This window comes from Oxyura jamaicensis, chromosome 15 (assembly GCF_011077185.1).
Source record: "Oxyura jamaicensis isolate SHBP4307 breed ruddy duck chromosome 15, BPBGC_Ojam_1.0, whole genome shotgun sequence".
Classification (NCBI taxonomy): domain Eukaryota; kingdom Metazoa; phylum Chordata; class Aves; order Anseriformes; family Anatidae; genus Oxyura; species Oxyura jamaicensis.
This window is the reverse complement of record NC_048907.1, coordinates 12427566-12549746: the sequence shown is the minus strand read 5'-3', so window position 1 is coordinate 12549746 and position 122181 is coordinate 12427566. Positions and strand designations below refer to the sequence as shown.

The 122181-nt window shown below is 41.8% G+C and overlaps 3 long non-coding RNA genes across 3 annotated transcripts; all 3 read right to left on the bottom strand.

Annotated features, from left to right (window-relative positions):
• Window positions 1-680: 680 nt before the first annotated feature.
• Window positions 681-20309, bottom strand: LOC118174658. The gene is made up of 3 exons (XR_004754726.1): window positions 20044-20309; window positions 9446-9451; window positions 681-1090 (listed from the first exon to the last, which is right to left on the bottom strand). It is a non-coding gene; the product is annotated as an uncharacterized LOC118174658 (long non-coding RNA).
• Window positions 20310-23981: 3672 nt separating this feature from the next.
• On the bottom strand, window positions 23982-51590 carry LOC118175146. The gene is made up of 6 exons (XR_004754896.1): window positions 51391-51590; window positions 36192-36332; window positions 32940-33133; window positions 30649-30909; window positions 29291-29428; window positions 23982-28812 (listed from the first exon to the last, which is right to left on the bottom strand). It is a non-coding gene; the product is annotated as an uncharacterized LOC118175146 (long non-coding RNA).
• Window positions 51591-66348: 14758 nt separating this feature from the next.
• Window positions 66349-67543, bottom strand: LOC118175147. Its single transcript, XR_004754897.1, has 2 exons — window positions 67142-67543; window positions 66349-66573 (listed from the first exon to the last, which is right to left on the bottom strand). It is a non-coding gene; the product is annotated as an uncharacterized LOC118175147 (long non-coding RNA).
• Between the last annotated feature and the right edge of the window lie 54638 nt (window positions 67544-122181).

The window sequence follows — 122181 nt, the reverse complement described above, 5'->3', positions numbered from 1 at the left end:
AAAGAAAGAAAGAAAGAAAGAAAGAAAGAAAGAAAGAAAGAAAGAAAGAAAGAAAGAAAAATGGCTTTGGTTTTCCCTGAAAACAGAGTCAGTTCCCTGGGACCATTAAGAAAATGGGAAGGACAGATTGCTTCTCCTCTGCCAGGAGCTCTTTGCTTTTCTTGAGGAAAAGCCACATTCAGCGTGGTGTTTCCGCTGAACCTGGATAAGGTTGCAGCTACACAGTTGAGGGTTCTGGAGGGTCACTGGTGCCCCTGAACTTGGTACACGACTGTGGCTGCTGGTCCTGACCCCTGAGCCTGCTGGCCTCCCCTCTGCCACACGCAGCTTTGTGGTGCATGTTTTGCAGCTGGGCAGCTGGCACTTGTCCCTGTGTGGCAACTGATGGTCCTATTAACTGCCTGGCCACTGGTTCCCATCTTCTGGCAATGAGGATGTGACCCTTGGCTTTTTGTTGAGGCATTGTTGTGGCTCTGGCGGCACCAGGGAGCTGTGGATTGTCTCAGCCCTGTTTGCTAATTGTCAGAGAAACCTGCTGCATATCTGATGGCAAATGCTGCTGTGGGAGGGAGGAAGCTGGGGAGCTGCCTTTGAAGTGATGCACCATGAAATGGTTGGCTGCAGGCACCTCATTTTGCGGCATGCATCTTGTGCTTTTCATGTCACTTCCTATGTTTCTGGTTCACAAAAAAGAGTAGAGTCAGGCCAGGGAAGGGGACACAGCCATGGCAGTGTGCCAGGGAGCTGCCCGGTGCTCAGCCCAGCCCAGCTGTTTCGCCTTAGGCTCAGCAGCTTGCAAGGAGCTGCAGAGGTGACAGCTGTAGCAAAAGCCAGGACTGTGGTTGCTCCTCGGGCACAGCAGCTGGGGCTGGTGCAGGAAGAGAAATGTCTCCTTGTCGTAACACGCTGAGCTCATGGTATGGCAGTCTTGTAATTCTGGGGACGAGAGAGCTCACAGAACAAGGCACCACTATTCTTGCCTTACAAAACTGATGGTACTTTTGTATTCATTTGTTTCACTATTTATGCTTTCAGTTCAGATCAGTGATCCAGTGCTTGGTGCTACTTAGAGTATTGATTTGTCCAGAATCTCATCTGCCACTTTGCTGCAAGATATTGTAAAACTGTTGTGAAGCCTCAAAACTTCCGAAGTGGTATCAGAGCCTCGTGCTGTACTTCCTGAGGATCTCAGGGAGCACCTTTGAAAGGCCAGGGGAAGAGAAGACCACCAGAGCAGGCTTTTAGAGGGAAAATTAGAAATGATTTAGGAATTGAAGCACTGGAAGATGTGAAAAGTTGCTTTTGTGTGCTTGCCTCTGAGTGCTAACACTGAGCAGGTAGGATCAGGCTTAACTATGAGCTCTTAACCTGTGGTAAGATGGTACACGTTTTTTAAGACAAAAAGATGCAATATGAGTCAGCCTTTGAGGCCTTTGATGCTGTCCTATGCCCTGGCCATGTTGTACAGCAGCTGTACAGGCAGGGGATAATGGGAACAGCCCTGACGTGTGTCTCTTGAGATCCAACATGGAAAATGGAGGTTGCCAAAAAGAGAAAGAGACTTTTACAGCCTCTGTGCAGGGATTGACAGGAAGGAAGATCAGAGGGAGACAGCAGCGCTGGCTCTCAGAGGAGTTTTTCTCCACCCACGCAGGAATAGGAATGTGCCATAAGAAAAGGGTTTGCTGGCACTTCAGAGACAGCTTTAAATTTCTTGACCTATGTTTTCATTTGAATTAACCAAGCCAAGTTTCTTTGCTCTGCTCTGAGCTGCTGCGTGGTGTTGACCCTGATTTCCTGGGCTGGACACAATGTGCGTTTGGACTGCCAAAAAGCCCATTCATCTGTGACTGATGGACAGACAGAGCTGTCTGTCCTCCATCTCGTGGGACAAGGCACAGCAGCCAAATGCTTCCCCAAGCTCCAGTCAGAGCTCTCCAAGCATCACTATATGTTCTGGGACCAGCACTGAGCTCCAGCCCTTCCAAATGGTTGTTTCCAGAAGGAGATTTAGAGTTTTGAGCATGCAAGAAATGGCCTCTGTAGCTTGGATTACTTACAAAGTACAAATGATGCCTGAATGTTAATGCCCATTTCAATATGAATGTTATGGAGAGGATGATAAGTTTACTAAGCGCAGCAATGCTGCACCAAAGAAGAATTCAGCCTGGGGTGTTTTCTAGCAAATGCACTATCACCAGTCTCTGTTTATTCCCCTGAAACACTCAAGTTTCTGTTGACGCGTGAGCTGTGGGAGCCCCAGAAGAGAGGCAGGGAACAGGGAATAACAAAGGTATGTCTGTACATTGGAAAGGTAAATTGATCCCTCAGAAAAAAAAAAATCAGCCTGAGGGTTAGCAAGCCATCAGTAAATAAATACAACAGCAGGCTGTAGCTGAAGAGCATCCCAGGAAGACGAGAAGATAAGCATGGAAGGCTGCTGTCAGGGAAACCAGCAGGACTGAAGTCTCCAATGGTCTGGGACTAATTCAGCCTCTGTCTGTAACAGGCGAGAGCTGTAGTGGATACACTGGCTGGGGAAGAGAACGTTGATTTGCCTGGCAGAATGTACATTTTAATTGCTCATTTCCCCCCCCCCCCCTTTTTTTTTTTTCATGTGATTTGTTTGTGAATTATGTTTCCTGCATTTGTAATTAGAATGTATAGCAGATGGTGGAGGCTTTGTCTGAACTGATGTAGCCATTAAAATAACTCATGCTACCCACTGAGAGTTCACTAGGAAAGGGTGTGTTCTGCTGTGAAAATACCCTGGGAGATGCTCTAACAGAGACCCACTTTTTCAATAGTCAGATTTTTATGTTGTGGAAATCAGCATAGCTCCACTGAACTCAGCATCCAGGCTGTTGTATACCACCTGGAAATCTGTTCTTTGTGGCAAAACCATTTTGTCCATGCGTAGGTGACAGCTCCTCACATCCCCTGTGAGATGCCCACCTCTGTTTTCCCCCATATCCTGCTCTGAGAAGGCCCTGTTACAAAGCTCAGCTTTGAGAGCAAAACCTTTCAGAGCTGCAAGAGTTCAGTGAAGGGTGAAATCACTATGCCTCTCTCTGCATCAACCAGACATTTCCATTCATTGGCTTCCACCTTGGTGAGTGATGTGCAGTAAAAATGTTGTACTAGACAATGGTGAATCCTGATAATATTTTTGAAGAAGAGAGGAAAATCCCCAGCAATTTGCTTAAATATGTTTTAGACTTTTAGGCTTGTGTTCTTTTGCAGGGAACACTGCTGTTCCTGCTGGCTGCAACCAGGTGGGCTGGCCATGGGGCCCATGCTCCTCTTTCCTGCAGCACTGGGGTCACTCACTTGAACACCGCAGCTGCAGCTTGTGAACAATCACCTTTTCATTCTTTAATACATGACACTGAGCTCTTCCATTTGTAAACTCTATCTAAAAAGAATTAAAGAAATATATTTGCAAACATACACGTATATCATTTAAGACAACAAATAACTAGGAAAGATGAGACAGCAGTAATTCACTCTCATTTTTCCCTGATGTTTTTGAATGCCTCAACTTTTCCTCTTATGGTTTATGATGTTATCATGCTCCTGTCTAAACCACTAGCTTAAAATACATTCTATGGGGTTATTTTCTCCATAAAACACTGACAATAATAATTTCCCCTGTAAAACCTTCAGTTCCTTCTTGCACTGTAATTTTGGATCTGCCAAGCCATCCGCATATGTTTGATGGCTAGCAAATTGCAGGCTTGCAGGTGTCTGCTGTCCTTGCTTACCATGAGTGGTTGTCTTGCTCTGCCCTGATGCCTGACTCACTAAGCTGGCAGAGGTGGGCTCAAATCAGCAGTGTGGATGAGAGGACAGTGAGAGGCAGATTTAATGGATTGTTTCCTCTTGCTGTTGAGACTCAACTTGTTCTGTGTCTTAAGCACATTTGTGGTGACCTTGAAAACAGCCTTCCCAAAGCAGAGGAGCTTGCACGCATGCAGCCTGATCCCAATCATCTCTTTGCATGTCTGTTCAGCTGGTTCTAGATGCAGGCTTGTTCCCCCGGACTGGTGCTCCCAGCTCCTGCTCCCTGATATTGTGGGGCACACGGTGCCTTTGCATGGCTGTGTAGGCAGGGATGTCAACTGGGTGCTTCCCCACCTGCAGTTGTGCTGCAGCTACCTCTCATACTGCATCACAGACACATTGTTTAATGCAAGAGTATTTTTCTGGGTGCTGTCTCCTTCTGCTCATACAGTGAATGAGCACCTGATAATAGCTTGGTTGGCTGTCAGCAGCAGCTCCTCCATGTGGGTGAGACGGTTGCCTTCAGAGCACAGCTTCAGAGCTTCAGTGGGGAAAGAGAAGACCAGACCTCCCTATGGGACCCCACGTGCCATGCAAGCCACACGTGTGTTCATTGCAGCAGAGAGACCACCTTCAACACCTCATGTGTCTTGTTGAGGTGACAGCTTAATTTCTGGTTGTAGCCCTTCTTCTCTGCTCCAGGTGACTCCTCAGTCACCTCCCATGTCTTGTAATTTGTGCTTACCAAAAAGAGAGACTTCTTGAAGAAATAACTGTTGTCTGTTGTAAAATGTTTTTTCTTTTCCTTCCCTTACTTCTGGAAAAAATTCCCAGATTAACTCTGTCCTGGTCAGTTCTGAATCAAATGCTTTGTTCTCAGATCACATCTCTTGCCAACTCATTTTTAGCAAGGAGAAAAAAATAAAAAGGAGGCTACTGCCAAACTGCAAGCACATCCTTGCTGTACTTGACTCTGTATTTCTGTATAACACTATTTATTTTTCCTGTAGGTTGTTTGAGATCATTTAAGAGAAGGGCAAGGATAAATATATTTTTAGCTTTTTGGTTCTGTAAGTCACAGAATCACAGAATCACAGAATTTCTAGGTTGGAAGAGACCTCAAGATCATCAAGTCCAACCTCTGACCTAACACTAACAGTCCCCACTAAACCATATCCCTAAGCTCTACATCTAAACATCTTTTAAAGACCTCCAGGGATGGTGACTCCACCACTTCCCTGGGCAGCCCGTTCCAGTGTCTAACAATCTGTTCAGTAAAGAAGTTCTTCCTAACATCCAACCTAAAACTCCCCTGGCGCAACTTAAGCCCATTCCCCCTCGTCCTGTCACCAGGCATGTGGGAGAACAGACCAACCCCCACCTCACTACAGCCTCCCTTCAGGTACCTGTAGAGAGCAATAAGGTCACCCCTGAGCCTCCTTTTCTCCAGGCTGAACAAGCCCAGCTCCCTCAGCCGCTCCTCGTAAGACTTGTTCTCCAGGCCCCTCACCAGCTTCGTAGCCCTTCTCTGGACTCGCTCGAGCACCTCGATGTCCTTCTTGTAGCGAGGGGCCCAAAACTGAACGCACTACTCAAGGTGCGGCCTCACCAGAGCCGAGTACAGGGGGACGATCACTTCCCTGGACCTGCTGGCCACACTGTTTCTTATACAGGCCAGGATGCTGTTGGCCTTCTTGGCCACCTGAGCACATTGCTGGCTCATATTCGGCCGACTATCAACCATCACTCCCAGGTCCTTCTCTGCCTGGCAGCTCTCCAACCACACATCTCCCAGCCTGTAGCTCTGCTTGGGGTTATTGCGCCCCAGGTGCAGGACCCGGCACTTGGCCTTGTTGAACTTCATGCAGTTGACCTCAGCCCATCGGTCCAGCCTATCCAGATCCTCCTGCAGAGCCTTCCTACCCTCGAGCAGATCGACACACGCACCTAACTTGGTGTCATCTGCAAACTTACTGAGGGTGCACTCAATGCCCTCATCCAGATCATCAATGAAGATATTGAAGAGGACCGGCCCCAGCACCGAGCCCTGGGGAACGCCACTAGTGACCGGCCTCCAACTGGATTTGACTCCATTTACCACGACTCTTTGGGCCCGGCTATCCAGCCAGTTTCTAACCCAACGAAGCGTGCGCCAGTCCAAGCCAAGAGCAGCCAGTTTCCTGAGGAGAATGCTGTGGGGGATGGTGTCAAAAGCCTTGCTGAAGTCAAGGTAGACCACATCCACAGCCTTTCCCTCATCCACCCAGCGTGTCACTTTGTCATAGAAGGAGATCAGGTTCGTCAAGCAGGACCTGCCTTCCATAAACCCATGCTGACTGGGCCTGATCGCCTGCTTGCCCTGCAAGTGCTGCGTAATGACTCTCAAGATAATCTGCTCCATGAGCTTCCCTGGCACTGAGGTCAAACTGACAGGCCTGTTGTTTCCTGGGTCAGTCCTCCGGCCCTTCTTGTAGATGGGCGTCACATTTGCTAGCCGCCAGTCAACTGGGACCTCCCCCGATAGCCAGGACTGCCAATAAATGATGGTAAGCGGCTTGGCCAGCACCTCTGCCAGTTCTCTCAGTACCCTTGGGTGGATCCCATCCGGCCCCATCGACTTGTGCACATCCAAGTGCCGTACCAGGTCACCAACCATTTCTTCATGGATAGTGAGGGCCACATCTCTCTCCCCATCCCCTTCCACCAGCTCAGGGTACTGGGTTTCCAGAGAACAACCGGTATTGCCGCTAAAGACTGAGGCGAAGAAGGCATTAAGCACCTCCACCTTTTCCTCATCTCTTGTAACTAAGTTTCCCCCCGCATCCAGTAAAGGATGGAGATTCTCCTTAGTCCTCCTTTTTGTGTTGATGTATTTATAAAAACATTTTTTGTTATCTTTAACAGCAGTAGCCAGATTGAGCTCCAGATGAGCTTTGGCTTTTCTAATTTTGTCCCTGCACAGCCTCACTATATCCTTATAGTCCTCCCTAGTGGCCTGCCCACTTTTCCAAAGATTATAAACCCTCTTTTTTCTTCTAAGCTCAAGCCACAATTCTCTGTTCAGCCAGGCTGGTCTTCTTCCCCGCCAGCTCGTCTTTGGGCACGTGGGGACAGACCGTTCCTGCGCCATTAAGATTTCCCTCTTGAAGAGCGCCTAGCCTTCCTGGACTCCTCTGCCCTTCAGAACCGCCTCCCAAGGGACTCTACCAACCAGTGTCCTCAGCAGCACAAAGTCAGCCCTCCGAAAGTCCAATACAGTGGTTTTACTGGTCCCCTTCCTGGCCTTGCCAAGAATAGAGAACTCCACCATTTCATGGTCACTCTGCCCAAGACAGCTCCCGACAATCACATCCTCCACCAGTCCTTCTCTGTTTGTGAAGAGAAGGTCTAGGGGGCACCTCCCCTGGTAGGCTCACTAACCACCTGTGTCAGGAAGCTATCTTCCACGCTCTCCAGAAACCTCCTAGACTGCTTTCTCTGGGCTGTGTTGTGCTTCCAGGATATGTCAGGGAAGTTGAAGTCCCCCACGAGTACAAGCGCTGACAATTTCGCAACTTCTGTCAGCTGCCTGTAGAACTCCTCATCCGTCTCCTTGTCCTGGTTCGACAGTCTGTAACAGACCCCGACCAGGACGCTAGCCTTGTTGGCCCCGCTGATCCTAACCCAAAGGGACTCGACTTTGTCATGCCCAGCCTCGAGTTCTACAACATTGAAAGACTCTAATATAGAGAGCCACTCCACCACCCCTTCTGTGCTGCCTGTCCCTTCTGAAGAGTTTATAGCCAGGCATCGCAGCACTCCAGTCATGAGAGTGGTCCCACCACATCTCCGTGATGGCAACCAAGTCGTAGCCTGCCTGCTGCACGATGGCTTCCAGCTCCTCCTGTTTGTTACCCATGCTGCGTGCATTGGTGTAGATGCACTTCAGCTGGGCCACTGCCTTATCCCCCAGCCTTGCTATTGTTCCCCCTGGCACAGCTCCAACAACCCTTGCTTCAGCCCCATCCCCCTTCTTACCTAGTTTAAAGCCCTCTCAATGAGCCCTGCCAGCTCCTGGCCCAGGATCCGTTTTCCCCTAAAAGATAGGGACCCGTCTGCGGCCATCAGGCCGGGTGTCGAGTAAAGTGCCCCATGGTCGAAAAACCCAAGATTTCTGTGTTGGCACCAGCCCCTGAGCCACGTGTTTAACAGGTGGGCTTTTCGTGTCCTCGCTGTACCCCTCCCTGCCACCATAGGGATGGACGTAAACACCATCTGCACTCCTGCTCCATCCACTAACCGTCCCAGTCCCCTAAAGTCTCGTTTAATAGCCCTCAGGCTTCTCTCTTCAATGTCATCACTACCTGCCTGGACTATCAAAAGAGGATAATAGTCAGAGGGGCGAACCAGGTTGGGAAGCTTCCTGGCAAAGTCCCTGACCCTGGCCCCAGGGAGGCAGCAGACTTCCCTACGGGTAGGGTCAGGCCGACAAATAGGGCCCTCTGTTCCCCTGAGGAGAGAGTCTCCCACAACAATCACCCTTCTGTCTTTCTTGGTGGAGGCAGTCCTGAGGCGTGGAGTCGACCTCCTCGCCCTAGGCATCCTCCTGGGTACACTTGCTACCTCTTCCTCACCCACCGGTCTCTCAATCTCCAGGGCCTCAAACCTGTTGCGTAAAGGGCACCTGGGAAGGTGGGGCCGGAAGGGGAGGGCATCGCCTGCGATGTCGAGCAGGGACCTTTTTCCATTCCTCCTCAACTCCCAGATCCCCTCCCTCTGCCTGACGGCGACAGGACAGGGAGTCCACCCCCATCTGGGGTGTCTCACCCCGGTACCTCTCCTTGAGGCCCTGCAGGGAGTCGCTCCACCAGTCTATCTCCTGCTCACACTCCCTGATATCTCTCAACCTCTCCACCTCCTCCTTGAGCTCCGCCACCATGCGGACCAGGTCATCCACCTGCTCACACCTCACACACACAGTTTCTCTACCTCCCGCCGATGGCAGCAACAGGCTCAGACACTCCCTGCATCCGGTGGCCTGAACCGCTGCACTTTTTAACGGGTAGTCGGTCTGGGTGCGTACCGACTTCCTGGAGAGTGCACCGTGCCTAGTCCTAGCTTAATTTATATTTTGAACTTCCAGCCTACTTTGTGGAACATCTTTGGCTGATCATACTGCCTGTCCTTATCTTCCAAAGAGGTCTGTGAAGTGCACTACCTGTCAGGGAAGGTCAGGCACAATCAGGATTTATGTGGCCCTCTGGGTTTCAGAAGAAAAAGCATGGAAGCCAGTTGCTTGCATTTAGTAGTTGTCCAAAAGCTCGTTTTAGATTAAACCAGAGCAAGCAGCAGTTCATCTGCTGGGAGCAGTTCAGTTGTTTTCTCTGTATCTGAACCTGCAGCCTGCATGGTTTCCTGTGTGTAACGGCACCTTGCTAAAATGTGTTGATCTGCTGAGACAGCCAATGCCTTTTCCATCTGTTCCTAATTATCATTATGCCAACCTTTGTCTGTGTCCTTCTTCCTGGGTCCTGGATCCTGCTTCTCAGGTGCTCATCTCCTGTGGGGCCTGGGCAGCACTGGAGAGCCAGGCACCGCTACCCAGACTCATGGACACTTGTGCTTGTGAGGGACTTTGTGCCGTAGCGTGTCCAAATGACCAGGCACCCCTCACAGGAGCCACTCAGTGCTTGTGCCTACTGTAATGGGCTGTGTGGAGTGTGATTCGGGGATCTGTGTGTTACAGCTGCTGCTTTGTCCTTGTTTCACTTGAGTTCTACCCAAAGCATGGAATTGTTAGGCGTTTTGCCTCATTATGTCCCCAAAATCCAGACTAGAGTAGAGACATTGCCCGCTGCGCTGTCTGGGCCGACCTCTTGGTGACTCCTCACTGCCTGCTCCTTGCAGGGGCCTGCTAGGCCCCTCACTAGTTGTGGCCTTCTCATATTCACCACTTTTTTCTCTCTCCCTTCCTGTTTGTTTTCACAGCAAAAGATGGTAGTAACAGCAAACAGCCATTTAGATCACACACTTAAAAGTTTATTAGGCCATGTTCAACCTCAGTGTCTTTGTGGCCTTCACCAGGCCTCTGCCAGGCATGCGGGGCAGCTGCTGCCTTCATCCACTTGATCAATTCTATCTAAAGTTTAACTACATTTCCTAAACTCTCTGTCTCATTTTATTAGAACGCTTTCACTCTTAATGGTGTTTAGCAGTGGCTGCCATTGCGGTCACGCACCCAACCCAAGCCATGGGCCCAGCACGTTCCTCCTCACACACCAAGGTGTGACGTTAGCTGAGGAGACTCGTGGCAGTAGGGCTGTTTTTTGGAATGCCAATAGCGTTTGCATTTCATTTTTCTGCTGTGAACATTTATACTTGTCACTGTTCAACAAGCCTATAAGCAATGAAAAAATGTGAGCAAAGAGAAATAAAAGATCATATTGCAATTAGCCCATTATACATATAATGATGTAGCTGGAGAAGTTCCCAGCACAGTGCCTTTTTCAAAACCTAGTTATAGTAGCTGCATCCAAACCTGCACCATTCATGCTGCTGCCATAACACACAGCCGCAGGGTGATGTCAGGGCCTGGGACTGATCAGAGAGAAGGTGCTGTGTTATGGAGGAGATGAGGGAGAGCGAGGTGGGGAGCTCAGCAAAAACACGTGCTCCTTGGTCACACAGAGGCAGTGAAGGTTTATTGCACAGCAAATATTTTTTTAAAAATGCATTGTCATGACAACTGAGTAAAAGAATTCCATTTCCTCCCCTTGTTACAGCTGTTGTTAGGTGAAAATTGAATCATGGCATTCAATTTTCTGTTTAATTTTTGTTGGTGGTGTGGATGTGCTCAATTTCATGCCCAACCCTTGGTACAACTGCTGTAAACATGAATTCTCGGCATCTTATCTTTTCAGCTTTATTTGAAAAAACAAAAAAACCCACCACCACCAGCACCACCACCACCAACCAAAAAAAAAAAAAAAAAAAAAAAAAAAAAAAAAAAAAAACTTGTGAGGAAGTCTGTTCTGCTTTGCCTTTTAGTTTTTTTTTGTTTGTTTGTTTTGCTCTTCCCCCACTGGATTTGGTGGCATTGCCGTGACAGCAAAGTGAGCAGCTAGAGAAGTCAGGTACTTTATTTTGAGAACTGTAAATGAGCTTTTAGTGCAATAACTTGCATCACCATCTGAAAAACAGTGGTGCATCTGATTTGCCTGGGTTTTACACAGCAACCTGGGGCAACTTTGTCTATTTGTCTATCTGGGGTTGAACTGCACAGCCGGAGACTGGGAGAACAGTGTGTGTGTGTGCACATGCACTTGTGCCCATGTGCGTGTTACACGGCAGCTGCTAGCAGCCCCAGCACTTGTCCATCTCTCAGGCAGAGCAAAAGGCCTGGGAAGGGTTATTTTTATTTATTTATTTATTTATTTATAGCTTGCTCGGTACAGTGACCACATCAACAGACAAAAGCCCATCTAATGAGCTTTTTCTCAGTACTGACTTAATGCTGCAGGTACAAGCCAGGGAGGCTGGTTCAGAGCAGTGGGTGGCTCCATGGTTAGGTGTGTGATGCCCCAGATGCCTCCCCTCCGTGCCAGCGCACACCAGAGCACAGCAGTGGGGGCCAGCCAGGTACAGTGCTGGAAGCTCCCAGCATACTGCACGGCAAAGCCCTTGGCAGCACCGACACACAGCCATCGGCTGATAACAAATAAAATAGGACTGATGTCAAAACAGTAAGGAATAAGGCAAGAGAGGGTTAATGGCCAGGGAAAATCTGCATTTACTCAGCCCATAAATCCACAGCCAAGGCAGCAGCCTGGGGTAGCTGACTGCAGCATGGCTGGAGTGGGCCCATGGTATTTCTTCCCTGGGCTAGCCTGGGCTTCTTTGCCATTATCTTGGTAGCTACAGCAACCGACTGCCATCCTATTATCGTTGGAACAGCAGGACCTGCATATTAACGTGGCATATTTATTGTTATTGGAGCTGTACATTTAATTAGATGCCTTTGTACAGGGGTCACATCCTTGACCTATTTGCAGTCCCTCAATAAACAAGCCGGGTGCAGCAGCTCCACAGGGACCTGCCTTCCACAGGGTCAGAGCTGCAGGGCTGTTTCAAGCTAGGAAATATTTCTGGCAGCTGGTGAGAGCACCCTGCAGACAGCGGTGGAGCAGTCTGCTAAATGTAGTACTCAGGAGCATAAGAACAGTTGGAAAAATATCAGATTAAAGTTTTTCCAACCAAAAACAGAGCCACTGTTTAATAACCCCAAATTACCCTATCTCTCTATTAATGTAGCTGGCCTCATTTAATGTCTGTTCATGGTTGACCTCCAGATTCCCACAGCAATGTGTTCCCACATGTTGGTCCACCCACTTGGGCTTAGCAGTGGGAGTTGTCTTTGCCCAAGAGGCACCAGCTGATTCTGATGAGCAGGCACCCAAACATTGCCACCACCTCCTGGCTGTATGACACTGCAAGGTCTAATCTGTGTATTCTTATGGTGTCTCCACTGCTTCATGCTATGTAACGTGGATGAATGAATTAAACTGCAGTGTGAACCATAATCCCGATGTCCTGTACATCAGGAACAATACATTTCAATTTGCATGCACAATTGAAAGATATTCCTCAACTTAATTAAAATGAATTGTTTTTCCTTAAGATGAGCTATCTATCTACTGGTGGAAGAGGGAAAGGAGCCTTGTGTGGTACCAGCCTTAGGGTTTCTGATAAAGGATTTTCCCTGTTGTGTGGCAGCTGAGGCTTATTTATGGAAAACAATGAAGTTTTGAATCAAACGTTTAAATCTCAATAGCATGTCTAAAATATCTAATGAAATATCCTTCAGCTCCTTGCAGATGAAGGCAACGCTTGTCTGTGACAAAGCAGCCTTTCCTGCTCCCCTGTATTCAAGAAGTTTGAATCTGAAGGGCAGGCAAGTGATGGAAGCTACATGGGTTTGTGCCTGTGCTCGGTGGGGTGCTGAGACACGCGGCAGAGAAACTGGGCAGCAATTTAATCTTCTTTTCTGGTGGTAGAGGGGGATAGCGGTGACTGGTCAGAAATGAGATAAGCAGCTGGCAGGGCTTGCTGGTTCACTACCCTTTCATTTAGCCCAGCGTCCTCAGTACCTGCACCTGGCATCTCAGTGCAGGGGAAGACCAGAAGGCTGGGAGGGAGAAAGTGTGCAAGTACCTAGGGAAAGCTCCACTGGCATCAGTGGTATTTTTAGGGGTTGCATGGCTGAGAGAGAAAAACAAAACAAAGCAAAACAAAACCAAAAAAAAAAAAAAGAAAAAAAAAGAAAAAAAAAAGAAACAAAACACCAGCCAAACAAAAAAAAACTGTTTCCATACAGTCATTTGATGAACATGATGTGAAGGCCACATGGCAGGTCTGGAAATCCTGGCACAAAGTGCAACTCCTTTCCAAGATCCTGACATCAGATGCTGGGGCTCCCCATCGAAGCAGGGAACTGTCAGCGTCCCATCACACCTTGAGAGCCAGCATATGGCTAACAGCCAGCACTGGCTTGAGTGATGGATGCTTCAGGGCTGGTTTGGTCTACAACTGTCGCAAGCCTTTTTGAGTGATATGCATGGGCGCATCTGAGGATGAGGCTTGCTGGATTTACTCCTTCCACTGCAGAGGTTTGCTATAGAGGCACGGCCAATGTGCCGGCAATCCCTGTGAGGGGAACTGGCTCCGGCTTCACCTGGGCTGTGCAGAGCTCTCCCCACTGCTCCAGGCTCACGTGGACAGATGCACCAAGGTGCGTGCTTCAGGCAGCGGCTAAACTGTTCACCAGATTTATTAAAGCTCTCAAGAATGTGTTTGCACTGAGCACAATTTCTCCAAGCCGCAGAGAAATCAGGAGCTTTGTATGTCTGCTCAGCACCTTATATTGCAAGGCCTTAGAAAGGCAAGGAAAAATGAGGCAGAAAAGGGGTTTCATAGCCTGGGAAGATGATTGGATTACTTAAAGGGTATAGCATAAGCAGTAGATGCACAGAAGAGTTGTGACAGACACAGACATAGCAGCCTGCGAAAGCGGGTCTGTTGTCTGCACTGCCTGAGCTCCTGCCCTTGGAGCACACCCGAACCAGCAGCCTGGAGCTGGCAGCCTGCAGACAGCATGGCGCCTTAACTTTGGAGACACGTAGGATCCAACATCTATAATGGATTATGGGTGACTCCCAAGAAAGAGGTGACAGAAGCATAGCACATTAGAGCTTCGTGGCAGGGACTGCAGGTTGTGCTTCTTTCACTCTGCTGTATCTTGTGTGAATAATCTCCAGTGCTCTTTTCAGGCTGCAGCTCACCTTTGGTAACATCCCTCTGGGAGCACCCCTGTTAATGCTGCTCCTGTGTGTGAGATGCATCAGCGCTCCCAGCCTGTTACGATGGTCTGCTTTTCTTTCTTCTTTTTTTTCTTCTTTCTTCTTTCCTTTTTTTTTTTTTTTTTACTTATCTTTCTTCTTTGTTTTAAAAATAAAAATTAACTCGCTGTTCATCTTTTATTTCCTTTTCATGCTCTGAGCAGTGAGTAATTAGAAATGCATCACACTAGAGAAATTACAATATAATATTTCTACAGTTAAATCTGCATAAGTATAATATCTTTGAAAAATAACAAGCTGCTCTAAAGGCAATTAATTATCCCATTGGGACAGTTCTTATTCTGAAATAAAAGCTCACAGTTTTCTTTGCTCACTTTCATTTTGAGCATTTCTTTCATTTTAAGTACTGGTCACATACTCCAGCCCTCTCTGTGGCTGGAACATAAATAATAATATGTTTAAAACAGTGCAAAGTCTGTCTTGGAGCCTTTTACAGATATCATGAGAATATTAAGCAACTTTAAAATTAAGTCAAAGTGCATTTTGCAAATCTCCTTTGTTGGCTATATATCATTGCTGTTCATCAAGCCAGTTCAGCTTGTCATGTCTCATTTTCCTTGGCTATTTTCTTTTTTTTTTTATTATTATTATTATTTTATTTTTTTTTTGTGAGTTTCTGCTGCTTCTTCTGAGGAACATGACTCCATTTATCAAAATAAGCGTTTATTATCTGGGAAAGCATCATATCCTCTACCCATGCTAAAGTCATCATATTGAAGACAAGATTTCTACTTTAGGAGGAGGGTGGCACTGCTGTACATGGTGTGTGCCTGTAGTTGACGTCTGCACACAGCCCTGGAGAGTGAGGCTCTGGACTTGACAGCAACAAGCTTTGAATGCAGCAATGCATGACATATATTGCTTAAATCACAAGCTGACCTATACAGTTGTATGAAAGGAAAGATAAAGCAGTAAGTGTGTCACCTCACTACTGTCAACAGACTGCATGTGCTTCAGAGTCAGTTCATACCATGTGTAAACAAGCAACTCTCTCTGCTTGCTGCTCTTTCCCTAAGGAAATGCCTATAGGCGACATTCACAACAATTTCAGGGTTGGACACAAGTCAGAGCGCAGCTGGGTGTCCAGCACCACAGCACTCTGCATGTGAGCACAGCAGGCTGCAAGGCTGCAGGGCTGGCCTAGGAGCAGGAACACTGGGATGCCGGGGGCACCATGAGCTGCACATGGTGGCACCATGAGTTGGACGTGGTGGCACCATGAGCTGGACGTGGTGGCTGAGCAAGGAGGGGGCTTCAGGGCCAAGCCAAACCTTGCAGGACGCAGACTGACTCACACCAACCGCTTGACTTTTGTGCTGTTCCCAGTAACCAGTCAGAGGCCAGCCGCAGGCTGAGTAAATGCCACGATAACTCACCTAAATGGTTCCAGATTTAATGGTGTTAAAAAGCTGCAGTGTAATATTTGTGCCAGACCCAGGCTGCACCTAGCCCACGAGGCTGCATCTCTGCTTCAGCAGGAGCAAGTCCTGGGCAGCACCCAGTGCTATTCTGCATCCCCAGCAGAACCGCATTACCGTATGTTAAAGCAGGACAAGGTCCTCCATGCCATCTGCTGTCTATCAGCCCGCTTTTTATTTTTTATTTATTTTTTTCTCCTTATTCAAAATTAGCATGAGGTGGCCTGCTGGGGTTCTGTCAGGGGAGCGCAGACCGAGTGGGTCAGTGCCCTTGTGCTCAGCAGCCAGGGAGACTTCAGCCCTCCAGCAGGCTTTCTCTGGCAGGTAGCAGCTCTCTGGGTGACCCTGTGAGTTGTGGGCATCACTTACACTGCTTTTGCTTTAATGTACTTATGTTTGGCTTCCAGTATTTTGAGAAAGAGACTTTCATTTTACAGATCACAAACTTTGGGTAGGATATTAATATTTTTGTATCTTCTACGATGTAATAGAGAAATAAAAAAGGCTTTGTCACCATGCAGGTGAGTTTCCACCCGTGCACATGTGAGTGCTCAGAGAACCCCCTCTCCCCAGCAACCAAAGCCTATCATCAATTTTCACCTGTGTTTGTAGGAGCTTTTGCAGTCAAGGTGAATTACAAGGATTCTTGCTGAATCCTTGACAGATACAAATACTTGGTTATCCTTGGCTTTTCTGCTGAACCTAATCAAAGATATTGTTTATTAAAATCCTATTGTCTCTGCAGTGAGGAACAAGGACAAGCTTCTCTGTAGTGATTTAATACTTCCGACAGTTCAGTGTAGAGATTTATTATGGCCAGCTGAAAGTGCAAACATGCAATGCCCAAGTCATTACTTTTAATTTGCCACTTCTTTAAAAAATGTATACACAAGACTAAAACCCAGGTCCTTCTTTAAAGTTCAGTGTAATCTCTTGTCAGCCAGGGGAAGAAAACAAAGCATAAACCTGCGCCCTTCCCTTCCAAGCAAGGACATTAAGATTTAGTCCCTCATGCATTTAAAGGCAGACTACCATAGCCCTGCGACAGAGGTTTGCAGACTGGAAACTGATCTAAAGAAATAGAGTTAAATTATCCAGTTACACCCATGATCCTGTCTGAGAGGATCCGCCAGTGAGAAACACAGGGCTGCTTCACGCAGTGGGGCTCAAACCTCCAGGCTGGGTACATCAAGGCAGCTCTGCAGCCCCTGCGCCCCGTCTGGGTTACAGCAAGAGCCCTCTATGCAGGGACATGCACATTGACCTAATTAAACAAGTGATGTACATTTTTTTTTTCAAGTAGCTTTCAATGAGCTTTTCCTTCTGAAACAATTTTATTAAGGTGTCAGGGACTGTATCATAACAAATAAAGCACAAAGATAAATGAGAGAGCACAATTAACAAATGCAGTGAGTCAGCCCCCTGAGCTTTTGAACTGCTTATCAAATCATATGTAATCTTTATTCATAGTGTTAAAACTCTTACATTACAACAGTTGTAAGTCAATTAGGAAAATGGCTTTAACAGTTAAAGAAGATAAAGGCAACGTGTGCTTTTCCAGGCGATATGTTCTCAAGTGAACAGAGCTGTGCAGTAGCTTGTCTGCCAAGAACTGAGGTCCATGTCTCAAACGTGACCCAAAAGCAAAGCGGCTGCCTTTGCACCCCTGTGATTCGGGACCCCGAGTCCCATAGACCAATAGAAGAATACAGCATCTTTACCATGAGGTACCTGGCTTTCTGTGAAAGCCCATTAGCACTGGGGTGACATTGCCTTCCTGCCCTGCTCAGGGGGAGCCTAGGGAAGAGCATTTGGAGGCCAGCAGCACCATTTCTGCCCCTTGCTTCTCCCACGTCTCGCAGTGGTGCCCACCTTGGTCAGTGACACAAAAAACAGAGAGCCTGGTGGCCAGGGTCTGCCCAGGCATGCAGTAACTCTAAATTTATTTCTCTGTGGATTTTCACTGTAATGATAGTAGAGACATATAAAAATGATTCCACATTTGTAAGTGCAACAAGGAGCTATGATGTGATCTGGCAGAAACACTTTTCACGCTACCTGGTCCAGTGAATTTGTCTGCCATTTTCCTATGGTCTTCAATGGAGAAGCCAGTGTGGATCTGACGTCTCACAGAGAAACCCCTTCACCCTGTGAGCAGCCCAGCTATCAAGCTCCCAGCTCAGCACAAGGTGTCCACCATACCCAAAGGTGTTGGGACGCAAATCAACAAGCTAAGACAGTGTCCCTGCTCGCTCCACAGCACCATGCCTGCTCCCGTTCCACTGGAAGATGAATGAAGGAAGGCCCAGACCTGATCTGATCACTTCAATCATTGTGCCATAGGAGTCACTGACAGATTAGCAGAAGTCTGACTTTCAAGCAAGAGAAATTCTTTGGCAATCACCAGAAGCCTGTGATTGCTTTGGAAATCACTGAGGCAGATAACTGGTATTACAGGGCTGTGCAGAGAGCTCGTGCTTCTTAAACCATGGTTTAATTGGCTAATTCTGATGCAGCAATACAAATGGCTCATGTTGTGAGCCACTCTTAGCATCCGCTCTGTTTTTAGGCTTGTTATTGAGCTCTCTTTTTTCTGTACATCAAATGAAGCAAGGAGAGGAATATCATTTATAATCTGTACCATCAGAGCGTGGCAGGATCCTAGGCTGTGCCTCCACTGTACTCAGTGCCATGCACTCATGTGCCCATGGCCGCTTTTTCTCCAGCCTATTAAATCACAACAGTCGGACACTCAAACCGAGAACTTCCTATCCTTGATTTGATCTTAGTAGTCCTACTTATAACAGCTTCTTACTATGCAAAAGGAATTTTCTCTCTCATTGGCATTTTTCTGTCTCTAAAGTGTGCTTCTGACTGCTTTATCTCTCTGCTGGCAAACACACATAAGCCACAATGTTGAAAAAAATAAAAGGCTGACCAAATAATCAAGCATGTCTCGGCAGGTGCAAAGGCAGGGCAGCATTCACTTAAAACCACACCAAAGCCCACCCTGGCAGGAGTGCAGCAGCTCTGCAGGCCCAGGCCGTGCTGTGGGAAGGGGGACATTATAACCATGTCTTCTGATGTGTATTCAGAGTGCCCTCTTTTTGCCATTATTTAATTTGCACATAACTCTTACAGTGAGATACTTCTATTCCAGATTTCATATATAAGGTTATTCGATTTAACACAATCCCAAATTTATTTTCACTAGTGAGCCACATAGGCCTGGCTTCTTTATTCATGCCCAGCTACTAACACACACCACATACTCCAGGCCTTCTGCATAACCAGTAAAACTGACACAGCAGTAACCCCAAAGCCCATGTTTTCTCTGCATTCCTGCTGGTTCTTTTCCACAAAACAAATCATAGGCTTCTCTCAGGATATTTAGTTTGGCCCAGGCTTTCTGCTCCTAGACAGGCCCCATGTTGTTTTACACTGAGGTTCAGAAAAAAAGGCAGGACTAGATTATTTTGGTGGCCTCTGACAGCCATGCTTGTGCACTGTGCTATTAAAGAGAAGAGGTCTGTATCACACTGAACAGGAGGGACTGCAAAAGCCATCTGTTGAATGGTCCACATTGCGCTTCACATCCTGTAGGAGGTGAATCTGAAACCCAGCACTAAGGGCTGGGGGCTGCTACTAGGCCTCAAGGCAAGGAAATATGGGAATACAGTAACTTCAAGCCTCCTCAGCATGTGGAAGAGCTGAGGAACTTCTCTGTGGACAGCAAAATAGCAATGAGACAAGGGGGAAACAGCTTAGACAGACCTTCACAAGGGAATAGTTTGTGGGAGCATGATCCTGCTAGGTGTTGTGTTAAACATGGCTGCCAGATGGGCTCCCTGAGGGATTTCTTTAAATTTGATTAAGAAATACCAGGCCAAGAGTGGAGGATTATTGCTAATCTCAGCCTAGGAGCAACACTGGGCTTCAGGGACCCTCGGTATCTCTGCCAAACTGCATTGCTGCAACCATGTGGCGAGGAGCCCGAGGCATTGAGGGGCACCAGCGGCCGCAGAAAGCTGTTGGGCGAAGGCACGGCCTGCTTTAAGGGCCTGTGTCTCCTGCCATCCTTCTCAAGGCCGAGCAGCTGCCAGCTAGAAGACCTGAAATTGTACATGGCCTTTCAGGCAAAAGAAAAAAAGTCTAAAAAAAGAAAAAGTCTATTTTGCCTGGAAAGGTTGCTTTGAAAGCAGCTTGTGCTTGTGATCGCTTTTCTCCTGTATTTCTGCTGTGACCTTTTCACCATCCTTCCAGGAGCAACCTTGAAGTAAAAAAAAAAAAAAAAAAAAAAAGTAAAACCCAAACCCAAACCAGAAAGTTGTAAACAGTTATTTTCTTTCTTCTACCTTCAGAAAGTTTTTTTTCTTTTTCTATTTTTTTTTTTTTTTCAAATCTCACTGCAAAATGGTCAAAGCCATAGGCAGCAAACAGCTTTGCACAGGGGAAGCACAGTCAAAGAATCATAGAATCATAGGATACCCTGAGTTGGAAGGGACCCATAAGGATCATCAAGTCCAACTCCTGGCACCGCACAGGTCTACCCAGAATTTTAGACCATGTCACTAAGTGCACAGCCCAGTCGCTTCTTAAATTCAGACAGGCTCGGTGCAGTGACTACTTCCCTGGGGAGCCTGTTCCAGTGTGCAACCACCCTCTCTGTGAAGAACCTCCTCCAGATATCCAGCCTAAACCTCCCCTGCCTCAGCTTAACATTGTTCCCATGGGTCCTGTCACTGGTGATTACAGAGAATAGGTCACCTCCCTCACCACTTCCCCTCACGAGGAAGTTGTAGACTGTGATGAGGTCCCCCCTCAGCCTCCTCTTCTCCAGGCTGAACAGGCCCAGTGACCTCAGCCGCTCCTCATATGTCTTCCCCTCTAGGCCCTTCACCATCTTCGTCGCCCTCCTCTGGACCCTCTCCAACAGTTTCATGTCCTTTTTGTGCTGTGGTGCCCAGAACTGCACACAGTGCTTGAGGTGAGGCTGTACCAGTGCAGAGTAGAGAGGGATGATCACTTCCCTTGACCGACTAGCAATGCCATGATTGATGAACCCCAGGATACGGTTGGCCCTCCTGGCTGCCAGGGCACACTGCTGGCTCATATTCAACTTGCTGTCAACCACAGCCCCAGATCCCTGTCTGTGGGGATGCTCTCTAGCATCTCATCGCCCAGTCTGTACGTACAGCCAGGGTTGCCCTGTCCCAGGTGCAGGACCTGGCACTTACTTTTGTTAAACTTCATGAGGCTGGTGATCACCCAGCTCTCCAATCTGTCCAGATCTCTCTGCAAGGCCTTTCCACCCTCAGCCAAGTCTACAACTCCTCCAAGCTTGGTGTTGTTGGCAAATTTGCTCAAAACACCTTCTAGTCCTACAAACTAGTGTTGTCACAAAACCCAGAGACACAAAATACAGTGAAATCACCACCTCATTGCAAGAGACTTTCTGTTTGGTATTTAACGTGCTTTTAGCCTTATAATGAACTTCTTCAGCTAAGCTGTGTGCAATCAAGTTTAAAATACCACCACAGCAGCAGCATGGTGAGTGATACCGAAGTGACTGATCAAGCTGCTAAAACCAGACACATTCTGCTGCTGCTAAACTACAAAATTCAGCCAGGGGGAGGTTGTTTTATTTTTCCTTTCCTCTTCCCAGATTTTAAGCATGTTGATTGCAAAGACAGTGTAGGGAACACACACTTCTAGAAACCTGACCCCTGCTTTACGTTTTCTGAACATCCACAGCCTGTCGCAGCCCCAGTCTGTTATGTGCCCAAAGCTCTGGTGATGACACAGTCACTGGTATAGCTAATTTGGCTCCTAAATGTTTTCTTTGTGCATTGAAACAACATTTTTGAGCAGTTTCTTAAATGTCATTCCTTGCATTATACAGAGCAGGCAATAAACAATAAAATTATTCACCTTGAAGAAACCATCTGCTGTCATTAAGGACATCATCAGGTCTTTTTTGTTGCTTTGAATGGTCCTCTGGGATGCTGTAAGTGTCATTAAAACACTATGTTCTCCATTGTCTGTGTGCCAGACTCATTTTGCTTTAGAAATAAAAATGATGATTGGTAAAATAAGCACAAATTTCATTCTCTATTAGTTTCTATATTTCATTTATTTTGTAAATGTCTTTTAAAATGCTTGGTATTTGGAATTATTATTCGGAAGCTGTGTCAGAACTATTTATCCTGTGGTTGTGTGATGCTCCAAGCATGCTGCTCTGACCCATTTGCAGGCTCTGCAGAGCCTCGATGCTCGCTCTCTGCCAGCTCAGTGCCTCCCCACACATGCAATTTCTCAGCGCCAAGAGAGCTGACCCATGCAACGCACTGCGCAGAACAGCCTGTGATGCTGAACTGCAGCAAGGCATGGTTAAAGTTAACCCCAGGACCATCTGTCTCCATCTTTTCTCCTCTACTCAATCATGGACAGAGTGGACGTTGCCATTTGCAATGAAAATTCAACTCCCTTCTGCCTCCCCGCTCCTCCCATGCCTGCAATATATATTCTCCCTTCTTTTCTTGGGTCTGTTCCTTTATAACAATCACGTGCCTGACAATGGCAGCATGTCCCCGTGCACTGGGAGATCCATCATGTCCTAAAGAGGACTTGTCTCTTGTTCCCTGGGAGAGCAGCGCAGACAGAGGGCAAAGGTAGGCAGAGCTGGTCCCACTCCCCTCTGCTACAGCTCGGAGATTGCTGGCCTCTTCTGCCTGCCCACCCCTCACTCTTCTCCCAGCCTTTATGGTTTCTGTCACTGAGTTTAAAAGAAAAAGCTCAGCAATTCCCCCTAAAACTCCATCTTCACTTCACAGAAATAACTTGAGGCTCCAAACAGAAATGATAGAAAATTGCTCAAGAATACCCATCTCAAAACTGGCTCTTGCTATACAGGTCAACAGTTTAGGGGGTGATGAAAGTAACGCTCATCAACACTAAGGACTTGGCTGCAGCAGAAAGCTCACCTGGCACAGCGCTTGGCACGTGCAGGCTCAGAAGGTGCAGGTACTGCTGGCCTGGGGGAAGGATCTGAATAAAGATCAGTCTGAAAAAAGGTCAGGTAAAATGCTGTTTTATCAAGAGAACAAAGGTTGAGAGCTGCATTCGGAACAGGCTGGGAAAAGCAAAAATATTTTAAAAATAAAGCTCTCATGTTTTAAATGGTACATTGTCTGGGACATGTTAGTTCCTTCCTAATGAAAACCTGGAAGAGCAGATCATTGGGCAATAGTCTGTGCCTTGAAGGATTCAACCTTAGTTTCAAGGTTGTGAGGTTTATTTCTGGAAGCTAAATTTACTATAAAAAACTTCCCTAAACCCAGCTAATACAATGAAAATGCAATCAAATATTAAGAAAGAGCAATCACATTAGAGCCAACCCACCATTATTAATCTAGTTAAAACCAAAGGTAAGGTCTGTCAGCCTTAAAAAAAATATAATAAAAAAATTAGCTCTACTGTCTTTAATTGTTCTTTTCACCAAGTGATATGCTACAGAAATATAAAGAAAAATTTCAAGCCAAACCAAAGCTCCTCTTAACATGAAATGCAATAAAAACACAATCAGAGCAGCTCAGGGTTCTAGTGACATCATTTGTGCTGTTGCGGTTTCTGATGTCACAGCATCCTTTGGTGGGATTATTTCTCACGACTCATTCATTATTGTACCCATATTGCAGACTTCACGTTACAGTCAACAATAAAAAATACCCTTGGCAACTCCCATTACATTCTGAGGTTAAATTGCGTTCTTGCAAAGTGCTTATATTTACTATGAGTGATAATCATACATATGCATGAGACCTTAAGTGAGGGAGAATGTACTTAGGAGTTAGCACAGCGGGAGTTTTGCCTAGAAGAGATGTCAAAATCAGTTCACTTTTGTTATATATGAGTAATTTAATTTCCTTTACAGTGTTATTAGGGCAATAATGAAGTAACATTCTTTCGCGTAATTGAAGCAAATCCCAGCAAGACAAGAGGTTCCCATCTTGTCATGTCACATTCTTACCTACTATACAGCACACACAGACACATTCTTTGTGTTGAGTTAAATTATCCAGTTGAGTTTATTAACTTGTTGTGTCCCATGACCTTCAGTATATTTACTGTTGGATCTTTAAACTTCTTTCTTTAATTTACTTCCTCACAATCGACCTCATTTTTGTGTCAGACCAGAAATACTGGTGGCATTCAATCCTTTTTTGGGTCTCATTTTTCATCAGAAGCTTCTCTCGTTAAATCCCGAAATCCATTCTCCACTTCTGACACTCTTTAACAGATTATAAAACAGACAGCCAAGGAATCCCTCCACAGAAAGAGCCATGGGAGGCTGGCTCTCTCCTTTTCCCCACAGTGCCAGTGGTAGCAGAAGGTGATGCTCAAAGGCACCAGAGGCTGCAGCCATGCCAGCCCCGTGGGACACAAACCAAGCAGCCAGGGAGCCCGGAGTGACTGCGCCCAGCCCCTTGTGAGCTGTGGGAGAAACCTGCTGCTGCTGCTTCTCAGGGTGCGCTATGAAAGTCAAATGTAATCGACTTAAATCTGTACTGTCCTCTGAAGGAGAAACTGGAACTTTTTTGATGTAACACCCAAATCAGAGGAAAATTTGGAGTTTAGCCAGGCTATAATGGCTAAGTCATGCAAAATTTTCTTGTTGTTTCTGACACTGCAGTAGTTGTAATGAAATTCAGAGCAAGACTTTTGTTGAGTCAGTAGCTTGTGTCTTGTAATAGAGGCTGTTTTGCAGCTTTGTAATAAAAGCACCGCCAGATGGCCGTCAGGCAGAGTTTCTCAGTAAGCAAGCCCTTGTAAACCTTGCAGGGTCCGAGTTCACTTGGATGCACCTCATCATTTACAGCTCTGAACTTCCTGTCTTTGGCTCCAGTGGGAACTGGAGTTGACCAAGGACCATCTCCTATTTGAACCCAAGAAAGGCAAATTTTATGTATGAAGAGTGATTCATTTTGGGCATGAGGGACAGATGAGTACTCATGATTATCCCTCCTGTGTGCTTTATAAGCAAATCCCTTGGTAGCAGAGAGTGTAGGTTAGCATACCGGGTAGCTGCGTGCTACCCAGTGTGCTGTATTTAAACATGGGAAGAAAGGAAGGAAAAACATAGGGGAACACAGCACTGAGGGAAATGATTAATTTGAGGAAAATTCACCTCCTGATGCCTTTCTTCAGTGCCAAACAAACCACTGGAGAAGATACTTAACTTAGGGTCTTTAACACCTTGTGATATTCCACGACTAACAGGAGATGACTCTGAAGTATTTAAGCTCTCAGTTTTTTTGTGTCTATATATTGGGAAGTGGAGAAGCTGCAGAGGCAGGGAGTATTTCTTTCTTGCTCAGTGAATATAGCTGTTCTCCACCTTCCTCTGGGTCCTTCAAAGGGACAGATATACAGTCTCATACATACAGCCTGATGCAAGAATTGGCTTTGATATGTATTTGATACTTACCAAACTCTAAGAAAATACTGCTTGGAATGCTCCAGCACAACAAAGGCACATTTAAATGCTTAGACTCTCACTACCCTTACTTGAGACTCAGCTGTGCTCTTCTGTTGCTGCCATCCCTCTTAGCTCATCTGCAATACAGAAACAAACATTATGCACCTGTGTAAAGCACCTGAGAGCATCATAGGAAAGATACTGTGCATGTGGATATATCATTGGGTCTATTTATATGAAGAAAAGTAAAATGACAACACATAAGCAATTTGCAACAACTCTTTTTTTTTTTTTTTTTTTTTTTACTGCTTAGCCTGGGGAGGTCATTATGCACAGTTGCTCCAGAGAGAAAGCTTCAGTGCTCTGAGGAGAACATGCCCGAAGGAAGAATCCTCCAAACACCAGGCTCGGGGAAGCCTCAGCTTACAAATCAGCTTATCTTGGCCATGCACAAGTTAGCCTTTTAAACATGGTATTTAAACAGACTTCAACTTGTGAATTCCTGAATCTTTGAGATAAGAACAAGCCATTGCAGGGGGACCTCAGCTTCCTAGAACTGCCTAACTGGAATGGAAAGAAGCAAAAAGAAGGGGATATTTCACAGCTATACCATGTGGATCCACAGATTTCTTGTGGATGCTGTATGTCTCCGCTATCTTATTCTTCCATTTTTGAGTTGTTTTTAATTGTTCTCTTGAAATGTTACTCCTACACATCTGAATCGTGTGACTGCTTAATTGAGAAAAGTGGTAAATAGTCATTTCTTGAGGAAAGTAGTACATAAAGTTCAGAAGAAAAAAATCGATTATCAGCAATTGAAGTAAATTTTGTTGAAATGTCCTAAAGTGGTAAATCAAAGTCCTCCATTCCCAAAGATGGGCAAAGTATGGAAATTAGGACTACCCGTTATCTTTTCTTGGAGTTAACAGATGATCCATCTTTAGGGATTTGATATTATGCAGGTGTTTGGGATCCCTCAGTCCTTTAGCCTTTCTGCAGAGAGCCTGCTGGCCTGTCTCTGCCAAGCACAGCAATGGGTACCACCATTTACCTACAGGATACTGAACCGAGCTAGGGAGCTCATTCTACAGCTACCAAAGGACAGATTGGAGCCTCTACACCTGGATCCATCAAGAACATCTCAGTTTGAAATATACTACTTGGCAAGTTAAAATAAATAAATAAATACAGAGACATCCTACCCCCTCTGCTGTGCCCTTGATCAATGCCAGCACTGCTGTGTCCTTACTGTGCTCCTCACACTAAAGCTCAATCACAGCTCCATCAAAATGAAGGGCGTATATTTACAGCACAGCCAGGTCTTTTTGGATTTAGCCGAGATGGAAAACACTGCACTGTGCTTTTATTACTTGCATATAAGTTGATGCAGAGATTCTGGGATTTTTAAGGCCCAAAGAAAATATAATCAACCAATCTTGTCTTCTGAATCACACAAGAACACCCACAGGTAATGGCCAGTGTTATCTGATGCTGGAGGAGTGCAGCAAAGACAATTGGTGATTTTACCCTGTGGTAGATCACAGTTGGTGAAGCAGAAATGGGAACTCTTGAACTCTTTCTCTGCCAGATATGGGACAGAAAAATTGCCTGCTGGCTGGTCTAGGTGAAGCTGCATTAAGCTAGGCTGTAGATGAAATTATTGTTATATTCATTGCAAAGGCTGCTATGACAACAGATGAATGCTGCAGGTAATTTAATTACATTTCTGTCAGCCCCTCTGCCTTTCAGGAGACAATGCAGAAGCCAACAGAATTTTCTTTTAATCTTGCAGGTGGCATGGAAAATGTCAAATTCTCCTCCAGAGGGCCTAACAAGAGCATTTCACTTGAGTCATGAAACATTATTTAAGTATCTTGAAGGATTGCTTGTTTCCTTCCAGCGTCCCCAAGTCAGCGCACGTTCACCCCATGGTTTCAGAAGCTGCACCACATGGGGATGCTTTCAGTGTCTCTTCTTGCTCGCGGGCTGTACAACACTCCTGTGGGCTGAACCCTGGCAGAAGCATCCTAGTTTGCACACTGAAGATGTAAACGCTTTCACTGAAAACAAACAAACGAAGCCCAGCTCAGCCCAAAGCCAGCAAAATCCCACTTCTCCTGAGCTCCCTGTGGCCTCCCCAGGAGATGAACACTGCCATGTTCCCTGAGAGCGGAGGCACCTTCACGTCCCATTACCTCTGTGCCAGATGACACATGGATGCAGAAGTAGGTGGGTGCCAGCCTCCTTCTTCACAGCACAGGTGACGGTATGGGAAAAATGGGAGTTTTTACTATGCTTTGGCATTTTTAATTAATTATGTTAACTCTTGGAGGCATTCCTCCAGCAGTAGCAGGAGGGGAAGGACAGTTAACACTCCATGCCGAGCCTTGAGCCATACTCCAGCAAAGCACTCTCCTGCCCATCCCACCCCAAGGCATCACAAGGAAGTTACAAATTTGTGAAAATCATTGTTGTTCATCTAACAGAAGAGAGTGCTGAGAGAGCTGCAGTACCGGGTGTATGTCTCACTCCTACACTTGTCTTCCACATCTCAGGTGTGGTTTGGAAATCAACACCACTTGACCATATCAACTGGGAAAAGCATTGAGGGAAGGCGGCAAGAAAAGGTCCTTTTTCCCTTTGACCATGAACTGTGCATCTGGGAGAGGAAAACAGCAGTGTTAAGAACAAAGTATTGACTGACGGAACAGTGAGAAGTTGATGGGAATTGACTCCCACTTGCTGTAAGTAGGTCACGCAGTGCAGGGGCATGTTGCACATTCTTCTCTGAGGCATGGGGACAGACAATGCATACCGCAATGAGCAAATATTTAAATGTTATGTACATGTCATTCCCCACTACTGAGGTGCTATTTTCATGAATAGAATCACTGATGTTTGCAGCTGGATGAAACCCAACTCTGCTGCACAGCATTGACTCCGGTGGGCACGGTGGGAGCACAGCACGGCTGGAGCAGTGATCTGCACCTCACCAAGCCTGGACACAAGATCATTCAAATAATGCTATAATTTACATTAATTAAAGCAGGAACATGGCAATTATCTATTGTTTATCTGAAGAAAATGTCTGAGGAGCAATCCTTCTCCACCAGGGTATAAATTCAGTTGCCATGTAATTAAGTCATAGTTACAGTTAATACATAAAGATTCAGCTAATACATGAAGGTGATAAGAAGGACCCAGGCAGCTCACTGGCATTGAGGAAATTAGCCACACCAAATTAGATATCAATGAACACGTTTACTACCATGTCAGTTATTATTCTGAGTATAAATTGAAAATTAATTGTTTTTAGAGTTCTGACATAAACTCCTATTAGGAATTAAAAAAAAAATAAATCCTGTTAATTTCTAATGCCAGGTCTACTGTGCATTTTATGACATGGAAGAAGATATAGCATCACTGCCATCTCCCCAGTACCTCCTTCAACTGAAGAGGGCAAGGAGGCATAACAACAAAGATACAGGTTCAGGTCAGCAGTGAAGATAGTTGACGAAGCACTGAAGTGAGGTCCTGCAAGACCTGGATGCTTTTTTGATCTCCTGAACAGCTTTGTGCCTTGATTTCTCCTCTGGCATACGGAGATAATGATAATTCCATTGTGAGGGGCTTTCAAATTGCTCCGATTAAAAGCTCTACAAAATGACAAGTTATTACTCATACTCATCCATCAGGCTTGCTGGAGTCCTGTGCAGCTAGCAGGGGGACATCAGCCTAGCTGCAAAAGAAACATCTCTGAATATTCTGCTGGAAAAAAAAAAAAAATACAATTCTGATCACTAGCTCAAGATTAAAATGCAGAAAATAGCTAAATGTGTGAGCACCTAGAATATTCAGTGAGCATGGGAGACGCTGATAGTTCATAAATTCAGATTCATGCTGGATTCTTCTCAAAGGAATAACAAAATAGATGGTGATCTGATGAACAGACAAATAAAGGTGGAATGTAATTTATGAATCCAATAAAGGAGACACATCTGAACTACTATCTGACAGAATTCATAAGGTGAGAAGAAAAGCATGAAGAACAAAGAGTTATTGCACCTTCTGCACATACCATCCCCAGAGTTCCAGGAAGGAATAAAAATTGGAATGGTGTAGTTCTCAGTTTGGGAGGCAAAGGAATGATGCCATGTTATATAAGGGAGAATTAACCAAGAATAAATTCACGTGTACACATAGAAGAATACATATACCTGGAAAGAGAAGGTACATGATAAAGCTGTCAGAATAACATAAGTTTTGTACGGAGGCATTGCAAGTTATTCAGGTCTTTCCAAGTGAATTCCAATAAAAACTTGCACATCCATCACACCGTCCCTCTACTCTGAGTACTAGAGAAGTAAATTGCGATTCATTAGCACTATTTTTCATACCGTCCCACCAATACTGCCAAGTTCCCTTGGCAACATAAGTCAAAATGCACAGACCTAGCAAAAGAAAAAATATAATTAATGCATTTTAGAACCACTAAAATTGACCTAAAATAGCTTTATTTTGAAGTTTTAACATCATGGGACTTTCAGAAGCTGCAGCCAGTTCTCCGCTTCTCACTGAAAGGCTCAGCTTTGTTCTCAGTGAAATTCAACTTCTGGTCCAGATCCTCCAATGAAATAAAGTTGTTTTACTTTATTGCCAGGGGATCTATGACCAGCACATTAAAATTCTCCATTGCTATGGACACAAGACTGACTCTGTTTCTGACTCCAGCTATGTCTCAGTCTCCATTCTCCACTACCTACCTTGCCTGCCTGGCTCTGGCCTTGAGCTACCAGCTCTCTTTGTGGGGAAGCACCAAATTCTGCCCCTTGCAGCTGTTCACAGGCTTGAAGTCCTTGCAGATCAGCCACAGGTACCTCAGGGTCTGACCAGCTTCTTGTCATTTCCCCTCCACCTCAAGAAACAGCAATGGTGCTTGCCAGAAAGCCAAGTATCAGGCATTAGAACAGAAACAACTCAGGGACTGCTGTTCCTGGCTGTGGGAAGCCTCAGCAGCCTCTGATTCACATGCTAAATGCCTGGCTATCCTGCCATAAGAGCTGCTGATACTGGAACCTCTCCTCCCAGAGCTTTTCCCCTTCTTCAGAATTATTAAAGATCCTTACAATAGTGGACATGGCAAGGCAGGGCTGGTAAATCGTTTTAAAAAGGTTATGTGGGCTTTTAAGTTAACGGGTCATCCCATCATATTTCAGGGATGCACCCAGAGGTGTTTACCTAGGTCTGCCCAGAGGCTTGGCATGTTACCTTCGCCCCAGCACACATAATCAAGGAAGAATTTTCTGGAACCTCTAGTAGTGCCCATTGTTGCCCTGTGTCTCTTTCCCTCCCGAGGCAAGGAGAGGACTCTCCTAAAGGCTTTACTTCGGCATTGGTAAATTATTTTCCATGTCTGTTTGAGTCCTTTACAATTACAGACAAGCATCCAAAAAAATAGATTCTCCACGTGCATTCCTCCCCAAACACAGTGTACTCCATTGCCATATGAATTCTCTTAGCATACTTCAAAGATCAGGACCCCTTTTAAGACAAATATCTCCAAAATGCAAGTTACCTTTTAATGTCCTACTGCTAGCTGCCTTCCCATGAGCTGTGTGGAGGAAGGCGCAGCCTCTCCCTCTGCCATCTCTCCTGCAACTTCTTACACGATTATTCAGAGTGCTTTTATTTGTCCTCAGAGCGAGGTGTCTGGCATTCTCCAACTGCCAATTTCTTTAAGGATTTGTCTTTTTCTCCAGTGAAGTGGAGACATTTTGCTGTGTGCATCCAGCCTCGCTGTTTGGACTGTTTAATGAAAACATCAATAAGGCACAGACTGGAGAAGGAGAGGGAAGTACACAGTCATCAAGATCTGTTATTAGCATTTCGCACAATACCACAAGCTTCTGTACATGTGCAATTAATACAGCAATGAATAGCACAATGAGCTGGAGAAACCTCATTGAAACTGGGAAGTGTAAACACTGCCCTCCACTTAAGTAATTGTCAGAAGCAGTTCAGCAGCTTCACGGAAAGAAAAGACTGAAGCTCCTGCTGCAGACACAAATGTGTGTCCTCAGCCATGATAGAGAAACATTCAACCATCTTAAAAAATATCATGGTCATGAGAACTACTGCTGGCCCAATCATCCATCCAGATCTGAATGCTACCAGCACACCTAGCTGTAAATACTAGGATTAAAGACAGGCAAGCGTGGCACTTACTCTTGCTGATAAAGCCAGTGTGCAGGATATAGAGCTTAGATCAGCTTCACACTGGCTGCACGAAGGAGGACAGATGATACCAGATCTGCTGGCACAATATTAGTTCGTCAAGAATTCCTGAGCACACTTGAGCGATGGGTTTAGTTTATAGAAGGGTAATGTTTCTCTCTGCATTTTTGACAGGCATTTCAAACCCTAGCGCTGGATTTACAGACCACAGCTGGGGATAAGTGCTGGTAGAAACATGGGAACATGCTGTATGGCCAGAGATAGAGCCTGACTCTTCAGGACCCCAGCTGTGACCACACAGGACTGGATTCCTTGCACCTGCTTTAAACCTTTACGCCCAGATACAATTCTTCACCTACTTGTTTAAAACTTTTCACAAAGTTGTGCTTCCCCAAGAAAAGCACAGCTTGCACAAATTCTCCTACTATTTGCTTGTACACGGCAGTTACTGGCAACTTTGCTAATAACTCATTGCTCATGTAAATTAATTCAGCTTAGAGAAACAAGAGAAACAAGTCTTGATGATTATAAAATGCTGCAATCACAGTATTGCTTCCGGCCAGCTGAGAGTAAATTCATCAAGCATTTGATATTTAAAGCTGCTGTGGTGATGAATGCGTTGCCTTCATTTCTGACTGTACACCAAGACAGAGAGAAGACAGAATACAGAAAAATGACTGCATGATGGGAATCCCAACAGAAACCACCAGAGACAAAGGCAGAGATATGAAATCTCTTTCACATTCAGCTGAACCTACCTGATATGCAACAACTCATCCTCTCTTATTTAACAGGGACCTATTAAAACAAAAACAACAGTAAATACCGGTTTTACTCATCCAGAAGCACTGCATGGCATTCCTTTTGACTGTATCTGATAAGTCTTATGCCAAGGTCAAGGGCAGCTGTACAGTAGTAGGCGTCTCTTCTGCCCCAAAGTACGCATACAGCCAATGGTTATGATTATGGATGTTGGCTCCATGTGTGAGGAGCATACAAAGGGGAGGATAAACCCCTCTGAGGTTTTGATAACAACCTTGCTGTTGCTGTGTATCTTTGTTCTGTGTGACATTACAATAAGAACAAAAGGAAAATGACTTGAACAGTAAACACCCATGATCATACTGTACTAATTGCATTCAACATTTCCCATGGAGTCAAAGTTACAAGCAATGCTGTACAACGTAGAGGAAATCACTGATTCTATTGCTATGTTCCATCATCAGTGGCATTAATCATGATGAACTCAGTAACTTAGTAACAAATGTAGTGAGAGTAGTGCAAGTTGGTGAGGGGCAAGTTACACAGGGCTCACATCTCTTCCAAAGCATCTGAGCTTCTCTGCTGAAAGTGGGGGCATTTCAAGCACCCCAAGGACATGTTCAGAGCCATATGGTTGTGCTTACTTCAAAGGTGTTGTATGGACTAAATCACTAGTCTGAGCTGCTTTTTTTTTAAGAAAATGTGAAATTAACAGAATTTTCCTTACAGCCCCTTTTCTACATCATAAAGAGAGAATATAAGGAATAAGAGAAAATCCAAACAGAAACTTGTCATTCCATCCCAAAGAGAGAAACAGGACACTGGGCAGATCAGAGAGGCTTTTTCTCCCAATTGATCTTTACAACTCACTTTGTCCTCGCTGCAGTCACAGGACATCTTACCACATGCCCCTGAGAGCAGCAGCACTGACCTGTGGCTGTTTTGCTCTGGGAGAGTCTTTCTCAATGGAAGAGACAGCAGGCGTGTCCTTTTGCAAAGTGTGGCTGTAAAGCACCCCATAACAGATCCCCTGCGCAATGCTTTATAAATAGCATCTGCACCATCTGTGGACAGAGAGAAAATATTAGCCTGGCATATCAAAAAGATCTAGTCCCAGACGGAGTGAAAAGGAAGATGTAGGGACAAGAGGAAGCAGAAAATCCTTGGACTTAAACCTCTTGGCAATGTGTATTTGGCAGACCTCAATTGTCATTTATCCTAAGAAAACATCTTAGAAAAAGGAGCCAAATTCCCATCTACTGCTCTGTAAGGAAATTATAAAGCAGCTATCTATTTTTTCATTAAAATTAAATAATTGAATCTGTCCAGATTCATGTACTTTTTCCCCATGAGATATCCAGGAGAATTAAGTTTCAATTGACTTTCCAGACCTTGGTTATCATAGGAAGCTTTTCAAAAATTGGGACATTTGGCAATTTGAAATTCAAATAGGTTTCAGTCAATATGTTTACTATTGCCAGACAGGAGTCTTTGTCCCCTGGGTGTTTAATGCTTCAATAAGTAATTGGTCCTTTCATCTTTTATATGCACAGAGTGAAGAGTTTATGTCTCATACAGTGAATTGTCAATACAAAGGATCTTTGTGCAAGTCTTAAATAACCCAGCTCCATTAAATCCTGTTAGAAATCTCCCCTCCCTCCACACGCCCACAACTAGCCTTTGAAGATTTTTTCCCCTCCCCTGATTTTCAATGGCATCTTTAAATGGTAGCTCTGCTTGACTCACCAAGCCTAGATACAGACAAAAACACAGAGGTGAATGCAAGGAAAAAAATAATCCCCCAACAAACTAAAAAAATCCATGAATTTCGAGGAAAACTCTTATTATGCATTTATCTATTAAGTATGAAATTCAAAGTATTCAATGCACCCGCACCCAGACCTTCAGATTGTTAAAGACAAGGATGCAACAACATCAGTATTGAAAGAGTATTTCTCATATGAGGCCATCACCCGAAGCTGTATGTACATGGGCAGTGTTATCTGTAAAGCTGAACAGAAAACAGATTTTCTGTTTTACATAAAACTGCCATTAAAAAAAAAAAATATTTTTCTCTACTCTAGGATTTTTAAAGAAATATATTTGCCACAAGTTTTTTTTTTTTTTTTTTTTTTTTTTTTTTTTTTTAGGCTAAGCTTCTGGTGAAGTTAGATCTAAAATGTCTTAAAATGGTTTGGAAAGTCTGATTTCTTGAGGACTCCAAAATGAAGGGCTACACTATGGTTGTTATTAGCCAATGAAGCTCCTAAACCACTGAGATTTTTCCCAGAAGGAGTGAATCAGAATCTCCTTAAGCAGCCTTCAGCTGCTGGCCCACATCCTCTTCCTCACCTTGCTGCAATCACGCTGACTACCCCCTGCATGGCTCCAGCTACTTCTCACAAGTTAAAGATCAGCTTGGCCCAGATTTGCCTGCAGAATTTTTCCTGTGAATGTTCCCCAGCCCAGCCCATTCCAGTCAAAATAAGCCAGGCCAGCAAAAATCCACTATTTACCCTGCTCTAACTCACCTTGATCATTTTTACTGGTGCGTGAGGAAATATCGAGCCTTTTCACAATGGATCTACACTGTTACTCTAATCCCAGCATCTCCAGGGGTGACAACACAGCACAAACAACCTGGAGTACTGGACGAGCATCCTTAGCTCAGCGTTGCATCCCTCCAGCATTATTCAGCACTCATCCCACGATCTGCAGCATGGGGCATGCTGGAACACTGGCTAGCTGCTAGTGACTGGTTGTACAGATTAGCAAATCTCCTGTAAGTGTTCATTAGACTTGCATTGCGACCTTTTATATTTACTAGGTGTTTTCTGTGTGACACACAGCATTTTGTCAGCATCTGAAGGTGAATTGGTACGCTAGACATTTATACTGCGATCTATAGACAGGGGAGAAAGTGGTATATAATCAAGGACAAACACAAGTAAACAGAATTTACCCACTCACAATAGTGCAATATAGAGCTTTCTCTTTCCACATATGTCAGAGTTGAGATTACACACACTGTTTATTTCTCGCTGTACAAATAGGGATGAAGAAAGTCTTCACAGATTCAGATCAGAACTCTTCACTGCTGTTAATTGTTCATTTTTATTGCATATGTCTTTATTGAATTTAATTAAACTTGGCTCACAAGCCTTGCATATGTAATCATGAATAACAGTTAATAGTCCATTCCTCATTATGGTACTTTTCAGTCAAAGATGCCCCAATGCTCTACAAAACAGACTACATATGTTTCAGATTTTTTACCCAGCAATAACACAGTGTTCTCTCATGATGCCTTGTAGCAATTCTTCAGCAGCACACAGACCCCCCCACCCCTGCCTCAGATTAAACTAGAGTAGACTAGACAAATACCAAGTGCAAACGAAATGGCCCTTGACTGGGAATAAGTAAAGAGGCTAGACTGATTTTTATCATAATCTGGCAAACAGCTTGTAAAAACTGGATTTGTGTTCTGTGAATGAAGAAATAACTTGGCATAATTTTTCCTTATCAGAATGGCAGCATGTCATTGCCTTTTGGCAACGTTATACCAGTTAGCAGGTATACCAGCATGGTGTCCAGGTACTCATGGCTGACAGCCCACAACAGAGGAAGAACTGCAAGATTTTTGTATAAAAGAGGCTTCTAATAGCAATTTAACACTGACCTGCCCAAAACACATCATGTGTAAACACAATTTGCAAAACACAGACAGAGGAAGAATGTTGCACGCACTGAGGATGAATCCACTGCTTAAAGAAAGAAGACAAACTGACACGGTATCGCTCTGAGAGATAGTCCTAGGTTTTGACAGCCCTGGAAGATGCTGGGCAACTCACTGCTGTCGGGACTGAACGAGGTAATTCACACAGAGAAAAGGGGCCATGGTGAATTCAAGCCCTGGCAGAGCAGACCAGAGGTGTATCTAAAGCACGTGCTATCTGCTCTGATCTCAAGCTTTGTAAAGGCCAAAGGTTCCTCTTCTGCAAAAGTCAGTTGTGGGGCAGAGATAAGGCTACTCCTCTCATCTCGCAAGATTTGACAGAATAGGGAGTAAGGGTAAACTCAGCTGAAGATGTGGTGCTTCCTCAAGACATGTGGAGAAATCACCTGGAAAGAGGCTGGGGCTGTAGCCTGAGCTGGTCACAAAGAGCCCGTTTGCCTCCATCTTATGACTGCATCCCAGTAACATCTGCTGCTTTTGCATTTCAGCATCAACTTCCTGTAGCTCAGAGTGAGAAATATCTTCTCCTAGGATAAGGAAAGGAAAAAGTAATTAATAGATAAGGGCCTTCCCAGTGGAGGCTGATTTGCTTTCTGATCCACAAAGCACTGCAGATTAAAAACTGGAACTAAACAATTCATAGAGAAACTGCTGGAGAAGCGGGTGCTTTTTCCTTCACAGATTAGGGAGACCAGTACCTTCATCTGCAATCAGGACTGCAAAATTCCCCCGTCCAGCATGCTGACTTATAGCTCCACTTGCTTCATTAAAAGAAGGGTGAAATGAAATTTCCTGCACTGATTAGAAATGTGGAGAAGGCAATCACTGTCATTTGCATTCAATCAGATGTTTGTTCCCCCTGATAGGAGAGCATCAGGATTATTTGAAAAGTACCAAACAAGCACTGTGCCGTTTCACTAATTAAACCACCCTCCTGCTCTAAAATTGATGAATAATGGCTGAACTTGACTCATAATCCCTTTGTCTTCTATTATTTACTCTTTTTAACAGTGATTTATGGCAAGGTAGTGCTTTCATTATTCTTGTTAATTACCTCTGTTCACTACTTCAGCTTGTAAAATGTAATTGCCTGAAATATAAATCCAGTTCTGCCACCTATGTTCACACGTCATTAATATTATTCAGACCATTCTTATAAAATCTTTATAAAACATAATTATATATGTGCCATTGAGTGCTACATTGTGCTGAAGATGCACTAAGCCTTTTCTGAGGACTAGTTAGTCTGCAGATTAAACCTTCCCAGTCATGTTAACACGTTTGTGCTCCCCTAGGAAGAAAAAAAAAAACAAACAAAAACACTAACTGGTCAATGAATGTTGTAGATCTGGCTAACACACTTCCTTGAGCCTGCAGGCCCTGCTAAGTGGCTACTAACACTTCTGCCACAGGGGAGCAGAGGCACTTTAGCTCTCCTTCTTTCCCCATGCTTGGAAAGAATAATTTCACCGAACGGAGTCAAGATCACCAGGCAAAAGTGCAGCAAACAAAAGCAGCAGTTACTCACTCGAGTGATTATCAAGTTTCTTTCTATGTGCAGATAATCCCCAAACAAATTATATCCATCCTCACTGTCCCTGATATTTCAAATCAAAAGAACTGTGTATCACAGAGAACACTCTTCTGCTGCCTTTTTTTTTCATTGTAATTTTTAGTACTGCTTATGATTATACGTAAGAAGAAAATCTATTAGAAGGAGAGGAAATGCATTATCCCCAGCTGATTGTTGACATGATATTAGCTCAGCGTTTGTCAGGTTGCTGGTAATGAACAAGTTTATACGCAGCACTTCATCTCCCCAACAAAACACTTGGCTATATGAACAGTCGTAATATCCCATCTGAGCCCAGTGAGAGAGAAACATGTTTATTATTTCTCAAAAAAAAAAAAAAATCTCATTCCTCCCCTGATTCATCTACGGCATTATTACCTAAGTGCGCATTTGGAGGTACTAGACCAGCTAATGTAAGCCCTTCAGCCAGCAAGTATTATCAAGTGTATTTCCATTAACTTCCATTCTCCACAGCCGTAGGAAGGCGAGCCCATAACATATTGCGACTGCATTTACAGTTGTTAATTACTGGAAATTCGGTACATGAGATAAGAGCATTTGCTCTCTGCAGGTCTTGCTCCTGATGTATCATGACTATTACTGCTTATAGCTGGATCACAGCACTGAGGGGGGTTTCTCCTGCCTTGCACCAGAGACCTGAAAAAGCCCCTCCTGGCAGTTCCTGCTGCCACCAGGACTTCCATGGCTCGCTCAAACAAGGAGAAAAGAGCAGGGTGTAGCCTGACAGATGAAATCAAGACTCTTTTGCCATCTTTTCCTATTCTTTAGAAGACAGCAATGAAAAATTCCTCCTGCCTGACCCAACGTGGTTTATTCTGTAATGGCATTCTCCATAATGCATTTTGCCTCAGGAAAGGGTTGTAACTTGGTTATGCTGGGGGAGGGCACGGAAATGGGATGAGAAAGCTGTCTTCAAACCAGTTTTGTAAATCCATGCCAGACTGGGGTAGGCAACATGAAAGATGCAGGTCAGAGGGCATATTCACCATCAAGTGCAGTTCCCAGAATTAGACAAATTCATTCTTTTCTTTTCAGGGAAAGATTGCTTCTTAAAATCAAATCTATCCAATATAAGCCATAGAACAAACCCAAGTTCTGGGACCTGGCTCCCTTTTTTTTCCAATGCAGACCTGTTGCAGTTTACATGTCTTTTGGAGATTTGTCTCAAGAAAGGTAGACAAATCGCCCTCCTATCCTAATTTAAACAGCTGGAACTAACTCCCCAGCTGAAGTAGTCATTCCATAGGCTCGCCCTAGGACCAGGCATGAGACAGTTGATGGGTTTAGTTTTGCCTTCCTCTAGACCACCTTTCCTCACAGCCAGGGAAGCTGCTGTGTGCGTGGCTTCCTAAGAGGAAGCTGCTGTAGGGTGGGCACCAGTGGCACGGATGGAAATGCTCACCATGGTCCGGTGTGTATCTCATTGGGAAGACAGCACATGAAAGGGTGGTGACTTAATATGAACTACCAGCAGACAAACCCTCCCAGCCATGAGCTGCTGTGGGATTAAACAGCTGTGGCATCCTTATGAACACAAATCAGTTGGAAAAACAAAATCATTTTTAGCAACAAAAGGAGGGAACGAGCTGGGAACAGAGGTTTTTGCTCCTCCCACAAGCATGCCCTCAGCCATTTTTCTGCTTTGGGGAACAGCAGTGTGTTCTGCTGAAAATTCAGATTTCACACGTACGTGTCACTTGCTCCTCTGTTTCCCCTCTGGGAAGTGCGGCTGTGGGTTTGGGGAGTGCTGCCCTGTGCACAGTTATCCTGGTGACCCCTGCTTCCCACTGCCTCCCTAGGGCCAGCTGGAAATACAGACGGCCACAGCAAATGTTCAGCAAGGATGGCTGTGCCACTGCATGCTTCTTGCAGGCAGACATTAGGGGAAAGTAGTTTTGTGTTGAGTGGGTCTGTAAAACTTACGAATTAGCGTTTCATATTAGCCAGGGTGATAAATGTAGCATGGACTTTCTCTTCAGCAAAACAAATCAAACCTAAAGAGCAAGGAGGAGCACGAACTATCAGTTGTACTCTGAGAGCTGCTTTTGCTGTTGGTACATCATCATAATGACTTTCAGGCAGCTGTTATGTGTATTCCAAGCAAGGAAGAAAAAAATGAATCAAAGAGCCTACCTTAGAAATACTGGAATCAACTTTGGAGACTAAAAACACAGGTGTCAGAAGAGAAAAAACTGAGACATGGTATTGCTCAGGTATTCCTACGGACCAGAAGAGCTCATGAGGAGTCAGAGGAGATTCTGTGAGATGTGTTCCCATTTCTCAACAGAGCAGTGGAACAGATTACCTAAAAACTTCTTTTGTTTCTATCTTTGTGACTCTAGGAAGGAGAGTCCTAAACACAGAAATCCCTGAGCATGGCAGATACTGAGACCTGGATCACAAGGTACCAGGCTCGTCTTTATTTCTGAGTGCATCACACACCACTAAGTGCTTTTTTTTTTTTTCTTTTTCTTTCCGTAAAGTTTTCTGTTGTTTTGTAGTTTTTCCTAAGTTTTACAATTTACCATTACAAAGCTAACGCAATTGTATCTCCTGCACAGCTGGGGGTTCCCAAAGCTAGTTTTCTAAAGAAAATGTGTTTTCCATCCACTGACTCCACGAGCCTCCCTGCTGAGAAGAGTTTATGCTTAGCTACACTCAGGACATAATAAATGCGAAGGAAAAAGAGGTAAAGCAAGGATTTAAAGAGTTGTATCAAATTTTATCACTAGAAAGTCTGGTGATGAACACAATCCTATTTGGTTCTGCCTAGCGCATTTTGGAGTTCATTTTTCACTGAAACCTCTGCATTCACCTCAGGGATTTTTTTTTTTTTTTTAAATACCTAAATTGCTGAACTGGTCAGACTCTAATTGTGTCTGAAAGGCTACAGTTGACACACACTGGAGACTTAATTATGTAGTGTGCGGCTCCATCTGTCAGCTGCAATATCTTTTGTTACCAAGAATTAGACTTCCATAGAAGATGACGTGACAGGCTCAATTTGCTTTCACAAGGATAACTGTTATGTGGGCATTTAAATGATGCTGGAAATTAGGACAACATTTACATTTCTTGTGTTGACAGGGAAAGACTATTTACAGAAAGGTTTGTGCAAAATATAAGACTAAGATTGAATGTGTGGCTGCCAATACAATGCTGAGAACCAGGAAACAATTAATTAAAATATCATGAAATGGAGGAAGGTCTGACACAGCACTGTCTGAGTAATGAGGCACCCATACACATATAGAAAACATCTTAACTCTTTGTTTTTGTGTGAAGGTAAGGGAAACAGTATTTGCATTCAGGAGCTTTAATAGCAAATCTGTCAGCAAAATTTAAAGACAGTAAGATCCCAGTTTGGGAGACAGAGAGGATATAGTTTTTTCCTAGGGCAGAGATTTTTCATCACTGAGGGTGATGGAAGGAGCCAAATGACTTCCAGACCAGGATGTTTTACATCTTCATGAACCCAAGGCTGCAAAAAGTCAGCTCGACTGCAGGTGTTAAATACCTTTAGGGGTCTGATTCTTTCTTTCTAGAACTTACTCTGCACGTGGGGCTGGGTAAATCCAGCTGTGGGTTACTTTGGCCTTGCTGTCCCCCAGACAGTCATTTAGCTGAGCTAATCTGATCACTTATGGCCAATAGCCTGAAGCCTTCAGGGGACACCAGTACCAATGTATCACACAGCAGCATAAAAGGAGAAAAAGGAGAAAAAATATTATTTTCAGAAACTACATGTGAACCGTAATTTTTCCTCCAAGATTTCACAATCATGTTTTCTTACTTTTTCTTAACACACATCTGTCTCATTTCAGTTTGTGAAGCCCACACAATGTGAGAAGCCAAGCAACTGATGCCAAGGTACTGGCATGTTTACAGAGTGAACAAAGAGAAGAGGGGAAAATGCACTGAGGGATTTTGCTGCTTGTTCTAAAATGAGAAGACTTTTTCATTATAAAATGCTTTTATGACTGATTTAATTTGAATGGGGAGGGGATGGGATGACGACGACTTCTTTCATCTGCTTGCAGGCTGTGCCATATTTCACCCAATGAACAACAACATTATTTTTAGCAAGCTATACATTCATCATATAGTGATGCATCTGGAAGTGTAACCTGCCATTATGCTAGCATGCAATATAGAGTTCTGAAAAACTCCCTATATTTATCAGCTTTTGAATTTAACGGTTGTCCAATTAGCTCTAAAATTGTTATAATCTGAGTTTTAGATGAAAAGCTTTTATTGAAAATCTACCAGTAATCTTCTGTAAATGTTAGTCATAAACAATACTGCTAAATCATAAAAATATAACTGCTTGTGATTAATCTGGAGAGAGACTTACATTAACATATTCAGTTCTAAATGGTCTCTCATCCCAGCATTCGATAAGTACTGATAAATTGAATTAGCTTACTTAGTGTGAGGTTTGCTGGGAGCTGGCTTGCAAACTTCCCCTGAATTTCTATTTCTTGCATCCTGGCAAAAGCGTGAAAAATCCAACCACAGATTGGGTTTTTGAAAATGGCACCAGTCTGTAAGGATCTAACAAAATCCCGTATCCGTGCTCTTCTGAAAGAGTCTCTAACATTCATTTTACACTCAGTGCCTACACAGATTTTACTCTGCAAAGTATAGAGCGATCTGAGTCCAAGCATCCCATAATTTCTCCATAATCGCATCCCATTGCAAGCCTACAGGCTCTGCTCAAATCAAACTGCTTCATGCCTGCTTGCCACGTTTCCCCTACTTTGCACACTCCGTCTATTTATTTAGATTTGCAACGTGATCTACAGCCGTGAAACAAATCAGGGACACAAGTAGGGAAGGCTAATGAGCAAACATCCCCAAAGCCTCCAGAGGCCATCCGCAGGGACATGCACAAACGTGGCCTGGCGGCGGGGCAGCTCAGGACCACCAGTGCTTATAGTGTCTGTGCTCCCATTGCTGTTTTGGCAGACGAGGGCTGTGACAGAAAGCCTCACAGCAGTGCTGTTCCCTTTGGAGGGGCTGGCTGAATGGCAGGGCACCCATGGCTAGGCCTGGGTAGGCCTGTGCTGTGCTGGGCCCGAGGCCTGCTCCCTGCAGAGACCCACCAGCGAACTGAGTCGTCCTCTGAAGTGAATACCTGTGAAGTGCCTGCGACGCTGGGGTGGAGATGTGATTATTTAACTCCAGTAGTTATATCTTATCCTCCCCTTCCCTTGCTAGAGGAACCACCAGGAGAGAACGGTGCGCAGGGACCGCTGCGGGAGCCAGGCGCTGCCCGTTCGGCAGCCACGTGGGCACCGGATGCCTTTTGCATAGAGATAATGCTCCTCGCTTCCCAGATGCACAGATCAAGCAGAAAAACTTCCACGTGGCTCCATTAAACACGGCCTAACTGACCCCATGGGAGAGTTTTGACCAAAACAGAAAGATATGTTTTACTTCAGTAAAATGAGTGAAAAGCTTCTCTAGCACGCCAGAAAAAGGTAGAAAACATGCAAATTTTAAACCACCATTTGGTGTTAAATACTTGTAAAAGCTTTTTTTCGTTAGATTAATATCTCACATTTATCTGCTCTATACATTTTGGAGACATAGTGAAAATTGCTTATTTCTAATAAAATGTAGCAACTGTACCCTGAGGAAAAATTACTATGTTATGAAATATTTTTCCCCTCTACCACAGCCAATTTAGTTTTCATTTAAAATTCAATAACTGCATCATACTCAGAATCTTCCACCGCCTGTCATAATGACTTTGAACAAAAACTGTGCTGTAAACAAGGAAGATTAGAAAGACATTACTGAGGTAATTTCTCCCCAAATTTCTCTCACTTGGACAGCAGTGCAGGAAAGAGATGCAACAGCTAGTGCGAATATGATTCAGAAATAAACAGGAAGAAGGAAGCACTTTGTTCAATGTACTTTGGTGATACAAGCATTACTTTCCCTACTTCATTTGAAGTATCTTTCACCACTTGGTGAAAGGAAACACATCGTTTTTGCTCCTCTGGGCAGAGCAGGGCTCAATTCCTTAGCTAACGTCCGGCTACATCGCTTGGTGCCATTCTCTATGCAAAGTGTCTTCACACTTTCAAGGATCATTTTATCATTATTACTTTATTTAAAAACAACCCCGAGAGCTGGAAGGGAGCCAGTGCTGTGTGGTGCACCAAAGGACAGGTGCTGTGGTGCTGACTGCCTTGCATGGAAGCTGTGACCAGTGGAAAGCAGTGGGGAACCAAAGAGTTGTGAGGTTTCGTTTAGAAAAAGCAACCGAAACTGTTTTTTTTTTTTTTTTTTTTTTTTTTTTTCCATCTGAAAATAAAATACCACAAAGTTGATCTTCACCAGGGTGAAAATTCCCACCCTCCCTAAGCTCATTGGCTCCAGCTGCACAGAAATTCTCTCAGTTTCCACAGAAGCCAGATACAAAACCCACTAGAAACTTTTCTGAGTAAATTGCATCAATCTGTAATTGAAGCGAGGCCGAGGCCCTGACCCTGCAGTTGCTCTGGGTGCTCTGCCTACAGACTCCCATTTCCCGAGGAGCCTCTGTCATTTCTAGCTGCTAACAGCTGACCTTCGGGGGCTTGTAACTCTGTGTGAGTTTACCCGAAAGATGATAGCATCTACAACTGTGCTAAAAAATGGGAAATACTCGTTTCCAGTAAAGCTGAAAATCATATTGTTACCATAAAACAGCAAAGTTTATTTTATGATCCTCTATTTTTCCACCCCAACAACCAGGGAAAACCCAGATGCATTTCATAAGGAAACACAGTGTAACACAGAGCTGCTTTCTGTGCTATTTCTTCTTTAACTGCTGGAGTTAAAATAATTAATTACTGGTCTTCTATCAAGTCCCACTCCCTATGCCAACATTCCTCCCATTACCGGTGAGGGATGCGGCCCAGGGCGTCCCACTCCAATTATTTCCCGAGGGCTGTTCTAGGCACACCTTAGACAACTTTGGCTACTTCCAAGCATGTGCTCTCGTGCAGCAGTGACATTACTGGTGTTTCACACTATTATGGCGTGATGGGAAAAGCAGAGAACAATTTCTGGGAAGAAGGTGAGAATTCATAATGTTGCTATACTTTGCTACACCCAGCTCGCCGTAAATGTCAGGCAGTAAGCACACAAAAAGCAAGGGCTGAATTAATCACAGCAGAAGACGTGCTCGCAACCTGTTCAGCGCCTGCGGGGGAAGCCATTTCTGGGAAAGGAGAGAATGAACTGGAAGTGACTGGGTCAAAATGGGGACAAAAAATAGGCCTTACTAATAGATATTACCTCCTTTGGGACATATAAAAGAAGGGACTAGGATGGGGTCTAATGCATTGTATTTCTCCTCTGCCCCTCCTACTATGCTCTTGGCCCCTCCATTGCAGCACCTGAATTTCAGCATGCACACAGCAAGTCCCAGGGTTCCAGTCAGTCAAAAAAAACCCTATATTTCCTACAGTTATGTTATCTGCTCCCTCAGATGTTAGACTGGCCATTAAAGTCAACTTAAATGGTAACAACAAAAGCCATTCTTCCCTTCCCTCTCCAGGGCTGCACAACGGAAACGACCCGAGCAGCTGCTTTCTCCCTGAATCTCCTATTTTACAAAAAAGTGCAAAATCAATTTAATAAAATCCTGTTTTGATTCTTCGCCTCTTGTCTGCTTTAATCAATGTACTATAAAAACATGGATAGTAATTTTCTAGGGTTTTGCTAGGTGATTAAGGCAGCCAAGGTCTCTGTATGCCAGACCCTGATCATTTTTATGCTAGACAGTCTCACCAGTGCTCTACAGACACAAGATCATGTTAACACCATTGACTTTCTGCCCTGCGTCATCTGAAATAAACATTTATATCCCAGGAATTGATAGGCCATCTGCAAGCTGAGGTAGCAGGGCATGCCCTTTTTACAAAGCTATGGCATAGGTGTTGGCACAGACTATGGGAATCTTTTGGAAAAATGGGCTATGAATTGCAAACAGAGATTTCAATGAATAAATCAAACTCCTGCAAGTGAACAAGAAAGTACCGGTCTGTTCTCTGACACATACAGAGTAAGAACCAGTCTCGCACTGCCAAGGATTCTATCCTGAGTAAATGAACCCTCAACACAGATTTCCTACATCTGGTGTGCCACCAGGCAAAGCGCATTTGCAAAGGTACAGAAAAACTGCGAAGCTTGGAAAGGTGTACCTACTTTCCTACTTTCTGTCGGTATTAGCATATATGTGAACTGCAAGGTGAGACGGATGGTCTCTGCCACTTACAAAGAATTAGATGTTGATGTCCAGTATCTAAAAACTACACTTATTAAGTGAATGCTCCCAAAGCAATTTTAACTTTGGCTAAAAAATGTATATGCTTAATTCAACAATTCTAATAGAGGTTTCTTACCTCTTAAAGAGATTTAAGATGGGCCACATAATGGGAAAACACAAGCGAGTGAACTGGACACTGATTTAGTTCTACCATTAACGTTTCTCTGTGATCTACCCTCACATACAGAGGGAAAACACGTTGCTTAAAAGATCTAACATCCTGAGTCTTTCTTGTTCTCACACAAGGACAATTGTGCTACAGAGCAACACTGCCTAGTATAAGAAATATTCATTTGTTTGGATACCTGAATCCCATACAAAGATACACGATCCATGGGCTGACCCAGCCAAATGCAAGTTTTCTATGACTTTGTTATGATATGCAAGTCTCATTAGGTTAATTATTGGGTAATAGAATATAGTGATGGGCACAGAGATGTAGCCAGGAGAGTCATCAGAATAAAATCTGTAAGTAATAATTTTCCAGTTTTTTTTTTCAATTCAGATATCTGAATAGGGTTGTCACCTAATGTAATTGACTGCAGCTGCTTGCAGTTCATTCTGTTGTTCTTTCAGAACCTGGACCAGGTATTATTCATGTGACATATTGAAAACTGTGAATGACGACTATTTCCCTCTTCAGGAAGTCAGAGAGACAAAGTCAAGGATGCCAACTGCTGGAAAAGCAGTTTTATGATGCACAGGTGTATCTCATAACAGTTTTGGAACTACATTTTACTATATAATAACCTCAGCATCTCTGATGTCACAGCTGTTCAAGAAGATACAGAAATACCAGTGGCTGATACACCCCTTCTTTTAGAAATCGCTGCATACCACCAATGATTAGTCTGTGTTTTGTTATTTTTCCTGTAGCGGTGAATCCCTTCTGTTCAACCATTACGAAGACAGCATTACTCAGTGCATTACATCGGAGCCTGGGTTCAAAGAAATCTATTTGTTTCCCGTGATCATTAGGTAGAGTCCTGAAGCCTGATGTTTTATCGCACACACCTTATTATCTTGTTCTAGGACAAGAAAAAAACTACGATCTCCTTGAGACCAGCAATGTGTCAACCACCAGAAAATACCAGCTTTAAATTTCATGACAGCCTTTTGCTGTTTCCACCCAGGATCTGCTATTTGGCTTATAGGCTTGTTCCTAGTCTTCAGTTTTGGGAAAGATAAGAAACAAAAGGTTGGATTCTGCTTGGTCTTAATGTGATACCTTTGTGCAAGAGAAAAAGAAAATAATTGCAAAAGTAGCTTCTTAAAACCTGATCACACCATGCTGAATCAACAGGCAGTTGGTATTATGAGATAAAAGGATGCTGTTCAGTCTGATTAATCAAACCTGCTTATGCTTGCCAAAGCCTAATTATTCTTTGATCTACATTAATGACTTCAGAAAGCATAGTACACCTGGTGGGAGTACTCAACGGGGAGCATTTTAGACTAAAAGGAAAACTCCTCCCTGTGTCACAAAAACCTAATTTGCTTATATCAGTAGAATCAATTGTTTTATGCAGAACTGTGGTCTCCCACAGGTATTGCTGGCTGTATAGAAAGATAATTTATGCAGTTTTTACCAGTGTCAAAAAGCTATCATTTGACAAACAGCAAACTCCGTCTCAGGGTGACTTTAAAAAACACATCACTATTGCTGTGTGTAGCTTTTTATTGAACAGCCTGGCTGTAACTCACATAAGCACAGACACGTATCCCAGTTCTCTGCATTCTGGGTGAGGTGAATAAGCTTCTCATATCCCAATTTAAAATTCATCAGGAGCTTGATTTACAATCCAGATCCGTATTCTCATGGATAAGAATGACACGGCATTACAAAAGAAAGAAAAGTCTATGAATAAAGCAATCCATCCCAGCTTTACTTGACTGAAAAACACTATCATAAAAGTACAGTAAGCAACTGAAAGCATAAGGTCCCTGCTTGTACGATGGGAACTGATGTCAGGATTTTACTACAACAGGTGGTACTTTATGGTCATCGAATGGTGGAGACATCCAGGGCAAACTGACATGCAGAGAAAGATGGTAGAATTATTTCCAGAAAATCTTCCTGGAACTGCAGCAATTTATCACATAAATTTTAAGATTTTCATGAGTAACATATGAATGCAGATGTGTGTGAGAGCACCAGACAAAACAGTAGAACAAAAGTTTAAAGAACGTCCTGCATTTATAACAAGATCAAGCTACAGTAAACTAATAAGCTTCACAGCATTTTTTTTTTTATTATTATTTTTTATTTTTTTTGGTCTTCATGATGTTGGGAATAATCTAGGGAAGAAGGTATCCTTTGCTTCACAAGGAATATATGCTCAAATCCCAAAGCCAGATACTCAACTTCCCATGCATTCATAGATGAGGCCACATTGACAACCCTCTAAATTTTGAGAAACTGTTACTCAAGAATCTCCGCATACAGCACTGAGCAGTGTGCAAAGTGCTAAACTGTGGGAGTTCGTAGGTGCTGTAATGAGAAGCAACAGCAAAAGACTTGGCAGAATACTGGAGAGAGTCTCCAGCTATCGACTACTTCAAGAATTCAGCTCATCAACCAAAGAAAGAGAGGACAAGTGTTAAATCAAGCACAAGAGAGAAATGATTTAAGAATTTGATGGCAAGATCAATGATGACAACACTTCTTTCTTCAGCTTTTTATGAGCACGTAGTATTTTCTCTTGTAGCAGAATTCATTAGTTTAAGGTGAAATGCTGTGGGAGGGGAAAGCAATCATGAATTTATAAGAAAGACATGTTTGTCTCAGACAGCACTGCCCAGACTTTTTTTTCTTATTATTTTTATTATTTTCTCCATTTGAATACAAATTTCTGCCTACAGTTCATTCTTATTTCCTGAGTTGACTTTACTTTAGGCCTTTTGAATTTTAATACCTTGGGCATAACTTGTTTAATATATTGATGGGTCAAACTCCATGGCTGTGCTAGAATATGCTGCCACGAGACAGCACAGCATCTGGAAGAGAGGTGCAATCCTGCTTGCAGAGAGCCGATGAGGAGCACGTTGACCAAACCATCAGGCACTGCCAGTGCACAGGACACACTTCGTTTGGCACTATCACAGCCCGAACACACGGGGTGTCCAGAGGCTTTAGTTGATATCAGTCGATCAATGGGACTTCACTCATTTATAGCAGCAGACATTCTTGCCCTGTTTTGTTTTCTTTATACCATCATTTCCTTCTCATCAAGAAACAAACTCACTTACACTTTTGCTGCTCCAGGCATAACTAATTAGTGGGCAACTCCCTCAGTAAGCCCAGCCATTTCAAATACCTCCTCTCACCAGCAGATACCTCCAAAAAGAAGTGTTACTTCTATACCCCTCAAGGGGTACATGCACAGTCATTAATCTTTCTTTCATCTCACAGAATGCTAATAAAACAATCACCTCCCTATCCCTGAATTGGGTAGGTCCTAATTAACATGCTAATTGGGCAGATCTTCCCTAATGACTCCCAAACCTCAGCAGTAATACGTTATTTAGATAGAAAAGAGTTATCTAAAAGATAGGCAGAATTAAAAAACTGGCAAGCCATATCACAGTTTGGATAGGCAAAATATTGAGAAGTCCCTTTCTACTGTAAGAATTAAAATTCTCCGCCAGCCTGTGCTACAGATCATATGTTTACAGATCCATCACCTTGCAAGCTTCAGAGCAAAAGGCATTTTGAAGGTAATAAACAGCTGTAATAAAGAATAGCATTCAAGCAGAGAGAAATAACATATGAGTAACAATGAAGTTTTAAAATACGTTATTAAATCTGTTTATTTTAATATCTCTCCAAATAAAGCTGCTTTTTATTATCTGACACAAAAACATACAAGTTGTTTTGCAAACCCAGTAATGCCAGCAGCTCTGGCAGTTTACATTCATGAGCAGCTTCAGGATGGATAGTTCAGGTGTTAATGGAATTAGCCCATTGAGGCTAGTATAGTGTTTATACAGTTAGAGATTCAATATAATCAAATTGCTGTGCACTTGCTCTCTTTAGAAAACAGGATACAATAATAATTTAAATCCTCCATTAAGCTAAAATGAAAATATTGGCACATGCCATAAAAGTCATTGCTCTGAAATTTTCTTTCATGCACACCTTATAGATAAAAGCAGTTTTTTTTTGTTTGTTTTTTTTCCTAAAAAATTAGAATCTTATACAGCAAACCATTTAATGTGTCTCTCTTGAAACTTCTACTGCAGAATTCCCTGCAAGCATGGCTCTATCCTACTACAGCTGCACAGGTAGTTGAGCACACTGGAGCGTGTTGCCTTGAAATCAGCATTTCTGTAAATAACACGCATGCAGCCAGTCAGCACCACCTTGAACCTCACAGTCATATTATGGAGGATGAATTCAGGACTACATAGCAGCAACTAATCCTGGACTAGGCAACTGAGACAAACCTAAGGCACTGCTTTGGTCCCAAGCTGGAAAACAGCGGAGGAAAGCCAAATGATTCTTCTGTTTTGCTTTTGGAGCAAAGCACAAAGAAAACAAACAAACAAACAAAAAAAAACCACTAGCATGGGGATGCCACAGTATTTTCTACAACTTTTTGGACTCCATTTGACTCTATTAAAAGAGACACAAAAAAAAGTCAAAACATTTCACTGTGATATTTTGTTTTCTGAGGCAGAACGATTTTTCATTAAAACCTTTTTTCTTAACAAGATGCCAAAAGCTAAAATAAAATGTTTTTGTCTCAATTTCTGCTATTCTTTCCAGTTTTAGTTTGTATGACCCTTGTTCCTAAAACCATTCGTTCCTCTCTCTCCCCCTCATTTTGCAATGCCTGAAAATAATATTAAAAAAAAAACCTTTCCACCTATTCATATGTTTTTCCTTGCATATGAAAGAGGGAGAAACAACAAAACAGTCATTACTTATGGCTGTGACAGACCAAGAAAAAATGAGTACAGCTCAGCTTCGGACAGTCTGGACCCTTGGTTTTCATCATTGCACATACCCATGCAAACCTCCCCTTACTTCTGAAGGCATACTTGATAAACAATCTGCTGGTTTCACTGGTAACTACAACACAAACACTGGCTTTAGATGCACCGTCAAAAGTCCTGTTAGGGATTACATCCTACTTCGGCTAAGTCAGTGAGGCATTGATTTAGCAAAGCCCTTTAGCTCTTTCAGTACCATGCTGATACTCATGCCTATATACGAGGAACAGCTTATAACATATGCCTACCTAAATCTACAATACAACAGACATCAGTCTGTTCAGACAGGATAAAGTCTAAGTAATATAAAATATAGTTCAAACAAACAAAAGTGAGCTGTGCTAAAGTGCAAGGAATCACAGAGACATGTCCCCTCCCCACTTTCCATATGCTTAGTTTTGAACAATATCATTTATTCATACAAGTCGTTGATAGAAAATTAAATTACAATGAAAATACTGCAGCATATATTAGGCTGGCCTGTTTCTTGTTGGTATTTTGTTCTATAGTAGAACAGGGCCAAAAAGCCCTTGGATTAAAACTGCTGCATTATAGACAGAACATTTATTTTATAGCAGCTTCTTATGGAGCAACCTCTGCTCATCCCTGCCTGGCAAATGGGCAATTACTGGTGAAGCAAGTAGAACTTTATAACACCATTAAAAAGTACCTGTTTATGGTGGCTTCGTGCACCAAAGGATAAAGGGTCTGTCCAACGGTGGGATGCCTGGCTGGGTAAGGCTAATCCATGTTCTACCCACACATCGGATGTGGCATGTTCTAGCTTCTGCAGAATAACTGCAAGATAACAGCATGTGGCAGGGCTCCACCTTGCCCTGGAGACACAGCTGAAAAGTGTTTCTGAAGCCCACAGCAGAGATGCAGCTTCTGGGCCAGCATCCATATTGTGTTACCCCCTACTCAAGGTGGGGGTTGCACCAATCTGGTGGTTGAAGGATGATTTTGTGTGTGTGAGGATCCGCACAGAAGAACCTCTGCCATCCCAGCTGCCTAACAGGGCCTCCTGGGATCTGCAGCTCTCCCATCTTTCCCTAACAGTGTCAGGAAATTTGATTACTGCTTTGCGATCCTCTGGCTAGAAACCAATTCCTCACTTGCTCTTATCTGCTGGTCCCCATCTCTCAACCTGTGCTTTGTTAGCAGAGTTACCCTGGTGCGCTGTGCTTAGCGAGAGGGCAGGATGCCACCCTGACAGATGGAGCCAGAGCTAGGCCTGCCAAAGAGCCAGCATGTGGATCACATTAAAGACCGAGGGGACCCCGTTCCCATCCAGAGCCATCGCCACGGCTGCCTGGAGAGGGCCTGGGAGGCCTCACTTTGATTTGGAAGCTGCAAAGGAGCTAATGGCCTTGTCTAATTGCTAACCACTTGATCTGAGCTCTTCGTTACCTTGTGAGCAGGCATTCGTAGCCTCTTTCCCCTCCCGCAGGGCTTTTAAAGGCCTTTAAAAATGATGACTTGCAGAGTCGTCACCAAAACCAGTTTATTCTTGCTTTAAAGCTCAGAAACCTCAGAAACTGATTCTTAGCTGGTGATAATTTATACCTTTTGCTTTTAGTACCTTCCTTGAGCTCTGTGTCAGGAGGAAGTGGCATCAGTTTACCAGTATTTGCCCAGGAGTTTTGGTTGCCTTGGGATGCTGGTAACCTGGGGCTCCTATTTGCCCATTGACTTTGCAAATATGATTTCATCATGAAGAATGGCTTTAGAATTAAATTTTGCCAGTAAAATTGGATTTGAAATGGAAGTCAGAGCACACGTTATCATTTCTGTGAAGGAGCCAACACTAGTTAATGTGTAAGGCCAGAAGCCAAGCTGCCTGTAAATGCTAAAGAAAACAAATAACCTTGCAATTTCTTCCCTTCCTCCAGTCTCCAGAGAACTTCAAGTAGAAAAGCACTTATCTGAAAACAAATGAACAGTTCCTGAAGTCCTCATTTCTGAGGACCCTGTCTCTGGCATGGAACTAGGGAAAGCCCACAGTTACCTCCTTCTTCCATACCTTGCTTGTATAGGAGTCAGGAGGAGCACATTGGTCAAAGATTCGAAGCCTCCAGCTTGAGACAAGACCTCTTTAAAACACTGGAAAGGGAGAAAAGGAGAAGCCTATCTAAGGCTCAGGTTGATATTTTGACACCTGTTTGCCTTTGATAACAGTTAGTACCTTAAGAGGAACCGAAAGAACCTCAGAGTAGTCATCTGCAAGGATGCAAGCAGTTCTGCCTGTGGTGCCTTGCAGCAGGGAGCAGCTCCCCAGGAGAGGGCAGCACCCTCCAGACCCACAACACACCACCTTCCCACACTCCAGCTAGTCCAATATCCCTGCGTGAAACAGACTTTATGCAGGCAAATTACTCAGCTACTTTCCTCCTGGTAGCACCTCTGGGGTGTGTCCTGAGACAGGGCTTTGGGAGGGTGAGAAGATTTTTTCCAGCGCAGCTGGACGCCTCAGCTTATTCTTGTATCTGCAAGAGAAAGCAGCCATTAGGGGAAGCAGGGAAGAGAAAAACATCGCCTTGGAAGGACAGCCAGGATAACGCAACAGCTAGATGCTGCTGGCACTAATGGGGCTCTTGGGAAAGAAGCCACCAGAGCTCTGTATATCTGCTCAAATATATTTGTTTTTTTTTTTTTTGCGATGTAACTCTCCTTATAGAGAGCACTGACATTTCTGTGTGCCACGGCAAGGCTGTGGAAGTCGAGCTCGAAGTAAGGGCAGTCATGGAATAAAGCTCTCAGACAGACTGAGAAGCAACTCAGCCGGAGACAAACAGCGTCAGGGTGAGGGATCTGAAGGGGTGTGTTTTCCTGACAGAAATAGAGCTCCCAGAGCTGTATTTACATCTTCTGCACACTTGCATCATGGCTCAGTGATAACCATAAATCCAACTTAGATCAAAACTACAGCAACTGTGAGACACAAAGCACTGATCCAGTATTAATTTGCTGCACTGGTTCAGATTTGTTAAAAAAAAATAAATGTTGACAGGTTAACTTTTACTGGCAGGCTTTATGCTGGGTCACATACCATCTGTCTGCAGCACTACAACATCTTCAAGATCCAAAACTCTCTTCAGCTACCAGAAAACACACACACACTCCTTATCTTATTTTTTGGCTAATTCAGTAGAGATGAAATTATGTGTCCATGCCTGATTTTGTTCAAGCCTGTGTTGCTGAATGGTCCTGTAAGTGCATGGATCTGATATGCTGACCCAAGAGTTGCTCCTTCAGCCCTTGCTGGAACAGCCCCAGAGCGCAGTGCCCCAGAGCACCATTTTGCTCTTCTTCTCAAAAACATACCATTTTGCTCATAATTTTAGAATTGATTTTCTCTTGTCTTTTTTCAGCGATTTTCTGAGATCAATTTTAACAGAAAGAAGTTTTAGCTTCCTGCAAAGAACAAAGTAGGGAGGAAACTAACATTTGATTGTCATATTTTCTCAACAAGAGCTTAGAACATACATGCTCCTGGTGAGTCTGGGTCACGCTCCTCTCTACAAGCAACCCTGCTCAACTGAAGGTGAAATGGCTCTAGGTGAGCTCAAAAAGAGTTCAAAAACACAAGCCTAGCCAAGCCCAGCTGAGGGTCTGACCTCGGTCTTTTTGAGATGACCTGCTCATTGAAGTTGCCATATGGAGTGTAATAGATCAGTGGGTTTTAAAAACACACTGAAGGATGTGTAGGCTGAAAGCATTTAGGCTATGTAAATGGAAATTTTCTTTCTAAAGAGTGAAATATGCAGATTTTTCTCATTGCTTCCACATAAATGAGTGACCAAATGAAGAAAACTGATCAAGAAAAATGTATGCATAATAAAAATGTGTACATGCTTCATCTAAAATTCATTGCTTCCAAAGGTTCATCAAATAATTAATCTCAAACAGCTGCATGCACAATAAAATTTGCTAGCACTAGGTCTGAATAGAATTATTTTTTCTTGATATTTGTAACAACCAATACCTTCCAAATGTTCAGCAAGTGGCAGCTCCAACTGAAAACAGCACTAAAGTAACTTGTATTTGAAAGGACCTACACAAAGCTGATTGATTCTGAGCTGACACTTGCTGGTTTTAATCGTGTACTTCATTATATAGTAGCAAAAGCCTGCAGAAATAACAGGCCCACTGCATACAAAAAATTATTAATGAGTCAAATCCAATCCATGTATTGCTCTGCTCAACGAACATGAAAAGCTTTATGTCATAGCTGAAATATTTCACTCCTGCTAGGAACTAAGGAGAAGATGTGCAGGAGATTTAACACATGGAGCTCACTGTAACATCACAGTTTGCTTTGCTTCCCCAAACCTCTGCAGGTAGGTCAGAGGGCTAGGGTCTCTGGGCAGGGGTTGGGAGTCTGACTCCTGGTGTGAAAGGAAAGGGAGAACCTCCGACACCTTTCTGAAGCAGAACTTTAAAAGACAGATTCACTCCACCCTGTTCTTTCTGCAAAATCACTTCTGTGCTGACAGAAGGATTTGTTCCAATACACTTTATTTTTTAAATACCTTTTGCCATCAAATTTCCTTGGATAATGTTTATTACTGAGTCACCTGGCTTGAAACAGGAGCTGCAGACGAGGTATTAACTGGACTGAACTGCTGTTCTGGGATCTTGTAACCTCTGCAGTCTTCCCTGCAAAGCTGTCACGGTAAGAAATTCCTAACTGCCCATAAATTATACTATCTCCTCTTCATTTCCCACTTGTACAAGCCATACAGCAGGAGGTTTTCTTCGTTGTGCTGAAGTTAGTAGGAAGACTCCCATTGACTTCACTTCAGTGACAATTGGATCAACCCCCAGGTAGGTGCATCACAAATTCACGAAGTGCCAGTTTGGATGCACTTAGCATTTACTCTAGTAAGAGGAGCTGCTTGCCAAAGATTCAACTTCCATTGTGAAGAAAGCAAAGAGGGATGTTCTGGATTTAGCATGGATGCTGCTATCTGTTGCAGCACCAGCTTGCCTGTTTCAGTGCTCTGCTATGAAATACAAGTTGCTTTACAATAGTCACAGGGCCAAAGACAGCCTTTCCTCTCCCCAAAGCTGTTGAGTTCAAAATACTTGGGATGACAGATGACCATATCCATAGCCAGACAAGACGGGTAGTAGCCTGTGTAGTTTTGTAATTAAGCTAGGTTTGCAAGGCTTTTATTTTGGAGAAAAACAACAGGATCTCTTATAATTGGAAATTAAACTAGATGAATGCCACTGCCTTTATTTTGGCAGCCAAATTCCAGTAATGCTTAGCAATCATTGTGTTTGTAATGTAAATATACTTCTGTCACAGCACTGAAATAGATTTCTTCTTTTCCCCTACTCATCAAAGTCAAAAATTTTCTCCAGCTGCTGCTGATCAAGAGTTTGTAGAACATTACCCAGACTATTAGTATTCTGCACACGCTGCCAGGTGCGCATATAACTCAATAGCATCTCTCTCTCAATCCAGTTAATTGAATCATGGCTTGATTGAGTTCAACAGACAATAAAAAATATTTTCCCAGTTTGAAAAGTTCTGACTTACTTCACGGGGTAAAGAAGTGATAAGGAACATCTCCACAAGGAAAATTGGGTTTGTTAGTCTCATCTGAATCAGTGCTCAGTTCTGTGAGCTCTCAGCTCTTCTTTTGCTTCTTTACTCATATTTCTGTTAGCACTGCAAGACAAATGAGCTAGCAGGTACCACAAAAGGTCAAAAGACAGATAAAAGAAATTATAGCATTTCTCCAGTGTGACCAGCACAGCCGCACTTAGCAGGGGAGGCATCGCTGAAGAGCAGCTGAGCACCACTGCTCCTCAGGCCCGTCTCGTGGGGTGTCCTGTCTCTGACAGCAGCCAGCAGAGACCATTCCCCTTCTACAGGCTGCCGCATTAAAAATCACTTATGTTTTTAACATTGGGTGAAGCTCTAGGACCTCCAAAGACAGGGAGAGGGTTTCTTGCCCATTAAATTCAGCTTTAAGGGAACTAACAGTAAGGGAAACAAAGGACATTTTGGTTTAAGCAGACATGGGATGATGCAGGTTACAACTAACAGCTCTGCTCACAGTGAGACAAACGCTGTCCTGACCATCAGGTGTGGATCTTCCACTTGACAATGGAGCTGGTGCTTTTTACAGTGCAAGGGGCCAGGGGAAGAGAAGACTGCAAATGGTTTTGGAGAGCCCAGGTAGGAAGAACAGTGCATTTGGCAATGACACGGCTCAGATCTGCAGAAAACGCTATTATGGGCATTAATATTTAGAGCCTGTGAGTCCCCAGGAGCACCTGAAGGTCAGACTGGCTATGCTGCTGCAATGTGCTGCACAGCTGAGCAAACAGCCCTGCCACACTGAACCTCCAGAGCTTCTTTTCCCCTTTTTTATGGAAGTGCTGTGAGAGAGCACCCCAGTGCTCTGTCCAAAGTGCTTCTGCATCTGCCAGAGGAACAACAAAAATCAACAACATGTGTCCAAAGCAGGCATACACACCCCCCAGCTGTGTACTCAGCTTGTTTCTCTCCTTCCCCAGCTGACTCCTTCCCAAACTCCTAGACTGTGCTGCCTGCATCTGTAATGTTAACAAGTCTGCAGTTTCTGAGTGACCTTGTACAAAATGGGATGGAGGCAGCTAGAGGCCAACTGGAGGGCTGGCATGGCCCCATGCCTGCATTTGTGGTCAGGTCTGAACCTCCAGCCTAGCGCTGTCGTGTGCTTCCCACCTGCCTCCCTTTGCCTTGCCTGCAGCAGCACCAGACTCAGCACACCTCCACCCAACCTGCAGCACCCTGCACAACTGATCTCTCACCCAGAAGGATCTTACTATTTTGTGAAGTATTAGGTGCAACACAGGAGAGATGAACTTGACTAATTCTGACAGAGTTGGAGTCCCATTCATTAGAGCCTGTACAGTATTTCTAATTTCCTTATTTACTGAAAACCAGTATTTCCTAAACATCGAGGTCTTGTCTTTGTCGTCTCTTAAGAGATAAAAGCCTCAAATAATTGTCAATCCCCTCAAATTCTCTGTTTAACAAGCTCTTGAGTAGAGCCTGCTCTTTCAAGTTGTTTTTCTGTTTTGGGCAAACTTCAGTGCAGGACAGGCAGGCTCTTTGCATCTAGCTTTGCTGTACAAACTACCATGTGTTAAAAACAAACAAATAACAACAAAACAATCCAAACCTCCAGAACTAAGGGCTTTCAGCTGTGTTCAGTTGTCAAACAGGCTGTGGAGCACTAACAGTTGCAGACAGCATGTATTATGGGGTGATTAATATAGAGAAGGCAGATTGATGATGCAGAGTTAAGCACCAGATTCTGAATTAAAGCTTGTTTTTATGTGCTTGACTGAGGTGTGTTTTATTATAGCATGACACCCACCAGCACAGATAGAGTTCAGGGCCTGTCAGCATTTTCCAATCTAAGTCAGCTGTGTTTTCCAGAGCAGGAAGGAGGGCTGGGCTGTAACTCAGCTGTGACCATCCTTTTGAGTCAGGAGTTTGGCAGACAAGGTCTCATCTGAGGACAGCGGTGTTTGTTCTGCTAATTATTGTTCCAATTGCTTTGACCTTTTTAAAATTAAAGGAGGGTTTGAAAGAGAAAAATATGCGCAAGCCAAGTTTTCCACAGCATGAGATAGTTTCTTTACTTTTACAACTTCAGGTACTGCTTTTTATAGCCATGAGAGCAGAACATGGATGAAATGCTAAGAACACAGTGAAAATTAAGAATATGCCTCTTTATGTACAAAGATAATAATAAAATAGTTATTTAGATAACTATTAATAATTGAGATACGATAAAATTTGTTTAACTCATGAGATTAAGTAAAATACAAAGATTTCAGGAAAACTCAACTGATGGCAGGACATAGAGATCTTAAAAAAGTCTTTCTTCATTGTGGATTCTAGTATGTGATACTAGTGTGAAGCTGGTATTCAACATATGTTACAAATGTGATATGTACAAAAAGAAAGCAAGGATGTAGCTACAGGGCTGAAACATACATACTGAACTGTCCTTGTCACCTGCAGTTACCAAAGTTAGGCCAGAGCCTGATTATCCCTCACAAGCAAATACTTCTGGCAAGGTACTTATAACATCTAAGAAATGGCTTGGGTGCCTCAGAACCATCAGCAAATAATGTTGTACATAATATACTGTAGGGCCTTCCTCTTGAAAGCGATGCTCTTTGGCTAGACCTGTCTCACTCTGGCTCTCCCTAGAGGGCTGCAGTCCAAGGACCTCAAACTGCAGGCAGATAGCTGGACATTCCTTCCTACAAGTTGGAGGCTTACTAGCACTTTGCATCCCTTCTGTGTAGATGTTCTTTTAAATCTCCGCTGACTGCCAGGAGCTCCTACAATATTTACAGCAACTGTGCAATGTCTCAGTAACTTATCTGGGATTCAGCAAGTTTCCCCATCTGCCACACTTTATACATCTTTAAGAAGTCTCCTAAAGAAAACTCCTAAAGAAAAGACACTTGAATTTCTCTGCTCAAAAACCACAGTGCTAGCCCTGACTGAAATATCAAACACTCTGCAGATAAGGCACCAACTGATGTCATACTTCCAATGATTAAACCATGCAGCTTAAAAGTAAAATTTTGTATTTTGCAATTTATTTACAATATTCTAAACATTCACTTCAAGCAGGATGCTATCTGAAGAAGCACTTCTAGCCTCAGTCTAGTCTCACAGGAGACTTTATGCTTGTGAAAGGTGTTTCACATGGGGAATCAGACTGTTTTACAAATAAATATTTATGTATCATACCAAGAAAGTGGTCCAGATGGACAAGCTAAGGCACAGGCGCTTGCTCAATGTACTTGACATACTTCACTTCAGGCATGTGAATGGACATACTGACAACTTTTGGACTTAATTTTGATAAAAAACAGCTGTTTAGAGACCAAATGTGTAAGGAGAAAGGGCTTAGCATTGGTATTTTACAGTTTCAAGGCTGTTAAAAATCTTGTACTTAAAAATGGAATATAGGATGTATAGAAAAAATAGAAGTATTAAAAATCTGTCTAAATTACTTCTGTTATTAAGAATTAAATTTGTTCTGAGAAAGATTAAAAAGAGAACTGCTTCAGCTGACACAAACTTCCTTCTTGGGCTTTTAACTTTGCTTGCTTGAAGAAGAGTGATTTTTTTTTTTTCTTGACAATTTAAAGATCTAAGAGTGAGAAACATCCTATAGGCTCAGATCTAAGTAATCAAAATCAAAACAAGTTGACTTCTAACATCAGGAACATTTACACTAAATTAGATTATGTGAAACAGAAGAGAAACAAAACTGCTTGATTGCTCTTGTAAGGTCATATTTATGTCAGAAATTATTTGGACACTGATTTCACATGTGATTGTGCTCATCCTTCAAGTTTTTTTTTTTTTTATTTGAATTTGCTTGATCCACTTAGACAGGTTTATTCAGAAAAGGTTTATTCAGAAATTCACTGAGCCCGTTAAATGAGTTTATGTCCAAACTTTGCAACTCATTTTACACTTTGAGTATAAACATAAATCTTTGTTTGCCTTTTTCTCCTTCCTTTACTGCTACCCCTTATCAAGGGCCAATCTAGACGGGTAGTTTAATGAATGCTGAAATAACATTTGCTTGACTAAAGACACTGCTTGAGCCTGCTACAGAGGAACACAGAGCTTTCATCCCACCCCTCTCCTACAAGCGTCCTATGCTGTCACAGCTCCTCTGTGAGATGCTGTCACATTGCTAAGGCACAAGAAGTTGGAGCCATCTGCTCGCTTGAACTAATTACAGCTTGCTCCTGAGATTTCTGCTGGGGCTCTCCTTTCAGGCATGCTGAATGAGAGCTGAAAGCATTAGAGGAATCGACTGCATTGTCTCACATTTTCATCAAGAATAAAAAGGGATGCCCTTCCTAAACAAGGAAAGTGATTTTATTTCAGCTCCCTCAGAAGTGAGCGGCAATGCCTTTCTCTGCAAATGGCTCTTTACTACACATACAGACAATGCTAGGAGAGGTTGAAGTGTCAGGAGAAGTTGATTTTTCAGCTCCTTTCTCTTTAACAAATAATGACAAGCCTCACTTGAGTTCAGCAAAGCACCTCTCTTGCCTTTCTGCTGCCAGGGCATCTTTACGCATTATAGGATCAGACACAATGTTTCCTGACACAGCAAAGTTGCTTCAGTCATGCACTTGGAAAGATGACCCAGTGAATTTCAGGCCCAACAATTAAGTATTAAGCCACTCGCATGTTATATCCTTGCTTTGTGAGCTCCTCCATCAGCACGTTTAGTGGAGATGTCTCATCACAGTGGCTCTGGGGCCTCGTCGCAAAATAGGACTGCAGAACTCTGGTAGTGAGGTTTTTCTAAGTACCTGAAGTGAACGCACAGTAACATCGTTTATTTGTCAATTAGAAACAGAACTGCTGACTCACAGCCTAAGAAAACCCACGTTGCACCTGATTAACTTCTCCTCCCAAACAGGCATGCCTAACATCATTCCAGATAAACCCACAACACAGGTCAAGCTGGGAGGGGGTGTGACAGTGACATATGTCTATGATGGTCCAGATGGGGCTTCTCCTTTGCAATAAGCAGAGCCATTCAGGGAATAATCAGAATAATCCACACACCTGGGGGAATTCTGCTGGCTGACAGCTGCTCTATGAGGGAAGTTTTTTTTCCCCTCATACTTTCAGCATTATTTCTCATTCACCCATGTTAACCTGCTGAGTACTGCCCCCTCTGTTTCACTACTGCAGGGCTCTGCCTAAAGCTAAAGTAGTATTTTAGCCTGTAAGGAAGGTCACAAAGCAAAAAACACAACCCTTACCATTATACAAATGCTCATGTAAGCATATGATGCTATGGTTTCTGTCACCAAAATATCAAGAGCCATCTGCCTAATTATTTCCAAATCATTGAAGTAAAATTTTCATCGTTTTCTAGTTCCTCCACAGTTCATCTGTGCTAAGCTCTGCGATTAGATCCTGGAGCATCATTAGCTTGCCACCAGCCTTATTTATGAGTTACTCCATGCACAGCTTGACATTGCAGCACAAAGCACCAACCTGAATTTTGCTGGATTATTCCCAAATTCACTAAAACCTCCTCCTCATCAGCTGCAATGTGATGCTGAGCATTAAAGAGCAGGTTAAATCTGAGTGTTTCGGTGCTGCTTAGAGTCAGCCAACCAACTACTCTTGGGGGATCCAAACTAATGGATACATCCATTCCTCCAGGGAGACTTCAATGCACTTGTTTATTTTAAGCTAGCATCTGTTTGCTTATCCCAGTTACAAAGAGAAATATAAAAGGAAAGTTAAGTTTTTAGGGTGCTTCAAGCTTTAGCTCTCACTCTGGTTTCCAGTCCCTGCCAGAGTTGTGAGTGACTGTGCCCTGAGCTCACAGCAAGCATGAGGGTTGCAAAGCGAGAGGAGAGCAAGCTTCATTTGTAGCTTGACTGCTGAAACAAGGAGCACCAATGTAGTATCTCTCTCACATTAACCTGCATGGGATAAGGACTAGAAGGGGAGTTAGTGTAACCTGGTACTTCAAAAGAGCCATAGCATCCTCCAGCAGCAAAACCTTGTAGATATTGCTCTGAAATACAGTTAGGAAGTTTGGAGACTTCCAAGGAGGATGGATGGAGTTAACTTCCATATTTTGTTCAAAACAAAAAGCTTTGAAGTCTAACGCCTGAGGTTCATAAGAGTCACTGAACACATAAGCACTGCTTTAAGAGATCAACTGCAAACAAAGGAGCATATATTCAGAGGGTAAAATGCTGCAGCCTATAAAAGCCCAGAAACAGTAACTGTTTATAAGAGTTGTACATCTGCTACTTCTGATTGTGTCTTCTGAAGGATGCCCTTCAGTTTCCTTCTCACAAGGAAAAAAAAAAAAAGAAAAAAGGGGGAAAAAATGAATGTGAATTAAAAGCTTTAAATCAGAAACAGAGGTCCTGAACTCCTTTTTGATAGAGAACTTGGAGTGTGACAGTTCACTAGCCTGAAAACTGACTTCTTTCTCCCACTCTCAGCAGAAGACGAAGATGGTAGATTGCAGTGTTAGCACATTAAATTCTCTTATTAATCCATTCCTGCCAAGAAGCTGATTTTGGTTGAACTTGCTGACAGCTCTGTAAGACTTTCTAGATTAATCTCAGCTAGTGAAGGACATTTGCAAGGGTTTTAGATAGCTCAGATTACAACCTTGGACTGGAATTCATTTAAGGTTTCTCAAATTCAATAACCTAGTACAAACAATTCAATTAGAGAATTAGAGAATTATCACCAGTCACAGTTTAACTAGAAAGTTCTTCACACCAAGCTCTTAAATTCCTTTTTCTCAATAAATAAAGGCATTTATTCTCCCTATCATTCATCATCTACTCGTTATTTGCGTGGCTTAAATATTTCAGCAAGTGCTTTAAAAATATTTGCTGCTTAAAAATTTAGGCAGCGAATAAATATGTCAGATTCCTATTTCTTAAGCCCCAGTGATGCCAAGTAGCAGATATTAATGGGAACACTTTTCTGCTGAGATCTCACCACAAGAATTATAGTCATGTTGTTGTCAGAGGGCTTAGCATTGGATTGAATCAGTTCAGTGCACATTGTTCCTTTAAACATCTGTAAATGAATAAAGTATATTTGATGAAAATCTGTCATGCACCAGTCATTTGTGATAGCAGATTTTGAAATTTTCATGTTAGACTCTAATAATAACACCTCCCCCCCCAACTTGCATGGAACATACACAGGGAAGAAGGGGATGGATTTTGCACACAGAGTAAGGAGTTTTAAGTGTATGAACTATACAGCAGAGCTGACAGCAGTGATGGCCAAGGAAGACATACATGGTCTACAAACTATTCATAGGATACAAAACATAAGGATTAAGGAAGGCAAATTAATAAAAAGCCCACATCTCATTTAAAGTCCCATATGCCTAGGACTGGCTACACCTGGACATTTGATTAGTGCTGGGTTTAGCCAAAATGGAAGTTTTAAAATTACTTTTCAGGAAAAAGCAACTCTTCTTTGGCCATGGAATTATCCTGGCTTTAGAACTGGGCCTGTTGTACTCTTTCCACAATCTCTCCAAATTTTTATTGATAATGTGGGTCCGTGAAATATATCCACCACTAGACAGTAACACACAAATGATCCCGATTCTGGGGAAAAGAGGAAAACAACAACAACAACACTAAACAATCAAAACAAAAAACTAAACCCCACAGAAATTTAAATCAAGAGCATAAGGTGAATATTTGTGATTTCTCCCCTTCTCTCTACCCAATCACAAAATTATTTGCAGATCAAAGCAAAGGGTCTAAACAGAACCTCAAGTGTCTTTGAAGTCTGTTAAACCGTGGGACATTTTTCATTTTCTCCTCTCTGTTGAGATCAGTCCGACAGAAGTCCTCTATTACCAGACAACAATCCTTTGATGAAGTTACACAGCCTGCAAGAGCTTTGCTTGAGACATGCCTCAGCAAAGTACATGTTGGCCATCTTCTGAATTCATGTTTCCATGTATGAAAAGCCATGCGGAAAGGCTTACTTCACTACAGAGCAGACAATGAATAGTAATTTAAGAAGCTGCCCGGTTAAACAAGACGTGCTAGAAATGAAAAATGACATCCCCGGTACAAGGCAATTACTGTAGTTTCAGGCACCCTGTCAGGAGCAAGGTTTGAGGGAATGCTTCCTGTGCTTAATTTCCTGCAAAATCACAGGTATTAATTAACCTGACTTTTATAAAAGGTGTTCTGACTTCTGAACACATGCAGATTTCACAGAGGTTTGTAACCATCTGTTTTTTGGAAACTTTTTCTGGGCTCTATGACCTGACTCAATAGCCATGGGGTGCAGCATGGAGCTGCTGAAAGACAAAGTATTTTTTTCTTCCTTCATCCAAGATATTTAACAGCTCTAGTGAGGGAACAAACTGTGGTTCAGATCAAGTCTGCTAACATTTAAACAGCAGTAACAACTGCTGTGGACATTAGCCAGAGGAAGGAAATGAGGATCAGATTAGGAGCTCACGACCATGCTGATTTTCTAATTAGAAAGCAGGGGAGGTGGGTGAGATGATTTAGATGGTTCTTTGCTTGAATAATGAAGCTGTAGCAGAACTGTGATGCACTGCAAGATTAGAAAGCACTATAGATAACCTTATTTTCCCTGAAAACTTTAGACTTTTTCCAAAATGGAAACCTTTCTTAATAGGACAATGAGGCCAGCAGGCCTGGCTCAGGGTTTTGCTCTTTGAATGATTTGGAATAAAATTATTTCTACTAATGTCAAGTTTCTTCTGGTGAAATAAAGTCTTCCATTTCTGTTCATGTCATGTCTCAAATCAATTATTTATCTAGGTATTGCTCATGAAAGCAGTCTGATCCTTCTAAGGTCAAAGCACTATGTCTACTGCATCTCCATAACCACCACATTCTTCCCCAGCCCTTCTCTGAATATGAACACAACTTCACACACATTGACACAGAACCCTCATCTGCTGCTGCATGCCTGCTTACATGTTTCTTTTCTGTAAGCAGGAAAATATCTTCATAAGTCCTGTGCTGAGCATTGTTTGACAGGAAGGTTTGTCTGGGCTGTGGTGGCCTCCTTGATGTCACTGGGACGAAGACTCCATAGGTGCACTGTGATCTCACAGAGCTGCTGCCAGATATTTGTATTAGCAGCCACCTACCTGGAAACTGAAAGCCCTCGCTGCTCACACCTGAATATCACCCTGTCTCTCAGCATTCCTCACAATTCTCGTTTATGATCTTTCCACCATAGTTACACATTCCCTGCTGTTAACAGACACTGTCACCCCAGCTACATGTTTCAGATAAGTGCATTGCAGTAATTAATAGAGGAACAATTTGATTCAAAAGATAGTGGCTTGCCCCAGTACAAAAATAATTTGACTGTCACTGCAAGTTCAACTAGCCTTCCATTAGAATATAAGTGCTGTTCAAAGGGGGAATAATACAGAAATTCCTCATCAGTAAAATTATATTAATTAGCCCTTAGTTTGGAGATGAAGCTGGTAAACCAACTTTATCTGCTGGCTGTGGGGTGAAGAGACTTGATAACAGCTTTTTAATTAGCATCAGCATGCAGATGGATGAAACCTCATGAATTACCCGTACTTGCAGAAATAGAGCCTTTGATTTCGAATAACAACACCAACAAAAAGATTTTAACATCAGGCGTACTGCGGACAGGACTGTTTATGAGTATCAACACCTGTATAAATTATAGCAGAAACAGCTGCAGCAGAGATGAACGTCTGTGAAAATGAGCCTGTTGGAAGAGAAACCCAGTGCCAAGTGACTGTTAAACTTCCAGCCAGTTTCCACTCAGATGGATACGAACTACCTCACCTTCACCTTCGCTTATAGGACTTTGATTATAAAACATTTATCACATTTTCATCCCTTGTTAAAGATGACTTCTTCCAGAGGAGCTCTTCATCAGCAAGCATGCCTAGTGTATTCCATATGCCAAGCAAAGGGGAAAAACTGCAGAATGGAAAGCTTACATATTTCATACAGTCCCTGGTTGCACAATTGTGCTTCAGGGGCACTCTGCAAATGATACAAGGTTTGAATAAAGCTGCTTCCAAGGAAAAGGAGGCTAAGCTTCTCCTTTTGAACCTGCTAGTCACGTAACTTCTTGGGTGGGAAGAAATTAAGAACCTGAACTCAGCTGTTCCCACAGGAGCACTGAAACTGGACTCCTGGGAAAACCCAGCTTCCTCACATCAAGCTTAATTCACATCCAAGGCTTGAGGCTTTCACAGGCTTTGCAGATACAATGCATTCTTTCTTTGCTGCTGTTCTGTGGAAAGAGGAGAAAAAGCAAGCTATGGGCCAAGGAGGATGAATGCAAAAGCACCTATGGGAATAGGACAGGATCTCACACCCTTTCAGAGTTGAGCAGTTGATTTGCCCATCTGAGTGATCCATCCAGTGCCCCACAGAGAACTGGGGCTGGCTGGGGCAGAAACTGGTTCTTAAGGGATTAGTGGGAAGACTTCACCCTACTCATAAGATGTCCAGTGCAAAGGACCAGCATCTTTAACACTCTGAAAGAGAAGTTTTTCAGACGAAATTATTTTTACAAAGCTACACAGTGTGTAGATTTCCTTTAATGGGCATTGAATGTTTTCTTGGAATGGTATCAAATGGACACATTAGGGAGGCACCATCTACCTCCACAGCCCTCTGCTGCTCTTTGAATTTTGACAGAAGACTGTTTTTACTGCTGGCTTTGATCCTCCTATTTGCTAACACATGGAATATTGTAGAGTTTGGACAACCACCAAGAGAACCAGAGAACTTCTGCATTTGTGTATACCTGAAGTTTTTGATAACCACTCTTTTTTTCCCCCCAGAGAGTAGTATACTCCCAATGATTCATGAAGCTGATGTGTATTTTTCTCCTGTAGTTACTATGTGTACTCCAAGCTTCTCTCTAAGTCTCCTCCCATAATCGCCATGCATTACATGCAAGGATGTAATGTGCTTCTCGTGCTGCAGGTCTACCAGCATTGGTATCCTGAAACCAAATATAATGCTCCTGCTACAGAGAAACTGTAACCTGGCACAACCCCTGTGCCAGAGACCGAAATCCTTGGGTAAACAGTCGTTCACAAGGTCCTAAGGCCCATTTCTGAAGCTTACTATAGAGATGGATTTGGCATCCTGGAAACAAAACATCACAAGTTAGCACCAGCCAACCTAAAACCTAGAAAGCTGCCCCAGGGTCCTGCACCTGACAGTTGTGCTGATTTCTCATTGCTTCTGTGTAAGAGAGAGACTAATGCAGCCTGAGGAAAATGCAGAGCCTGACGGTTTCTAAAGGCTCCAGGAACTGCTGGGTTTCTAAGGCCCAGGTGAGGATGTGACTGGTTCTCAGCCTAAATGCCCTTAATTTGAATTAGAAAGATAAAGCTGAGCTGGCACTGGGCTGCCCTTGTGGAGGCCGTGTTGTCCTGGTATTGAGGGACTCATTTTTAAGGCTGGATAGAAAAATACTCAAGCTGTCTACAGGTTGTCTCCACTCCTAAAGAGAGCGGTTAAGTGGGATATTTTGGCATTGATCCTCCTCTTGCTGTTCCAGCGTTATACCTGAGACCTGCTGCAGGAAAAATCAATTATGCTGAATTCCCAAGAGCCCTTTTATGCCCCAGTGACAATACTGGGATCCTCTTGTTTCAGTCACCTCCTGACTGCCCTCCTTCCTCTGGGGCATGCTGCAAGCCCATGCAGGTGGCTGTGCCCAGGGTGAGATGGGCCAGGAGGCATGAGCACACATGTGGGAGCTCATGGCTTGGGGTAACTTGTCTGGTCCAGCTCTTGGTAATGTAGATCCTTAAATCTGAGGCTCAGGGCTGGCTTTGGGTCCTGCAGACACCAACATTTCAAGACCACCTCCAGAAAACTCTGTCCTTTGCTCCAACTGTTTTCTGCCCCCATCATTCTCTTCTCTTCATCTTCTCCCATCAGGCATGCTGAGACCAGTGCTGGTTTATAACACCGCCTGCATTTGGCAGTGCTCTCCTGACGATGTTTAGCTAACAGACTTCATTAACATGCTTCTTCCATCCAATACCCATCACAGAGCACAGCTTTAAGTTTCCTCCTGAGGCAGGTGAACGCAGCTCCCACGTAGCTCTTTGCGGAGGCCATTCACATTGCTATCAAGTTCCTTTGAAAATCCTGTAATACTCCCCTGCCTGCTCAATACTGAATTTTATGGGAAAAGATCCTGCCTGGGTCTGAAATAATTGCAGGGAGAGAAGAGGCAGCCACACACCTTTTGGAAAAAAAGATAGTTATTTTACATAGTACACAGCATTGCTGTAATTTAAATGATGTCACATGTAGCTCTTTGGATCTGTCTGCTCCAAGCAATAAACTTCCAGACAATTTTAATGCCATTCAGTTGTCAAACAAAGTAGTAATTTACACAATAGTATATTACTACTACATCTTTGAGAAGCCCAATTCTTTCCTAAGGCTCCTCAGCATAATGTTTCTGCCTCCAGGAATATTTACATTTTATTCAGTGCAATGCAGCTCTGTGGGTCACAGTAGATTGAGCTGTCCCAAATGCATTATCCTTGAAACTACTGAAGTTTTTTGTGCTTTGACAGAAAAAATTCCTGGTTCCAAAGGCTTGCAGGTCACTGCTGGCTTCAGCTCATGATGGAGCTCAGCCCGTAGTCATGCCCACCGGCTTAGTGATGGAAGCTATCTGCATGTGTTCTCCTGCTTCTCAGCAAATGAGAGGTAATGAGAAGAGCAGGAAATAAATTCCATCCTGAATTTCATTCCTATTCTGCACACTTGCTACTTTTTACTTTGTAATCAAGTACATCTTACTCATGCCTTCAAATGCACAGGTGTTCAAGGGGTTTTTCTTCCAGCAGTCACTAGGGAGGTTTGACAGCACTGACCACATCTGTCCCCAGCTGGCATCAGGGCAGTGGTACAACCACACCTGGCAGCTGGCTTTTGGTACAATATCAGGTCATCTGGTTAAGGATGTTTGAAATACGGATGTTAAACTCTGCTCAGGCTTTCTTCTTGCCCAGCACAACATGAAGAGAACAACAACAAAGGTGTCTGCAAGAGAGCTGGATTCCCTCCAGTGCCTTGGAAGGCAGGGCTTGCGCTCTGTTTTTGCTATTTCAAGGTTCAAGGGCGGTGTGGGCCAGGTGCCAGGTTACTCACTCACTGCGAGGCCCTCTTTGTCTTTGAGCAAGAATCACTGGGAAAAGTTTGTAACAGATGATGTACAACCCGAGGAACTTGGAACCAGTCATATAATCTCTTGCACCTGACTTTCCGAAGGTTACCCATGGTGTGAGCACAAATCTGAAGACCCTTGTCAGCCTGGCCTATTCTAAAACCCCAAAGAATTCTGTTCTTTACTCAGAATGAAACTATTGCACTTTGAGTGAAATTGTGTACCATAACATTGTATATCTGAACTTGCTTATCACACAGAGGCAACTAAGTTCCTACAAGCCTTCTTTGTGAGAGGACAAACTTGATTACCTGGAGTTTTATGAAAGCATCTTCTATTTTGGTAGATATGTGACATACAAACTGCTCTGGACAATGCAATTCCCCAACTGAACCTGAGCCTGAAGGACAGGCTGCTGTGCTTGCCACTTTTGCAACACATTAATTCAGTAAGAGTACAGTGACCCTAAACACATTTCTGCTTCACATCCAGCAGAACAAGGAGGCTATCAAGCAGCATGCTTTCCACGCAGAACTGCTTCTGAGTATATATACTGAATAGCATACCTATAACAATAACATCAGTGCTTGATCCCTAGGTCAAAAAAATATAACAGCCTTCTTACTGGCATAGGATACTGTACATACAGTACCACAGCTTTACAGAATACATTGAAGTTCTTTTCTGTGTCAGAGGATTTCTGGAAATATGATTTCATTCCAGTTTCCCTTACCTCTTATTGAGTACTCTGCATCTTATAGTTAAGCTGCATATATCTCAAAAACACCTTAAGAATAAAGAAGGGGAATCACCCATCCTTGGGAAAGGAAAAAGTGAGACAAAGCCTGAAGGCTAGAACACACAGCAGCACAAGTCAGCACACATCCCCATCCCCCAAAAAGCCACATTTCAGCTTGTGAAAAATCAGCTTGAAGGAAAGTCGCTTGTGAAACAGTGCATGCACATGATGAGCCAAGAACAGCTCTATTGCAGAATTATGTTTAGCTATCTCAGAGTTTACTTTCATGAAAATCTAATCCCTGTTCTCTCAGTAGGGCTGTCTTGGCTCAGTGCTCTGATAACCTTGCTCTGAATCCAAGTAGTCGCAGCTCACTACTTCCAGTACGTATGTTGTTTTGTTAGGTGTATGCTGAGCATTTTAAGAAGTACTGCAGTCATTAATGAACAGAATTTCAATCTGCTGTCATCTAGCCCTGTAGTTGTGGGTACCTTTTACTTATCTGCTGTTAAATCCCCACCTCATGTTTCATACTGGCTTCCAGGTATTATAATTACTGGTATTACATATAAGTATACTGTAAAATAACATTCTACATCTTGCTTCAGCCAGTCTCCAATTAAAGAAGCTAAAGCTGAAGTCCTCAATCAAATAAAGTTAAATAAAACCATATTTTCATTTTCTCCTTTGCACAGCGATATTCAGTCACTTAGGCATATATCCAACTTTAGGGAAAGACATCTTAGAATACCCAGTTTTTTAACAGCAGAACAACAACAACAACAAAAAACACACAAAAATCATCTTTCACAAGACCCAAACAACCCCAAATAACAGGAATGCTGAAATGGCTCAGCCCTGTCCCATTAATTCAGCCCTTGCCACTAAAATAAGGCTTTAAGTAATGCATATTTTTTCTCTTGTTGATATTTCTTACACTTTCCTTTGCATTTAGCACTGAGAAGACAGACTAAGAGAGAGCATACCTGGAAGATAAACTCATGTCTTCCGCTTTTAAGTCTCTCCTATATCACAGTTTGGATTCCCCATGAAAGTAACTAGTAAGAATCCTCATCAAGGCAAAAATATCTCACTTTGAATGAATTCCCACTTTGCCAGGGAAACTGGAGCACTTATTTCAGTGTGAGCCAACCTTGTTCCTTTCTATCTCTTACACCATATATTTCTTAGAAAGGTGGGGAATCACAATGTCCTTCTGGCACAAGTTTTCTGGATATATAAGTGTACATGAAAAAAAAAACAATTTAAATTTCAGTCTTAGTACATCAGAATGTTGGTGCCAGAATGCAACGTAATAAAAAAAAAACATCTAATTTGACATACGGATTTTTGCCCTTCCTTACATACCCAGTATATTCTGTAGTAATATTTTTTCTTTTTCCTCTTACTGTTTGTGGAGATGGCAAAGGTGAAACTGATGCAATTATTAAATACAGATTGTGTTTTAGATATTTTGCAAGGTTGCCTAAACCTCGGAATAGCTGATGATTTGGTAGACAGAAATAGATGAATCAACATGCAGTCATTTTTCAGAATGTTCAGCTATGAATTGGTGATTAACCTTTGAAGCATACTATGAAGAAAAGTGGCTGATTCTTTCTCATTGCCTTCAAATCAAACCTGCTCATCCTTCTATGCGACATGCTATAGCCAAGACCAAGTAATTGTGTTCAGCACAGAACTATCAGCCTGAAATCCTTCATCCTATTCTTCATATTAGAAGAGACCACATATGCGTATAATCCGTTTCAGCTGAGCATATATAACATTTCTAGCACCTACAAGCTGATAATGTAGTGTCCAATTCACAACCTTCTGATGCATTTTAAGAAAATTCAAATGCTGCTTAACACTCTGTGGAAAAATTACAGTTTGTTAGTATTGCCACATTCCAGGCCTCTAGAAACTGTGCGTTGATCTCTAACGTTTATTATTTATTTATTTATTTATTTATTTGCCAATGCTTCACATCAAATTCAGTAGATATGAACTTCTCCTAGGTGGGAATCATTCCAATTGGCAGCCAAAGAAGTTGTACTGACAGTTCTGGACACTGATGATTAGGCATTGAACAGAACAGTGGGAACATCATCAAGTACTGGCAAAAAGCACCATCGCATCCTTTGTAAGGGGAGAAAACGCTATTTCATGAATAGTAAACTGATGATATTCTTCATTGGTACATGCTGTTTTTTTTTTATTTACTCAAAGCCTAAGTAAAGCAAACAAAAAAATCAGGATTTGTAACAAAGTTTTAAGACTTGTTCTTCATATGGTCAGTTTTATAAAAGGGAAAAGCAATCTCAGTGTCAAAACGTGTCTCCAAAGTTGATGAAAGGGACATTGTCAATGCCATCTCTAAGTTTGTCCACTGCTTCCAAACCTCTAATGTCACAAGGCAAGTGAGAAACTCTTAAAATCCTGTAAGCCCAAGTTTCCACCCTATCAAGTGTACATCTGAGTCTCTAGTCTGCAAAACTCAGCCATCTGAAAAGATTCACATAGCTGTATAATACAAAAACAAGGGGAGTGTCAATTTTCTGGAAAATATGTATTTCTTTTTGAAACCAGGAATGTCTACTACATCCAGAGGTTGTTGGTAATTACTCGGAACCAAGAAGAGGATGTGATCTGATTGAATGAAAGAATAGTTGGGAATGAAGAAACCTCTGAGAGCAGGCAGAGAAAACAGATCCATGAAGCTTGAAAACAAAATCAGTCCAAAACTTCCACAGAATTAAAAATACCTGGATGCTTACATCCCATTTAGGACCATGTCTGATGAATAACAACTAGCTCATACGCTCATACTGCCTGCCTCCAGAGACCCAATAAATAAATTCAGTTACGTGCAGCTTTTAGTGTGGCTTCTGTAGTAACTGAAGAGTATGGGCAGAAGCCTTTTATTATGCATCAGAAACCAAAGAAATTTTTTAGCCCTTTTTTTTTGATCCACGTCTTTCTGAAACAATTTATTTAGAGGCTTTAAAAATGTGGCAAATATAACAAAGGGTAGAACTCAGATATCTTTGCTAGATGACTAACTGTGGTGATAAAGAGTCAATAGGCATACTGAAATGGTGTTCTAGGCTTTTCTATTGATCATTTTGAAAAACGGAGATATGTGGTAGACACCCTTGATGTACCTGCTACGTCAAACTCAGTCTTCTACGACAGACACCAGGGTGATGGATTTGCTTTCTACTTGACCTTGAAGAAGTCACTTGACCTTTGAGTAACCACACTAGAAAAACAGGTTAATAGAAGAACTTTAATGAGAACCAAACGCTGTATCAAAACTGAATTTGCATGAGTTCATAAATTATAGAAGCCCTACCCTAGTAGCAGAGGTGGCATCAAACTCATAATTCAATTTCAGTTGATGTTTCAAAATCCTGCTCCAGCATACAGATATCCACTGGGAATCTGAACAACTTTTATAATTATTTTTTTGTTCCATTTGAATATCAAATAATTCACTGATTTGCTTCATACCACAGATAAGGTCTCTAGGTCTGATTTTTTGTCTGCCCCAGTGGGCGGTGTTATACCCAAATATCCTTATTATGGCTAGGTACCACGTTTCACCCAGTGTGTATGTGGTTGAAGTACAGAACAGTTGAAAACAAGGCTGCCTTTCAAATCATGTCCAGCCTTACCTGAAGCATTTTTTCCACCTGCTCACTGTTATTAAAAATATAATCAACCTATAAAATATTAAAGGCAACTGCTAAATGGCCTTGTCTTGCATTTGGTGAAAGATTTTCAAGAACACCCCATCCCCATTCTCTTCAGCAGCTGTTAACAACTATAGCATGTGGAAAAATACTTTTCACATCTTTAAAAGTTGTCTTTAATTTTGTTTCTCTAAAACACGAGTGAATACATGCACAAAAGCATGTGAACAAGCAAACAAACAGCAAATTTCTCTTCTCCCTCCAGCATTGCTTGTTTGGGGAGAAAAAAAAAAGCAGCCGTGGTTAGCAGATGGCCCGATACACTCCAATACTCGTGTCACACGCATTGATGTGCATAGGAACAAAGCCTGTCCTTCCAACCCATGGCCTCGCAAGCTCAGCATTGCCTTCTAAATTATTTAATTCTCAGATCAAGCTTAATACTTATGTGGAGGAGAATTTAGTTTTCTGATGAAGGCTTATATAACAGAGCTTACAGTACACCTACAAGCTTTGTTGGGGCTGTTCAGCAGAGAGGTGAACACTCTGCTGCTCTGTTAATGGCTATGGGTAGTTAGTCATCAGGCATTAAACAGCTGTCATGAATAAAATCTCTGCAATCTATCAAGTTCTAAATGCACAGCAAAGTAGTCTGTACTATGGACAAAAATACTGCCTTCTGGACCAGGTGATAGGAGCACAAGATGTTTCAGTTTACTTTCATTTTATTCTCTCGGGAAACTGGCATTCTTGCTGTTTGGATCAACCCTTATGAAACACCTGCTAGGTTTTAATTAAAATAAAATGGAATGCAGTTGCAGGAACAGGTGGAAGGAGAAGATGATATACCATGCAGCTCAAATCCGTCCATGTGTTTGGAGACTTCGCAAATTCCCAGCTATCACATCCATAAAACAGCTACGGAATGTGTCAAGGCCATTTTGATTGTGCACGCGAGTCTGGTTAAAGAGGCATCTACTTAGCTGGGGAACAGCAGAATGGTAGTATCCACGCAGGCCTTACATTGCAAGCAGGTAATGACTGGTGTAATGGATTCTTGCTCCCGATGTACTACATGGTGATATTTTCCAGTTGTGAGAAGCTAATTCAAATCATTCACAGTAAAATGTTAGATGTCAAAACAAGAGGCAGACATCAAATTATATGAAGCATACAAGTGTGATCTTCAAACGTAGTAATGCCTGACTACAATTCCTATCCTGTCCTGAGCTATCTTCCAATCATTTGTTGCAGCCCACAAGATGCATGATGCTGTACACCTCTAGCCAACAGCTGAACACAGCAGGCTAGGATTAACAGCTTCATTGCAAGTTTCGTTTATGGCACAAGAGACAAGTGGAGCTCTTTAGGAGACCTCTACACCTCTTGAACTAGACATACAACTAATTGCCATCTGTATGTTGTAAAAAAATGGGAGGCAATGATGAGTCTGGGGTAGGGTTTCACACAGTCCAGGCCTTGGCATAAGAGAAAAATAATTGTGAAATATGCATAGCAAGCAGCTAGTGTATGAGCCAGGACTATGCTATCATTTATGAACAATTCAGGTTTTGAATGACTTAAGTGAACTTAGAGAGCTAGAAAATCTGGCCCATTGCTGAGGAACTTTTAATGCTGATTGCCTTATATTAGTTCTGTCTTTTAAGCATTGGCTTATGTGCTCACTGTCAGTGAGCCTGTAAGGTATTCATCCTTTGGTGGGTAATTTCTTTCTTCTAAAACTATAGTTCTAGAACAACAACAAAAAAACCACACAACCAAACAAAAAATTCTCACATGAAATCCAAGGAACTCTCTCACTTCCCTGAGGAGAAACTCAAGTCATGAACCTTTCCAGTTGTAAATATACTACTGCAGAAGACCTTACAATGTATTGTATTCATGAGTAGATAGAAATTATTACTGCATGAATTATTTATCTTTACTAACCTTTTCAGTCTGTCAGGTTGAAGCATTTCAATGTTCTGAAATACTTAGAAAATACTTAATGCAGAGGTGTTCTGTGTATAAACATTCACTATTTCTGAAATACAATGGACAAAACCTGATTTTTTGCTTTCAACACAGTAAGAGTCCTTTAAGGACTAATTTTTATTTTATTTTATTTTTTTTTAATTCAGTTCAGTTACAAAGAACATGGGAAGAACACATCCCATGATGCATTCATAAGAGATCCTCATTTCAAACAACTCCAAGAACTGTTTTGTATACTGTACAACATAACAGATGGAGGTAGAAGTCTGAGCTGCTAGCTACCTGCTAGTTCTGTTTGCTGCATGCTTTGTACAGGAGGTTGATTACTGGTTATTGTATTTTGAAATGCTTGACTCTGTAATTTGGTTGGAAAAATGACTGCAGTTTCCGCTTTGGTTTAGAAAAATCAAACAGTGGTATTTTAAAAAAGAACACCGTAGAAAAGCACATGGAACTTCAGGGAAGTTTCCCTTTCCAAGGGATGCAAAACAGGGCAACAGCAATGTGTTGAGAGGCCTGATGAGGCAACAAACCCATCAAATCTGGGCTCATAATTGAAATGACTTCCGAATTTTAGAAATGGTTTGAAGACAGCAGAGGGTGAGGATGGAAGGACGATGTTGGTATAAGCCAGATGCCAACCTAACCCAAACATGTGCTGTTCCACCTAAGGGCAAGGAAGTCATGGGCTCCAATTACTTAAAGCAGGTCACTCAGCATGTTTACAAGCACATCTGTGCAATTTCAGTCCATGATATAATCCAGAAACAAAGCAATTCAGAAAGGTTCATTCTGACCTCCCATATTGAAGCCTATTTCTGTAACATTTTCTCAAATCTATTTCAACGTGGAGTTTGAGCTTTTGCTTAGCTGATGATTTTGGGGTATTTTTTTTTATAGTTTTCCCATGACAAAGCAGGTTGCACTAGCAAGAGGGGCCTTTGTACAGCTGCAGTCATGTTTTCTCTCACTCACACTGCAGTCTACATCTGTAATTCACTTTTTCCCTGACAGCTACAGTGATTGATTTTCTACTGGTTCAAATGCAAAGTAGTAACATTTGATCTGGAAAATCCATTTAACAAGTTTTTTAATCAGCTTATGCTGTCACAAAATGTGAGTAATGCACATTTTTACGTGACATGACAGCAGGTTTATTTTAAAATGTGAATCACCTCCAACATTAAATGAGAGAAATATCAAGAAACCTCAAAAACAATGAAGAAGCATGCAGTACTACAGCCTGGTAGGAGTTAAGCTCCAAGATCAGTATCTTTAAAGATCTGGGCCTGCTTTAACCAGGTTCTTCAATGTGCTGACCTGTCTGCATCTGCTATACTCACGCATGCTTTGTATAACCACTATGCGATGACTTTGCACTCTTAATTGACGGGTGTTGATAGTTATTTATGATACAGAGATGAAGAAGAAGAAAGCCTTTTGATCCTTGGCAGTCATTGGCCATGATCAACCGCAAAGCCAGGTGTTCAAGAACAAAGAAAATGAGTTAAAATAATGGTCATGGAGCAAGAAGAAAGGACAAGGAAGTCCAGCCCCAAGTTTCTACGTAACATAATTACACTTCTTGTCACATGTTGTATCAGATACTAATGCAGAATTTGTTATTGGTGTCTACACTTCTGGGCTAGCACTGGTAGTCTAGGCACTGCACTGTCATTTTCCTCTGGTTCTGAGGAGCAGGAAACTAACACTTTTGCTTAGTAATGAAAAGCTGTCCTGTGAAACAAGACAGCATCATGAATAGGTGCAGAAGAGATCCTAAATGTGATTGCAAGATGTTTTCATGATACTACAGTTTCTACACATGCACATAGGAAATTTAGCTAAATTACAAAATAAAAAGAACCTAGATTTTTAGAACTTCTGCATGTACATGATTTCCATTCTGTAATTCGGTCCCCTGAGTACTTTAAGCTTATCGTCTGACTAGATTAAAACAGAAAAAAGCACTAAAATCTATTAGCTCTTTGATGTTGGAAAAAATATACTTTTGGACTGTTTGAATGCACCGCATTTCTTAGTGAGCAAGTTCTGGGATTTGAGGAACACAGAAGGCTGCAAACATTTCACAGGTCAGAAACTAACTAGTACAACTGATGTTACTTAGGATACTTTGCGAGAGAAGATTTTATTCCCTTCTCTCACCCTATCGGGCAAGTTTAGTAAGCTTTCCTCTTAAATACTTCATTGCATAGGCCTTGAGACATTGTTTCCTGTTTATAACCTGTCTCAGCCTGGGCTAAACCCTCCCATTCACTGCCCGTGCTCCTCTACCAGTCCTATTCTTCTCATCCTAGCAACAAGCCTGGAATTTGGAGTGTAACATGCACATAGGTCCTGGCTTCCCCAGCGAGCTCAGCATGAGCTTTACTTGCACCACCACTTCCCAACTGCAAAGAAATGTCTTCAACAGCTTCAATTCCCAAACCTAACACTTCTTTTTACTAAATCAGAACAGATTGCCCTACTTTTTACATCCTAGTAATTGTCCATTAATAAATCCTGCTCCCACTCAGCCTTACCCTTCAGTTATCCAGCAGCATCGCTGGTACCAGCGAGATTCAATTCAGAATTGCTCCCAGGAGGGCAATAAGAAGCACGCAAGCAGATGAAGCTTTTGCCCTTGGCGGGCATCAGTGATAACAGTAAGTGGTAATGTACTGACCTACATCCATCTCCTCAAGTGTGATCTAAACAAAGCCTTGAATGCCAGCACTCCAGTCCATCTTCCAGCCCCAGTCTGTTCACACGTATCAAAATAAGTATTCAGAATTTGTTCCCCCCCCCCCCCCCCCCCCCGAGTCACTGGGGTTGGGATCCAGGAAAACCATATGAGTAAAAAAGCCAACAGTTTCTGGGCTAAAGAAAACACTGTTTATTTCTGCTAAAAAGTAGCCTTACTTATCTGCTTAGCCAATTATCTTCCTGCTTACCAATTAAAATTGCTGATGTTGAAGCAGCCTCAAGTAAGAGCCAATTTAATATTCCCCCCATCATTTGTACCAAACTTAAGAAGCACCAGATTTTGAGTCCTGGATTTATATCTGCTTAACTTAAGCTATTTCCTGTGGAAATTACAACTGAAACAAAGGGAGCTTCACATTTAGCTATGGCTTGGAGCTGTTCCCAAGCCCTCTCGTGGTGCTCACTGTCACCTACACTTCAGAAGCATCAAGTCACTGCAAAGATGCAGAAGGGAATCTCTGCATGTGAAACGTGCTCAGCAAGAGGCAGTTCTACACTTGGGCAAGCATCAATGGAACCCAGCCTCTCTGTGCCTCCAGTACTTCATCTATATTGCAGAGAAAGCAAAAGATACAGAAAGTGCCTTTTTTTTTTTTTTTTTAAATAACACTCTCCCCCCCAACATTCTAAATGCAAATACCTTTCTCTCCAAAGGACTAGTTTTTCCTTTTTTTAAAAATAAGGATTTTTCAGCAATTTAAATATTTACATTGCTTATAGCCCTCTTCTTTCTCTGTCACTCCATTGTGCTGACAGTCCCTCTCTCCATGAGGCTGTAGCAGCATTCAAAAGAAAACCTTTAACTGCATACTAAGGCCTGTACTTTTGTGCTAGTTTCCTCAAAGCTGTTTGTCCAAACCAATATGAGGACACATGACGACAAATCAATTTTAGTTAAAAGACAACTTCATTTTAGACTGTATTTATCTAAAGGATTCATAATCCTGATTTATAACTTCCTCCCCTGAAGTGCTATAATTTATATGAAAAAATATTAAATGTTGCATGTTCACAAAAGTCAGAGTCTGTTCCATTCTCAGAGTGCCACTAGATTTTTTTATTTACATTGTTGAGAATCCAGAAAAGTCACAAACCGAGGAAGTTTTGAAAACCAGGAATTTTTATTTTATTTTATTTTTTAAGCAGAGGAATGATAATGAGATATTTTCCTTCAGGGAAAAAGCTTTGTAGCAAGTGTCACCCATTTGATCAGCATGCTGCTTTGTTCATCTCTACTCCTTTAAAAAGACTAACAGAAATAATTTCTTTAGAGAATGCACACAAAGATAAACGCAACAGAGTTTTAGATCTCCAGTGAATGTGCTTATCAGCCACTTTCAAAGGGCATGGAAATGAACTAACTCATTCTACTTCATCAGCAGATTGGGAACAATTCAAACACTTTGGCCCTGCACACATCAGATTTGCGCATCCATGGCAAAAGGAAGGGTTACAGCAGCATGCATTTGGATTTCTTTTCATACAGTTTCAGCAGGGCTCACAACTTGTTTTCTATCTGCTTTGCAGCATCTCACAGAGAGGATTCTTCTTGAAAAAGATACTGAAAACCCAAATTCATGACCAATGTATTTGTCCACCTGACTGGTGCTAAATTCCCACTATTTCAAACCATGATGTTTAGGGGGAAAGTGACAGAAATAACCCATGAAGAAGAATTTATCAAACGTTATTCTGAACAGGATTGCATTTGCTGTAGAAATGCCTTACTCTTGGAGAAGATGAGGGGGCACAATTCTTTCTCAAACTGCACGTGGCAGGTATTGCCACCACTAGAGTTGAAGGTATGGCTGTAGATTTCTTTGAGCTAGTGCTACACTAGCTGGTCCGAGTACAAAATGCAGTGCAGTAACTGTTTATATTCTTAATTCATTCACTTAAGCTTCAAGCAGATTCTACAGCACAAGCAGCTTTCTTCCTGGCTCTTGACAAGAGGTCTGCCTTTCTAGGATACTAGCCCTCTTCTTCTGGCCCACTGCTGCCTTGTGTTCACCACTACTTGCCCCAGTTCCTGTGGCACTTGTTAATTCTATCACCTGCTCTTCCATCAGACTGTGTTAAGAGGACCGTATGCATTCAGTGGCATTCCAGACAAGCTGACTGTGATTATCTGACTAATTTAATTTTTCCAGACATTTTCTGCAATTTTACCCCAGAGCATTCACAAACATTTTCGCATGTATTTGTATCCAGAGAAGAGATTAAAAACCCATGAAAAATTCAAGTGTTTGATGCTCCCAAAGATGATCTCAAATTGCAAAGCTTTCCCAGTGAAGCTACAGTACTAGCTTTGGCACAGAAGCTCACAAGACTTACTACAGCAAGTATCACCCTATATATCCATTTAAACTAAAGGTCATGCTGAACCAAGCAAAAAAGAGATGACAATCAGTGGGAAAGTAGTATGGAGACCACTCCACCATAGAGAGGACCATTCTGCCAAAGACTGCTGTATTTATGTGTTTTTCTCCCTATTGAATACCACCATTCACTCTCTTCACATATTTTCCCCAAAGACAGAACTCCGCTCACCATTTGTGTTTACATACCAAGCTCTATTTGCCTTAAGATGAGACCTGGCAAGATCTTATGCTCGAAGAATAGTTAGGATAGGACTTGGAAAATAGGTTTGTAGTTTATTAACCATTGCTTGTGCCCTCTTCAGCTTCACTGCTAGTATGTCACTACTCCAAGAACTTGGCTTTCACTCCGTAGGGTCAGTAAGAACACTTCTGAAGGGCTTTATGAAGGAGAATGATGCCTTGCATTTCAAAGCATTAAATGAAAACATGTAGAAGCAACAGATAGCTATTAGACAGGCTCTATTTGCCACTCATTAGCACAATGCTCTGGCAGGAATCCTCTCCATGCATTTTAGCACACTGCAACCCTTGAAATGCTGTGGTCTTCTCTAGGCCCCAGTGAAACAAGGAAACCTAGCAAGCAGAAGCTATAGTCACACACCTCCACTGCAAAACCAAATGTTCCTCCACCTAAATTCAGGCCTAGCCAGTAAAGTTGTCCCCATTCTGGGAGCTAAAAACACAACTAAGTGCTTAACTTGCAGTTACCTGCATTTTAAAGACTCGCTTTTTCTCTTCTTATAAAACTGTTGGTCCTCTGCCTCTCAGCTACTTGAAATAGGGCAGGCTCCATGGAAAGTGCTTTGGTAAGGCAACCACAGCCAGGCTCTAACCAGGGTATGAAGCTGTGCATGTCTGGAAATAATGTTTTATTGGTCAGTGCTAAATATCAGCCTTGCTGAGTCTGGTATTCCACAGCTCCTTGCAGTATTACTGTGATGCAGCAACCTTGTAATAGCTACGTTACTGCTTTCAGCACCTGCCTCAGTGTGTAAGCTAGACTTATTTTACTGAAAAATAGAACTGTCAGACAAGATAATGTGCCATTACATTCTGCCTTTGGGATGCTAGAGCTTTTTTTTTTTTTTTTTGAAAATCTATCAGAAGAACATAGTGCATCAGCAGACGTGAATTCCTGCATGCAATGGTTCTGAATGGAAACAGTGCTGCTTTATGGATGTGGTTGCATAAATATTTCTGATCAACTCTTATTACTCTTCTTATTACTCTTTGTTACCCAGTTTTCCACAGACAAGTTATACCTGCTCCTGAAGTATGTTTTGGAAATATTGCTTTATATATAGGGGCCTGATTAAGGCTTACTGAAACTAATGCATAAGTTTCCACTGACAGCTTCTTTTTTGCTGGGTCAATTTCAAGCATTCTAGCAAAAACCTGCCCATTTATATAGCCTACTGTCTAATCTTGGAAGAGTACTTTTGCGACAAGCAATAATCAGCCAATCTCAATACCTCACAATATCCACTGAATGAAACTTGTAGTTAATAGCTTTCCAAAAGCCCTTATACCATTTAGTTCTTACAATTGGATTTTTTTCTTTCCTGACAATGAAATACAGAAGAAAAAAGATCTTATAAGTCTATAATCAAAAATAGAAAATGCATCCTTGTAGGATAGTTGCAAAGGAGACAGTTTTTCAGGCAATGAATATAAGCACAAGTTCAGAATGCAAGTAGTCACAAGAAAAATCAATGTAAGCTGAACACTTCTCTTGACACTTTTCTTTTTCTGAATAGCTCTCATAAATTAGTTTTTAGCTTCTTGGAGTGCTTTGCTTCGCAGAAGATTTAGAAGTGCCTGGATCCAACATTCCAGTCACTCCCCAGAAGATAATGTACTTGCTCATCCACAGAAGAATTATATAGAAAGCAAATTTAAAAATGCAAGATCATATCAAATCAGGGAGAGTCAGTCTTAAATATTCATGTCTTATGTCATAAAGGTACAAAATGATAAAAAGCACTCCCTATAGGCAACTGAAAAAGCAGCAACTCGGCAAGCAGTTGAGAAAACTATAGCCCTGGTTTATAGGTCTGCTTGAACTGGCTCAGCAGAGGGTTGAGGTTCCTAGTCCATAGAGAATGTAAATGGGTGTCCAAATCCCATGGTTTCTAACTGGATACAGTCCTCACTTATATGTCCTGTGTCACAAGGCTGCCAGAAAGGTGAGCAGAGAGATTGACTTTATAGATCATTAATATGGACAGTCCTGAGAAGCAAGTGTGGTCTTTGTTCCCTCTTCGCAGGCACCATCAGCTTGTAATAGCTATCAGGGACTGTATGCAACACATTTGTTTAGTGAGGATCCCTGAAGTCCCTTTGCCTTGCTGGAGTCCTTCCAGGCCAAGTCCTTCTAATTGTCTACTAGTCAGTGCCACACCAACATTGACTTCAGACTAAATTTGCTTCTTACCACTTCAGTCAACAGCACTGGACGAGAACTCATCACTGCAGGGGACTCTAGCTTACACAGCCAGCCAGCGCTGGTCCTGTCCATCTCATCAATGCAAAGCATGAACTTCATTTTATCAAAAGCCTGAGCTGCCACCACTCTCCCTTCCTCTTATTTTCACTTCATCATGGTTGAAGTTTCTTTGTCTTACCACAAATGATTCTTTGCTTTTACAGGAATCTTATTACAAAAGATTCCCCCCCTCCTTCAGGCACATTCATTACTAGGTAGTTTAAAAAAAGAAAAAAAAAAAACAAAAAAAAAAAACACATAACAAAACCCAAGTGCAGCGTGCCAGTCAATAGTGAAATTATGAGAATTGTAATCTACTCTCCCCACCCTAATGAGCTGATGAGTAAATAACTGTCAGGCCATTGCACTGAGCTATTGATTGTGGCTTCCCACAGAGCTGATATGCTGGATAGGTACCTGCTGCTAAACAGGAGGGATCAATATGGGAAACTTCTAAAGACACTAAAGAAAGATTTTAGGTTTTTTAGATGCTTTCTCACATATGCTGGGGCAGCACATCTTCGGTGCTGGATCAATCTTCACTCAATCTTGGTTGTTAGATCACACTTCCCACCCTGCTTTCTGTGTTTCACCTTGGAAAGGTTAAACATGCTATGTAAACAGCTAGCCCCCTGGGACAGAGAAGGCTATTTAGCAAGAAGTGCAGTTTACAGAAGATATTAAAGCAGGTGGCTGAGAAAATTTCACCTGCAATGGGTGTCCCAGAGAAAATTTCCTGAAGGATTTAAGCCTTACCTTCCTCCTACACAACACAACCATCATGTCACACACATTGGCTTTCCATTTTGTAGATATAGTAGATATAGAAGTAGATATACCTGATATAGATATAGAAGTAGATATACCTGAAGCTTCAAGTGGAGAGCGCAAATCTTCAGATAATTAGCTAGTGACTTGAGTCCCTCTTTGATATTATGCCTAAATCAACAACATATGGAAGCATGCTGTTCTCCTTCCTGCAGAGCTGACATTCTGTAAACGCAAGCCATAAGAGTTGTCTTATATTTATGTATTGTATTTCAGGATTCCTCTCCGTGAGATGAGAGGACTATCATCTCTATGGACTAGCAACACCAATATACTTAAGTTGGCCACAAGTTTTCCATCAGAAATAGAAAAGGTTATTTTTTTTTTTAAAGGAATGAAAAATTTGGATAGAATTTTTCAAATGGGAGAACCCAAGAAAATTTTGGGGGCTTGTCAAACAGACAACACTGTAGTTTTGACATACTAAAAGCTTTTGCTTGCATAGAGAGCCCTGATGTACTACGCTTATTTTCAAGATAAATTGGTTACAAAGTTTGAGTCAGCACAAGTTTCCACTTTGATGCTTAGATCTATGATAGAAAAAACTTTCAGAACAAAGTTTTCCACAGGACAGAATTTATATTCCATGTACTTGCTGTAACAATTCTTTTAGGCAGGCACATATCTTCACAACTAACATCATGGTTTTTTGAATTTCTTATATGCTACGGATATTTGGCTTTGTCACATACTTCAGAAGTCTGTCATTGCAAGAGTTATTTTCAGTAATGTCAACCTTTTCCTGTTCAAACAGGATACTTAATGATTAAAAAGGGAAGTGGATTAGACAAGACATTCTATCCCTCCCTTTTACACTGCCTCAAATTGTTTTATCACACAAGATGTTTTAAGCAGATAGGTACTTTTCTCCATTAACATGCAGCAGAGGAAATTTTAAAAGTGATCAAGGGGACACACAGAGCTCTTCACTTTAAACAAACAAGAAAGCTCTACATTCAGTTCAGAAAACAGGGAATAAAAAGAAAGCTTAGTCAAGGTAAAAGGGATAACAGCATACAGAGGATAAGTTATCAGGAAAGAAGACCTTGAAGCAAAGCATATTTTGTTCATTTCAATAAAAAACATGAGATTCTACACAAGATGGAAGATTATTATTTTCTTCTCTGACAGATTCATGTCTATAGCTTTAAAATTTATTTTTACCTAGCTGTACTATAATCAATTCCCTTTTTCAGTCTCTACTCCTAACCTATAGATCTCAAGCCCCAGAAGCTAACATTGAAGGGACTCACGAGATGCTGTCAGCTCTGAAATAAAGAAAAAACTGGAAGCTGTAAGGTATCTATGAAATGAACAATGGACTACACAACAGAATGACCCCAAAGCTATTTCACAGAGCCAGAGTCCAGGCTCTTAAACTTGATATAAACAGCTGGATCACAAAACAAAAAGTCTTGGTTCTTAAGAGACAATTTATTGCAGTCAAGGCTCCCAGTGTATTACTCATGCCATGTATCAAAAAAAAAAAAAAAAAAGAAAATAAAATACTTTAAGGCCTAGTAACATTCAGCACTTGTTGTAAGGACACATTAAGACTTCGGTATATGAATTAAGCAGATAGATCTAATCATGCAAAGTACAAGCGCAGCATCTACTAATCTAGGAGGGATACACCCACATTTTCTCAAGGAAAAAGTGATATATGATCACAGAGAAGAGGAGGAACCCACTAAAAATGACAACTTCTCCTTGCTAAAATCTTTTTTAAAAAAAGTGCAGCTAGGCACAGATCAGGACCTTGGTCAGCATTAGAATCTCACCAGGTTTTTCTTCACATTTGTGAAGGTCACCTTCCACATGAGGCAAATCTCAGAGTGCCTGTGAAAGTGATAATCAATAACACTAGGAGGAAAGATTAAAGAACTGATATAGTACTCCCCCCACTACCTTGGGACACAGTGCTGATAGACAAAGAAACACAAAAGAATAATCCCCCAGACCAAAACCTGGATATTTGAGATGTCAGCTGGCATACAGCAATCCTACAGACAGCAGTCATAGCCAACATTAATCAGAGCTGCAAGATGGCAGATTAAAAATGCTTAAAGACCTACAAAGTGCCTACCTGAAGGCACTTTGACAGCATATAATTATGCTGAGAAACTCATTGGCCACTGGACGCTCATTAAGGCTGAAACCATCAATCACAGTTGAAGAAGGAGTGGACATCTGACAGTTATATAATAGTGCAGATGACCCTAACACTTGAAAGGGCCATTAAGTCTCCACTTTCAGATCTTAAGCCAACTGTTCATGACTAGACACTAGGATGAAAGCTTTAAGGCACAGAAGCAGCTACACAGATTATTCCTCTTCATAGTGTGTGAAGGAATTTTCTTCTTGAGTACTTTGTTATAGGTCAGAATATAGTCTGATAATCAGGATATGTTAACTAGATGGAGGCACCAGCTGGCAATTATTGCATCTGTGAACAAATTTCTACAGATTCTTGTTAACTCATTATGATATTATTCCTGGTGTGTACTAGCTGCTGTTCAAACAGGCATAGAAACTGTATTCTGCAACCCCTTGTACAGTAGGCAGGTATTTAAGTACAGTTTCTGCCTTACTATACACACTGCAAGAGCCCACAGCATCTTCTACAGACTTCCATGACCCCATTCTAGGGGTGCAAGTTCTGATGGCTTGTGCTAAAGTGAAGTTGTGAATTGTGGTAATGAGGTCTCTCCCTTCCTTTCCCTCAGGAACTCCTGTAGACTTCTTTCCAACTGGAAAGATCACAAGAGAGGAAAGGTTAGTGGGCCTCTTTCTTGCAGGACTGGCTGCAATCCAGGCCCAAACATCTGGTGGAGAGCTCGCTATTGCTCTTTTCATATCAGATTTGGCTGGAAAATCTGGTAACAGCTGCATAAACTGTTTGTGATCCATACAATTAATTGGCAACTGGCAAACCTGTCATTGTTCATCACTAGGTGACAGCAATGCACTTCTGTGCATGCCTTGGACTGTTTCCAAGGGCTTGACTCTGAGCAGCCTCATGTGGTTCCTGTTTCCCTGCCATAATCATAGCTATATGGGAAAGCAAGGGAAATAGGATGCACTTGGGAAGATAACCATACATGGATGAGGTGCCACAGTCCCAGTGGGAGAGAAGGCACTAGCTCAGTAAAACACAAAGTAAAAACAGTGGCAGGGGATCAGGATTGACCCCAAAGCAGATGTTGAAATATTGCTCCCTTCTCATCACCATGGGGAGCACACTCAGAACTCAAACCAATTGCGTTATATATATGGCTTTCCTACATCAGCTCAAGTGCTGATGCTGTTGCAATACAAGGCATAGACACCAAGAGCAGAGCAGCTTCTATGTGCTGCCATACATCTCATGACCAGGAACGTACACGCCGTACTGCAGGAAAGGGGTACCACAGCAGGAATGAAGTCAATGGTAGCATCTCCTGGATGCAGCACAGTGTCTGTCAGTTGCATGGGCAAGACCATTTGGGTGACAGCACTGTGAACAAGTTGGTCAGGGGACTCAGCTGGCCTTGGACCCAATTGGATCCCTGTCCCCCATTTCATCTTGCAGCCAGGCAGCTCCCAGCACAACAACCCAATGCAAAGAGAGCTGGGGAGGGCAACAGCAGAAGTGAAGTGGCAGAGGCAAGGATATTTTATCCTCTCCTCCTGTAAAGAACTTGGCCAATTTATATTTTCTGAGGAGGTTAAAATTTAAAATAAAGAGTAGGTATAAGCAAGCCCACAGATGGAGATGGGGGTGAGGAGGAGGGAGAGAACCGAGACCAAAATCCTAACCAAAGCAGACTGGATGCGGGACCGACTCAGAGCCGAACACTACTTCAGCTAGAGCAACTATCATTTAATCCTCCAGTTTCTACAGGAATGCAGTATAAATTTAGCAGCATGCATACATATGTATGCCCACATTCACATAAATCTTTGTGTGAGAACAAGGAACGTGAATATCTTCAGCTTCACTGAGTCTCCACCCTGCTGAATGTGGGGGGAAGAATAATTTCTTATTTATAACTGATAGGTCATTTATTTATAAGCAGTTTCTCCATAATCTCCTTTTTTCTTCTCACTTCATATTTTGTCTTCACTCTAATTCATTTATGATAATTATTTTAATTCTGAAGTTGGCTTGGGTGTAGGCAGTCTTACAGAACATAAATCAAGCTCTCAACCATTTAAGGTCATTAGAGACTCCATGGCAAAAACAAACAGCAAAAAAAACCAAAAAAAAAACAACAACAAAAGAACACTATTTGTGAACAGGAGCGCTGCATTCTATGAGGAACCTACAAGTAATGGTTGCATTCCTGAAAAAAAGATTAAACTGCTACAAGAGCATGAAGAAAAGATCAGCTGAGAAACAGAAGATACTTGTGTCCGTACTTCCTTTGAAAAAAAAAAAAAAAAAAAAGGAAAAAACCACAACTCTCTGGATCACTCATCCACAGGTAACAGGGAACCACACATTGCTTCTCCCTCAGTTTAGGGTGATAATCTGGGTTTATTTCTCTCCAGAATGGAATCATCCACTAAAAATCTAGTCATTTTGTTCTAGCCAAAGGTGCTCATCCTACCATAAAATACCTTTATTGATTCCTCATCCTTACAGGAACCAAACCTCTGGAACAGAGCACACAGAAGAAGCTGCCAGTTCAGACATTCACCTTCGTGACAGGACAGAAGTAGAAGTAAGGTTTAGCGTGATAGCCATACTATGGACACTTAGGCTAGCAATATTAATGTATAGGACTTTTCTCCTCAGTCATCAGCAGTCCCACAATCTCTCGGAAGGTCTAATAGGGCCCAGCCTGCCTTTCAGCTAGGCAAGATCTGCATGTACAGCTGCAAGAAAGGGCAATGAAAAACAAAGTCAAGGAGCAAAACTTCCTGTAAGCTGCTGGGCATTATTTTGACTGGCTAAATGAAGGGTGTCTGGGCTATTCTCTAGAACAGAAACAGATCAGGTTACAAACAGCTGAGTCCTTGATTTTATCTATATTTTTCCCCACTTTGTAAGGATTATTTTAGACCATGTTCTACAGAAAATGATTCCTTTGATATCCCCATTTCTCTTCAGAACAAAAACAAAACATCCCAGACTCAACCAAATAGAGAATTAAACCTGCAATTTGCAGCTAACAAAAAACCTTCTAACATGCATTGAAGAACAATTAGTGCTGCACTGAAGCGCTGTTAGCATTGTGCAGTGCAGTATGTGATCCTGAAGACATACATCAAGTTGTAGAGCTCCTTCCTGCCTCTTCTACACTTCCACTCTTCCTCTGACTGCAAACTTCCCATCCCTATGTTCATTCCCCTCCCTACCTGCATCTAAACTCTACCCTTACCACCAGCTCTTGGTCTGCAGGAAGTTTATTTTCCAGCAAGTGGCACTTGTTCCCCTCAGCCAATTCAGTATCTGGCGTCTTGGAAAACAAAGTTTCTTAAGAAAACATGAGGCAATGACATTGTGCTTAAAGGACACTAATGACTGGTAGGGGACTGACTACTCCCTGTAATTAAAGTCTGTGTGGAACAGACTTCAACATTTGCAGCTCTTTGGGGAAGTGTTGTTGTTTTCCTTCTTTAAATAAATTTTAAAAAGACGACAGGTGAACTCTAACTGCAACTCCCTCTGTAAGCAATAAAGCATCTGATGGAATCACTGCACATCTGTGAGTGAAGTGATATGGATTAATCAACATACATCATCATCTATATGGAAAGCATTAAAGCCTCCCTTGGACTGGTTTGCAGGAACATCCTCTTGACATTACTTTGATATTCATATCTCTGCCTTTATTTGTTCCTTTTCTGTTGGGGTGATGGAGTAAGGCTAGAAAAACAAATCACAGTGAAGAATTTTACTTTGGAAGCTATCTGCCCTAAACTTGTACACTGTAAATAAGGGTAGATAGCAGGTTAATTTTCTCCATTTGTTTTCATTCATGTGCCACTAGGGAGAACAGCTGGCAATTTCTTTCAATTATTTTTTCCCCTTAATGGGAAATGTAGAAAACTGATGTTTTACAGAGGAAGTTAGCTTTACCTTAGTTCTCCAGTTACTTTTCTAATTATTAGAAAACCCATTTTAAAATTTGGAGAGCCATGATTCCACATTAATTTTGACAATATAAAAATGCATTTCAAATTTTAAATGGCTCAAATTAACAAAACAATGCTTTCCAAACTTCATCTAGCCTGGAGGGGAAGCAATAGGGAAGATCAGTAAAAATAGTTTTTGATTTATAAGACTAAAGATATATATTTTTTAGCCAATAGAATTTACTTAAATTAAATCTTATTAAAGCTCTCCAGACAAACATCACTTCCTCTCCTGCTTCAACACGTTATTTGAATAAGTTATAAGGTACATTAAGAGATACCAGTGTTGATGTTCCTTCTTCTAGATGAATCTTCTGCACCTTAAATCTGCTCTTTGCTGATCTGGATAAACAAGTAGGCCTATTCATCAACCTACCCTCTGAAGTGTCCCCAGTTCTTAATGTGGTTCAAGTGCCAGATCAGATCTTTCCAAATAAACCTACTCATAAATCTTCGTACAGAAACATAGACCTAGGTAAACTGAAAGGAAAAGGAGATTCAGGGCCAGTTACTTGCTTTACTCAAATTCTCTTTATCAGTTCATCTCTGAGTGCCTACAGCTTGGCAAAGGCAGAGAGCACTTTTGTAGCAGCCAATTCTGACTGCACTTGGAAAGGTTTACTAGCATGACCTTTTCATTCCTGCATGAGGATGCAGAACAAAGCCAAAAGGGAAATGTTTTTGAGACAGAGACATGGACTGCATCAAATACAACTACTAGCAGGACATGTTCAATAACAAGGATATGCAGGTGAGAAGAATGCCCAAGTCCAAATAGCAATGACTAGAGCAACCAGAAGAGCTGGAAAAGGAATTTAGACCTGTTAGAGACCACGAGTCAGCCTCCAAACAGGGTTCAGGGCTAAGTTTGATTTCTGCAGTCATTCTACTACTACAAGGGCTGCAGGTACCAAAGCAGCTGGTGCTGGTAGTGCTGGAGAGAAGCCACAGGACATAGTAAACTGATTTATTTCTAATCTTCCCCAGCTAATTCTCATATGTACTTTTCTGTTTAAATCAATGGGATAATTAGGAATTATCCCATTGCTTATGGGAGGAGTTTATTAATATTACACAACAGAAAAGAGAGGGGGCACTAGGGAACATTACAGGCCACCAGAAGTACACTTCTCCTTAGGGGTTTGCTTCCACCATACTGATAAATTATGTCTCTATTGCTTGTCAGCTGCAGGATAAAAGAGGGCATCTTTATTAGCAACAATGTACTCTAATTGGAATTTTAAAAGAAATTACTTGCTTAAGAGCTCACTCACCACTAATACAAATATGCATTACTTTGTTATAGAATGGAATGGAACATTTTAATAGTAACAGCCTATTTTGACTAAATTTATCTTTGTATCCTGACAGTGTAATCTTGCTTTAGCACTATGCCTGCCAGTTATCTTAAAATGGTAATTCTGTCTTCCAGTTAGGGAATAAAGCTTCAATAAAAATATTTATGGAACAATATTATTTTTCTTAATGATGCCCAAGTTGAACAGGCTCAATGTATTGTAGCTAAGCACAATACCACCCAAAACAATTACAATTAATTCTTCTTAATCTAACAGCAGTTGGACTTAACACATTAATAAATGATGAAATGGGAACACTTTCAGCAAAGTCACAGAAGGTAAGCCAGCGTAAGTGAAAAGATGTACGCTCCACAAAACGGAAAGAAACGCACTGCAGCTGCTTGGACTACACAACCTTACTACCTTATGCTGCTACAGTCATATCTTTCTGATTTAAGTGCTCAAAAAGTCACTGTTTGACAATTCCAGAATAGTGACATTTAAAAGTGTGGTTGGGGAAAATAAAGTAAAAACAGACATGAACCAGCAAAGAGACCATCCATCTTTTGCAAATGAGCAGGTGGAGAAACCACTGCAGAATTACAAGAACAGACAAAAGAACCAATTGAGCAAACAAAGAACATATGGTCCAGAGACACCACTGCACCATCTGCCTCCATTTGCAATGGAAATGGCAGAGTTGGGAATAAGGCTGTCTTTTGAGCAGTGGCTGGACTCTTCCCAGAAGGAACACTACTCTCTGAAACAAGACGTACTAGGAGGAGCTACCCTTGTCTGCTTAAGAAAAGGCTCACATTCCAGCTTCTGGCTGCTCTTATTTAAAGCTTTGCTATTTTGCTTCTCCCTGAATCTCATGACTTGCAAAACATATCTGGCAGCCCCAGCTCAGGAATATCTTCCTGTTCTCTGAACATGTCAGCTGATTTTCTGTGCACCAGAGGTACAGCAATCTGCATGCATCCCTCGGTGCTGACTGTGCCTCTTCAGCAGCAGGCACGACAAAACACACCACACCTGCTGACTCTAAGTTCATCTTTAGTTCTAGGTAATGTAATTCACATCTTGTATCGTAACCTGAACACACAGACCATAGACTTGAAGGAAGCAGTGAGCTTGTGTTGGAAGAGGAGTTTTAAGTACCATCAACGTATCACAGGTATGATGTGCATAGCTTGCTGCTTAAGTATCCTCCCATGCCTGTCAGAGAACTGTTACAGTACTTAAGCATTTCAAATCCCAGAATACAGGAATTGCAATATTTTAAGCAATATTTAAACCGCTTTCCTTCACAGCAGAATTACCTATTGTTTAAGGAGATTATTACTTTCCCAGTTTCTTCGCATTCAATCTTCATTATAACCTGATCAATACATGACTTTTGTACCCTTGCATCAACTGCCAATACTTCCAGCTGCATGATCAATGCCTGTATTTCTTAAGCCTTTTACCATTTTGCTGTTAGTTGCACTGTTCAGCACACCAGATCACCTACTGGTGCAATCTAACTTTATGCACATCTGTTCCTAGGGGGGAACCTGTTTTTCCTGGGAAAGATGAACTTTATAAACTGAGAAATTCATAAAAATACTCTCTCATCCTCATACCTATCAAAGCAAGTACATTCCAAGCAAGAATTGCTTCATGCTGGTTTTATTTTCAGAATTTCAGTTGGCAAGCATGGATTGATATTTACCAGATATATAAGGTGGACAGAAACCAAGTTTTTGTGAACAGAAGAGATAAGAGATACTTCCCTTAAAGGTCAAAAATCAAATAATTATTTTGACATGTCTAAATGTTTCTGAACTCTAGCTTGACTATTAAATAACTTATACTCAACACAGTCATCTAATTAAGACCACAGATGAATTCTCTGAAGATTCAACTAGTTATTTTTCTTATTTAAGCCTCTTTACCCCTTGCACTAACTGCACTAATAACAGAAGAAATAAGTACTGCTATTGTCCTCCTATATCTGTTCTGCTCTCAGAACAGTTTCATTTTCCCCTCCTTTCTCTAAGACATAATTTCATTTCTAATCACTGGTTTTGGTTCCCTTTTATTTCCATTACCTTTTTTTAATAATAGGAAAAAGATGAACTCTAAGTTGGTTTAACCACGCATGATCATCCTTAACTTAGTTAACTTAGTCCTTAGTTCTCTTAGTTCCTAGCTAACTCTTAGTCCTTAGTTCTCAGCTAATTTCAGCATACACAAGTCTCAGGACTCAACTGACTTGCCATGCTATTTTCTTTACAGATTCTTCTGAATTGCTTCATTAAGACACATTTTAAACAATACGGTTTATGTTAAACTATGAGGTTGGCTGAGAAAAAAAGCAGTCAGCTTTTTGTGCATGTACACCTATGTGATGAACACAGCCCCCGTGACCAGTGTTTCTAGAAACAGCTTTGGAGTCAGATGCTATGCTCACCAGGAAAGAGCTGTGCCTCATATTGCACAGGGAATAGACAGCTGATAGGAAATCTGTCTTGCTAAGCTGCTACATCACCCGGACCAAGAGTTACTAGAAAACTGGTTAAAACCCTGGCCCTACCACCCATATCTTCAGGCAGTGCAGTTGCACAAACAGCACTGCTTTCCCTGCTGCGATTCCCCTCACCTTTACCCCTTATTGTTGAGTTGCAATTTGCTTCTTAGGGTTCACCTACAGTAATTGAACATCATCCTAATCCGTATGCAGGTCTTTCAGCAACATCCTTCCCCAACCTCCTCCAAGCAATGATTTTTTTTTTTTTTTTCCTGGAAAGATGCAGAGGCATTGCATGAAACTGGGCTAAGTCAGCCAAAGGCAGAGAAATAATTAATTTGCATCAGGATAGCCTTACACCTAAGCCTGAGCGCTGCACTACAAGATGTCTCAGTACCAGCAGAGTAGTGCATCATGGCAGCTGTGCTCCTCCTGAGGTCCACAATAATGCTCAGAGCAGCTCTGCAGTGCACCAGGTAGAATGATGATAGTACAGAGGAAGTCAGTTTTGCTTTCTGGAGAGATGAGAGTAGCTCAAGCATGCAATTAAGCAAATTAGCCATTGTTTTAAACCTGAACTACATCAGCAACACCTGAGAGATTTTGAGCCAGCACACTAATTAAAGAGATTAAAACCTTTCAAAAAATAATTCTTATTATCCACATTTTCACATCCTGCCTTGGTTACCAGAAAGCTGTAGTCACTCTGCTTTGAGTACCACCATTCGGTATTCATTTATATACACACACTGCCACTACTTCTGCTTAAATTTACAAGCTGTTACTGCAGTATCCTCTGCCTCTATTTACTACTTTTTCCAGACTAGGAAAACCCAATGATAAATTGAAATCTTCTGTCTTAGTTAAAGCAATTCTTCTGTTTTATAGTTACCCAGGCAGCAACATTTAGTCACCTGCTTGAATTTATTCATTTTCATTTCGGCACGCTGCACCTCCATCACTGTAACTGATGTGGTCCAGGAAGTCATTTGCTCTAAATAGGGGTAAGTGTCCTTGGCATTTGTAAAGCAGTTATCCCCATCAGGTATGTTCATTGAAATCACAGGGCAAACCGCTCGTTACAACTGCAATTCATACCAAGCTTAATTTCCAACATGATGTAAATGGAATGTATCGTGTTGGGCCATAGAACAATACATTTATCTGCCTAGTTTCAAGGTTCATCTTCATTAGAACTTGTATTCCAAGGTTAGCTACAATAAATCAGCTCTACCAAGAAAAGATTCCAGTAGCAGCAGGTTTTCCAGTCTTCATTTAAACTCATCTCTACCTGTAATTAATGCTTCATCACTGTCCTTGAGGGAGAACATCTGTTTTTACAGCTCATGCTAATGTTCTGTTAAATATAACCGTCTTTACAGTTCCCAGAAACATATTTGGTACATCCTAAACACATTGCATCAGATTTTTCAGACTACAACAGTTTTCCTAGCCTCTTTCCCCTCCCTTTGCAGATCCCAAGCAACAATTTTTTTCATTAACTGGCTAGGAATTACTTCCACTGCCTAGAGACATCTGAGCTGCAGTACAGGACCATTATTACTATGTTATCATTATTCTTAATTTCACTAAGCCACAGTCACAAATAGCCCATGATATCACCATTACCATCGCTGCCTATTATTACAGAGGAAAGCAAAGTGTGATGACAATTAGGAAAAGGATACTAAGACTTGCAACAAGCATGCATTTGTCCAATGCTTTTCTTTCCTTAGTATAAAATACTGAAGCTTTCCCTGATCTCTACTGTTTCACCATAAGTACCTGCAGTTCACAAGTAGTTAGATTGTTTGCCCCAATACAGTTGTTGTGAGACTTTTGGAACCTCATTTTCTGATGGTCAGAAAATAGCTTTCCGCTTTTATAAAAGAAGTGCTGAGAATTAGCAAATTTGCTAATACACCATACACATCTCTACATGTTAGAGACGTGCTGAAGCAATAGAAGAAAATATTTAAGAGCTAATATCCCACAGTTCTGGGAGATGCTTGACACCCACATCCCATAAATCCCACTCCACAAGTTGCTGTTACATTCAGGTAAGGTCCCAGGACTAACATCCTCAGAAAAATCCAAGCCTACAAAGATGATAGGAATATTAAATACATGAAACATTCTTCATTGTCATACGTGATAGAAAAGAGCACATGCTCCAGGAACTGTTGGTCAGGACATTGTGGGCTAAGCCAACACATATCCGTTGTCAAGACAGAAAATATTTTTTAACTGCAAAGTGAAAGCACATGACAAGAGAAGATAATTCTAATGATGAGAGATTGCAAAGGTGACAGTCTGAGAATCAAATAATCATATTAACAGGAGAACCATCTTAAAGAACGTATAGCTGAGTAGTTTGATAAATAGCACCTCATTAGCAGAAACTCAAAGTGTCAGAGGTTAGTGACAGTTAGAGTCCAGCCAGATTTGTAACAACGTTTCCAAATTAAACCCTTCATTTAGAATACCCAGACAAAGCAGAGGGTGAGTTTTCCAGCTCCTGTACATTTGTTACCCTAATCAGGTATCACCCATCATTTTCTCTCCAGTGTTCCACAAAAAGAAAGATTTTCCCTCTCTCCCCTCTCTATGCACACAATTGTCTGGTGTTTTCAGGTAAAAAGCTTTAATTGTTAGTACGTGGCAAGCATAAGCATGGGAGGATTTGCACATCTGATGTTTCCTAAAGAGGAAACAAGCCCTGCAATCCAATTAGCTGCCTTTGATGGTAACCTTAATTTCTAACCTTGAGTAAAACTCTTTCAAGTAAGCCATTATGTGCTCTGAGCTCCCACTGTGCCTGGTATTTATTTGTCACTGTCAAAAATGCCAGAAACTAACACATTACAACTCTGAAAGTTTAACAAGTAAGGGTATTATAGATGCTGCTAATAGCTGCAAAAGCGTTCAGAATCTCATTCCAGGCTTCTTTTAGACTCATTGTAGACTTAGTACAGACAAGGATAATTGAGCAATCATATGGAAGGGATTTTTGTCATGGAAGAGCCTGTTACAAATTCAGACACCTAAGAACAGGAAAAGCTAAGGAGATCTTGAGTCCTAGCCTAACCATGGATCCAAAATACACCATGCAGTCTCCCATCAGTGGCCACCTGGCCCACCAGCCACTTCCTCCTCCAGAGCCTCAAACTGGTTTGGCTAAGCCAGCTATCAGACAGGTACATCAGACAGATTTGAAAGCACAAAGAATGCAAGATGCCAACCTATTGTCTCCTAAGATGGAAATCTGATAATTGTTTTAGAAGTAGCAAAAGCAATTTCTGCTTCATTCCTTCAGAAATTCAGCTCTGACTCCTCTCCATTACAGCACCCTACAAGCCAGCTTTCCTGCAGCATTACACTATTTAACTTCTATGAGACAAAGTCAAGAGGCCTCTTAAGCATAATGAGTTAAACAAAAAGAAGCTACCTTTCAATGTCATTTCAGAAGGCTTCTATCTAAACAAAAACTCTTCACCATCCTATAAGCCACACAGCATGAAAAGTGCTATCTATCTGCCACCTCCTTTTATATGGTAAGGGCACCTGCTTATCAAATGCTAATTTATGATAATTAGTTATTAGTTATGAAAATCTCCATTTTCACCTGTTTCACACCAAAATCCCCAGCACTTGTAGCTTGTCCAATTACCCTGTTCTAACTAGCAAATAAGCTGACCTTGTGTTTGAAGTTAATTCCTGCCTTACTGACCTTTACATTCTTGAGTCTTTGGGATGTGCAGTTATAGACTTGTCTACGTACAGTTTCTCTAGTAAACGTTTCCTAGTTATTATTTTAGAACTCATATAAACATGTTTTTAAGTAGTGCATGTTTGCTAAAATATTCTGTTAAGTCATAAGTAGTTGCTCTAATTAAAATGAGGAAGGCCTAATGAGGACAATTCCTCTTTACAGACAAGCTCTTGTATTCCTTTTAACCATTAAAAAGGAATTCTTAATGGATAGTATTCTTTGATAGGGGCTCTTGCTTTCCTTCTGTGATATTTAGCAACATTATTCTTGTCTACAGTGCACTTGTTTGTGCTTTATTAAAACTGCAGTGGAAGTTGGCCTGCTGCTATGATCTGGATCCTTCCTAGATCCTCTTCTTGTCTGAAATATTTTAGCTTTTTTATAGGAAATAAAACCCACCACCAACTACCACAGAAACAAAAAGAGTTTTTTTAACTCTTTTAACCAAGTTCTTAATTCTCAATCTCTACCAAAATAAAACAATAATAATTTTAAAAAAGACATCCGGTTCTGGAAAAAATGAAAAGTGGCTCAATTATTATGAAGATAAATTAACTGTAAGTGAATAACGTTGATATCATGGGTACCAGATTTGCAATAATTTACTCATTGAAGAGCTATAAGCCAGTCAATTTGCATTAGAATGGTTAAGTACTTTAATTCAATTATGGAATTACTATTGGGTGATTAAAGACTGAGAACAAATAACAGATAAGTCTGAGTTCATTCTATTTATCTACTAGCTAGTAACTACATGACTTAGCAAGATTGTCAGCTTAATTAAATTTGTCCCTATGGAAATTTATCTCATGTTGGTAAACAAACAAACAAAAAAGTACACAAGAAGTCACTTTGGAATGACTCTGCCTCTCTAGGAGTGTTTCAGTATTGGGAAGGAAGACCTTCTACAAGAATCTTTTTCAATTTTTTTGAGACAAGTATTTTACATAAAATCAAGTTGTAAAACCAAGAAGAAATACCCACACATGATCACAATCATTTGGGACTTTTATAAATAGGTTCAAACACAACTGGATGAAACACTGAACAAAATAAAAATTGGAACGTAAAGCTGTGGCTGACCTCTCACTGAACACGTGATTCCAAACAAGGAACTAATGTCTTGTTCATGTGCAAGGTTTTAGATCAAAAAAAGTCTACAGGTAACCATTTCATGCTATCTGTTGTGAACCTGCCTTGTCCAAATAGGCATTTAGTATTCCTCATTATAAATCTCTCTTTTTTTTTTTTTTTTGGTACAAAATAATTGCATTGTGAGTCAGCATCTCAGGCACCTTTGGCCTCCTCCAGGCCCTACGCATTACCTTACTGCGCTCACTCCAGAAAAACTATTTCATCTGGAAGTTACTATAATCTATATTCAGAAGGCCAAAATGTAAAAGAAAAAAAAAAGAAAAGTTTTTTAATGTGATCATCCTGTCAGTTGTCCCTTTTAGCACTCCAGGGAGATTATATATGAAAATCTCACTTCTGCTAAGCATTATTAAATCTGGTTAATGGACAACAACTTGTATGAAATGTGCATGCGGAGTAGTTGCATGCATAAAAATCCTCCAACGCCAATAAGTTGTTGTGCAAATCTTGGCGTACAGTTCTTCCTTTTGGCATGCTGAAGAGTGCTTGGCAATGGTTATAGGAGTGCTTTGAGGAGCTGGAGTGCTTTGATCCTTTTATAGGAGCTGGAGTGCTTTGATCACTAATTATAACTCTGCCCTAATTGCATTACTGGACCATTGACTTTTCCCTCACCCCATTTTCGTTAACTGACTCTGTCATTATATCCCTTACAGATTTTGGTAGTTTATTTGGGCAGCTGACTTTCTATAGAAACTGTACTGCATGAGCTAGGATGTGCCCAAGCCTTCTAGGTACACGAGGAAGACCAAACAATAAACAAGAATTATTATTAATAAAAGTAAGCTAGCATGCAGTTGTGTCCCTAGAATAAAACATAGGAGAGTGTATTTGTGCATTCAAACCTGGCATTAGCAGTGTTTTCCATTTAAAGCTATCAGCAACTTAAATATTTCTGGTCATTTGCTCTTATTGTACTGATCAGATTTATAATTTCTCCCAGGCTCCTCCAAGAAAATGATTTAGCATGCAGTGCAGATCTTCCCTGTAAAAGGACCAGCATTTTTAATTATAGTCATTTCACAGGATCTAATAGCAATAAGGTTCCTATAAATGTTCAGAATCTAACAAGCTTCACAGTACTTTGCAAAGAGTAGCCATCATTGAGCAGAAATGTTAGATTGCCCTTTATTCCTTTTCTCTATTTCCCAGCAAGCATCCCAGGAGGATCATGAGTTTTAAATTTTCTCAGGCATGAAGGGATTGTGTGCCCCTTGAGCCTTTGTATTATGATAATGCATACATAAAGGTAAGTTTTATTAATTGGAGCTCTATCCACAGGGGTTACTACAGTGAAAGAGGCAGGGGAAAGGGAACTGAATGGAAGAAGGAGTGACCCTACTGAGTAGTGATTACAGGATCCAAAATTCAATCCTGATATATTCCCCCCTTGAACCTGCCCCTCTTTACCTGTGCACTGATTTAATGTGAACAATTCCAGGCAGCACTTATTTTTAACAACTCACTCCAATTTATTGTTTTTAAAGAAATCAATACTCCAAACTCTCCTTTGCACTTGTCTTAAAAATTGGTCTCAGGCAAGATTGGAATTCATTACTGTAGCCTTTGCATAGAAGTACTCTGAGTTCATGCTCTGTGACTTCCTAACAGCTTTCTCTGCCTTCCAAACACCATGAGCATGGATATGATAGATTTCCCAGTATTTTCCCCATTGCTGTCAAATTACATGTTATTTCACTTCTTATTTGCATATTTCTATATCTGCAGTTCTTATCATTGCTTTCTTCTTGTATAGCTTTCCCCATGTTAATAGCTGAGGGATATACAACGGTGTTTTGATGGTGCCAGCTCCCTTCGTCCAGTCTTGCTACAAGAGTCAACAGGACTAAACTGCTGCAGAGAGTTTCTCCCATCCCTATGTCCCCAAAGGTTTTGAGTGGGTGTAGAGGTGAAATTCTTCACTTTCAGAAATATAAGCCTACATGGCAAATGCCCTCTTTCTTTCTTATCATCTAACCAGGCTTCTGAAGGAAGGAAGGAAGAAAACGTGGTGGCAGCTTGCTCTCCTGCTTCATTATTTATCTGCTCAGGAAAGCAGCAAGCGTACTTTGAAGGCAATTTGTAAGCTCTGATTTGTCTCGGGGAACTTCATCAAGGAAATGCTTCACATTCAGAAGAGTACATTAAAAAGGCACCTGGATTTAGCAGATTAGCCTAATTACACTTTCAGACATCTCTAGTGTTTCAAATGAGACACCCAGAGAACCCCTTAGGGTTCTCCGTCCAAAGACAACACCTACTTGAAAGAGCCCCATTCATGTATTAGAACATGAGAAGAGGGGAGAAGGAAACAACTGACTTAGGTTGAGGATGTACAGATAAGCCTTTGGACGAATGATGGGAAGTAAGTACAAACACAAGAAATTCAGAGATGTATTTTTAAACTCCCCTTTTCCTCCACCAACCTCCCTAAATCCAGTATCCCTACTGAAAACAAAAATACCACAAAATTTGGACAAAATTACTCATTAATTAGCAGGAAAAAGGTACAGTAAAAGGAAAAATAAGCTTGCCTTTTTTTTTTTTTTTTTTTTTCTTTAAGAAGGTAGTTCAGTAGTATCACAATTACAAAATACCTTTTAAACATATCTACTTGTCTCCAACTCCACTTTGGTATGAAAAACTGAAATCTGGCATTCAGGCAAATCTGAAATAAAATTGGTTTCCAGCTTCAGTCAAACATGACAAAGTTTTATGCAAGGGTCTACTATTTTACTTAGGAAAACAAGGTATCAAACATACTGCAGAGATCTCCTTTTATCTTGTTTCATATTAGTTCAATGGAATAGCAAAAAGCAGGGTCTGGACCAATAGAAAAGGAACACTTTAAACAACTGCACCTTCTTGGATTGTTGCTTCTATCTCTGTTGACTAGGCAGAGGCCTTTCACAGTTCAAAAAAATGGGAGCACTTAACAGGCTTTTTCTTCCTTTTTCTGCTGGAGACTCATTCTCCTTAGTGCTAAAGGGCACAAGCAGAGTGCAGCTAAAATAAACCTCTTAAGATCTGGTGTCTGACAGCTGTAGTTTTTAAGATGTGATTTGACAAGGAAGGTGGAAAGCATACAGTAACTTCAGGAAATTCAAGCAAAATCAAAGAAGGCCTGAAATGGGCCTCTCTTCCATCCGGCCATGTGGCTGGCCCATTTGTTCTGGGTATCCTCAAAGCTTGCTCTGAGTAGAGAATGATCTGAGCAGCCAGTAATTTCCGTGCGTGTGAGAAAAACGGGAATTAGATACTCTTCAGAGCTCTGTGTTTTACAAGAGTCAAGCAGGGTTGTCCCTTCCCTCCATTAGGTTCCTAGGCCACCATGTCTCTTGGAAGCGGACTTTGTGTTCAATAGTGTACGAAGGCCAGTAAACAAATCTGACAGCATGAAATAAGAGCTGAAATCTGGGCTGTCTGTCTCATTCCACTCATATTTCTGGCAGATACTGTTTTTCCATATCATGTTCACACATATGTCTAATAGCATTTTGTACATTCACCTAGTCACAAAGCAAAGCCTCTGTATTTAAATGTACGCTCTCATCTAGCAGGCACCCCACTGATCCTGCTGGAGTGCAAGCTTTCATAAGCCACCACTGAGCCTTCCCACACCTTCCACAGATTAGAAAAAGAATAATTCATAAGAAAGGGCTTGATGCCTCCTCCAGTAGCTCCGGTCCTGCTGGCCCTCCAACTACCTCATTGCATCAGCAGAAAGCACTAAACAACGTTTCCTAATCTGACAAGTAAGGGCAAATTGACTTAGAGAGTTTAATTACTTTTTTAAAAAAATACTAATGCCATTGGTTGCCATGGCAATACTTTCTCATTAGATGGAACAGCTTTGGCAGTATTGGAGAAACCGTCTGTCTTTGTAACTGCTAGTCTTATAATAAAATACAATTATTAACTATAAATGCTTCTTGCTGTTTAGAACTGCAAATGCAATGGCTGATACAATGGTCAAGGTATGTGGATGTACTGCTACAAAATGTGTGTGCATATGTCTAATGTGCTCCTGCTGTGGTTGTAGGGAAGGACCAGGCCCCAACACTACTACGTGCATAGCTTATCACAGAAATGATGTGTGGGTTTGGAGAACTGAGAATGGCTCTACATTGCAAGAAGAGAAATAATAATACAGTTGCTTAAAACAACTCAAGCAAACAAGCCAACCAGTGGCTGTAAACGCTTTATTGGCAGAAATAGTAAATAAAGCTAACCAACCACTAAATAGGCAGTTTGGAGCTTAGCCAGTTCTTGCCAAAAGTGAAAGGAATCTCCAGGCTTCCACTCTTCCAAATATTGAATCTTCACTCAGGTGTATTCAGGCACAAGCAAGACGCCAGAAAAAATGTTGACAACTTTGGAGTTACAGGCAAATTCCTACTTAATAATCAGGTCCCCTGTCTGACACACGTCTTGTATGTGAAATTATTAGGCTGAATTTTAGCAAGGCTCTGCATGACAGGCATTAGGTGAATTAATTTAAATTAAATAATCCAATTTTTCTCCTCAAGGAAATTTTGCAGTGAATTGTGCCTTTTGGCCAGACTCCCACCTCTTCAGCATTTCATGAGGCAGATTTATTCCTTATTTACCGGATACCAGAATGGCCACAAAGAAAATGGCACGAAACTTTTGAAGTACCCAAAGAAGAAACAAACCCAAATATCCTCAAGTTCTTCCAGTCATGTCTTCATAGTTTAATAATTATAAAAGTTCTAATTAAAATGGAATTAATTGCAATGAATTTATTTCAAAAGTAGCACCTGTGCTACTCCCCCCGCACTCCCCTTCCACAACAAAACCAAGAGCAGATTTGAACTAAAAAGAAGAGAAGACAGCTTCTTCTCAGTACTGCTATAGTCTGCAAAACGGTTCAGGAGAACAGAAATATTTATGCTAAGTGAAATCAAACTTATTTTTAAGCTTCTCAGTTATGTAGTTTTCCAGAGTATAATACAGAAGCACAGCATTTTCTGCCTTACAAACTCTCATTAAGATACAGAGATGCTACTAACCCGAGATCACTATTACAGTCCACTCCTCCTACAACTAACTTTTCTCCAAATTAGAATGTGCTGTTAAAAATTCACCTGGTAATGCTGAGTCCTTGTCCTTATCAAACAACACATTGAAATTTAATACAGATGAAGTATTTTCTGTTGTTATTATCTCTACATATTTGTATTTGAATTACAGAATGAAAGAACATATGTGTAATAAATATATGGCATACCTTTCCCCCCAGACTCCAGAAGTGCAACACGGCGTTCTATGTGGATTTTGTTTTAACTTTTTCATTTTTATTACATAGACTTGAAATTGCTTTACTAAGTATATAGATTTTTCTCCACTAATCTGTTGATACGTGGGAAAATGTGGCAGGACAAAGGCTACAGAGCTCTCTGGATCCAGTAAGGCAAGCCCCCGTCTAACGCCATAAACAAAAGGTAATCAGTGGACATGAAATTAGGTCACAGTGTGTAGCTGACGTAAAATGGATCAGCTATACCAGTGCAATGCACACCTAGCCTCTGCCAGCTGCTGTATTTCATGAAGAAAGGACCACAATTACGGTGGCAGTAAATCAGTACCTCCAAAGCAGCCAATTTATAACAGTGAGGAAAGGGATTGTGAATATTTCTGTTTTAATATAATTCCACTATAATGAGGTGCAAAATGGAAGATTGATGCGTTGATGCTTTCTCCTTGGGCTGATTTGCAAGAAATAAATCACATCTCATCAGCTGGACCTGTGCAAACACAGCGGTGAAGTACAGTGGGATCCAGGTGAATCTGCCATATGCGAGAATAAACAGTATCGCCTCCTGCAGTCCCAGCAGCCTTCCACCAACCAACACCTACTTCACGAAATTGAAACACTCTTCAGTGTTTGTACAGGGTTTGATCATTTACATGTATCACTTTTGTCTCTCCTAAGAGAAGAAGAGGCCACAAAGCGTGCTGTTATTACGCTGCTTCCCAGCTCTGTTGTGAGAGTCTCTTGTTCACCTGAGCTAACCAGCACGTGGAAGAGAGCTAGATCATGGTGACATACCGACCTCATCTGACATTTATTTCCTAGAAATCAATATGGATGGTATTAAGGAGCTGGCCAGAATGGCATAATAGCATGTAGTAAACTCAGGAGAAGGAACATTAAAAGGAGAATATACGAGGGTCACAGCCAGGTATCAAAGCAGGGCACCAAGCGGTCAGTGTGGTCGCCTGCCCAAAGGAGCCCACCGGTGACAATTTACAAGCACAGTTCAAATACAGCTTCATAAGCAGTGAAATCATGAGATGGTGGGTTTCAGCAAAAGACTTAAAGTGCCCTGTTTATTTTCAGCTGATGGAGCTTCAAGGTGTGGAAATAATTGGATAAATTTTACGTTGAAGTGTTAAGGTATAAAATCTGGATTGTTTGCACAGATCAGTGGAATTCCAGCAGGGGGTTCCGGAAGAAAAATATTTGGTTTAAGACTAACCAGACTGCCTATATTCTGGGGAAAATAAACCTTTAATTGCATTGATTTTTCTCATAGATATCATCAGGGCCCCTCTAAAGGAAAAAAAAAAAATCGCTTGTAGCTAAGAACCGGGGCTTGGAACTATGAATCTTGCTTTTGTACTGTCAATATATTTCTGAAAAGCTCCAAGAGAGCATGTCTGTAGGTGAGGATTTTGCAGCTTGGTTTGCAAACGGGCAAGCAGACAAAATAAACATTTCCAAGTCTTCACAGCTTACATTTTTCACAGGCTGGCCTGGGGATCTTAATGATAAAAAGATGTGCAAGGTATAAAATTCTGTCTACATTAATGGCTTTGAAAGCATCTCCACTATCAAATTAATAGGAAAATCATAACCGTATATACAACAGCTTAACACAAGAGATTTTCTATGGAAGGTATTACTCTTATTTTCTCATCCAGTGTTCAGAAGAAGTCTCTCTGGATTTTGCTTTTTAGGAAGACTAGGAAAGAGCTTGTCATACTGGCACACAATGTAGAAACCCAAATGGATATTGGATTGTTCTTTTAATTCAGAGGATGAGCAGATAGTCATACAATATTTATCACTGAAGGGCAGGGGAAACAGTCAATAACATTTTCCCATGTGGGCCATTTTTCTCATTACTTTATAGGATATGTCCAGGACTCTAAATATATGAAACATGGATAAAATTTAACCCAGCACGAGGAGAGTGTTAAGACCCAGCTGCTTCTAATGCCCTGCTTTGAATGTCTGAACCCTTACACTAATTCCTCTGCACAGGAGTTTCATCCAACAGATGTTTACCCTAAGCAAGTACAGAGTACTGGTTTCAAAATTTCATCATTAAGACTGCTTATATAGAAGATCATGTCCAACAGTTATTAAGAAAATTAGAACACAAACCAAACCAACAACTACCAAAAAAAGCCAATACACAAACTGTAACTTGTAAGGTAAGGTAAGTTAATCTTTCTTAGATACACTGAATTGCTTAGCTTCTGTTTCTCATCTTTTTCCTAATTCCCTTCTACCTCACATCCAGAGAGATTTATTCCTGGTGTTAATAAACACACCAGCTTCAGCCAATTACTCAAAATTAAAAGCAGAGAGAAGATACAGGAAAGGAGACAACAACATGTAAACAGAGGATATAATAAGTAAAGTTTCATCATATTTAATTAGTAACATCTGGGATCCTTAAAGACCTGGAAGCGATTTGTATGGGTTTTATAGCATGCTCTGTACTTTAAAAAGAAAACAAACAAGCTATGTCAGATTTTGAATTCAAATCTTACTAATAATTCATTAATAAAAATGCCATGCCAGGAGCAGTTCCTTATTGACAGATACAGAAAAGGAGAAAGATGTCCAAGCTGCTTGCAGCTAAACAAATACCTCCCCCTCAAAAAAACATATCAAACCTAGCCTCTAGTTTTTATTTTTGCTCATAAAAAATAACATTTGGCAAAACATCATAACCTTGCTTTATGCTGCTGCTTTGAGAATTGCAACGATTTAGGTATCAATCCTTTAGATATCAATCCTTTAGGTAGTGTCAATTTAATTAATTTCACATCTCTTTTCATAATTCCCCTTTTTGCCAGCAGCCTTGCCTCAAACTTGAGCAAAGAAAACCTAGAGCTTCCACAATGGAAGGTCTTCTACTCTTTCCTATTTGTAAAAAGAAGGAAGCATATAAATGCTACCCAACACCCGCCCCCCTATTCCCCCCCCCAAAAAAATAAAAAAAAAATGCAGAGAAAAGTCCAGTGTCTGCACAGCTGGACACTGACCCCACACCATATTGGAGTCCATCCTTCATTTCTTGTCCCTCCCAGCTCAAATTCTTTATAAACTACTCTCCACTTAAAAAGACAATCAGAGATTAAATACATCTCACCTGAGATGTCTCCATTATTTAATTAAAATAATCTTTGGACACTCTACTCCAGACTTAGGTTTAGTTTCCAGTCTCAGAGGAGGAAAGCAATTATGAATTCAAGTGAATTAGTATTCTGCAGCAATATGGTACCTAAAGTGTACTTATAAACAGGAAGGTATTATTAAAAAATAAAGAGCTCCCAAGCTCAGACTGAGTATGCAATTAAGAGTTGATTATGAAACTCTGCCATCATCCTAACCTCACCAAGAGAGATTGCTGAATCAGTACCAGAGCTCTGCTAGCCCTCGGGAACAAGGGCACAAAGTTATTGTTCCTTCCCCCCAGGCCTCCAAGGACAAAGCTCAGACTGCAAAGGGTCAGAATTAATTTCATGTGGGCCCACACATCCATCCAGGAATTTAACCTTTGTCTTTGACTGGCAGAAGGTGTTAGCTAATGAGATCTGCTTCAGGGTTAGACAAGGGAGCACTGAGGCGTTTATTAATGCGGCAGAAATAACTAGGCAAAGAATCCATGTTGTGTTCCTTCCTCTTCATTTTTGAAGCATGGCAGCCACTTCGCAAAAGCCTTTACTACTTTCTAGGCACTCAGTACTGACTTTACTTGATGGAGGAGAATTGCAATTAAATATGATATCTTTACCATTTTTACAAACCATTTTTTAACGATTGACAATGGTATTAATGAGTATCAACTAGCTTCAAAAAAAGAAGAGCAACCCCCCCTTCTTTTTTTTTTTTTTTTTTTTTTTTTCGTTTTTTTTTTTGTTCTTGGTGTCATTGCTAGGTAAAGCTAAGGCTGCAAGAGATGCTAGTGTCAGATGTAGTAAAAACTGATCATACTTGAAGGATGCAGGGTCAAAACCTCTTCTTCTCTAAAAAGAAAGCGATTTGCAGCCAAAATATCTGTATTTATTTCTTTACAGTTCATTGCACTGAGGTGGTCAGAGGGATACATCAATCCATATTAAAACTCTTCCTGACATTATTTTTCACTCACATACGTTAGCATAAGCTAGTCTGGTACCCTTTGATCACAGCTCCAGAAATTTACAGCTCTGAACAATACTTCTAATGCCTTGACTCGCAAAGAGTCTTCTTGTCAGCGTTTTCCTTGGTTTGCGAGGACAAGGCCTGCTTTCCGGAATCTGTTTTTCCTTCCTGTGATTAAAGGGGATGCTATAGAGCAAGAAAGTGGAGTTGAAAAAACTAAGGAAGCAAATGCAGTAAGGAAAACACTGGGCACTGACTTTTTTTGATGGAGAATTGTAATTAAAAATGGTATCTTCAGCATTGTTACAAACAATTTTTATACCATTTTTACTACTGAAAACAGTATGTTTATGGAAAATGATATTTCTATTAAAAAATGCAATAGTCATACCAATGAGTGTCAACTAGCTTCAACAAAGGAACAAAGGATTATGGTCTGCAGCTCAGCTGTCGGCGCTTCCTACCAGCTGTTTTTCCATGGCTGCCCCACTTGTAATCGCAGCCATAAATTACTTCCTTGCACACACACAGAACTGAACATGCCCTCCTGAGGTGCCACCAGCCACGAGGTGGCTCATCTCACTGTGTGGCCTTGTGACAGATTTCCCTCATAGGTCTGCGGGGCACGTCCAGGTCCGTGACCCTGGGAGCAGCAATCTGGCTGCACATCATTAGGGAGCGCTTTCAAGAGCTAGGAAATGACCAAGACTCGTCCCCTCCGATGTGACTGCCCTGAGCTCTGTCTCCTCTGCTACAGAGGCCGCAAGCCTCAAAGCCCACTCAGTCAGTCTTTCCAAACAAAAACGCTGCTAATTATTGCACCTCCAACACATTGGGAAAAAAAAAAATCCCCAAGGAAACCTAAACAACAAAAAACATGCAGACTGCAAACTTGCTACAATGGGAATTATCTTTAGCACAGTAAGCTGAAGTCATTAGTTATTTATTCTCTGGCAGTGTAGGTGGATAATTAGTGCATAATTTGAGGTTTTCTAGGCATGACAGCCTGTTCTGATAGCTGCCCCTCATCCTGATTAAATCTCTCCTTCAGATCTCACAGCATAGTCTCATGTGAGAGAATTCCAGGCTCTGCCAGTATTAGTTGCTGTCTCAGTTTGAAAACACACAAATGCTTTTTTCTTTTTAAAGGAATAAATTATTTTTTGTTGTTTTTCCTGAAGCTTTGACTAAACATTGCCTTGCATCTTAAGCACCTGTGAGAACATGGATGCTACTGCAGGGGAATGAAAGGGATTTTGCACATAAGGCATAAAATAGTGTTACAAACTGAGACACGCACAAGCTTCAGAAAGGCAAATAAATACATCTGCACATTAGAAAAGTGAATTCAGTGTGTTAAGAGTATGAAGTGTATTAAGTTTGCTCTTGCCCACAGACCACAGAAAATACGCAGGAGCCATTATAACACACCAAACCAAAACTTTACTTCCTCCTACACCACAGCACCCAGTGTCTCACAACGAAGCAGCCTGCAGTGTTAGAAGCCTGTTTCCTGTGGAGGAAAGGACCACAAAAGGTGTCCCCAGCTTCTCTGGGGCACATGGTTGTGGAACCAGTTTCCTTAGGGCACTGTGCACCTCAGAAGCACAGGCCAGCCATGAGGCCATACAGTCTGAGGAACACAGTTCCCTCAGGGTGTGTTTTCCCTCCCAGCCCCTCAGGCACCCCTCCCTTTCCAGTTCTCCTCAGGAGGGCCCCAGTCCCCGCCTGCTGCCCTGAGCCCTCCTTCTAGAAGCTTCCTTGCAGCCCCTGCCCACAGCCTCACTCCCCATGAGGTGACAGTGGTCCAAGGGGGTGTGGTGGTTTTACTCAGGTGGGCGGCTGAGCTCCACCACAACCACTCTCTCACTCCCCCTCCTCAAAGAGGAGTGGGGAGAAAATACGATGAAAAGGGCTCAGGGGTTGAGATAAGGATGAGGAGATCACACAATAATTATTGTGACGAGCAAAACAGACTCAGCATAGGGAGATAGTAAGATTTATTGCCTATTACCAACAAGCTAGAGAAGTGAGAAACAAAGGAAAGAAACCAAAAGCACCTTCCCCCCCCCATCCACCCTATTCCACCTCCTCCCCCCGAGCGGCGCAGGGGAACGGGGTAACGGGGGTTATGGTCAGTCTATAGCGCTTCTTGATCCGGCTGTTCTCTTCAAGAACTGCTCCAGATATGGATCCGTACCACGGGGTCCATCCCTCAGGAGCAAACTGCTCCAACCTGGGTCCCCCACGGGCAGCAGCTCCTGCCAGCTCACCTGCTCTTGCGTGGGCTCCTCTCCATGGCCTGAGGTCCGGCCTGGAATCTGCTCTGGCAGGGGTCTTCCACAGGCTGCAGCCTCTGTCAGTGCAGGCCCACCTGCTCCACTGTGGTCTCCTCCATGGGCTGCAGCGTTGAACCCTGCTCCACCATGGTACTCCATGGGCTGCAGGGGGACATCCTGCTTCACCATGGTCCTCACCTCAGGCCGCAGGGGACTTATGCTCCGCCACCTGGAGCAGCTCTCCCCCTCCTTCTTCACTGACCTTGGCGCCTGCAAGGCTGTTCCTCACTCCTCTCACTCTCCCAGGTGCTGTGTGGCAGAGCGTTTTTTTCCCTGTCTTAAATCTGCTCTCACAGAGGTGCAAAACAACATCACTTATTGGCTCAGTTCTGGTCAGCAGTGGGGCCCTTACCAAACATGGGGCAGCTTCTAGATCCTTCTCACAGAAGCCACTCCTATGCCCCCCTGCTACCAAAACCTTGCCACATAAACCCACTGCAGAGGGCAGCTGCGGTGCCCCATAGAGGCCATGTGCAAAGGCCCCTCCTAATGGCCCACCTAGGGCAAAATGGGGGCAGCGCAGCCCCGAGGAGCCCCTCCATCATGAGGGGAACGCCCTTGGCAGCCTCTGGCTGAAGGCCATGGTCACCTGCTAAAAGTGTTTGGCAGATTTTTTTTAAGTTGTACTTGGAAAGGTCACAGCTCTCTGAAGTCTGAAAGCTGTGCCCTTGTTCCCTTCATCCTGTGATTCACTAAAAGCCAGTTAGTTGAACGCCCTCTGGCAACAAATTAAAACCAGTCGGATAAAATGGTCTGTGATCTCTGATTCACAGAGTGGGGGGGATTCTGTATAGGTATTTATTAAAAAAAAAAAGTTGTTTTTTTTTTTTTTTTTTTTTTTTTCCTCCATAAAATACCTGAATCCTCGCTGATTCTCTAAGTAGGCGGCTTCTCCTTTTTTTTCGTGTTGCCACTCCTCAGAAGAGCAGAGGAATATGTGAGGGCAGAGCCTGGCCCAGGGAGCACCCTGAGCCCCACGTTCCTCCTGCACACTGGCCCCTGTGTCTCCCCTCAGCAGGACAAGTGCTTGAGGGGGAACAGCAACACGGAGCCATTCCATGCTCACAGCGAGAGAGAAAGGAGCTGCCCAGCTGCTGCTTGTGTTGTCAGGCTCCAAAAAAAAAAGCTCTGGGGAATATATATATATACATATACATACATATATATATGATCTCTCACATTCTCTTTTTTTGAACATGTCCAGAGGTCATAGCAGAAAGTGGCTTGGTTATTTATCTGAAGACTGCTAGGACCTGTGCCCAGGCCTTTGCCTGCCTTGCCTGAGGCAATTCAGCTGGTAGGCAGTGCCACAGCTATCCCCTAGCGCATCAGTTCTCAGTCACCTTGCTCATACACTGACTGAAGAAGGTAAACTTGGGTAACACCAAGTGGACAGGGAGGCTTCTGGCAATTACTTTACCTAAATCCCTCTGTGGGTTTAGATCTGATAAAGGCATCCATGATGGAACATGGCTTCCAGAGACCAGTCCAACACCTCCATCCATAGCTATTCCACCGATGGTGAATAGACGTCACCCCAAACTCCCATCACAGAATATTACCTTTCAGCATCTTAATAAATACACTTCCATCTTACCTTGGACTGATCCCTTATTACATTTCAGGGGCTAGCTTGCAGAGGACAGGTTCATTTGCTAATACATGAATCATTATTGCTTTGAGCCTCTGAGCTAGCATTTTTATGAGCACGTTTCAAAATGTATTTGATTGCTGTTAGAAATCATTTTGATTCAGACTCAACAACCAGGCCACCCTAAGCCAATATGCTCTGCCTGGCACTGTGAAAGGATGTTGTGAGAATTTAATTACTGACTGCAAGTTACTGTGCATATGGTGAAATTTAAATGTGCCTTTTTTTTTTTTTCTTTCCCTCTCCAAGATAAAAACACACAGTTTTTTAACTCCAGATTATTAAGATTTTTATTTAGCAGTTCTGATAAAATTGTTTAGGATTGTATAGGCTACATAGAAGAGCACACTGCATCCATAAAATTCCTACAGACCATAAATACCATCCAAGCAAAAGTGAGTCCTTCCTGACCTCCTGTAATCTGTGGGTACACATCTGAGATTAGAGTTACTTTATTGGCTTCATGTAAGAAAGCTCTCAGAAAAAAAAAAAAATGTGGTAAGGTATAACAAAACATCACTAGAACAGAACTTTGTTCTGGCTGCAAGATTCTCACCTTATGGCAGGGAAGCAGGAATGGTGGAGGAAAAAAAACTATAGAAGTGTTAAAAATAGTTTAAAATCTCCTTAGTCTTTACTTCTCCTTTTCCACTTCTATGGTCGTGCCAATGCTCTTCTACTTCTTGGTTCCTACTTGCTCTTGCTACACAGAAGGTCCATGAGGCGCATCACGATGATATATACATACAGAGAAAATTAGAATCTTATACCGAAGTCAGATTTCAACAGCACATCAATAAGAGAAGGAGGAAGATTTTCAAAAGGTCTCTTAGTGAAATATACAGTACAGCATAAAGCCTGTGGAAAATTCAGCTCTTACACGCTCCTTTCCGTAAGACAAATCTCAGTGCATGGAGGCTTCTTTAGTACAAACTTTCTCCACAAGAACTATATATCCTGTCTATAAGACCTGAATCCTTACTGGGATGGGGAAATAAATCATCAACTCCCTCCTTAAATCTCCCTCCTTTTGGTGCATTTTTTCCCCCTTTTTAAATTCTAGTGTTAATCTGCTTTCCTTGTGAGGTTTTTATCTTGAGCAATTCAGATTAGAGGGCTGGATATAAAGACTGTGATTTGAATTTATTGTAGAACAAAGAAACTGCTGTGGATGGTGAAAAGCGAGACTGGAAATCTGGAGTAATGATGCCAGAAATAGAATCATAAAAACTGATTTAGAACCGGCATCCAAAGAAGCATCTGCTGACTTCCATCTCATGATAAAACGAAGCTACTCCTGAAAAACCCACTCTCCCTAGGTGACACTTCTCTTTGGAGGAAGATTTGAAGGGATTTAATAATATGCTACTCAACAAAACTGAAGTTTGTATGACCTGAATAAATATAGTTGGTTAATGTGGACTAGCTCTTCTGGAGGCCAGCAAGTTACCATTATGATTAACTGTGGGTCTGAGGGGACACATTCTCTCCTACTATGTTCCATCCAATTAAATCCATTTTACCCATGATTTAACTGTGTCTGCTCAGCTTTAAATCCAACGACTCCACTGAAGATTGTGAACCACTTTTACTTGCATGCATGAATAAAGGAGGAAGCACATTTTGTCATTACTTCACTTGAGAAAGATGGTCAACACCCTGTGTGTTCAAGATTTCCATTGGTGAACCACTTTAACCAAGCTTTTTCCTTTAGTGGCTTTAGACCCTGAGCACAATTTTTTGGGAGAAAGATAGATAGAGGAAAAAGAAGAGACCTCTTCTCCAGTGGGGCCCCTTTTCCCTCCAGATGGAGCCATGAGTGATGATGAGCCTGCCTTATGCTCCTCAGTGAAGTGCTGAGGAAATGAGCTAGGACAAAATCAGTCCTCATCCTCCCTGTGCTGCAATTCCTCCTCCTTGTGAGGGGGAAGATACCTTACAAGACTATTGCATGGATAGATTCATTAGTGTTTGTGAAGCATTGAGATATATGAGAATCATATCAGCACTTAAAAATATCTGCAGATCCTATGATAAGCTCCTGATAGTTTACTTCTGATAGTACTTCTCTTTAGACTTTAATTCTCACTATGAAATGCTTGAGGGAACCAAAGTGTACATTTCAAAACAGAAATTATGATCACCAGCTACTTTTTGCTTGCGACTCCAGCAGTTCTTTCGTTCTCATGCTTACAAAACCAAAATAAATCCTAAAGCCTGTATTTTTTCCTTTTCCTCAGAGACATGAGTCACTAAGTTAACTTGATACCTGCTGGTCCTTCTGAGCCCAATAAGCAAATTAGACCTCCAAATTATCATGAAGCGCTCAGATCTGGCAAAAATTAAGTAATTAGGAGCCTTGTTTTTCTAAGCAACCAGCAATTTTATGTCTGTAGGAAGAAACCTTATCTGGTGTAAGAGAGAACAGTTCTGTGAGTCACAATGAATCCGTGCACATTTACCTGAGACTAAAGTTTTGGCTGTACCTATCAATGCATTTCAAAAGGAATAAAAAGGAAAAAGAAATCAGTAACAGTCCATTATTTTGCCTTCTCAAAGAAGTTAAGAAAGTACTTTAGAATTTTAGAATTTTACTTTAGAACTTTAGAATTTTGTCTTAAATGGGTTTAATAGTCACACAAAAGTCCCCTTCATCTAAACTCAGTGAAAGAGTGATATCAAGAAGAGTGCCCTTATGTCACTGTGGCCTGATGGAGAGAGAAAAAAAAAAAAAAAAAGTCTCTGTTACTGCTTCGGACTTACAAAAGGGACTTTGGCTCCAATCTCAAAATGTAAAGCAGGCTCCTAAGAGATGAAAAGTGTCGTGACTTTTTTCTGCTAAGGCTGAACACCACAGAAATCCCTCACTGCCCCTCAGGAGCCCAGCTGAAGCTTTGAACTTAATTTCTCTTCAGAAAAAGAAGGCAGCACAATGCAGCACCCTGGGCTTCAGTATTATGATTGCTTGAGACTGTGAGGGAAGCACATGCCTTGGACGTATAGGGTGTATTCTGCAAGAAAACTCTAGCAGAATCATTCACAATGCACCTTTCCAAAGGACAAGGAATAACATTTTCAAAACACCTATACCACTTTGAGCGTACACTTAAAAGAGTGACTCAAAATGACCTATATTATGTAAAAAGATTAAAAATAAATTAAAAAATCCACAGTTGTTTAGATTCAGATTCACAAAAATATTTAACTAGTTATCTTTAGTGATTTGGCCCTCAGCTGGTGTGGCTGATTTGCATTTTGCACCCTTGATGCAGACTGTTCCCATAACTCTACCCTTTTGGTCAGCAAGACAAGAACATCCCATGTTTGCCTAGCTGCGACCTCCTCGTGCAGTCTAAGAGTGGCCAGCCAGGTCGGCACCTCATTTTCCCATAACCATTCTGAACAAGCCAAACATCCTGCTAATTGCTTGTTAATAGAAACCCATCACCCTCGCAATGAAAATAGCAGTTTCTTCAGTTTTAACAATTCATTTTGTGGTTTAATTTCCTCTTTCTTGCTGATAGGTGGCACCATTTTCTGCACAGAATGCCAACACTTGAAGCACATAGAGAATTTCCACAGCTTTTGGCAAATGCTTCACTGCAAACACACCACAGCACCAAGCCATGTGTGTTTTGGAGCTCTGACAATAGATTGGACAAATTTCACTGCAATAAACTGCAAAAGCAGAAAAATCTTTCCTGAATTCTGATTGAAATCCCTTTATTAAAGCTCAGTTATTCATGGAGAGAACCCAGGTCCTGATCACCTGGTGAACTGCCACCTATTGAGTCCTGCTTGCTCATGGACAGCTCAGCTCAGTCTCTAATATTTAACTTCCACTTTTCCAATTCAAGGAAATCCCAATATGCCTTGCCCCTCCCTTATCATTCTATTTCCGTAACTCCCAGTTACAAAACTAAAGTAGAAACTTTTCCTCAAGAACTTTCTGCCAGCCAAATATTTTTCCCCCATGGGTTATGATTTTTTTTTTTTGTAAATTCTAGTATAACATTTTTGTTCCTTTGCTTTTACCTTACTGTTTCAGAGAAGAAACCACTTCAGCCCTTATTGTCTTCTTTTTAAAATTCTGCTAACCAGTCAGGAGGCAAAATGTGCCTAATGCAGGTGCTCGGTTGCATTACGTGATCAACAGATAGACAAAACAAAAAACACCTGCGAAGCGATGTGTAAGCTGAAAAGCCATTCTCTCTGTGACTTAGTGCTCAGCTACAGGAACATGTACATGACCCACAGTTGACTCATAAAGATTTTTAGATTTTTTTTAAAAAGTAGCTAAATTGATGATATTCATTCTTCACAGAAAATAATCTGAGGCTTCTGGTAACTGCTTTGGTACAAATGTTGTCAGATGAAGAACTAACGACAAAATATTTACTTTAACCTAATTTTTCTGGATATTATTCACAGTAAGGGAGGTGTCTGTGACAGTGAGGAACATGGAAAGCAGTCCCCAGCCTGGTTACACAACCATAACCCACGGGTAGGCCCTGGGCCCTCCTTCCTGGCAGGAGGAGCAGGACGTGGGCGCATTTCTCCTGCCTCTAGCAGAATGAAAAAAGGTGCCAGGTGCTTTTTCAGCTGCTCTGTGCTCGTTGATCACAAATTGCAAACTTTGTGCATACATGGTAACAGAGGAGAAACAGTCTGACTGAGCTCCAAAATCAGTGTTTAAACCAGTAATGTATGTTTTATGCAGCTGAGCAGTTCGGAAACCCGATCAGTTCTCACTCTGGTATCACCCACTCTGATATATGACACAGAGCATCTGCTTGCACTTCTATGAAGTTGTTTGCTAGCAATACAAAATGTGTGACGCTCAGTCACTTCTGAAATATATTTAACGGGCGATGACAGAGGTCAAACTAAGAAGAGGTGAGAAAAGGAAGAGTTGGCAGCAATTATTCACAGTTTTTAACTATAGGAGAACTACAGGGCATCCTATGGAATGAATTGGCAGTAGGCTTAAAAGCAGAGAGTGACTCACATGGCAAATGTGCTATTTATTGAACAGGATGTTTTGACATCTGGAGGTATAAGTGGATTAGGTGTGTACATGCAATGCCCACAGTAGTTGTTAAATAGAAAGTTGGTATGCGTAGCCTCTGGCTTGGGGAGTCCTTACCTTTTGAAATTAGGGAGCAATGTATGATGGAAGGATTGGTAGACATATATCCCAGTCTCCTGTTTCTAAACAGCAATTATTGACTGTTTTCAGAAATGAGGTGCTGGACTGCATAGGCTGCTGGTACAAGTATGACAGCATGGAAGGGAGCATGTAAGGATTTCATATCCCCTTTCTATTGCCAGTGGGAAGATGAAAGTGACTTTAGAAGAAAAAAAAAATCAAGTCAATAACACTACTGTCAGCTGTAACAGGCTAGGCCTATAAATTGCTAGTGTTCTCCAATTTCCATTAGCTTCAGTAGAACAACGATATTTTATGATCTGCACGTTTGGCCTCCGTATTCATACAGGTCCAGTCACAGGGTGTGGGATCAGTCCTTCTGTCCTTCACTAACCTAGGTGATTTGGGAAGTATAAATTGTTCCATTTCTTTGACTGTGGGAGTGTTCTTTAGAACAGTAACACAACATTGACAGATCAGTCGTGCTTGAAGAGATATAAATTATCAAAACACAGCTCCAGTACAAAATTCCTAGCAAGAGAACACTTTCATCACCAGCTTCCTCTGTGGTTCAGTACCTTATTTTTCCCCACAGTTCAAAGAGATCAGGAATGTTGATTGGAAGGTCAGAATTTTTTAATGGAGATTTTTTTTTTTTTTTTTTTGATCTACGTATGAATGCTTCCTGTGGAGCACTTACTGCTCCCAAGGCAATATATATGAACATAGCTTGTATTACTGTGTGGATTGGTACCTGCAAGCATTATCTTAGTATGTCTTTATAGTGGAATTGCAAGACAAGCCTTCCCTGAGGTCTGGCAGTTACAATGCAGTCATAGCCTGTAACATTATCAGTCTCATTTTGGACGTGCATTTTCAGGGGCCAAGTCTCTAATGAGTGTGTAGAGATACATGCACAGAGCTTGTCCCCTTTCAAACAGCTTGCAATCTGTTGAGCAGCATGCTGTGCTCATCTTAGAAATGGGTTAACTACCTTTTAGAACAGATTACATTCATTTTACATTTCAAAACATTCATATATTATTTGCTTTTCTAGCTTTTTTCTAGTTGTCTGACAATTTTGAATTTTAATACAAGGTGCCCAAATGTACAATAATAAAAAATGCAGCTCATGTCAGCAGTAAAATGCATAGTAATTTATTAACTTTTCAAGTGTAAATACAAATTGATTTCATGATGGTCCACATAACAAAAAGTTATTTGCAATCACCACTTGCCTTCCGATTACTGCATTATTATTTTTTTAATTAAGCTTATTACAAAGAGTTTAAAAATTGGGCAATACTTTTTGATGGCCAATAGAAAATTGCAACTCTATGAAGAGTAGTAAGTGCTTCTACAAGTCTTTGAAGTATGCTCTTGATTCAGAAATTCTGTTTTTCGAAATCAGGTTGGCATGTGTTGCTTCACTGGGAAACTTGTAAGTACATATTCTGGGGCAAAGAAAACATTGTTTTTAATTAGGGCAATCCTTGAGGGCAATAACTTTATTTACATATGTTTAACACTTCTGTAAAATAAGTCAATGTATTTTGTGAAACCCTTTTAAAATACATTACAACATATTAGAGATTTACAACATTGTAAATCTCTTTCAGATGCCATACATGGTGGGGACATTGTAGAGACAGCTAAAATCTTCACACGGCATGAGGATTTTCAAGATATTTTCAATGGTTATCAGAGTAAAATAGGGAGACTAAGTGAGAACCTGAAGCTAATTTATTACATTAGTTTAGATGTAAATATTGATGTGCTTTGTGCCAAATTCACTGAGAATCACTAGCAATATAATTTCAGTATTTACTCCTTGAGTTCCCTTAGTTCATCAGGTAAGCAGACTCCAGCTCTAGGAGAATATACTCAGTACATCATTGTTTCATGAATATCTTTGTTACCACGCAGGAAGATATAAATACATGATGTGCATGCTTCAGTAGATCATAGCCAATTAATTTATTTCCCATGCATTCAGTAATTACAGCTGTCACCTCAAGTGTACTAATGTCACGAGAAAAAAAATTATGTATATATATTTTTCAAAATAAGGTTTGGAGGTATACACAATGGTAGAGGTATACACAATATTCTTCATGAAGGAATACAAAATTGGATAAAGTTTGTGATTCCTTCCTGAGAGAATATTAAGTTTATTTTGGTGGCATCCGTATTTAGAGATGTGTGAAAGTGTGATCCTTTCTTGGTTTCTACACATCTTGTTAGCCAGTTCCACTAATTTGCAATACCATCTTAAAAATGGAACATCATTGCTAGAACCATTTTCAATTGAGGGAATTCTGACGGTTGTTCTTCCTCCCCAAGGCTTCCACAAAATAAGCAAACTAACTAACTAATAACCCAAAGGCATTTGTGTCTTAACTGAATAATAATATATCTGTCTCTCCCTGAACTGCAACTTTTAAGTTCTTACAATGGAATTCACTGGGTCCTACCACCGGCCATAACAGGCTCTGGTATGGCTCTTAAATGATTCACGTCAACTGAATGCTGGATACTGAAGGAATTACATACTGTGTAATTGATCTAGAGAACAGATTGGGGCTGGTGCTATTTCTTTAAACCTTATTAGCTATGGCTTAAATACTTAAAATTTCAGCCATCCTGTGTCAGATAGATTATGCCCTTTGTCATACAGCAAGTGAGGTTTCCATCTACTAAAACACGGTTTTTAAAAAGGACGAGGCTGATGAAAAGAGATGTAAACAGTTTCCAAAGGAGTGTGAACGCCTGATTTTCAGACGTGCCAAGCCCCATATCGTTCATTAAACTGACAGAGATGGTTCAACACTTTCCGAGCATGCATGAAGAACTGCTTTAGTCTTCATATTTTTGTGTTACGTCATTTCCGTGGAACCAGAGTTTAACTTTTTTTGGATGTGAACAGTCTTGAAGAGTTTTGATGCCTCATGGATGAGCACAACATAGATCTTTATGTAATTCTAGTGGAATCCACTAAGTCCTTCAATGCCTCAATCACTTGTTTATTTATTAAACTCTTTCTTCCTCCTCTTTGCTGCTCTCCACTGGAGGTCATGCCTCCAGAACTAGTAAACCACTAAAGCTAGTGGACAATTTTGTGTGATGAACAAATGACTTTAATCCAGCCAAGAATAAAGTCAGCTTGGAAGAGAGTTTATCGGTCTCAAAGGAGATAGAGGTGTTGTGTGTTTTTTTTCATACAGGACTCAAACTCCTTTTAAAGGCATCTTGATATGCTTACAAAACTATGATCTGACATGATTGCCATCCCTGATATATACACAGCAGTTTGCAAGACCCGATACTCTTCTTGTCTTCTACTGTTCTGTCCTAGGACCTAGTATTTAATTCTATGAACTCTTCAACAGAATATCCATTGAAAACCCTGTTCTCATCAGAATTTCCTCTACTACAAGGCATATTATATTATATTAAGTACTTTTCAGATTATCTGGACTGCTGCACTGTGGGAAACATGACTAAGAATTTGAAACAATATTAAGCAGGACTTCAGATTATTCTAAGGATAAAATAATGAAAAGAGACCTGTAGACTTTGGTTAAAACAGATAATAGTCAAGGCTTTTTTTATTATTAGTCCTTTTATGAGAGAATATTTAAGACCCTCTCACATGCAGATTTACCATGTTAATTCCATGGTCAAAGCAGTGGTTCAGACAGATAAAGACCAAAGTAAAAAGAACCCAATAGCTCTATTTCTTAAATATAAGAAATTGTTCCAGTAAGTCTTAAAAAAACCTGACAATCACAGAGAAAACCAACCTCACCTTTAAGGGTTATTTGATTTCTTTTATATTATTCTGTAAATCTCAGAGCCATTTAACTATCACAGACGTCTGCTTTCCTTCTTATACCAAAAGCCTGGTTCTTTCAAGATTTTTGCAGTGCACGACCTCTGGCTTGAAGTATGCCAAGACCGACCCTCAGTCCCACCATGGCCACATTCAAACGCTTTGTACTGGGCACTGAAAACGGGCAGTAGCTTAACTCCAAGGACAACCCCAAAATTATCTTTGTTTCCATTTTATTCTGTTCAGCGTGCCTTGAAATAGGAATGGCAAGAGCTCTTCAAAAAACTGATCACCAAGATTCATGGTACTGGAGCATCTGCAATTACCTATTTTTCTGGCTCAGTGAAACAAAGCCAAACATTTTTTAAAAGCACTATAAAATATTAAACAATACAAGGTACTGTCCGTGTCTCTCCTTCATTATGACTGAATTTTCTGCAATGAAAAGCTGTTTGCCATGGACCCCTACCCAAAGCCTGCTGACCTTGACACTGGTCATCAACTTTGACGGCCTTTTGGATAAGGTTTTGCCATTGTGCAAACTGTGCACAATGGCAAAACTT